The following is a 144179-nucleotide window of genomic DNA, read 5'->3' as shown; positions in this document are numbered from 1 at the left end:
TCTCAAAGGTGTTGGTTGTGACAGAATACCACAGAGGTATCTATTTAATTTACCTCTTATCACACATAGAATGATATCAGAATTATAACATAAACATTGCTACCAACTATATGATTTGCAAGATAATTCAATTTATTTCCCTACCTCTCCTTGTCCTTTTGTCCTGTTTATCTTGTTAGTCATGGTAAACCTTTAAAGCCTCATAGTAGTTTCTCTCTGTGTGGACATATCATAATTAACATACCCTGTGGGGTTCATTTGTGTCAATTCATTCAGGTTTCTTAAGTGGGTTGGTTGTGGATTAGTGACCAGAGCACATGCTCAGCATGAGAAAAGCCGTCTTGTGATCCCCAGAAACACACACACACACACACACAATTTCTTAAAATTAAAAATATACACAATTGATTTTTTTATTACATCAAATATTTTCATAATTTAAAAATCAAAATGAAGGTGTCTAGTGTCCTCATTCCTAATACTTCCTTTATTTATGGATATCAATTTTTTAAATATTATTTTTTTGTTAATATGAAATGTACACACAAAAAAAACACACTAAATTACATTTTTTAAAGAGATACAGTGCACCATACTATACATTCTTTTTGCCTTGCTTTTTTTTAGTAAAAACTTTCGCTAAAATCAGTTCCTACTAGGATATATACATATTCCTCATTCATTTATTACTGCCTTATAGTAACACATTGTGGCTGTGTGATATAATTTAACTAACTCCCTACTGATGTACATTTAAGTTGCTCTAACCAATAATTCCTGCAATGAAAAGCTTTACTTATGTTTTTAAAATTGTCATGTCAGTATATATGTGAGGTATATTTGTAAACCTGGGATTACTGGTCAAAAGATAAATGCTATGAAATTTTGCTGGACATTTTCAAATTTTCCATTGCAATGTCTCTATGCTAGTTTCTCTGTAGAGATACATTAAAGTGCCTCTTTTTTTCAGTTTCATTAATTGTTTTCTGATTTTGTGACAAGCTAATAAATGAAAAACTCTTGGTGAAGTTTTTTTTTTTTTCTCTTCTCGTGAACAAAGTTGAATACTTATTCACATGATTAAACCACTTGCATTTATTATTTCTACAAATTGATCTAATCTCTATAGGCCATTTTTATATAGGGCCATCAAATCTCTTCCATTTTTATCAACATTAAATAATAGTAGGGTTACCAATCTGTTACTATTTTAAATGATCAATATTTAAGTCATCAATCTATTTCGAACTTATCTAAATTCCTTATTACCTTCCTTATAGTATTTTAGGCCATTGGAGATTTTTTGTTTAAGCCTTATAGTTTTTCTGTACTACTTTGCTTTTTTCTTTTTGCCTCCAGAATTTGAATCCTAGGTGGCAAGGTATTTCCACTAAAGTTTACGGTACTTCAGCCAAGTTGTTCTAGCACTTGGTTCAGGGGGTTGTGTGTTTCACTCTGATCCATTTGACACTTGCCTTGTTGAATCCTGTGAGTAACGGGTCCAGCTTCACTGCCTATCTAGGTAGCTCTCCAGCCATTCAAGGGCCGCTGATTAAAAGGAAAAACAGAAACAATGGTACAAATTTGAGATTGTCTTTCATCATACATCATTTGTATGTGCATTTCAGAGTATTTATCATTTTCTATGGTTTTGTTTAAGCCATGCACAAACCCCACAGTGTTTCCAGTACAGCAGCTTTATGGATCAAATTAGCTTTATATTAACAGGGCTGTTCCCTCCTTCCTCTCCATCTTCAGAGTTCTCTTTGGTTTCACTGCTTACTGGTGGTGGACTGCAACCTGAGCATTCAGAGGATGCTTCACCTTCCATCTTGAGATTTCTTTCTTGTTCTTTTTAACATGCTTATTAATAACATTTATTTTATTATTTAAATAACATTGAACATACTTCTTTTCAAAGATAATAAGTCAGAATAAAGTCTTAAAATCCATCTAAAGTCTAACTCATGACATTCCAATATTAATATATAGTATTTTGGGTGCTAGCAAATCATTCTGTTTCCCCCTGTGGTAGCTGACTGGCAGACTCCAGTTCAACTTAGCAAGTTAAGAGTGGAATTATTCACCTGGAACTCTACATTTTTTAAAAAACTGTTCAAGGTGCTTCTCCAAGCATTCCTCTCCTACTTATACTTAGAACATCATGCTGAAGATACTATCCCTTTTCTGGTCGCAAAGAGATCATCCTTCACTCTTCACTCTACGTTGAACATCAACATTTTAGTTCTAATTCTTTTTTTTTTTTTTTGGTACTGGTATTAAACACAGCAGTGCTCTAACACTGAGCTACATTCCCAGCCTTTTTTATTTTAAGACAGGTCTCACTAAGTTGCTGAGGCTGGCCTTCAACTTGTAATCCTCATGTCTCGATTCCTGAGTTGCTGGAATTGCAGGCATGTACTTTAGCTCTATTTCTACCATGGTCTTTTTTTTTAAAATACAATTCCAAAGATAATTTATAAATCAAAACTTCTTAAAGTTTCTGATTTAATCCACCACCAAAAGTGTAGGACACAAACTTGCAAATGTCTTATTTCCTAGAAACTGCATCTGGAATAGAGAACTATGTCTTTATCTCATTATGTTAAGAAAACACAGCAACTTCTTCCCATTCCTAACACAGCTTCATAATGATTTGGTATGTTGTTGACTTAGAATTTATGCTGTAATTTAATATAAAACTAAACTATTGCATTAGTCCTGTTATAACTGTGACCTTAGAGGTAAATCTACAGACCACATGGAAGTAACTGCCATGCTAACAAACACTGGCAGAACTCATTCTAGAGACAGAAGCTGGACAATTGATTTTCCTCTTGACAAATAATATTTCTGGGAAATCAATGAAAATAAGGAAAGTATAAAAATTGTTTCAAATTAGAAACAATTTAGTTCTTTAAAAATGATTTTATTTTAGCCCTTCATTTTATATTAACATAGATCTGGCTTTGCTTTTTATAATTACAGAAAAATTAAACCCTAAAACTAAGACTGATTGGCTAACTTTTTAACAGTTAACAATAATATAAAAAGATAAACTTCTTTGTGATATAGGTTGAAGGATAAAACAATACTGCTGGTACCAAAACATCTCCCTTTACTACTTAAAAAGAGAATCAAACTTTCTAGAATACACAGTTACATAAAGGATCCTGAATGATTTAATTAAAACGTATTTTAATGGCAAAATAGAAAGATTTATTAGATTAATTAGTAACATCTTCTCTTGGAAATCAAACCAATATTATATAAATTAGATGATATAAAAAAGGGCTACAACATGGTGTATTTTACTAACTCTTGACATACGTCCCGTAGTGCTTTCCAGACATGAGGCAAGATGAGGTATTTAGAAACTTGGGAAACCAGATAGATCCTTAAATGAAACAACAAAATGTCCATCAGTACTATATCAAGGTCATGGAGTTAGTCTCTTTTGAACTCTGTGATGAAGAGATTGATATGATAGTTTTCTTATACTGTTTTATTATATAATAACATATGTGTGTATCTATCTATATACGCATCACATGGATGTATGTATACATAGTCATTGGTGTTCCTGTCTGATCTTCTATATGAACCCCTTATTGCTGGTTCTATCTGTCAAGGACTTTTGTCCTTATGCAAATAAGAAAGTGTTCAGAAATTTTGCAAGTGAATACAGAATAAATTTGGCCTGCTGTTTTGTGCCTAATTTGTGCCCACACAGAATAGCCTGTGTTTGGAGGTGTACTACAAACATATGCCACATTTCAGAGTTTAAGGAATTCCTGTATGACAGCATTTCTCTCCATAGAAGTAATTCAAAATGGAGAACAATATTATTGCTGTCTTGCCTTTTATATTCTTGAAATGGTAAATTGGCTTTTTCATGTCATGTTTTTCTATATAGGAAAAACAACTGTGGTTGGCCTTCAAAGTAGAAGCATAACATATTTTACCTCAATGAATTGAGAGTCCCTCAGTCAATCTGCTGAGGTCTTGATCAAGAGCAAATCTTTAATGACATGCCATGTATTCTACCCTGTACTGAACGAAGGGATGTGAAAAATATCTTTTTTTCTTCTTCTTCTTTTTTTTTTTCCTTGAGTGGCTTGGACCTAATTAGGGAGATGGATTAATCATAAAAAGAAAATAATATTGAAACCACCCAAATTTTTAAATAAATATTTAATTTTCACATTTTTACTATGAGATATAAAATTGAAGAACAACATTTTTGTTCAACTACACAGCAAATGTTACTCAATCATTTAAAATAGATAAAAATAGTTACATTTTTCAAATTCTCCCAGGCTATCTTGTATTCATTTTATTTAAACACACAGTGATTTTTTCAGGGTCAGGATTTGATTTGGGTTTGCATATTGCAGTAATTTCCTATTTAAGCAAGAAGATCAGAGATTAATATCTTACTTCTTTGTAGTTGTAATTTTTATTCTCTTCTTCTATTAAGAAAACCATGGGAGAGAATAACTGTAACAAAAAGAACAAATAATGATATTTATAGGTCTATGAAAATGCCTCGGTTTAACAAAAATATTCTGATTAAATGGATAACATTTTATTAAAATATTAGATATTGTTTACAAACAATACAATTTGATTTATGCTTAATCTAAGTATAGTAAAATTAAATGTCTATCTTTTAGACTTTTAGACCTGGTTTATTCAAACAAGTTTTGGTCCAGGAAGGGAGAGGGAGGAAGATGCAAACATATAAAGAAAGTATAGAGGAAAGCAGAACATGGCAGATGTCAGACAACATTAAAATGCAGGTGAGTCTGAAGCTCACAAAAAATTAAGGAAAAACTTGAGGCAATCATTTAGCTAAGTACTTACTGAAGCACTGCAAAATGAGTATGCCTAAAACATTCCGATAACAGGATTTGTTTTGGGGGAAAAATGTTTCATGTCTGTAACTAGTATTGTGTATACAGCTAGCCTCCAGAACATTAGATGGCTGTAACTTTCCTATTTTGGAAGGTGGAGGACAAGGTTAAAAAAAAAAAAAAAGATAGGCGCGGGCTACTCAAGATCAGCAAGTGTGCCAGCAAGTTCATCGCCAGATTCTTCAGCATGTTCAGAGATGCAAAAAGCCCAGACCACCTTAGAGCCTCCAAAGGCTGGTGAACGACTCGGGAAATTTTCTGGTTTGCAGTTCCACCTGGTGACCAGAGATGGCGCTGAGTGTACAGGGAACCTGGGGCTAACTGGAATCAGAAATTGGAAAGAAACAAGACTCAAGTCTGGGAGCACCAAATCCTCCATTAACCCCAGCAGCATCCCATTCAGGATAGGAAGGAAAGAAAAGCAGAAGAACAAATCAAAGAGACCTGCATTAGGCGAGCCACATTAGGAATAAAAATTCCCACATCAGGAATGCAGACCAAAGCACTCAGCCAGGACTGGCACAGCAGGAAAATAAATTTAACTTATTTTCCTAAGTTATATAATCTTTTGAGGAAGTTTGTATTTGAGAGAACAACCACAGGAGTTTTCATGTTAAAGTCTAAATGCATGTGATTATACTCTTTCTGGGTTTAACAAGGAGAAATCCAGAATGAATGTGGTACAGTCAAAGTATACTACCTATAGAGTCTAACTTTATGCATTTTAAATTTCCTTTAGGTAAGCAGTTGTTTTGTAAATAAGCATGACCATCTTAAGTGAGGAAGACAAACTGTTTCACTTGTAGCAGTGTGAAACGATTGTGTGTGTGTATGTGTCCTTTTCACTTACGTTTGTAAAAACAACATGAAAGAGGAAATATTACTTAAAGTTACTCCAATAAGCATGGAAATATTCTAAATATATTTTTTAAAAAGAATCTTTTGAAATAAATATTTTTCTAAAAAAATAAATAAATGTATGGCAATTGATTTTTTCTTTGCTTTTGTGTTACTTAAACCTCTGTTAAAAAAAACAAAACCCATAAAGACAAAAGTTACCAAATCATACAAAAGGATTCACATGGTAAATAAGTATATCCTTCTGTGCATTGCTTGGATACCTCCTTCTGCCTTCTCTATTTGCATTTATAACTAGGGCACACAGAATCTGGTTAAAGAGGTCCTAAGTATGCTATTCTTGCTACTCAAACTGTGGTTTGTGAACAAGCGGCATCAGCATCACCTGGGAACTTGTTAGAAGTGCAGAATCTCAGGCCTTAACACAGATTTCAATGAGTCAGGATCTGTATTTTAATAAGATTCCCAAGTAACATGTGTGCATAGAATAGTTTGAAAAATTCTTCTTTAGGTTCCAAAGAGAGCCACTAATTGAGATCAAAATAGCAAGAGACTATATGAATGGTCTAACTATAATCGATGGCCCTATTCCTAGTCTATCTATAGAAAATTCCAAGAGTCAAAATCAATCTTCATTAGAAATGTTGAAAAGAGGTGTTCACAGTGAGAAGTTTTCTTCTTCCCAAGGAGATGAGAGATGTTCCAAAGGAGTCAGAGATGGACTCTCCCAGAGAGCCCTTGCATCTAAATCCAAGGCTATGTGTCCATGGATTTGTAGGATCTGTGTGACCACATTGTTGTTTCCTTCAAGTGTACAGGAGCATGAGAGTTATTGGGAAGGGAATGTAGTACATCATGGAAGAAGATGGAGTAAGTAGTCTCCCAAACCATCTCATTCTCTATGACCTTGAAAGGGGTACAGAAGATGTATGAATCTCCTGTGGGCCCATAAGATGAGGAAGAAGAAACCCAACAAGGTCTTGTCTATCCCAGAACATTGTGGGCATGATCTACTGTCATGGCTGCTATGTCTGAATGGAGAAACATTGGTAGAAGAGGCTAGGGTGAATATAGGGGAGCTCTGCACTAAGAAAAACACCCACACGGTTACCTGGTAACCCCACCACATGGCTTTGATCAGCAGCAAGGAGAATGAGCAGAGTAGAGCATGACCAGGGTCTAGTGCCCATCATCACTCTCAGAGTAGAAGAATAATGATGAACACAGAGCTCTACTTTTTAAATAAATCATCCTTTCCTGCTTACTACCTGAGAAGCAAGATGAGGAAAATGCAGTTTCATTCCTCTCCACCTCTGCCATATGCACATGTCTTGATGAGGGAAATTATAGTACTATGGCTTTAATTTAGCTTTATAACTTTACTAAAAGGGATATAATATTTAATTATTTTTCAGACAAAAAAAAGGTGTAACCGACTCCATTCACATCTTTTTTTTGCAACCACACATCCTCCCAGGACAGTCCTCACCCAAAGGCTGACAAGAATTCGAGCATAAATACCTTTCCTTTCCTTTCTCTCTTCAGGAAAAGGTGAATCTGAGGCACAGTGCACACCATTTCCCAGAAATTTCCAGTGGGGAAACTGGAAATGATTTAAAAACAAATCTACTACGACAGAATCTGACCAACCAGTTGATTATTGCAGCACAATTGAGGACCAGGTAAAGGTCTAGAAATCATAAGGGTGAATTCGCATAATGGAAAAAGTGCCTTTTCTCTGATTTGCAAAATGAGATCAGTGCAAAATGTAAAATATTGTAGAGATGTCCATGATGATTATAGAATTGAGTTGTAAAATATAGTGTAATAGAAATGTGCATTCCAAGTACAAACAGTTTTTAGAATCCATTTAGAGAGTTTTGTGGAAATTGTTTTCTAGTTTATGTTTTCAGAGTTTTGTTTGTGTCCTCTTCCTTCCTGCAATTTGCTTTCTAAGACATGTCATTATATATATTTTTTTTCAAATTTGAAGGAATCAAGGAGATAAAGCAGGTAAAACTCAGTGAGCAGTAAGATTTGTTCTTTTTCAAACAAATTCATCTAAAAAGCAAAAGGAAAGGATTTTGAAACAACTATCTAAAATATTGCTTACTACCTATGGATCTCACATTTTTAAGGTAAATTCATTTTTTGATGGTGCAGTACAGATTGGCAGGAAGAAACTACCCGTGCACATGCAAGCGTTCATATTTTCTATTCTTTCTGGGTACAGAGCTCAGAATAGTGCAAAATGGGCTATTGGAGTAACACCTATTACTGCAGTTCTTAAAGACAAATAACAGGAAGCTTCCTAACATGGGTTTAGACTGAATTCACGGATGTTGTCCATGATTAGCAAACCAAAGCTAAAAGTGTTACTGAAAGGAACGTAACTATGCAGAAAAATACAGGCAGTGTATCATAGTGTACCTTTCCTTGGCCTGGGGATCCAAGGACTACCCAGTTGTGGGCAAAACTGCCAGTAGTTTGAGTAAAAGGTCAAGTTGTACACTGAGCAGTCTTTTAATTTTAAGCAACTTTTTAGTACTTGGGTAGACTTTCTATGCATAACCAGCTTGCTTTTACTTAAGGCAGTGTTCTTCAACCTCAGAACTTCTGACTTTGGACCAGACAGCTTTGTGTTGTGGGAGCCTAGTCTGTGCACGGGTGGATGCACAGGTGTGGTGACAACCCTACATACCTCCACATATTGCCAGGTAAACTGCTGGACAAGCAGCACACAGTGGGAAAGCACTGAATGGAGGTAATATTTACAAGTAGTCGACTCTCCTGATTTTTGTACACTCAGTATCATCAAAGCAGTGTCATGGTGCCCAGAAAAGGAAACTGAGTCAGTGGTCCACAGATGCTGACAGCTCCCTATATCTCTTAAATGCCATTTCTGCAAAACCCTACCCTCTGCTCTCAAAAATCATCAGGTTGGAAGTGCTTTACATTACAAAATTGCATGAGATTAAATATTTAAGTGCCTGTTGATGCCATTTATAAATCATACATTGCAATCTTCTTTCTTTTTTGCCTTCCCTTTGTATTTTTTTTTCCCACTTTTTTCTCACTTCCCACATTTTCATCTGTTGCACATGGTGGTTTCTGCAAGTGAAGAATGAGGCAGTCATGTCTGGACTATTTCTGTTGTAAATTTAAGTTTAATCATCAGGTCAACCAATCAATCACATTGTGAAGTGTGGCAATGTCCTTCCTTATTACACTGTGGAGTCTTTCCACCATTTATCTAAACACAGCATATGTTCAAATTCATGTCCATCCTGCCACAATTTCTGTTTATATCTTACCCATTCCACTTTTTCTACAGTTTGTTTTAGTAAATATGGGCAATTTTACAAAGAAAGAACATTGTGCTTGTCACCAGAAATATAAAAAGATGTGACAGTTGTGAAGAGCAATAATAATAATGCATTTGGTATTTTCCAGCAATAACTACAAGTAACAGGTTTAAGATATGAAAGTTTCAAACAAGAATAAGTGCAGCCAGATCTCTCCTGCAGGGTAAAGGCAGAGATGGAGCATCTGTTACTGAACTTGACATTTCCTTTGATGCACTACTCAATAACCACAGTACTTTACCAGTATAGTTATAAACTGTTTTTTTTTTAAAAAGTGCAAAGTCACTTCTTACCCACTTCTTTCAGTCCATTTTCTGTTGCTATAAGTGTATACCACAGACTGGATGACTCAGAAAGAATGGAGGTTTATTTAGCCTACAGTTCTGGTGCATGGGAATCCCTGTATCAAGGTGCCAGCCTCTGGTGAGGGCAGTTTTGCTTTCATGATATGGCAGAGAGTTTCACATGTTAAGACAGAGAAAGCCCACAAGCTTGGGTCTCTCTTTCTCTCTTATAAATCCATTAATGTCATTATGTGGCTCCACCCTCATGACCTCATCTAATCCCAGTTACTCTCTAAGGTCCCACTCCTGATACCACCAGCATGTGACCTCAGGGATTCTGTTTCCAACACATGGTTTAAAGGAGACACACTCAAATCATAGCACCACCAAGATGGCTCTCAGAAAGGCAGGAGGCAAGGAGGGTGGGCAAGGACCTGAAGGACTGGGAGCACTCACCTCTGCTGGTGGGGATTTAAAATATAACAACTACTTTGGAAAACAGCTAGATAATTTCTTAAAAAGTTAAACAGTTTACAAAAACATTCCTACACATCTAGCTAAGATAAATAAAAAAACAGGTGCCCTAAAGGTTTGTTCAGAATAGCACCATTGTACATAATTGGAAGAAGTGACAAAAATCCAAAAGTCCATCAGCTCCTGAATGAATGACAAAATATGATGTATCCACACAATGGAATACAACTCAGCAATAAAAAAGGATTAAGCCACTAATTTGTGCTACATGAATGAATCTCAAAAACTATGCCAACAAGTCCAGTGAAAATGACTACATATTATAAGATACCATTTATATGCAGTGTTCAGAAAAGTTAAATTTACAGAGTTAAGAAGCAGATTAGGGATTTCCTAGGGTTGGGTGTTAGAACAGGGATTAATTAAAAATCGGCACAGAGGATCTTTCTAGAACAACAGAAGTGATTTAAAATTGGATATGATAATAATTTCATGGCTCTGTGAAATATTTTTGTAAAATATTTACAAAACTGAATTAAATGTAAAATTTTGCAATCTGCAAAATATCCATATGTATTGGTAAAGTTATAATTGCCCATATTTACTCAATAAAAATATTGAGTTATACAATTTAAATGCCTGAATTTTATGATATATAGGTTATCCCTCAACAAAACTATCTAACAATAAATGGGAAAGCAGGTGGTAGAAATACCTGGTTTGGAACCTTTCTTAGGTTACTTTGGTCCATACATTTACTTGTGTGTACATCCTATTGATTTCACGTAGCTCTGCTCTAGCCTCACCAATGGTTTCTACTTTCCCTGAGGGTCTTACCAAAATCCTGAATGAGGTAAATCTATTCTTATTATACTTAGTCATTGTGAAGTAGTGAAGGATTGACCTGAACCAAAGAGAGGTCCAGCATTTGCCCTAGACTACCAGAACTGATCTCTAAATCTTGATTTCATGCCTGAGGGGGTCATCCTCTTTGCCTGGAAGCTTGGCCTCTGTGATTTGGGCTGGGGGCTTCCTGTGGAGGGGACTGGAGACTGACTTTGTGAGCCTGACTCTGGGAGAACCTGTGGACTGAAGGGTAAGCACATGGACCTCATGTAGTTGCGCCCCAGTAGACCTAGCCAGCCCAGGCTCAGGAGAGCTTCCTGATCAGCACTACTTCAGGTATTCTATCCCACACTGATGCTGGAAGAGTAATGTGTCCATTTCTCCATGCAAGAGGACAGCGGAAGCTCTGCGTTTCCCTTCCTGGACTCTGCCCTCTGCACCTCATCCTTTAGATGACCCTATTTCATATCCTTTCCCTGTAATAAACCCCGACTGTGAGTGTAACAACTTTTAGTGAGTTCTGTGAGTCATTCCAGAGAATTATGGAAACAGAAGGTGGTTTCAGCTAAACAACTGGTGTGAGAAATGAAGGTGATTTTGTGAGGAGACTATGCCCTCCAAAGGCCCAGTTGGGTAAACTATTCCCCAAACAACCATTTCTCATTCATGTTGTCAGCATTCTGGATTCCATTTTTCAATTGTTCAGGATAGTAACACCTTCAGGATAGAATCTTATTTGGTGTCTTTCTGGCAGCTGATAACTGATAAATGTTGATTAGAGTCATGACAAATATTTTTAGGAAAAGATTTTAATTCTTTTGTGGAAGTACCAAGGCAGTGTTTTGCGTCAGACCAGACCCCTAAGTGTAGTTTTATATGGACAGAAGATAACCATGGCAATATTCATTTGAACTGAATTAAATGAAGAAGCTTTAACTCAGATGGCAGGCTCATGTGAGGGAATCCTTAACAAGCACTTGTTCTATTTTTTTTTTTTTTTGTTGGTGGAGGTGCTGGGGATTGAATCCAGGGCCTTGTGCATGTGACGTAAGCACTCTACCAACTGAGCTATGTCCCCAGCCCAACAAGTACTTATTCTTGATGAATGGCCCTCCAGTATTCAGTCAATCATTATATAGACATAACTAAGTGATTTACATTTATGCACATTTATATCACATATACTTCACCTTAGATGTTACAAAGGGCTTGCATGTAAGTTATCTCATAGGATGATTACAAAAATCTCACGAGTAGGGCATAGAATGCTTAAGATATTTATTATCTTTCTTATATTTTCATAGTCACGGAGGGATCTCATTATATAATAAGTGAAGGTCCCTCATCTAAATTCCCTATCGTGAAAACCTTGTGACTTTCCCATTGTCAGACGTTTAGACCAAAAGTGGCATCGAACCAAAGCTGAGCCAGAAATCTGTGTGATAAATCGACATGAGATGAGAAGAAGCCAAATCATCTGTCCTGGGAATATGAGTTGTCAATCACAGTCTCTGACCTGGAAGCTGAAGTTGAAGGTTGAAAGGCTACAGGAGGTGAGGCAGGGTCTTGGGGTTCCTGTGAAGTCAAAATCCTAGGAAAGATGGAGTTATGAGTCAAGTAGAAAGTGGGAGGAAAAAAGACAGAATGCCCCAGAAGACTTTTGATAGAGAGGTAGAAGTAATCAGAAACACACAGGTAGTGGATCCAGTTCAATGGTGGGCAGGAAAGTGTGTATCTCTGTGTCTGAGAGACCTCAAGACTGCCCTGACTATCCACCAAATCCCTCTGGTCCTTCTGATGTGCGGATGTTAGGCTAAACTTAACTGTCTCTCATAGGTAGCCTTTATGTCACTGTCATTACCATTAATAGCAAGACTAGCTTTATTTTTTAAATTATAGATCTTTCATATTTAAACATAAACAGATGAATTATTAATAACTTTCCTCAGATATGGCTTACTGATTCACTTCTTCTCAGAAAAACATAATAAGCAAAAATGAGATATTTTCCACAAATATGCACCTAATATATTACTCAGCCTTGTTTTGAAATTCCTGCCACATAAATATTTTAACATAGCTATCAGATAAAGTACCTGTTATTTGGATGCATGTTACTTTGATTTTGAAAGTTTGCTTTACTTATGCTATCCCTGAACACAGCAGAATTGAAATCTTAAAAACTGATAAATGCAGACTCCCTGAACCTCCAAATTAGGCTGCTGGGAACCTATTGTGGAAAGCAGATGCAACACCATGAGTGTGCAGCATTGATGTATTCACAAACTTGGCGTCCTGGTTGGCTGGGTGGACGCTCGTCCTAACCTCACACTTTAGAGGACGTCTTAGTGAGATAGGCTCATCATTTGGATGCCTTGCAAAATGTGGCCAATTTTCATTTCTGAAGTGGTTTTCCTAAAGTTTATAGCTGTGCATCTTTTTTTTCCTTAATGCCAAGCAATATCCTCATGGTTTTTTTTTTTTACATTTAAATTTGAAGCTGCCTTAGTTATTTTCTTTTGATTTTTCTCTTTTTTGGGGGCGGGTAGGGGGCAGGTAGTGGGCATATTGGCAATTTAACTTTGTCTTGCAACATTGTTCTCATTATTAAATAGAGTCTGTACTTGTCTGACTACAAAGTGGGCTAATGATTTATTATTATTATTATTATTATTATTATTTATTGCTAGTTCTTGTTCTTATACCTGGCTATTAGGAATCTAAATTGGATAAGATTTCCTAACTGCAGTGACTGTGTTATTTGTTTGACATCAGACTGCTTCCCGGAAATAATTCCATTCCACTTTGCTTCAGGTCTGCTCAGTGTTTACACATCCATTATTTCAAAAATGCCCTCTTAGCTCGTGGGGCAGATACAATTTTACAGATAAATAAACCTAGACTGAGAGGAGTTAAATGGCATATGTAAGGTCGCAGAGCTAGTCACAGCTTGCTCTTAAAAAGACTAAGAATTTTCAAAATGTTTTGTTCACATATTGTCATATATTTAAAAAATCAGACCAGATTTAAACTCCAGATGGTATCTTTGTTCATGCTAATATATAAAACAACTACATTTCACATGTTTTACTTAAGTCACATATTTTCTCCAATTCCCCTTTGCTCGTCTCCTTTGTACATAATGTCACAGACTTGGGGCAAAAGTGAGAAGAGTCTTTTGTGGGTGTGGGTGTGAGTGTTGATGTATTTCCGTAGTAGTACACTGACTCTTTGGTAGTGGTCATCAGCAAAGGTCTGGTCTGGGGATGTCCTTCTTCTTATTTCTCCAGTGTCAGTGAAAATGACATTTTTTTTTTTTTTACAGAAAACTAGACAGACTACATAGACAGGTGGGCATTGTATTTGGTTGCAACCCAGTGGAGTCAGTTGGTTATTTAGTTTCCTGGTGGATGATACCATGGGACCTCTGCGGAAACATTCTGCATCCTGGGACCACATTTTGGTCCCATCATTTAAAAAGCAATCAAAACTAAATAGGAATGAAATACCCAAGAAACTCTGGGAATAGAACAAACTGGGTTCACATGATTCAGTCATTTTTTAAAATCAAATCCAGGTGCTGAAGCAAATAAAGGTCATTATTTAAGTGTAGACACATTTGAGCAGTTTGCACAATTGTTTTCTGCAACCTCCAGCCCTTGTGTCATTGATAGCAGAAGAGCTCTGCCTCCTCCCAAGCCCACTTCTTGCCAGTAAGATAGACCCTCAATTATGGAACAAGATTTGGTCACAATGCTGCAGAACTTGTACTATGGGGGTATTTTTTACTCAATAAGACTGTAATATCTTTCTTTCCTTATTTTTAAACAAACCTCCATCTCATTCTGTTCTGCATATCCTAAGTGACATATCTGAATGCATGGATAATAAATTGCCAAGACTGATTTTTCTTGGGGAAAATACAGACAGTTTTAACATATTATGTGTGTGTATATACACACATATACATATATATGTATACATACATTTTCTCACCACATACATATATGGACATGTATACACACATTATAATATCATATATGTACGTATACTCACCACACATATATTTCTAAATTCATTGTTTATTTGGAAAGAGACAAAGAAAGGTGGGGGCATGAGTAAAAAAGAGCAGAGGGTCTTTAACAAATCCAAACAAGTACCATTTCAGATGAAAATGAGCTTCCGGGTTTCCATATTTCCCACTGTGTGGTCAGGTCTTACAGGAGATAGCTGCTTCCTGTGTGAGCAAAAGCTCACAGGCTGAGTCCCCATTTCTGGATGTTTCTGTGAATGACTGTTGATAGAGCTCTCATTTTCACTTACCCGGGATTAAATTCCTTTTTGTTTGGTGGCTGTGTCCTGATTCTTTTCAGTGAAAGAACATCCTTCTTTTTTCTGATTTTAAATATTTTAAAATAATGTTTTGTTAGTGCATTCCAGTGCACATACCATCAGGGTTCGTTTTGACATAATTGCACATGCATGGAATACAGTTTGTTCCGTTTCTGTCTCCCATCCTTCCTCTTTCCCTCCCTTTCTTTCTCCCCCTGTTCCTCTTCCTGTACTCTACCAGTCTGTCTTTTATTCATTTATTTTTTTAATTTTTTTTGGGTTGACCTGATTCATTTTATTATTTTATTTTTATTATTGGTTGTTCAAAACATTACATAGTTCTTGATATATCATATTTCACACTTTGATTCAAGTGGGTTATGAGCTCCCATTTTTACCCCATATACAGATTGCAGAATCACATCAGTTACACATCCATTGATTTACATATTGCCATACTAGTGTCTGTTGTGTTCTGCTGCCTTTCCTATCCTCTACTATCCCCCCTCCCCTCCCCTCCCCTCCCCTCTTCTCTCTCTACCCCCTCTACTGTCATTCATTTCTCCCCCTTGTATTATTTTTCCCTTTCCCCTCACTTCCTCTTGTATGTAATTTTGTATAACCCTGAGGGTCTCCTTCCATTTCCATGCAATTTCCCTTCTCTCTCCCTTTCCCTCCCACCTCTCATCCCTGTTTAATGTTAATCTTCTTCTCATGCTCTTCGTCCCTACTCTGTTCTTAGTTACTCTCCTTATATCAAAGAAGACATTTGGCATTTGTTTTTTAGGGATTGGCTAGCTTCACTTAGCATAATCTGCTCTAATGCCATCCATTTCCCTGCAAATTCTATGATTTTGTCATTTTTTAATGCAGAGTAATACTCCATTGTGTATAAATGCCACATTTTTTTTTATCCATTCGTCTATTGAAGGGCATCTAGGTTGGTTCCACAGTCTTGCTATTGTGAATTGTGCTGTTATGAACATCGATGTAGCAGTGTCCCTGTAGCATGCTCTTTTTAGGTCTTTAGGGAATAGACCGAGAAGGGGAATAGCTGGGTCAAATGGTGGTTCCATTCCCAGCTTTCCAAGAAATCTCCATACTGCTTTCCAAATTGGCTGCACCAATTTGCAGTCCCACCAGCAATGTACAAGTGTACCCTTTTCCCCACATGCTCACCAGCACTTGTTGCTGTTTGACTTCATAATGGCTGCCAATCTTACTGGAATGAGATGGTATCTTAGGGTGGTTTTGATTTGCATTTCTCTGACAGCTAGAGATGGTTTCCCAGCGTGCGCCTGTAATTCTTATTCATTTATTTTTAACATGGGTCCTTTATAGATTTACATAAACTGGGAACAGCCTAATCCGCCCTGGTCCTTGAGCAAGGTCACCTACATTCAATGTCACTGCAACATGGGGTACGCTGGCAAGGAAATTGTCATACCTATTTGGCTAATGGCTCCCAGCATCTCCCCTCTTCTGATTAATTAAACAACAAGCAATGTGGCTTAAGGACCGTGCCTGGTAGGTTGTCCAATTCAACATATGGTTCTTACCCGTCATCGGAAAACTGACCTTTAGGCGTCAGCCTCCTGTCTTAGGTTGATACCACTGCAATTGAATCATACCCGTCACTGACTACTGGTCCAGCATAAGCCATTGGCCCCCAAATTTTAGACCATCACTAGCAGAAGGGAGGAGGATACAGAAATGCCAGGACACCAAGCCAATTGACGGCTCCTTGGGAAAAATTGCATCACTGGTGACACCATCAGCAAAGATATGTCAGCACTACCACAATTAACATGGGGTGTGCTGGCAAGGAAATAAAAATTGCATCACTAGTGACACCATCAGCAAAGATATGCCAGCATTACCACAATTCGCTGCACGAAACGATAGTTACATAGTCCAGGCAAGTTCTGCAAGCAGTTCAAAGCGGAGGAATCTATCAATATGTCCATTTCCTCCCAAAATCCGTTTCCTCCCAAAGTAAGTTGACTCCTTGATTGAGCATTACTTGTTGAGTTAAATTCATTGATGCATCAGTTTATACAGTTTACTGTGATAGCTATCATAGAAGCTGTAGTCTGGTTTTATCTTTGTCTTCACCGGCACTGGGATGGAGATAGGAATTCTGGCAATGATGCTAAAGAGACATTATCCTGAAAAGAATTATTAAATATAATGAAAAAGAAAGGTGAAAGTAAACAAACAGATCTGTTAACCTACTTTAAAAACAATCCTTAACAGCTGTTTACCTAATTTAAATTAAACCATTTAAATCACGTGAATAAAAAAAAATAATAATTCGGATCCATTTTTTCATGAGCGCTCCTCATATAAGAAATATGGACATACGCACATACAGACATACAACACAAAACACAAGAGTGTACACAAACGTACAACACATAAGAAAATAATAAAGGCCTTGTAGCTTTACCTGGGTGAAATCTCCATTGCAATGTTTAAAAACTCCACAGTCAAAAAATAAAACTGATCAGAAAAACATTAACCTAGGTTTGTATGAGCTCAAAAAATAAAAATAGAACCTTATGATGTAGAAAAATGCAATAATAAAATAGCTATTGAAAAAAGCATCCTGGTTAATCACTGTCGCAGATGTAAGAATGGCCAAGCTGGAGTTCTGGATATCAGCTGTTATGGATTTGAGTCAAATTATCTTCTTTTCGATCTGTAGAAATTGTTTTAGTTAATCTCTCTGGAATCCAAATTGGCTGCTGTTCTCCCTGTGGAAAAACACAAACAGACCCCCGACTCCAGACAATCACTGGGTCAGGACCTTTCCATTGTCCTGTTAGAATATCTTTCCAAAGTACCTTAGGCTTATGTACATATTTTGGATACATATGCCTTTCCGCAGCACTAAGTCCTGATGAATCTAAATTTTAAAAAGTTTAGTGTAAAAAGCGTTATTTTAAGTTTATCTTTGGGGGATATATACCCCCTTCCAATTCCCTCTTTTTGCTTTAATAAGTATATGTCTGTATCTAATAGTTGTCTTAGCTTTTTGCATTTTCTATCTGTAATACCTTACTTGATATTTTCAACCATTTTTTATCTTATTTCTATCTTCTAGTTTTTTTTTCCCCCCCTAAGGTTTGTATATTTACCCTTAGTTGCTTATTTTCCTCCTAGTTTTTTTTTTCCTGTTTTGTGGGTTTAAAATTCTTGTCTTCCTACATCTTTTCTATCTTTCTACATCTTTTTTATCTTTTTTCATTTTAACTTTCTATACTTCTGTCTTTAAAGTTTTTCACTTTAAATTTTTAATCTTCTTTATCTAAATATCTTTTATCCTATTATCTTCCCATTTTTTTTTAAGTAATGCCTTTAAGATTAACTAGGCTTCGAATGACGCAATAAAGCAATCTTTTTTCCGCCATGAAGGTATCTCGACCACCTTCAATTTAACCTTTTAAAGCCTTTTAATTATCATCTATACTGTACTTTTAAATGTACTTTTTCACCACCTACAGCTTCACTCTTTCAAACAAGGCTTAGATTTTTAGACGCTTCAATGTTAGTTTACATGGTTGCCCTTCAACCAAAGGCTTTTTTTTTTTAACTCCATTGAGAAGCTTTGTCTCAATCTGCCATGTACAAATACCTTTTTCTTCTTTCTTCCTTTCTCAAGCTTTTAAAGTAAGTCTAGTTTCCTCAAAATCTTTTTAAATGGCATTTTACAACTTTTTACTTTACCACACAGAGATTATCTCATCTAGAAACATTTCTTTTTCCTTTAACCTTTTATATTAAAATATATTTCCACATCTTGAATCTTTTTCTATCTCTTTTTTAACCATTAACCCTTTTTATAAATTCATATTTTGAAACAACTCTTATAAAATTTCTGATTTAGACAAATTACTCCACTTTAATAAGATGAAAGACTTTCATGTTTTTTATGATACTATAATTGAAACCCAACTGAAAATTTTTCTACTCTTTGTATATAAATTACACATGATAGAATCTTAACACTTAATAACCTTGTTTTAGCAAAGACACAGACACAAGCAATATTAAACCTTTTTTCCATTCACCAATTTATGAAAACACACATAATGTTTAAATATATTACCTTATGGAACTTAATAAGTAAAGAGTACTTGATTTCATATTTAGTGGTTGATATTTTAACACTTTAGCTTTGTAAGTTAATTAGATGTCTGTAAAAACCAAGATCTTAGACAATTGTTGTAAACAGAACTAGCCATCTCTTTCTTGTTGAAGAAAAATCTTTCTACAGGATACCATGATGGTCCCATTGATATACTTAATAACTCATCTTCAAAAAGCCATGGGCTACATTTTTGTATTGTATCAACATATGCCCTAATTGTTCTTGGTTTAACTGGGGTGCCTCCTTCCTCTAACAATTTCTCTTGCTGGGAGGCTAACAACTTCAAACCTTGAGTCAACCATTTTCCCCAGTTTGCCTGAGAAAGTTCTAGGAACAGGCAACTTGAAATAAAAACAAAATAAATCAAAACAATAACACATTGTTTTTTGAAATGTTCACCCATTTTTTTTTCTCTTCCTCAAGGGTGAGAAATTTCACTTACCTCTAAGCTTCAGAAGTTCCCCGCACGGGACGCCAAATGCCACTGTCTGGCTGGGCACAAAATCACGAGACACCACACAGCTTGTAGATTCAAACAGCAACTCTTTATTCCCAAACTCACACCAGCTGTCTACAATCACGTTCTGGGGAAATCCACGTTCTCTGCCCAAATCCACATCCACTGGGCTTCTGTCTCCCAAAAAATACTGTCTGAATCCCGTGAGAACTCAAGGGGAACTCAGGCAGCAGGATACGCCCTATTCCCAGCAGGAATAATCTTAAACCTGGAACCTAAACCGGGAACACCCTAAACCCGATTATCCTAAACCGGGAACGCCCTAAACCCGATTATCCTAAACCGGGAACACCCTAAACCTGGATCCGCCCTGATCCTTGAGCAAGGTCACCTACATGCAATGTCACTGCAAAATGTCCTATTTCCAGGAGTCCTTCCACTAAGCAACATGGGGTACGCTGGCAAGGAAATTGTCATACCTACTTGGCTAATGGCTCCCAGCAATCATGTATTTTGCATCTACATAGAAGCCAAAAATCTTTTTTTTTTTTTTCTGTATAGGTGCAGATAGTAACATTTTGTGCTTTCAGGACATAGGCTCTCTGTTGTAACTATCCTATGTCATAAATCCATCTATAGATAATATATCAAGATGATATGTATGGCTCTTTTATGCTGTAAATAAAACATTATTTACAAAAACAGGAATTTTAAACATAGTTTAAAATTGCTGGTATATAGTATTGGAACATAGGCATTTTTAATAAGACTTTTGACTTTAAAGTTATCATATAACTTTAAAGTTATATGACTTTATATAACTTTAAAGTTATCATATAACCATACCACTCAAGGGCTGGGGGCATGGTTGGGGTGAATAGAGTATGCTTAGTGTATCTACTTTAATTTTCTTAGTCTCATTTCTCTTTTTCATTACTTTAAGGTATCTTTCTTATAAGCTGTATATAGTGGCCTTTGTATTGTTCAACATTTATGCAAATTTTTTACTTTAACTTGATACATTTATTCCAACGTATTTAAAAAATTGCTAAAATGATTGAGTATACATTTACCATATTATATTTGCCTTCTACTTTTCCTACCTGTCCTCTGCTTCCTTTACTCTTTTGTCTAGCTTTTTTTTGGAATAATCAAATTAAATTTTATTATTGAGTCTTCTTTCTTATTAACTTGAGAATTGTACATTTTATTATTCTTTTTTTAAAGAGAGAGAGAGAGAGAATTTTTTAATATTTATTTTTTAGTTATCGGCAGACACAACAGCTTTGTTTGTATGTGGTGCTGAGGATCGAACCTGGGCCACATGCATACCAGGCGAGCGCGCTACCACTTGAGCCACATCCCCAGCCCCATTTTATTATTCTTTAGTTGTTTTACTAAAAATTACAATGTGAAATCTTGACTTAAAGCTCTTAATATAAACTAGTACTTCTCTTACTTCTCTGACAAAAATATGTTTGAAAAATATGTTCAGTATCCTACCCTATGCTCACATCTGCACTATATTTGAAGTGTATTTTATTTTTATATCACAATAGATTTCATTATTATTCTGCTGAGTCAAAACTTATTTACATTTGCCTATTTATTTACCATTAGTTCTCTTTATTTGTGAATTTGTATTTATTTCTGGGACGAGTTACTTTTCCTCAAAAACTCCCTTAAGCAATTCTTTTAATCTAAATCTGCTTATTATAAATAAGTAATTTTTATTTATCTTAAAACATTTTAATTCCACCTTCCTCTTTGGAGAATATTTTTGCCGGTTTTTTAAAATGGTGTCAACAGCTATTTTCTTTCATCATTTTAAATATATGATTCAAATTTTCCCCTGTATTTTGTTGTTTTTTATTCCATAATAATTCATTATATGAAACCTTCAGCTTATCAAGAGTGGTAAGATCTTCCAAACAAAAGCTGAACAAAGAAATTCTAGAATTCAATAACACAATCAATAACTTAGTCTTAACTGACATATATAGAATATTTTATCCTTCAGCCAGTGAATACATATTCTTCTCAGCAGCACATGGATTCTTTTCTAAAATAGACTATATGCCACAAAACAACTCTTAGCAAATACAAAAAAGTAGAGATACTACCCTGTATTCTACCAGATCATAATGGAATGAAGCTAGGAAACAATGATAAAATAAAGATAAAAGCTACTCCAATACCCAGAGACTAAATAATATTCTACTGAATGAATAGTGGGTTGCTAAAGACATCCAGAAGGAGATTAAAAAATTCTTAGAGGTAAATGAGAACACTGATACAACATATCTAAATCTCTGGTAAATTATGAAGGCAATTCTAAGAGGAAAGTTCATTGCATGGAGTTCATTCCTTAACAGAAGAAAAAGTCAACAAATAAATGACTTAATATTACATGTCAAAGTCCTAGAGAAAGAAGGCCAAACCAACACCAAAAGCAGTAGAAGACATGAAATAATTGAAATCAGAGCTGAAATCAATGAAATTGAAACAAAACAAACATTTGAAAAAATTGACCAAAAAAATAGTTTTTTGAAAAAATAAATAAAATTGACACACCCTTAGCCATGCTAATAAAGAAAAGGAGAGAAAACTCAAATTACTAACATACATGATGAAAAAGAAAATATCATAACAGACACTACAGAAACATAGAAGATAATTAGAAACTATTTTGAAAACTTGTACTCCAATAAAATAGAAAATATTGAATGCATTGACAAATTTCTAGATTCCTATGATTTTCCAAAATTAAATCTGGATGATATACACAATTTAAACAGATCAGTTTCAAGAAATAAAATAGAAGATGCCATCAGAAGCCCCCCAACCAAGAAAAGCCAAGAATAGATGGATACACAGGTGAGTTCTACAAGACCTTTAATGAAGAACTAATACCAATACTTATCAAATTATTTCATGAAATAGAAAAAGAGAGATCACTTCCAAACTCATTTTATGAAGCAAGTATCACCATGATTCCAAAACCAGGCAAGGACACATCAAAGAAAGAAAACTTCAGACCAATATCTCTAATAAACATAGATGCAAAAATTCTCAATAAAATTCTGGAAAATCTAATACAAAACATATCAAAAAGATAGGGTACCATGATCAAATAGGGTTTATCCAAGGGATGTGAGGTTCGTTCAACATATGGAAATCAATAAATGTAATTTGTCACATCAGTAGACTTAAAGATAAGAATCATAAGATATCTCAAAATATGCAGAAAAAGCATTTGACAAAATACAGCACCCCTTTATGTTCAAAACACTAGAAAAACTAGGGATAACAAGACCATATCTCAAAATCAAGAGTCAAAATCATAAAAGCTATCTATGCTAAGCCCCAGGCCAACATCATTCTAAATGGAGAAAAATTGAAAGCACTCCTTCTAAAAACTGGAACAAGACAGGGATGCCCTCTCTCACCATTTCTATTTAACATAGTTCTTGAAACACTGGCCAGAGCAATTAGACAGATAAAAAGAAATTAAAGGGAGAAGAAGAACTCAAATATGACTATTTGCTGATGATATGATTCTATACCTAGAAGACACACACAAAAAAAATCCACCAGAAAACTTCTAGAACTAATAAGTGAATTCAGCAAAGTAGCACTATAAAAAATCAACACCCGTAAATCAAAGGCATTTCTGTATATCAGTGACAAATCATCTGAAAGGGAGATGAGGAAAACTACCCCATTTACAATAGTCTCAAAAAAAAAAGTACTTTGGGTATCAACTTAATGAAAGAGGTGAAAGACTTCTACAATGAAATCTACAGACACTAAAGGAAGAAATTTAAAAAGACCTTAAAAGATGGAAAGATCTCCCTTGTTCTTGGATAGGCTGAATTAATACAGTCAAAATGACCATACTAACAAAAGCATTCTATAGATTTAGTGCAATTCCAATCAAAGTCCCAATGGTATTCCTCACAGAAATAGAAAAAACAGTCATGAAATTCATCTATAACAGACCTCAAACTATACTACAGACCAATAGTAACAAAATCAGCAAGGTATTGTCAGCAAAATAGACTGGTAGACCAATGGTACAGAATAGAGGACACAGACACCAACCCACACAACTACAGTAATCTTATATTAGACAAAGGCAAACAAAGGCACCAAAAACATACATTGGAGAAAAGATTGTCTCTTCAAAAAACGGCTCTGGGAATACGGGAAATCCATATGCAACAAAACGAAATGAAACCCCTATCTCTCACCATGCACAAACCTCAACTCAAAGTGGACCTAGGAATTAAACCAGAGACACTGTGTCTAATAGAAGAAAAAGTAGGCCCAAATCTCCATCATGTCATATTAGGCCCTAACTTTCTTAATAAGATTCCTATAGCACAAGACTTTAAATCAAGAGTCAATAAATGGGCTGCATTCAAACTAAAAATCTTCTTCTCGGCAAAAGAAACAATCAGTGAGGTTAATAGAGAGCCTACATTTTGGGAGCAAATTTTTACCACATGCACATCAGATAAAGCACTAATCTCTAGGATATACAAAGAACTCAAAAACCTTAAAACCAAAAAAAAAAAAGAAAGAAAAAACACACAAATAACCCAATCAATAAATGGGCCAAAGAAATGAAGAGTCACTTCTCAGAAGATGATATACAATCAATCAACAAATATATGAAAAAATGTTCAACATCTCTAGCAATTAGAGAAATGAAAATCAAAACTATTCTAAGATTTCGTCTCATTCCAGCCAGAATGGCAGCTATTAATACAAACAACAATAAGCATTGATGAGGGTGTGTGCGGGGTGGGGGGGGGAGGTACACTCATATATTGCTGGTGGAACTGCAAATTGATGCAGCCAATATGGAAAGCAGTATGCAGATTCCTTGGAAAACTGGGAATGGAACAACCGTTTGACCAAGCTATCCCACTCCTTGGTCTATACCCAAAGGACTTAAAAACAGCATACTACAGGGACATAGCCACAACAATGTTTATAGCACCACAATTCACAATAGCTAAACTGTGGAACCAACCTAGGTGCCCTTCAGTAGATGAATGGATAACAAAGATGTTATATATATATATACAATGGAATATTATTCAGCATTAAAGGGGAATAAAATCATGGCATTTGCATGTAAATGGATGGAGTTGGATAATATAATGCTAAGTGAAGCTAGCCAATCCCAGAAAACTAAATGCTGAATGTTTTCTCTGATATAAGGAGGCTGATTCATAATGGGGTTTGTGTGGGGAGCATGGGTGGGTTAGAGGAACTCTAGATAGAGCAATGGGGAGGAGAAGGGAGGGGATAAGGGGGTAGAAAAGATGGTGGAATGAGATGGACATCATTACCCTAAGTACATGTATGAAGACACAAATGGTGTGACTCTACTTTGTGTACAACCAGAGAGATAAAAAATTGTGCTCTATATGTGTAATATGAATCATAATGCATTCTGCTGTCATACATAACAAATTAGAATAAAAAAAGAACACATTATTTCAAAGAATAGAGCAAACCATGAAAGAAACAAAATATTTCATTTATTCCTCTTACAAATATTTATCGTGTTCTACAATGTTCTAGATGCCTGGGGTTCTTCCATGACTGAAACAGACAACATCTCTGGTTTTTTGGAAGTATGCACTGTACAAATAAAAAATAACACATATTTTGTTTGAAAATAAGCATGTGAAGAAAATAGATCTATGTGAAGAGCTAAGGACTGCAGGGGGAGCTGAAACTTGAAATGGGCTCCACTGGGAACTGTAGAAATGCAATGCTCTGGTTTGGACATATATGGTATAAGGATGTCCCTCAAGGGCTCCTGGGTCAGAAGCTTGGTTCTCAGTGTCACAGTGTTAATAGGTGGTGGGTCTCCTGAGAGATGGGATCCAAATATGAGGTCTGTAGGTCATTGGGGGCACTGTCTTGAGAGGTTTAAATTGTCCTCAGGACACTTCAGGTAGCCCCCATTTCTCTGTATGTCTGGCTTCCTGTCTCACCACATGAATCCTAACTCTCACACATTCTGCCATTTTGATATCATTTTCCAGATGTGATTAATTTGGGGGCAGACCCTTGCTAGAGATAGCACTATACTGTTTGGACTTTCAACCTCTAACTTATGAGATAAATGAACCCATTTTCTTTATAAGGCATCCAGTCTCAGGTATTTCATTATAGCCATTAAAAACTGACCTATGCACACATATAATATATTTCTCAATATAGTCAGTTTCATCTTGGGTTGCCTTGTGAAAGGGAGTTCTAGTGACTCTAAAAAAGAAAAAAAAAGGAATACTATAGGAAAAAGAAATTGGGGAGTATATGTGTGTATGTTATCAGTATGAAATTTTGATTTTTAAAGAAATAATACACTGCTGAAAGCCCAGACAAAATCAACTTCATAGCCTTTCTCCAAAGAAGAGTTTTCTAGTTAAAAGTTTGTGCAAATGTCCTTAGGCAAGAATATGCAAGAAATATTTTATTTAATTTAAAATGGCTGATATAGTCTTAGCAAAGTGTAGGTGTAGAAGTGGAGCTAGTCAGGTATACCATAGAGGAAGGACACAGGTCCTATGATAGCTCTTGGACTATCAGGGGTGGGGGGAAGCTGAGGAAAATTAGTAAAATTTTGAATGTATTTGAAGGTGGAACCAACAGGGTAACCTGATAGTTGGGAGGCAAAGTGTGAGAGAAAATCAAGAGTTAAGAATTCTGGACCATGTAAGTAAAATACTGGAGATGAGAAAGGGTCAGGTGTGGGAAAAGAGAAGTGCAGGCTGGGCTTCCAACGCCCAGTGCGTACCCAGGAATGACGTTTATTTGGTGGATACATGAGTGTGAATTGAGAGTAGAAGTTAAAATGGAGGAATAAGTTTGAAACCTTGAATATACAGAAACTGTTTAAAGCAGCCTAGTGTTTGAAATTAATTTAAAAGCTACAACCATGTGCAGAATTATGAAGATTATGAGGATAAACAAAGAGAAGTAAAGTGTTAGGAACTGAACCCAGGGATGCCCAAGGCTCAGGAGCTCACAGACAAGAAGAAAAGAAGCTGACGACGAAGCCCCAAGAATCTGAAATACAGTAAAAGGAAAATGAATTGAGGGAGACAAAATGAAAACACTTTGAATTCCCAATGTTTTTAGCAAATCAGAAAAACAGAATTGGAAACAAACTTTGAATCTGAATAAAATTCTCAGTGTTGGAGAAAAGCATCTGTTGGGTTTTCATGTGCCCTACATGTCCCGGAAAAGGAAGGTAAAAGGAGGAAGACGGAGCTGCCATACACAGAGGGGTGGCCGTGCAACCAACAGAGTGTGGAGAGTTGAGAAGGTAATCAGCCGGAGAAAGAACACGAGGAAGTTAATGCTTCAACAAATAGTGGATGTAGAGGGAAAAAAGAAACATTGGTCAAAACACAAGGAAACCCCAGTGAGAGGGTGGGAGACTGAAGATGCAGTGCCGGGTTAACAGTGAGGAGGTTAAACGCTGGAAGAAAGCAATGATTGAAATAGTCAAAACCCCCAAAATCAAATGAAAAACTATGGATTTTCTTTAGTTAAAAATAAACAAGTAACAAACAACAAAACAAAATTCATCATTTGTGCCGAAGGCAAAGAATAGTTTTCAGTGGACTCAGGGCCAAGCAAAATGTCAGTGTGCTGTCACTGAAAAGAACATTAAACAGAGACATGAGGTGGGAGGGAAAGGGAGAGAAAAGGGAAATTGCGTGGAAATGGAAGGAGACCCTCATTGTTATACAAAATTACATATAAGAGGTTGTGAGGGGAATGAAAAAAAAACAAGGAGAGAAATGAATTACAGTAGATGGGGTAGAGAGAGAAGATGGGAGGGGAGGGGAGGGGGGATAGTAGGGGATAGGAAAGGTAGCAGAATACAACAGACACTAGTATGGCATCATGTAAAAATGTGGATGTGTAACCGATGTGATTCTGCAATCTGTATTTGGGGTAAAAATGGGAGTTCATAACCCACTTGAATCTAATGTATGAAATATGATATGTCAAGAGCTTTGTAATGTTTTGAACAACCAATAAAAAGAAAAGAAAAGAAAAGAAGGTGGATCTCCTGAGAGAGAGAAAGCTCACAAGTGTGTGTGTGTGTGTGTGTGTGTGTGTGTGGGCGGAGGGGAAGAAAGAGGGAGGGAAAAAAGGTGAAGAAGAAAGAGACAGAGAAATTTCTCAATTTTAAGAATTAGATGAGAAATTAAAATATCAGAACCAATAAACTCATGAAATAAGGTCTTAGAGCAAGTAGGAGAAGACAGAATGCAAAGAAAAATGGACTTTGGAAGGAGACGGAGGAAAAAAAGTCACAATATGTTCAAATAATAATAAAATGAGAAGGAACCATTATATCATTCTGAAAAATGAAAAAAAAAGCAACATAAAAAGCTAAAGATTTAGAATAGACATGCAGGAAAACTTTAAAACAACAACAGCAACATTTGAACATGTCTAAGATTAATTGAGGAGTACTCAAGTGACAAACGACACTTCATCCCAGCACCGCTGCCAGAACACTATTTGAAATCTTCCAGCAGAATTTCAGAGCAGCCTATATGCAGATGCAAAGAAACTAGGTTTGTGTGTGACTCCCCGAAAATAAATTGGGTAGACAATTAAATATGGCCTACCACAAGAACTGCCACTAAACCCAGGTCCAAGCTGTAGGGGTGAAAAGTCCCTGTGGGCCATTGCTACAGGGCCATCCAATTTCCCCAAATTCCATTTCCATCTTCTTTCTCTGATCTGTGATCAACCAGAAAGCCATTTGCTTGAATTTTCTTTGAGCTTCCAATTTTATTTCACCTCATGTCATCTCCATTACAGTTTAATGTTAACCTAAACCCCACTGAAGCCTCCATTCTTAGTCCTCAGAAATAAAAAAACAAAAAAACACAATGTCCAGAGAGCACAGACACCAACAGCCAACCACCAAATGTTCTAATGAAACTAGGAGTCTGAGGGGTCACCACCAAAATCTTTCTGAATGTTCTGGGGCCTCCACAACATTTTCCATTTTCAGAATAAGAATAGAAAAGGACTCAAGAAGTTATGTGCTTCAGGGGGTGTGGAGACTGATATTCACTTGTTTAGAAATTACCATTTCTAAGTGGTAGCGCACTTGCCTAGCATGCATGAGGCACTGGGTTTGATTCTCAGCACCATGTAAAAATAAAGATATTGTGTCCACCTAAAACTAAAAATAAATATTAAAAAAAAGAAATTGTTATTTGTGCACTAGTTCAAAGGACTTGTCATTTCAAATCTCAAAATTTCTACTTATTTGGGCTTTGGAAGACCCTACCTACCTGCACTCAGGCATTCAATTCCTTTTTTTTTCAAAGAGTTATCAAAAGTATGGTAACACCTCACCAAACTTATGATGGTACAACGGAATGCTATTCACTAAGAAAATGTACAGCACAGTTTTCAAAACTATGGGTTGAGAGTGAAGAAGGCATCATCATTTCCACTAGGGTCCTCATAGATTTCTCCGTAGAATGCAAAAAACAGTGGGTTGGTAGATTCAAAGTGATAAAGGACAAAACGTGGAAGCCCAGGCAAAAGTGGCCTATCCAAAGGGGGAGTCATTCCAAATAATTGGGAGCCTTCATGCTGCTATAGCAAAAAACTTCACTCTGGGTAATTTATTAGCAGGACTTAACTTCTCCAGGCCTGTAGACTGAATGCAACACCCACCATAAAACCAGGGGAGCTCAGCATTTACTCACATTTTTTGGGGCCGGCATCTGTCAGCCAGTGTAGTCAGGGCAGGTGGCCACTGAGGCCTCTCTCTGAGCTTGCAGATGGACTCCCTGCCTGATCCTCATAGTGGTAATTCTGGGAGTCTGTGCCCGGATTTCCTCTGCCAGACAAAAGACATGGCTCACCTCTGATTAGGGCCATCCAGATGCCTCATTGAACTTAATAATCCCTGTGTAGACCCGGTCTCTCCATCTGGGCACACTTTGAGCTCCTGGGTTAGGACTTCAAAACAAGGACTGTGAGGGGCTAGGAGTTGGCCCATCACACAGATGAGGCGGATTCCTCCCCAAACGTCAGGCCATTGTGAGAAGATATGTGATCCCAGCCCTTATTTTCCAAGGCACTTGAGTCACTAAGGAAGTGACCAGGCATGCCATGGACCACTGGAGTCATCAAGAATGCTTCCCAATGGGGCAGTGACAGAGGACCCCGCCATGCCAGGTGGGCACACATGTGCCTGGGTGCACCGTCCCTTGCATCTCTTCTTCCCGGCACTGGCAATGCTTTAACACCGTCCTCCTTTGTCCCTGTGCTGAGTCCCTTCACCCCTGCCCAGGACCCCTCAGGCAGGCCCGCCCTGCCCGCTCTCCCATCTCCCTTCCCTGCACACACTATCATGAAGACGATGCCACAGAACACTGGGGTCGCCCAGGTCTTCTCAGAGGTGATTTGTTCAACAGTTGCCACCCACCCTGTGGACAATGCTCAGGTAGGGACTCCTCCTGGCCAAGGTCACCAAGTAAAAGTCATGTCTACACTGGCTCAAGGGGAGAGCCAGTGTAGAACAAATCTGTCTGAACCAGCTCAAAGCAACCCAATGCTCCATGATGGCTCAAGGCCAGTGAGTCTCTACCTGCACTGTAGAGGGAGGCACAGAGGTCAGGCCTGGGAGAGGATGGCGGGTTGGACCCTGTGGGCCCTGCCCTCAGCCTGAGGCCCCACCTTACTTCTAATCAGCCTACAATTTAATCTTTGGAACAAAAGGTTAGGATCCAATTTGAAACCAATTTATTAAGAAACATCTGAAAAGAATTGTGGGAGAGGAGAGAGGGGCAGGGCGAAGTGTCCCAGCAGGGCGAAGTGTCCCAGGCAGAACAGCCTCTGAGGTCTTCCGCAGGTGGGGGCAGAGGAGAGACGGCCGTCCACTGGCACTGTCTGTCTGTCTGGCTCTCCACTTCCTTGGAGGCAGGCCGTCTATGGGTGTGGCACGTCGCTTCTCTGTGACATTTGAGCCATTTTATTGCTGACACATGGCACACAGCAGCAGCACAGGGCTCGGACACAGGCAGCGATCCTGCTCCTCACCTGTTTCCAGCCATTGGTGTGGCCAGGGCCTTGCCTCGGGGCTGTGTCCAGGGAGGAGGAGCTGCTGTGTGCCCTGGACCACCAGACGAGGACCCTGGAGGGCTTGGGCCTGGGGAAGCCAGAGTCAGACTGGGAGCAGCTGCGGAGAGTGGGGGCCCCTGCAGGCGGGCAGCGCAGAGGAATGGCAGGCAGGCTGCCACCCCTGATGTCCCTGTGCCCTGGCTGTTGGGCGTCCTCGGGCAGCAGATACTCAGAGGGCAAGGGGAAGGTGCGCAGGGCAGGCTGGCTGGTGCTCCTCTCTGGGAGGACAGGGACATTGGAGAGATTCTCGGGGCGCTGGCAAGGCCTAAGCCACTGAGGCACAGGCTGCCCCTGGAAGGTGCTCCCTACCCCCTGGCCTTGCTGGTGCTTCAGGATGAGGTACGTCGCCATGACCACATTGAACTTCCTCTTGGCCAGAGACACCCAGGTTTGGTAGGGATCAAAACCCAGGTCGAACACCATGGTCAGGATGGCAGGGTCTGGGCGTGTGGGCAGGGCCTGGCTGGAAGGATGGGGTGCACACGGCTCACCCTGCCGCAGCCAGGGGTGCTGCAGGATCTGCTTCACTGTGGGTCGCTTCTTGGGGTTCAGGACCAGGATCTGGCGGATGAGCCTTCGTGCTTTGACCGGAACAGAGCTGGGCACCTGGAACCTGGCCAGAGTGATCCTCATCAGCAACTCCTGAGGGGTGTCCCCCCTGAATGGATAGCTCCCCGTCAACATACAGTGCAGGATGACGCCCAGGCTCCAGATGTCCGCTGGGGGGCCCTCATACTCTTGCTTCAGGACAATTTCTGGGGCGATGTAAGCCAGAGTACCCCATAAGTCATTAAGCTTCTGCCCGGCTGTGAACCTGGTGCTGAAGCCGAAGTCAATAAGTTTTGCATGTCCTCTGGCATCCAGCATGATGTTCTCTAGCTTCAAGTCCCTGTGCACGATGCCCTTGTCGTGGCAGTGGCCCAGGGCACACACGATCTGCCTGAAGATTCTGCAGGCCTCCTCCTGCTGCATGCCACCAGGGGGGATATGCTCAAGTAGCTGTCCCCCACCTGTGTACTCCATCACCATGTACAGGTTTTTCCTGGTCCTCATCACCTGAAAGAGTTGTACAATGTTGGGGTGCTCCAGGCTCCTCAACATTAGAGGTTCGGAGAGGTCCGAGATGTCCTGCGTCTCCGTCTTCAGGACTTTCACTGCGACATCTGCCCCTGTGAGGCGATGGCGGGCCAGGTAGACCTGACCAAACTCGCCATGCCCAATGGCCCTCAGGACCTCGTACTGGTCCAGGAAGTCTGGCTCCTGGCAGGAGCCCGGCCCCCACAACGCTACTGTAGACTGACTACTGTTGCTAACCATGGACACCCTGAGCAGGAACACCCACTCAGGATGCTAACTGGAAAATAAAATAACAAACCAAAACAATAAATCAAAATCAAAAACCAAAACCAGACAAAACAAAAAACCCAAATCAAAAAAGCAATATTCACAGTCCACAACCACCGACCGCCAACCACCAAGCGCACTAAGGATCTGGTGTCCGACAGGTCACCACCAAGAGCTTCCTGTACTTGTGGACAAAACCCAGCCTCAGCCACCCCCTTATATACCGGCTGTTTGAGATTCCTCACAATGGCTCCTTGTGAGGTCAGAGCTAGAAATGGCCCAGTCATGGCTGGCCATAGCCCCAGTGGTCCTCTCCCTCTGGGGCCTCCAGAACTTTTTCCATTTTCAGAATAAGAATAGAAAAGGACTCCAGATGTTTTTTTTTGCTCCAGTGGGGTGTGGAGACTGATGTTTGCTTGTTTAGAAATCAACATTTGTACACTAGCTCAATGGACTTGTCATTTCAAGTCTCCAAATTTCTACTGACTTTGGGCTTTGGAAGACCTTGTCCTACCTGCACTCAAGGCATTCAGTTCCTTTCTCTTCGTGGAATTACCGTCAAAAGTGCGGTAGCCCCTCATCCACCTTGTGATACCACAACTGAATGCTCTGTCCCCTGAGACACTCTAGCGCTCAGTCTTCACACCTATGGGGTTGGGAGGGAGGAAGGCGTCCTCATCATTTCCTCAGATGGTCCTCATAAGACCTCCTCTTAGAAGCCCTGGAATGCAAAAGACTTGATAGATTCAAAGTGATAAAAACGTGGAAGCCAAAAATCCTACAAAGGCTAAAGTGTCCTTCCCAAAGAGGGAAGAAATGGAGGCGTTCCTGAGGACTGGGATCCCTCATGCTGCTGGAGCAAAATACCTTAGACTGGGCAATTTATGAACAGGACTTAATTCTCCCGGTTCTGTAGACGGGCAAGTTCAAGAACAAAGCACTTTGTTGATGAATCCACACATGATGGGAGGGGCAGAGGATTTAACTGGATCCCTCAATCACTCTTCTTTATAAATTCTGGGCAATAATCTGGAGAAAAAATCCTGACAGATATAAATAAGTGATAAAGTGTCAAAACAAGGTGCCAAGCTAGGCACTGACTGTGTGCTGCTTGTCCTCAGGTAGGTGTGTGTCAGGATCTATGTCTCTATGTGCAATGAACAACCTGGAGAGAGAAGCAGATTGTGAAGCTGAGGGACAGTGCTGGGGGCACTTGCACAACATTTGCATCTTTAACCATGACTATGGCTACCAAAAACAAAAACAAAAAAAAACTGCTTTTAAAAATAATTGCTTCTGCTCTGGGAGCGTGACGTGGACTCCCACTTGCCAGGCCTCAGGAGCCAGAGAGTCCTTCCCTCCCTACCACCCTCCTTGCCCATCTGCCTGTGCCCCAGCTCTGCTCTGGGTGGGGCCCAAGCTGTGCAGGTGCTTTCCCTCCACAGAGTCCCTTTCTCTCTCAGCTGGTTCTCTGCTTTCTGGTAACAGAGATGGCCCTGGTGTGGGTGGCTCAGGCTGGATGGAAGGAGTCTGGTTTTTCCTTTCCTCCTGGCACCGCTGGCCCTGGGAAGGCTTTTCAAGGCCTCCTTCCCAGTGCGAGTATCTCAGGCCTGCCCTCCTTGAATGATTTCATCTCTGTCTCACTGACCTCGCCTGATCTATCTTCCATCTCACAGAGCCACAGCCTCCTCTGTGGCACCTTCCTGGCAGGTTCATTGTGTCCCTGTGATGTGTTTGAGGCAGCTGAAGTCCAGATTGCTGGTGGAAGTCATAAGTCCGGTGTTAGCTTCTCAAAACACTCCCTCTTCCTGCCTTTACCCCCAGGGACGTGCTGCTTGGACTCCAGGAGGGATGTCCCCCATCGGGCCACCCCTACCATACATCGATTGACATGACTGTGAAGACCACAGGACTCACTTGGCCATGTTCACTTTGGCAAAGTGGGAGCACTGAAGATTTTCTAATAGACAAACCAGGAGTAATACTGGACAATGTGGGACCTCCAGGTTTGTTTTCTCCACAGTGCAAAACCTTTGCTCTTCTGGGGAGCTAGGCCTGTACCTCGGTGGTACAGATTTTCCTGACATGTGTGAGGTCCTGGGTGAAATCACCAGGATGCCCCTCATAAAAAAAAATAAAAGAAAGGTGACTGAGGGATCCAGTTAAATCCTCTGCCCCTCCCATCATGTGTGGATTCATCAACAAAGTGCTTTGTTCTTGAATTTGCCCGTCTACAGAACCGGGAGAATTAAGTCCTGTTCATAAATTGCCCAGTCTAAGGTATTTTGCTCCAGCAGCATGAGGGATCCCAGTCCTCAGGAACGCCTCCATTTCTTCCCTCTTTGGGAAGGACACTTTAGCCTTTGTAGGATTTTTGGCTTCCACGTTTTTATCACTTTGAATCTATCAAGTCTTTTGCATTCCAGGGCTTCTAAGAGGAGGTCTTATGAGGACCATCTGAGGAAATGATGAGGACGCCTTCCTCCCTCCCAACCCCATAGGTGTGAAGACTGAGCGCTAGAGTGTCTCAGGGGACAGAGCATTCAGTTGTGGTATCACAAGGTGGATGAGGGGCTACCGCACTTTTGACGGTAATTCCACGAAGAGAAAGGAACTGAATGCCTTGAGTGCAGGTAGGACAAGGTCTTCCAAAGCCCAAAGTCAGTAGAAATTTGGAGACTTGAAATGACAAGTCCATTGAGCTAGTGTACAAATGTTGATTTCTAAACAAGCAAACATCAGTCTCCACACCCCACTGGAGCAAAAAAAAAAAACATCTGGAGTCCTTTTCTATTCTTATTCTGAAAATGGAAAAAGTTCTGGAGGCCCCAGAGGGAGAGGACCACTGGGGCTATGGCCAGCCATGACTGGGCCATTTCTAGCTCTGACCTTACAAGGAGCCATTGTGAGGAATCTCAAACAGCCGGTATATAAGGGGGTGGCTGAGGCTGGGTTTTGTCCACAAGTACAGGAAGCTCTTGGTGGTGACCTGTCGGACTCCCAGATAGTTAGTGTGTTTGGTGGTTGGCGGTTGGTGGTTGTGGTCTATGGATATTGCTTTTTTGATTTGGGTTTTTTGTTTTGTTTTTTTGTTTTGATAACACAGGTGTAAGTATAAAAAATGGACTTTTATAATATCTACTGATTCATTAATTTACTGTAGTTACTGTCCAATAGATGAACTTGGTTTGACCAGTTAGTCCTATAAATGTATCCAGATAAAATTAGGAGATAATAAAATAGTAATACTTCCTTACCAATGTAGCAATTATGTTTAAAATAAAACTTTTCCATCTTAATGTAACTCTTTAGCTAAAGGCCAATGACACTTAGAATCCCTTCATATATTTAGCACATAAAAGTGGACATGTCATCATTTGAACAGTGTGTATCCTCTTAAGTCAGTTGAATCTGCTGTCATGGCTCTGCATGAAAAATCATGAGGGCGTTTTGGTGTTGGTTTCTATGGAAACTGTCCTTTGAATCCTGACGGATTGCACAAGAATCATTTCCTGCCACACAGGTGTAATGTTTGAAGAAAGAAAGGTGGTGGAGCAGAAGAAGAATATTGAACAACTATAAGAGATACATCCTCAATACTAGTTATTTGAAGAACCAATAGATAAAAGAGATGCTGGGAGGGTTCAAGTCAATAGATCAATAGATGGTTCTAGTTTTAGTCAATAGATGGTTGCTGAGCACCTGCTAGATGCCCTGCACTGTGCCAGTGGCTGCAGCAATGAGCAAAACGGACAAAATTTAACAAAAAACTGTTGACACAATTTCAGTGCCAAAATTTAGTCTTTTTTCAATGTCTGAGTTTTAGTTACCTAAACGTCTAATGCACTTTGTTATTTTCTGATCTGTTATTTTCATGGACCATATTAACAAAAGCATTCTTAATATCATTTGTTGAAAAGTATGTGTCCTTTTCTTAAAGAAACATTTTTTAAAAAGTCATTAACCTTGACTTAAACAACCGGAGAACATGGACTTTGCTTCTGCTTTCATTCCTTGTTCTTTTTTGTTGGTTTTGAGACAACAATTTTAAGACAAAAACAAAATCTTTGGGACATTTTCAACAGCAGCATTCACAGTGTGACATTTTGAATAGTGCTTTTGCTAAGGGGTGACAGTTTGGAAAATGATATTTTTGTGGTTCACTTAACCTAATTACTAATCAGCTTAAACATCTGAATATACACAAGACAAAGACCAATGTGCTAGTCAGTTTTCCATAGCTGTGACAAAATACCTGGAAAAACAACTTAAAGGAGAAAAGATTTATTTGGCTCATGGTTTCAGAGGTTTTAGTCCATATTAACTTGGCCCCATTTCTGAGGGCATGTGGTGATGCAGAACATCACCACTAGAAAGATGTGGTAGAATGAATCTGCTCACCTCATGGTGGCCAGGAAGGAGGGGAGGGGGCAGAGGAAGTGGCCAGGGATAAGCTCCTCCCTTCCAAGGCACACCACAGTGACACGCTTTCTTCAGTTAGGCCCGCAACTACAGCCTCCCAGTAGGCTACCTCTTAATAGACTGTTTGGTTATGAACTTATCAGTGGATTAATCCACTTATGAGGTCAGAGTCCTGATGATTTAATCACCTCCCCAACGTCCCACTTGGAACATTGGTGTGCTAGGGACCGAGGCTTCAACACATGAGCTTTAGGAGAACATTCTAGGTCCAAACAATAACAATCAAAATCAACATAGGAACATACTGAGTAGCATAAAAAATGACTGAAACTGCTATGCCGGCACTCGTATAGATCCTATAAAGTATGTATTTATCATAAATTTAATTCAAATACTCTTATATTTTAAGCAATAATGACTTGTCCTCATGGTAATTTTTTTATGTTTTTACTGGTAGTTTTAAATTGAGTTAAAATATACATACATCTTCAGTGGATTCTTACACTTTTTTTTTTTGGTACCAGGGATTGAACCTAGGGTTCTCAACCACTGAGCCACATTCTTATCACTTTTTTATATTTTATGTTGAAACAGGGTCTCACTGAGTTGCTTAGGTCTTCCCTAAGTTAACTTGAACTTGGTAATCCTCCTGCCTCATTCTCCAGAGCCTCTGGGATTACAGGTGTGTACCACTAGCCTGGAAAATTCTTATACATTCTTTAGATCTCAGCTCAACTGTCATTTTATTGAAGAAGTATTTTATAACTTCAGTGACTAAGCTAAACATCCTTTTATCTGTACAATATAGTTATTGTTTGTAGTAATTTTACATTTACTTATAAGTTTTGTGGGTTTTTTTCTGCACCATATTGAATGAATGACCAGCTAGTTAGCTGACAGAATTAATCTCTTCCCTTTTCTAATCCTTACTTATTAAATTAAAGTGGACAGTTACATGTTTATTCTGCCTCACTTCTAGGTTCTACAGTAAATTGTAAAACATTATTCATGATCTTTAAAAGATTGAGGCAATGTCAGCAAAAGTCTTATGTCCATGTCAGAAAGAATTCTTAGCTAAAAGACAGAATCTTTTTAAATGATGTTTTTTAGTATATCGTTTTCCCTAGTAGTTCATGAACTTTTTGAGTATGAGGGCTGTGTTTCCAGAACTTTGCTTACTCTTTCCTCTGAGTAGGTTACATCGGTTGGATTGTTTCACTGCAGCCATAGAAAAATCAATAATTCAAATACTTGGAACATGAATGAGAATATGTTAGATAATATAATTGTGCATATCTGCATATAGGACAAACATCAGTCTCAGTTTGAAGATATATTTAGTTCCATTTCTCTGAAATCCAGATTGGCTTTCCTCATGTTCACAAAGTGTCTGCAAGGATCCCACACTTTTCATCTAAGTACCATGTGATTCTGGGAGAATATAAAAATTTTGACTAAAAGTTCCAAGTTCTACTTTAATGGGAAAAAAATGAAACCAGTCAGTCAGTAAGGAAGGGAGGAAGAAAAAAATGAAGGGGAGGATGGGAGGGAGGACAAATATTGTGCCTACCCTTTCTCAATCAATTGCTGTGGTCAGGTGGGTCAGCATTCTCTGGTTGCCTTAGGTTTCTGTTACATGGTCTGTCCTTATCCAAAAACAGTAAAAAAAAAAAAATAGGTGAATTGTAACTTTTTCCTGAAGCTTGAGTGTGACCCTACTCAATCTAAATGGCCAGTAGCCTCATAAGTGTGAAATGGTATGAAAAAGGCAATTAAAAATGCTCATCATTCCTGAGGAAGTGGGAGAGACCAGACATTCCACTATTCAGATGTCTGTGCTGATCTAAACAAAGCCAGTTTCAGAAAGGTGAAACCTGTACTGAAGGTTGAAATTTGGTAGTGTGCATTTTGACGATCCTCGTGTATTTGTGGTTATCAGTGGGTTGAATACAATTTTTTTGTACGTCTCAGTCATGTAGTAACAATGGTAAAATATACAGCGATCATTTCTGCAGAAATTTAGCTTCATTGACTATGATTCCAGAACTAAGTGGAAATGGATACTACTTTTAAAAAATTTTAGATTATTGTAGATTCAACTGTGTTGAAGCTAAGCAACCCAGAACAAATGTAGGCAACCAGTTAGAAAAATACATACAAATGAAATCACATTTATTCTTTCTTTCCATGATTAGATTTCATTTTGTATTTAAATAAAGTCCTAGGTTTTGGTTTCAGTTCTGATATTGATTGGTTATATGAACTAGGGAAAGTCACTGACCTTTTTGTGTATTTTTTCCTTATTTATAGAATAAAGGGTCCAGCTAGGAGATTATTAAAATCTTTCCCACCTATAACATCCTGTGTTCCTGTTGTATTTTTCTTATTTTTAATAACGAGAAAAAATAAGACACAAACATCAGGCACATGGAATAAGAGGAATGACTTAGATATCAAAGGCAAACACACCATTTTCTCTTTGATAGGTTCCCATTAAAAGCAAGCTGATAGATTGATTAAAATTTGTGAACATAAATTCTATTTCTCTTTTGACTTGATCTGTTTTTTCATGCCTTTGGGCAATCATGTTAGAGGTTATTTTCACAACTGACTGAATGTTAATAAAGTTACTAACAGTTCCTGGGGAAAATGACTTTCATTTCTCTGATTTTAAGATATGTATCTATGGGGAAATAGCAAATGCTGTGATGTCTGAAAAATCCATAAAATGGATGAATTCTTCTGGAATTCTTAATAAAACTTTCCAGGAAGCTCACAATGATAAGGACAGAGAGAGTCCCAGTAAAACCCCAGATAGATGTCTTAGAAAATCTTGTCCTTTTTGTATAATTTATCTTATCAAGTGCTCAGGGGTTACAGAATCGGTCCTCTTCACTGGTGGCACAAGATGTCTAAATGCATAGACCATGATGTTCCTGGAGGAGGAAAATACTAACAAGATAAAGTAAACAACAACCACCCAAAAACAAAACAGAAACAAAAACAAAGAACAGTAAAAAAGCTAAACAAACAAAAATCTAAAGCAGGGCTAATTTGGTGAACAAGCGCAGATCTTGGGACTAGAGTTGTGCACTTGGGTTGACTGGTGATATATGTCAGGACTTAGTATCTGGTGGTGTACCCTGAAATAAAGAGAACATATTGCTATTAGGAGGGGAAAACAGGAAGATTGTTGGTAGCTCTAGAGTACTAGGGAAATATCTTCATCTTTGGGCCTCGGTTTTTGGATCTGCCTCTAGGGTTTGTGTGTGTACAGCAGAAAATGACACAGAGCCTTTAGGGGAGGGTTCTGAAGACATTGTGTACCGAGCTTCTGGCAATCTAGTCCTGTCATCTCTTCCGAGATTAGAAATCTGCCTGGTCCCAGAAGTCATCCCACTCCTTTGACTCCCATAGTCCCTGCCTGTGAGTCAAGTCACATAAGAAACCAAGGAACCTAACCTTGTACCTTATCTAGCTCTCTAAAAATGCTCTTAACCTCTTGAAAATTCAAGTGGGTTGGGTGAAGAGTTTTGCTTTATGTAAACACTGATCATTCCCCAGTGGTCCTTTAGAGTCATTGCTTGCTTGACTTCTCCCCTCTTCCCACATCCCTCCTCTGGAGTCTTCAACTCCTATTACAGCTGAAAACCCGATCTTATAAGAATGATTCTAAGTAATGTGATTTATACAGCATGATAATTCCTACACATCTTTTATTGACTAATTCATGACATTTAAAAAACAAATTTACAAATGTTCTCCCTTCCTATTCATCTTCAGATTGTTTAATGGATGTCTCAGAATTGAAATGAAGTGCCTTCTAAACGCACCACCTGTCTTCTTCTCATAGGGATGGAGGAAAATGGGATCCCTTGCATTCTGATATCAGCATTCATGGTGCCATTAACCCAGTGCACAGGTGTCACAGGATGACGACATACATGTGGCTAGCTCTCCATGATAATGTGTGACTCTTTGATCCCACTGTCTTCTAATTGGATGAAGTCAGTTGTGTCTAAAATGGCCAACGTGGGGAACAAATCTTGAGTGTATTATAGAGCTTTAATAGGGCAGTGCTCCTTCCTGTGTCGCCCAGCAAATGTACCTGTCAGAGCTGATTCACTCTCAATCCGGAAATTATAAGTGATAAGACTACTTGATGGAAATATTTTGTCTTTTTAATTAAAGACATTAAGAATTTCTTTTAAAATTTTGACGTGCAGTTCAACCTTCAGTGCTGAGGTACGTGAGGCTGAGCCACCCTTCCTCCCAATCTTAAGGAAACACATTGCCAGAAGGGAAATGTTATTTTGCACTCCAGATATTTGGACTGGATGAATCAGAAACTAAACTTGCCTAAAATTTATTTAACCTCTTTTTGGAACAATTGCTTGTTTATACTTCTTATAATATTACTCAAGCCTAATCTCTCTAGAAAGAACTGACACCCAATTGATTTTCATTGTATGTTCAAGTTTTGTTTTAAAATTGTATTAGATTTACCAAAAAGTTGCAAAGATAGTACAGAAATTTTGCAAAGATTATTCAATCTTATTTCCCTTATTACTAGCATCTTATGTTAAGACAGTATATTTGTAACAACTAATGAACCAATACCAATATATTATTACTTAAAAATGCACTGTTTTATGTTTCCTCTGTTTTTACATTAGGTTTATTTCCATTCATCTCTTTTCTGTACCTGGATCCCACCCAGGTTGCCTCCTATTTACTCATTATGTATCCTTAGTGATTTCAAAGCTATGATAGTTACTCAAACTTGTTGAAATTTTTGGTGATGACTTTTAGATATAATGTAGAATTTGTAACAACTGGAATTTGTTTGATGTTTGCATGATTAGATTATGGTTATGGATTTTGTAATGGGTGAAAACAAAGGTTAGGTGGTGTTCTCAGCACATCATATCAAGGCTACGTAATCCTATCAAGGTGACCCATTATGGTTGACGTTGACACTTGCTCACCTGCCTGAGGTGATGGTGTTCAGTTTTCTCCACTGTGACAGTTTATTTTCCCCCCTCTCTTCTACACTATACTCCTTGGGAACAAGGGACTATGTGCAGCTCATATGTAACTTATAGGACTTTGCCCTCCTTCCTCCTTGAGTGTGGGGTCTCATGGACACTATTCAACACTTTAGATTATAATCCAGTAATACTTTGCTGATTTTATTGCTCATATTGATCTCTTTCATTTGGTAGCTGTGTCTATTTGACATACTTCAATAATTGTAGGGTTGTTTGGTCTTTTTTCTTTTCTTAAGGCATTTCCTTACTTTCTGGCATTACAAGAGGCATATTCCATGCCTATACTCCAATTCCATGACTAAATTCCACTTCTCCTGGTTTATTTTATTGGAGAGTAGTACCAGAAAATAACGACAAATTGGAACTGGTGTCATTGTTTCTGGAAAATTAAGGAAATACATGTGTAAAGTAGCCCATGGATACACATGTATCTATAAATATTTCTATATGCACCACGCACAGTATATTAAACTGAGTGTGAGCAATACTGGTGTGTCTGAATCTAATCCAGTGACACATGGATCTTTCTCACCACCTTCTCTTGCTTGTCTGCAACCTCCCACTCCAATGGCAAGAAATTAAAATTCCACAATCTGTTATCCAATTACTTAACAGTTCAATTCCTGCACTTGTGAATAGTAGTAGTTTTGGCTGTTCAACCCACCACCCTCCCCAAACATCTGGCAACCACTGATCTTTATTGTCTCTACACTTTTAACTTTCCCATATTGTCATTAAAATGCAGTGGTAGTATACATGATCTTTCTGACATGCACTAAGATTCATCTAGGTGTTTGCATAACTTTCTAGCTTATTTCTTTTTACAACCAAATAGAATCACGTCGTGTGGGTGTTCCACAGTTTTGTTTATCAATTCCTCTAATGCTAGACATTGTGTTTGCCACCAGCATTTCACTATTATGAATAATACTGTTATATCAATTTGAATATAGATTTTGCCAGACATGTGTTTATAAACTACTTGATGATAGTTAAGAATGCAACAAGGAGTAAGACTATGTTTGACTTTGTAACTAAATTTCATAGTATCTTTCAAAGTGGCTTTATAATTTTGCAATATAAAGAGCAAAGAATGAGGGTTCCTATTGCTCTGTATCTTGGCCAGCAACTGAAGGGATGAATTTTTGGATTGCAACCATTCTAATATGAGTAAAGTATACCTTTTTATCATCTTTATTATCATTTCCCAAGGACAAATGATGTTGAAATATTTTTATATGCTTTATTGTTTGTACATATTATTCTTTCTAAAATTTTTTTGGTATTTTTAGAAATACCAAGGGATTGAACCCAGGGGCACTCAACCACTGAGCCATCTCCCCAGTCCTTTTTATATTTTTTTTGAGATAGGGTCTAGCTAAGTTGCTTAGGGCCTCTCTACATTGCTGAGACTGGCTTTGAAATCGCAATCCTCCTGCCTCAGCCTCCTGAATTCCTGGGATTAAAGTCCTGTATCACCACATCTGGCTGTATATCTTTTTTCATGAGGTGTACCCGATGTACTCCATTGGAGTACCTGATTTACTCCAATCTGATATGGGTTGCCGCAGTCTGGCTGGGCACAATTCAGGAGCCACTTGACAAAAGAAACAAACTTTGTTTTTAGAACACACACACCACACCACACAGCTCCTCAGGAAAACCTTCAGAGCCCAACTGCCACCACCGGCTTCCCACAAGCCTCACCACCTCCCACAATCCTCCTGCTCTTGAGGCTGATTGGCTGGGTCCCGTGGGCAGAGCCAAAAAAAGTCCCCCAATGAGCAGCTCCATGGTCTGAAAGGGCAGGGAAACAGCCCAATGAGCATCACCGCAGAGGAGCAAATCAGTTGGCAGATAGAAGTTTGCTGGCAGCTGGAAGTTTTCTGGGGCCCCTTCGGCTGTGGCTCTCAACATCTCCCCCTCTCTGTTTAAACAACAAGCATGTGGCTTAGGGACCGTGCCTGCCTTAGGTTGTCCAATAGTACATATGGTTCTTACCCGTTATCGGATGAGCTGACCTCAAGGCGTCAGCCTCCTGTCTTAGGTTGGTACCATTGCAATTGGATCTTACCCGTCACTGACTACCGGTCCAGTATACAGCCACACCTGTGGATAGGTCTTTGTACCAGTGGGGGGGGGGGTGAGGTTCTTTGCCTCACCTCTGTTGGCCCCCAAATTTTAGCTGAAAGACCATGACAAGTAGAAGGGAGGAAGATACACCAAGCCAATTGATGGCTCCTTTTGGAAAAATTGTACCACCGATGACATCATCAGCAAAAACACCCCAACACCACCACAAGTCGCTGCACCAACAGATAGTTCACAATGCATACAGGTGAGTTCACAATGCATACAAGTGATTCATAGTCCAGGCAAGTTCTGCAAGCAGTTCAGTGATGGCTATTGCAGAAGCTGTAGATTGGTTTTATCTTTGTCTTCACCGGCACTGGGATGAAGATAGGAATTCTGGCAATAATGTCTAAAGAAAAAATTATATAATATTCCAGAAGGCACTATAAGGAAATAATTTTCTTTTTTTTCTCTCTCTCTTTTTTTTTTAGAAAACAATTTTCTTCACAATACAAGCATGTGGCTTAGGGACCGTGCCTGCCTTATCTTCAACAGAATTATTAAATATAATGAAAAGGAAAGGTGAAAGTAAACAAACAGATCTGTTAACCTCCTTTTTTGTTCATATATTAAAACAATCCTCAATAGCTATTTACCCAATTTAAATTAAACCATTTAAATCATGTGAAAAAAAAATATTTGGATCCATTTTTTCATGAGCGCTCATCATATATGATATATGGACATACGTACATTCAAACATATAACACAAAACACAAGTGTGCACACATAATATAATACATACAACACATAACATAATAGTAAAGGCCTTATAACTTTTTACAGGCGAAATCTCCATTGCAATGTTTAAAAACTCTATAGTCAAAATATAGAACTGATCAGCAAAATATTAACCTAGGTCTGTATGAGCTCAAAAACAAAATAGAACTTCATGATGTGGGAAAGGGAAATAATAAAATAGATATTGAAAAAAGCATCCTGGTTCTGTCGCAGATGTAAGGGTAGCCAAACTGGAGTTCTGGATATCAGCTGTTATGGATTTGAGCCAAATCTTATTTTTGGTCTGTAGAAATCGCTTTCGTTAATCTCTCTGGAATCCAAATTGGCTGCTGTTCTCCCTGTGGAAACACACAAACAGACCCCCGACTCCAGACAATTACTGGGTCAGGACCTTTCCATTGTCCTGTTAGAATATCCTTCCAAAGTACCTTGGGCTTATGCACATTTTTTGGACACATATGCCTTTCCGCAGCACTAAGTCCTGATGAATCCAAATTTAAAAAGTTTAGAGTAAAAAGGGTTATTTTAAGTTTACCTTTGGGGAATATATACCCCTTCCCAATTCCTTCTTTTTGCTTTAATAAGTACATTTTAATAGTTTGATGAGCTCTTTCAACTATGCCTTGTCCCTGTGGATTGTATGGGATTCCTGTTATATAAGTAATGCCAAATGATGAGCAAAACTGTTGAAGAGAGGTAGAAGTATAACCAGGGGCATTATCTGTTTTTAACTGTTTTGGAACGCCCACAGTGGCAAAATTTTGTAAGCAATGAGCTATAATATCTTTAGTTTTTTCTCTGGCATGAAGGGAGCCCATCAAAAATCCAGAAGAAGTTATCAACTGTAACATGCAAATATTTTAATTTTCCAAATTCTGGCAATTGTGTGACGTCCATCTGCCAAATATGGTTAGGTATCAGTCCTCTAGGATTGACTCCAAGATTAACTTGTGGTAAAAAGGTCACACAATTTTGACATTGTTTTATTATTTGTCTAGGTTGTTCCTTAGTTATTTTAAAATGCTTTTGTAAAGTATTAGCATTGACATGGAACTTTTTATGAAAATTTGTAGCTTCTTCTAGTGTAGAGAAAATATGTATGTCATGTGTAGTTTTATCTGCTAAATCATTGCCCAAACTAAGGGCTCCAGGCAATCCTGTATGTGCCCTGATATGTCCTATAAAGAACGGATCTTTTCTGTCCCAGATTAGACTTTGTATAGTGGAAAACAAAGAGAAAACAGTAGAAGAAGGGAAAATCCTACCAGCATCTTCAAGGGATACTATAGCATTAACTATATACTGACTATTGGAAAATAAATTAAATACAGAATCTTTAAACATCACAAAAGCTTGTAATACTGCATTAAGCTCTACCTTTTGAGCTGCTTGTTTGGGTACTAAAAATGTAAAAGTTTGATCAGGTGTAACTATTGCTGCTGTACCATTATTTGACCCATCAGTGAATATATTTGGAGCATTCATAATAGGTGTTTTTCTTGTCATTTTTTGGAAAAATTACAGGATGCAATGACCAAAAAGACAATAAAGGATTAGATGGTAAGTGGTTATCAAATGAAACATTAGATTTGCACATGATTATTGCCCAAGTATTTAACTCATTAGCTAACTCATCAATTTGATTCATAGTATATGGAGTAATAATTTTATTGGGAGAAATTCCAAACACTCCCTTTGCTGCTTTTATTCCTTTGAGTATTCATTGTCCTACAGCCTCAGGATACCTAGTAAGGATAGTGTTAGGAGAATAAGATAAATGTATCCATAATAATGGACCTTCTTGCCAAAATACTCCTGTAGGAATATTTTTTGTTGGTAGTACAATAAATAATAAAGGCAAACTTACATCAATTCTATCCAAATGCATATTTTCCATATATGTTTCAATGATTTTTAATGCCTTTTTTGCTTCAGGCGTTAACATGCGGGGTGAATTTGGATCTGATGGACCTTTTAGGATATCAAATAAAGGTCCCAACTCTCCTGTTGGTATACCTAGATAAGGCCTTATCCAATTTATGTCTCCTAATAACTTTTGAAAGTCGTTAAGTGATTTGAATTGATCTACTTGTATTTGAATTTTTGGTGGACGGACTATGGTTGAGGATAATAGAACTCCTAAATAATTAATTGGAAAATTTAATTGTACTTTATCTATTGCTATCTCTAGATTATAATTTTTTAATAAGTTTGTAAGTGTGGCATAACATTCTAGCAATGTGTTTTTATCTTTGTGTGCTAATAATACATCATCCATATAGTGAAATATTTGTAGTTCAGGATTTTGATTTCTAAGTGGCTGGATTACTTTGTTAACATAAATTTGACACATAGTTGGGCTGTTAGCCATCCCTTGAGAGAGTACTTTCCATTCATATCTCTGATCAGGACCTTCATGATTCAGTGCAGGGATAGTAAATGCAAAACTTAGACTATCCTCAGGATGAATTGGAATTGAAAAAAAACAATCTTTAATATCTATAGCTAAAACATGCCAGGTTTTTGGCAAAGCAGACAATTGAGGAATCCCTGATTGAGCAGGTCCCATAATAACCATCTCAGTATTAATGGCTCTTAAATGTTGCAATAATCTCCATTTACCAGATTTCTTTTTGATGACAAAAATGGGAGTATTATGGGGAGATATGGAAGGTTGTATATGTCCTTCTGCTAATTGTTGTTTGACCAGGTCATGGGCTGCTTGTATCTTTTCTTTAGTCAGGGGCCACTGAGGAACCCATACTGGTCTTTCTGATTTCCAAGTAATTTTTATTGTCTCAGTGGCCCTTTCTGAAAATCCAACCCATGTCTGTCCGTTCCTTGATCTATTTGTATTGGTGCTGCTATACCTTGTTCTTGTTTTCCTAATCTTTTTCCTTTCCTAAAACCTTGTCTAGCCCTATTAGTGGGTGCATTTTGTTTGATGTTATTTGTTAATGTCAAACCTAATTGATCTAGGACATCTTGTCCCCATAAATTTATGGGAAGATGATCCAATACATATGGCTGTATAGTTCCTTCACATCCTTCAGGATCCTTCCAATCTAATACCATTGCACTTCTATGGGATTAGTCGCCACTCCTAGGCCTCAAAGCGTTTGAGTGGCTTGTTGTAATGGCCAATGTTTTGGCCATTCTTGACGAGAGATGATGCTAAAGTCTGCACCTGTATCCAGTAGTCCATTACATTCATGTCCTTGAATATTTAGTTTTAGCATGGGGCAAGAATCTAAATTTAAAGAAAGCATAGTCCAATCTACACCTGTGGAGCCTAATCCCCTGGAACCTCTTTCTACACTACAATTGGAAAATTTATCATGTAGGCTGGGTATTATTAGTAACTGTGCTATTCTATCTCCTGCTGAAATTACTGATATACCCTTTGCAGAACTGCCTATAATTTTTATTTCACCTTCATAATCGGGATCAATTACCCCAGGACTTATCATAAGTCCTTTGAGAGTAGAAGAGCTGCGTCCCAATAATAAGCCTACTGTTCCTTTGGGAAGAGGCCCTTTTACCCCTGTGGGAATGATTTGAACTCCCATCTCTGGAGTTAGTACTGCTCTGCCAGAGGCGCATATGTCCAACCCTGCGCTCCCTCTAGTTTGTCTGATGAGGGATCTGATGGACAATGTGTCCTGGGCACTACTCTGATGGGGTTGCTGGGTTCCTCCAGTGCCCCGTATATTTGTGGTTTTGGGCCCTGGAGCATTGGGCCCCCCTGTCGATTTTTTGGCAATGGAACCCGATGCCTTTCTCCATGATATCGTGGATAAACACCTGGTCCTTGTTCGTTTTTTGATAATGGAGTACCCTCTATAGTGGTTGAGAATGGCATTCATTAGCCCAATGTCTCCCTCTACGGCATCATGGGCAAATACCCGGTATTCTACTCCTTTGATACCTAGTTTTGTTAAACCCTCCTCCTATGGGGCAATTCCTTTTAAAATGTCCTGTTTGTTCACAATTGTAGCATGTTCTTGCCCTTGTTCTAAAGCCTGTTTTACTGTAGCTGCCACGACTTGCTCTTGTTCATTAATGTCTCTACATAATTTAATATATGTATTTAAATCTTCATGTTTCCATGATCTAATGACTTCTCTGCACCAACGATTTGCTTGCTCATAAGCCAGTTGTTTTATTAATGGCATTGCTTGTTCTGTATTCCCCAAAACTCTAGTAGCTGTTTGAATAAGCCTATCTACAAATTCAGCATAAGGTTCATTAGCTCCTTGTATTACCTTAGATAATTGACCTTGTAAACCTCCATGTCCTTGTAAAGTCTTCCTTGCCTTAACTGCATCTGCAGCAATTTGTGCATATACACCAGGATCATATGCAATTTGTTGCTGCTGATCCTCATAAGGTCCCTTTCCTAACAACATATCTAGATTTCTCTGAGGATAACCAGCTGCTGCATTTCGCCTAGCCGTCTCCTTGCAAAATTCCTCATTGGCAACCTTCCATAACAGGTATTGTCCTCCATTTAGCACAGCTTTACACATATTAGCCCAATCTGCTGGCGTCATGTTCAAGTTGTTAATGGATTTGACCATGCTTACAGTGAAGGGTGCTTGAGGACCATAGGTTGTTACAGCCTCTTTTAGCTGCTTCACTGTTTTGAAATTTAAACCATGGTGAATTCGCTGCCCTCCTGCCTCAAATACAGGGCATGTTAATATTTGAGATCCTGTCTCAGGATCCCAACTATCAACTGCAGGGGTTGGGGGCCTCCCAGCATATAGAGGTGGTGCTGTTTGTTGGACACTTACGCCCTCTGGTGATAGAAAGGTGTTAGTAGCAATCTCCTGTAGAGGTGGCGCTGTTGGTTGGACACTTACGCCCTCTGGTGATAGAAAGGTGTTAGTAGCAGTCTCCTGTTGTAACTTTTCCCCTGATGGCTTTTTCTGCTCTAAGCTTTCTTCCTCTATCTGACTAGCTCGAAAGACCTTCTCTTTTGCTTGAATCTTTTTCTCTTTCTGACTAACTTGAGAGACCTTCTGTTTTACTTGAATCAATATGTCTTCTCCTTCCTCTATCTTTGTCTGAACTGAAGGCTTTGGACTAAGCAAACAAGATACCAACGCCCACAATGTCAATGTGCCAACTGGCAGAGTTCCTGGGCTTTTCTTTTCTATTCTTTTTAAATCTTCACCATGATGGTTTCATTGTGATATATTTAACAACTCCTCCTTTAAAAGCCACGGGCTACATTTTTGTATTGTATCAACGTATGCCCTGACTGCTCTTGATTTTACTGAGATGCCTCCTTCCTCTAACAATTTACTTAACACTCTTTCAGTTTGTTTTTTACTAATTTCTGATCCCATATTTCTACTATCATACAACCCAACAAGATAACGCCTAACAAAACTGAAACAGAGTGAATCAAAATTGGAACAACACAAAATCATTATAATAGCCTCCTGAAATGTCCATCCGTCCTTTCTCCCTATCTGTTCCTCAGATGTGAGCGGTTTTTATTCCATCTTACACATCTCTAGGGACAGGCAACTTAAAACAAAAGTGAAGCAAAACAAAAGAATAATCTTAAAATGGCTACCCATCCTCTCACCCTGCCCTCAGGGGCGAGCAGTTTACCTTATCACTTACCCTCAGTCGTCCAGTGCGGCCCACCAAATGCCGCAGTCTGGCTGGGCACAATTCAGGAGCCACTTGTCAAAAGAAACGAACTTTATTTATAGAACACACACACTAAACCACACAGCTCCTCAGGAAAACCTTCAGAGCCCAACTGCCACCACCGGCTTCCCACAAGCCTCTCTACCTCCCCCACTCCTCCTGCTCTTGAGGCTGATTGGCTGGGTCCCGTGGGCAGAGCCAAAAAAAGTCCCCCAATGAGCAGCTCCATGGTCTGAAAGGGCAGGGAAACAGCCCAATGAGCATCACCGCAGAGGAGCCAATCAGTTGGCAGCTAGAAGTTTGCTGGCAGCTGGAAGTTTGCTGGCAGCTGGAAGTTTTCTGGGGCCCCTTCGGCTGTGGCTCTCAACAATGGGTATTGGGTGATATTTTTTTTTAATCCAGGTATATTTCTAGGTTGTTTATTCTGTTTTATTCACCCATAAACTTATTCTTTCATAAACACTATAGTGTCTTGGTTACTGTGGCTCAGTAGTAAGTTTTGTAGTTGGGAGTGGGAGTCCTCCACTTCTCCTCTTTTTCCCTATTGTGGTGGTGATTTCATGTTCTTTGTCCTTCCGTATGCATTTTAAGAACAATTTGTCAGTAGGCACTAAATGACTATGGTAATATTTTTGAGATTGTGTTGAATTAATAGATCAAGTTGGGAAGAACTGACATATTGAGTCTTCTAATCCATGGATACCTCATGTACGTACTCCAATCTGTTGTGAGTATTAGATGATAACTGTCCTCATACATGGTTGAAACGTGTCCTATCTCCTATTCTTGAAATTTTTGGAAGAGATTGTAGAGAACTGGTTTGATTATTTCATTAAATGTTCAGGAGAATTTACCAGCAAAATCATCTGGTCTTTGTGTCTTATTTTGTGGAAGGTTTTTAATTATTGATCCAATTTCTATAGTAGATATTCAAGTTTCCATCATTCTTTGGGTGAATGTGGTAGCTTGTGTTTCCTAAGGAAATGGACTATTTCATCCAAGTTATTAAACTTGTGGGCACAGAGCTGCTTATCACATGTCACTATTATTATTTTAATGTCTATGGGATCAGTAGTGACATTCCTTTGATGCAACTTTTGATATTCTGTTATCTTAGTACTTAAATTCTCAAGTTAAAAAGTGCAGGACTCCACCTAAAAATGTGAATCATAAAATAAACCATCAATATAAAGTTTTGTTTATGACAATGTTCTGTGTTTTAACTATTTTTTGAGATGTTCTAAGTAATACAAGCATTTCTCTTTTATAATTGCAAAATTCTGTCCGCACTCTAGCTTCTCTATCCCTCTATTTGTCTGCAAGTCTTCATTTATGAGTTTCTTCCTATCACTCAGACCCAAACTTTCAGCCATTTCAGCTCTGCCAGTGTATTGAGAATTGATAAATCCAGACATCAGCATTTGATAATAGAAGCATTGTTTGCATCTCTACTAATAATGACATACAATTAAACTCTGTAAAATTTAATCTTTTATGCTTCAAGATCAGCATTACTATGTTATTTCCTCAAGAAGGACCTTAACCAGGCTAGGGTTATGGCTCAGTGGTAGAGCACTTGTCTGTCATGTGTGAGGCAGTGGGTTTGATTCTCAGCACCACATAAATAAATGTATTGTATATCCATCAGCAACTAAAAATATTAAAACAAAGAAGGACCTTAACCACTCATTTTCCCCCCACAATTGACAACAATTGCTGGTAACTACACTTTTCCCCCCTAAGTATGGCCAAAGAAGAGAGAATTTTGTTTTACTGCTCCTGACAGTTTAATTTGTTCACAGATCCATATTTCTGTCTGTGGATGTGAGTCTTGTAATACAGACAAGCATTTCCATCCTATTTATTTTCATTTTGAAGTTGAGAATTAGACAAGTGACTGATTCAAGGAGAGATCAGAACATAAAATTGTAGATATTTTACATAGCATAATAGTTCAAGTGTATAAGCATGGCCTAGTACAGTTTTGACAGATATGCCAAGGCAAACCCATCAGAGTTGAAATCTCTTTAAATATCAGCAGTATTCAATTTACTGGCATTTCTACTTCAGTACACAATAATGAACCCTCAGTAAATATCATTTCATTTATAGGAGAGCAAGGGTCACTTTCTTAGCCAAGATCACAGAGTGATTTACATTTCTTCCCCAAACTGCAAGACTTAGAAAAGAATATTATTGATGCTGACCCCCTTCAAACACAGGTCAACCCACTTGAGTATTCTCAGTCACTTTATTTAAAGCATTAATAACAGGAATATTTTTTTACTGTAGGTTTTATCACTTCTGGTACAATCCTAACTCAGAGAATTTCTTTTAGTCTGAACACATATTAACCTATATTTAAAGCTGTCATTATTTGTCCAAAAGGTTGTTAGTCTAATGTTTAGAAGTGATCTGGTCAGGTATGTCATCTTTCCTACAAACATAGATTCTGAAATGACTTCAAGTTTCTGAGATTCACTCTAAACAGTCCTTACTGGAGTAAGTTTTATAATGTTTCCAAGATTACATGGATAGTCAGATCAGCCTGGAAGAGACTTGTATTACGATTTTAGTAGTCAGAGTTAGAACTCTGGGGTGCCATGAGAATATCTGGATAAAACTTTTGTTTCTTTAATAGTTGAGGAAAACTCTTTGGATAGTACCAGCATTGCACTGCAGCTACGACTCTAGGAACCCAGCTTGGAAGATCAAGGGCATCAGCCAGCTTGTGGTAAATGCTTTTTTGCTTTGCATGTGTTGCTGGGGGCAGGATGATTCTAAAGGTTGTATTACTGTTTGGCTTTTCTATAAAGATATAGTGAGTGAAAGAAGGCGGCTGTGTTTAGCAAGGCTGTAGTCTTTGTTCTACCAACTTTATCTTCTATTATATTATTCTTCTATTAAACTATTATCTGGATTGTATCGTGAACAATAGGGCTCAGATTTTGTGGAAGGGAAAAGAAAGACAAATGAGAAATATTGGAAACAAATCCTTTAACTTAATTTTTTCAATTATGTTTTTTATCTTGCCTCTTATAGTAGTATTTTCTCAGTAGGATTAACTTGTAGTTCACTGAAAACCTTATAAGGCAGAAAGTAACATGATGTAAGAACTTTTCAGTTTAGGTCTGCATTTAATCCAAATGAATTCTCAGTATTCTTATATACAGTTTGGGAAATCATTAGATTTGTCTAATTCTTCCTGAAGCTCTCAGATAGAAATGATAATAGGTGTGGATTATTGACATTTCCTGGAAATTTGACAAAATTTGTGGCATTTGAACCATAAGATGAACTGGGAAGTAATGTTTTGTGTAGTAGTAAGGTCTTTCTCTATTTTACTTATTGTAGTCTATGAAACTAGAAATAACTTTTGTGAAGTATCTTCACAGACAGTGCTGCTGTCACAAAGACTTGTACCATCTGCCCCCACATCTCCTGGAGAAGGTTTTACACTTGGAATTGTAAATGTCCCCTGGAAGTCCATAAGCTAAAGGCTTGGGGCAACTGGGAGTAGGTGAAACCTTTGAGAGATGGGGCTTCTGGGAGGTTCTTAGGTTATTGGGACATACCCTTGAAAGAGATAGTGAGACCTTGACCTCTGCCTCTTCCTGGTTTGTTTCCTTGTCATGAGGTGAGTGGTTTTGCTGTCCCATACCCCCAACCATGATGTGCTGCTACTGCTTCCCTAAAGGCTCAAAGCAAAGGGTCCAATCTGTAACCTCCCAAACTGTGAGTCAGAACAAACCTTTTTTTCTTTATAAGTGATCTGTCTAAGGTGTTTGGTTGTAGTGATGGAGAGCTGCCTAATACAAGCACATTGGCTTTTGACTTCCAACAATGGTGCCAAAGATTTGATGTCATATCTCCAGTAGGAGTCTGAAAATGGGTAAAAAAAGCAAAATTCTTAGCAGAACCAAATGTTTGTTCTATTTGTAAATTCTGGTGGATTCCAGATGACCTGACATTAATAAAGAAGTGAGAGGGTGAGAGGCCACCAGTGGTGCACAGGCTCTTCCCTATTGAGTGGTCCCCCTGAGTATCTGAACAGCTTCTGTTTGCAGTTTCATTTAGTTACATGCTCTGTAATCTTGTGTTCATGGTTTTACATGCATCAATATTCATTTTACTGAGTATTTGTTTTTTTCCTTCGTGTTCATATGTTGCCAGCATTCAACATTCAAAACAGTCTGCTAACATTTGATTACTTCAGAGAATGTCAAACAGAATTTCAGTTGACAGTTGTCTGTAGCAGATCTCAAAATGGAAGTGAAAGTGACTGGAACGTTCTTTCGCCTCTTTATCTACCATCATCCTTGGTACCTTCTCTTTTTTCAGATGTACTGGTTTAAGAGGGAGAAGAAATCTGAGAAGGAAAAAATGATGACAACTTTCAACCATATTTGAAGTGGAATTTATTAGAATGCTTCTGTAAAGTCTTATCTTTTAAAAAGGGGTTAGGATTAAAACTAACTTGCAACCAAAGATATTTGAGTCTGTTTTCATGAACCAGGTATAACTCAGCAGAATTCATTTTAGAAAACCAATCATTTAAGAGTTTTTCAGTTATCATTTTTCTTTATTAAAAGTGAAGAAGCACCTATATTATTAAAAATCTGATGGCTAATATATTTTGTTTAAAAAATTAAACATTTTTCTTTAGTATGTGAGAACATCATCTGTTCAAGTACAAGCCATTATCCTGAAAGTTATTTAATTACATACAGGAGAGGAACACTTCAGCCACACATGCAATTCAACATGATTTGAAATTCTGGAAGTTCAATTTCATAGCAAAAAGCACAGGAAGGCATTTACTTAAGGTGCAGGCAGTTGCTGGCAGCAGAAGTTCATGCTTTGACTGATAATTTTCTGCTTCTAGAATACAAGCATTCTCCAGGTGCCTGTGAGCAGGCAGGTCTGAAGTTTGGCATCAGTGCCAGTTTATCCTGCTACTTCAGGTAGAGGGAGTACTGCTGCCTAATCAGGCCTTACCTATCATTCCCCAGTCTAGACTAACTTTGATCTCTGATACCTAGATTCTTTGTTACATGTCTATCATCAGTATATGTAGAAACGAAAGGTGCTTTTAGGCTGCTAAATGTTGTTGAAAAACTTTGTTGTTGAAAATGTATTTACTTCTCCAAGATATTGATGACACTTAAAGGTCAAGTTTGCTTCTGTATACCTGCACCTCAACCCAGGAAAGAAGGGTTTCCCAAGCTATGCAAATAAATAAATAAATAAATAAATAAATAAATAAATAAATAAATAATCTGACATCTGTTAAGTTCCTCTTGAGTTACAAAGATTTCTCATGCACCTGATCACGTTTGGCACCTATCAGAAGTCTTCAAAATCCATATGATTATTCCTCCTTTAACATTGGCCCTGCACTGGAACAGTGGCCTATTGTAGTTTCCTATTGCTGTTCTAACACATTGCTACAAATTCAGTGGTTTAAGACAACACAGGCTGAGTTCCTCCTGGAGGTTCTAGTCAAGAGCCCGTTTCTGTGCCTTTTCCAGCTTGTGGAAGGTCTCTGGATTTATTGGTTTATGGCTCCTTGCTCCACGTGGGAAGCCCGCGGCACAGCTTCCAGCCACTCTGTTCCTGCATCCATTGTCACATTGCTTTATTCTTCCTCTGACTATTCTCTTTTCCTTTTACAAGGATCATTGTGAATACATTGGATCCACTCAGATAATACAAGATCATTAATCCAGTCCAATATCCTTAACTTAATCACCTCTGCAAAATACCCCTTTCAAGGAAATAGATTTACAATGATTGAATAACCATAGGAGATAGTGAGATATTGAAATTTCTCATAGGAGTCAATGACATTTTAGTCACATGGCAGATTGACCATCACACTCAGGTTTCCCTGCAAAACCCATGATTTTTCCTTGTATAGTAATTTCCCAATGTGATATTATCCAGATGATAATATCACATGCTTCAAGCAAAAGAGGTTCTCAGGGTAAAAAAAGAGGTAAAAGCTTCATTCTATAGCCTTTTTAATGGTTTATATTGTGTGTGATGATTTTGCAAGCTCCAGAGTACTACAACAACAACATCCCTTTATTACCTTTTTCTTGACCTGACATTCCCTAAAATTATCTGTATAAGAACAATTGGTACATTGCCTTGGGGGAAAGGGGTAGGCATTATATCTAAAAACTCTTCCCAAGCAGAAGCAGTTTAGTTTTTTTTTTTTTTGAGAGAGAGAGAGAGAGAATTGTTTTTAATATTTATTTTTTAGTTTTCAGTGGACACAACATCTCAACATCTTTATTTTTTTTTTTTATGTGGTGCTGAGGATCAAACCCAGCACCCCGCGCATGCCAGGCAAGCTCGTTACCACTTGAGCCACATCCCCAGCCCTAGGAGTTTAGTTTTGATAAACAGTGAGAAGATTCTGCATCTTTCATACAATATTTGTACAGATTTAAAAGTAACTTTATTTAACTAAATTCACTCAGTTGCTAATTTAAGTCCAGAACCAGGTTTTTTAACTTTAAGTTGAATATTCTTTCCATTATGTTACTATTGTTTAGACCTAAAAACATGAAAACACACACACACACACACACACACACACACAGAGTTGAAAGATTTATTCTATTAAAATCAAGTCACAAGTATTTTTAATTCATCTCAGAAGCAATAGCAGTTTGTTGATGGAAGTCATGCAAGAAAGGATTGATATGATTGAGATAGATGAAAAAAATAAATGATTTGTGCTAATTGGAAACAATACTCGAACTCTTTGAGTCTTCTGTTATATCTGTAAAAGGGAGGCATTACTAAGTACACACAATTAAGATGCTAGCTAAGTGGGTATTAATGGTTATTGAACACTTACCCTCTTTTCCTCTTTTGTCTTTGAGCTCAGAACTTGGGATTTTGAACTTAAAAATGATAAAGCCAATTTCTGCAACTTATTTTTTCATTTGAAATAATTTTTGAGTAAATAACTTCAAAATACTAGAGTTCCTTCCATGCTTACCCAGTGGAAAGTCATTAATTTAATTTACTAGGAAAATCCTCACACAAAGCTAGGGCAGCTCTTTCCTTGTATCCCCATCTAAACACCTGGTAAAGCTCTAAAGGTTTCATGTTTCTCTTTCAGTTTATTGACTTCATAGATGTATTTTTTTCATCTTCAAATAAGCAAGCCACAGAGCACTGGTTGTTTCTGATTCATGAACTTGCTATACAAAATCATCACTTTATTCATGATCAGTTGGCTCTAAGTGAACCATTGATCAAAATAGTTGGCATTGCTGAAGTGGCATGCCACCTTGCTGAGCTGGAAATGTAAGGAGAATGATTGTCTTGCTTATTTTCATTGTTTGATTTAGTTAAGATTTATTTAAATCTTAACTAAATAAACAATTAGTAAAGCTCTTTTCTCAAATTGCTTATTGACCATGATGCTCAGAAGTGTACTTGATTTCTGTGGTTCCAGTTTTTAAAATGTAAGGACACTGCCTCTAGAAAACTTAGTGTATTAATTCCAGTTTTTGTTACCTTAGTTCCATTCTTGCATTTTAAAAAACTTATTTATTTATTATAATTTGTTATATATGACAGCAGAATGCATTTCATTTCATAGTACATATATGGAGCACAATTTTTCATGTCCCTGGTTGTACATAAAGTAGAGTCACGGCATTCATGTCTTCATACATGTACTTAGGGTAATGATGTCCATCTCATTACACCATCTTTCCTACCCCCATTCTCCCTCTCTTCCCACCCTTTGCCCTATCTAAAATTCCTCCACTCCTCCTATGCGCCCCCCACATCCCCATTATGGATCAGCATCCATGTATCAGAAAAAAAATTGTCTTTGGTTTTTGGGACTAGCTTATTTCACTTAGCATAATATTCTCTAACTCCATCCATTTACCTGCAAATGCCATGATTTTATTTTCTTTTAATGCTGATTATTAGTCCACTGTGTATATATACCACAGTTTCTTTATCCATTCATCTATTTAAGGGCATCTAGGTTGGTTCCACAACTTAGCTATTGTGAATCATGTGGCTATAAACATTGATGTGGCTGTGTCCTGTAGTATGTTGTTTTTAAGTTCTTTGGGTATAACTGAGGAGTGGAATAGCTGGGTCAAATGGTGGTTCCATGCCAAGTTTTCCAAGGAATCTCCATACTGCTTTCCATATTGGCTGCACCAATTTGCAGTCCCACCAGCAATGTGTGAGCATGCCTTTTCCCCCACATCCTCACCAACACTTATTGTTGTTTGTCTTCATAATAGCTGACATTCTGACTGGAGTGAGATGAAATCTTATAGTAGTTTTGATTTGCATTTCTCTAATTGCTAGAGATGTTGAACATTTTTTCATATATATGTTGATTGATTGTATATCATCTTCTGAGGAGTGTTTGTTTAGTTCCTTGGCCCATTTCCTGTTTGGGTTATTTATTTTTTGGTGTTATGTTTTTTAAGTTCTTTATATATTCTAGAGATTAGTGCTCTATCTGATATGCATGTGGTAAGAATTTGTTGCAGATTAGTAGGCTATTCACCTTGCTGATTGTTTCTTTTGCTGAGAAGATTTTCAGTTTGAATGTATCCCCTGTATTGATTCTTGATTTTATTTCTTATGCTAAAGGAGTCTTATTAAGGAAGTCAGGGCCTAATCTGACATGATAAAGACTTGGGCCTACTTTTTCTTCAATTAGGCACAGGTCTCTGGTTTAATTCCTAGGCCCAAAGACAACTCTGAGTTTTGTGCATGGTGCAAAATACTTGGAAATCAACTTAATAAAAGAGGTGAAAGACCTCTTTCCACAGAACTACAGAATGCTAAAGAAAGAAATTAAAGAAGACCTTAGAAGATGGAAAGATCTCCCTTGTTCTTGGCTAGGCAGAATTAATATTGTCAAAATGCCCATACTACCAAAAGCACTCTACAGATTTAATGCAATCCCAATCAAAATCCCAATGACATTCCTCATAGAAATAGAAAAAGCTATCATGAAATTTATCTTAAAAAATAAGAGACCCAGAATAGCCAAAGCAATCCTTAGCAGAAGAGTGAAGCAGGTGACATCACTATTCCATTCTTGCATTTTAAAATTTCAATTGCCTTATTGATTCGTAATCATTCTCAGTGACCTCAAGGATTCAATTAAAAAATAGCCAAAGTACACAAACTTTCATATATTTTATCAAGTACATAAATTGAAATAAATGAAATATTAAAATCATATTATTTTTCTTCTGAAATATTTAGGTATTATTTAGAATTTGAGTATCATATAACACTGACTTTTCCTATTTGACTTTTTGAAAATGTAGGTATGATTAAATAATTTATGAAATAAAAATATTTGTAATCCTAGTAATCCCTGTCCATCTATTTGCCAATGTAAAATAAAATAACTATTAGTATCTTTCATTTACATCTGGCCCTATATACATACGAAAATAAGAACATGATTGCTCAATACAGAAATATATTTCTTAGCTGACATGTTTAAATGTTTCAGAATTGTTCTGATTATTTAATACCTTTACAATTACAAAGTAGCATAGAAATTGAAACAAGAAACTGTATACTATGTACTAAATGGAAACAATACTTTGTAATGTAAAAATCTTCTTCAGTCCTTCCAGGAGGAATATTTCACAAGTAAGGAAGTTTGCCTTGCTTGTTATCCAAGTACTTCCCCTGATCAAATTGTTACTAAAGTTGGTTGCAATTCCCCTAAAACTTTTCTGATGTTTGAAGAGTTAACAGTTATTTTAAGAACACGTGGGAACAGCTATGCAGAAGCATTTTGGGGGCAGTTTGATCTCAGTATGAATTTTTTCTCATTAAAGATCACAATGATGTTTCTTTCTTCCCTTGAGTTTTCAGCAAACATTTCTTTTTTTCTTTCCAATGTATATTCACTAAAGATATAATCATTGCCCACAGTGTAGGAAATTTAGAGGCTGGAAAGATAGGGTCCCTATTATCGGAAAGTTCACACTTCAATGAGGTTAAAAAAAAAAGAACAGGAATGATTAAGAAAGTGGCAAGAAATTCTGCAGAGGTGCTGAACCTTGGAGATAAGTGGCAGTGAGAGGAGAAGAGATCTAGTTTTCATCACCAGGATAATTAGACTGAAATATAACCTCAAGGAAGACATTCTTAAATTGCAACACTAGATCTCTCAACCTCTGCCTTTATTCTGTTCCTTTGCACTTTTCTTGTAGCTATTTTATTTCCTTGAACAATAAAAAAAATTCTGGGAAAAATTTCTAGTATGTTTCATGTTCTCAATAGAGAGTTTCTATTTGGAAGAATTAAGTTCAACTCTGAGCCTCATAATATTTGTTCACTGTTCTCATTTTCATTTTCAAATGCATTTATTTAATCCAAAGAACAGGCTTAAATATAGTTCTCTCACTTAGCAAAGTCAATTTAGAAAACTCCAACAGGATATGGCACAATGACCACACGTGAGAAGATTGTAGGTACCTATTTTTTAATTAAAAGTGTTGTGTTACTTACTATTTCATGGTTAGTTACTGATTTATTATTATTATTATTATTATTATTATTATTATTATTATTATTATTATTATTATTTTAGTATATGCTACTTTCAAGTGCAAATTGCTCTGGGCATATTAAACAGGCAGGGAAGACTATCAGAATAGGAGGAAAGACAAGCACAAAAAGTCGAAGGGAGGGAGAAATACATGGGTGACATTAGGGCTGCAATTTGTCACTGATCAGTCATGTGTGCTTGATAGTAGTTGCTTATCAAAGTGAGGCTCCTGCTTCCTGCCGAGACTGGCAGAGAGGGTGCTATCTCCTTCTGTAATTTTTTTAAAGGGCTGACTTCCAGTTCTTGAGAAGGGGCATTCTTGAGTTGTAAAGTTTTAAAGAGTCTGGATAAAGATTTATTGAATCTCCAAGAGTCATGGAAAGAATTTACCATAGGAAGTTTCCTATGGAAATTGCTCTCAGAAAAGAGAAGTCAGGAGCTCTGCATGAAGAAGAAATGCATCTAAAATTTGGTTAGGCTGCAGGAATGGTAAGACTGCATTGGTGTCTAGACATTAACTTTGCATATTTTATCTTTAATTTTCAGAAACATGCATATCAAAAAGATTTTTATATTAATCTTGGTTTTAAAATTAAGAAACTGAATCACCCTGGGATCAAAAATTGCTTGAGAGCATAAAGTTTTTAAGTGGCACTGATTCTCATAGCACCCAGCCTGTCCCACTAGGGTCCTTGGCTTCATTCTATGGAATTTGTACCCCTGCATAGCACAACTCCACAACAGTCCATTAAAGTTGACAAAGTACATTTTTCATATTGAATCTCTACAATGACCATGTATTATTGTCACTTTTTCCTAAAGTAAACTTTGAACTTACAGAGTGTTGGCAGCAGGTCCACCCTGGCCCCTGGAGCCCTACCTCCACTAGTTTGTTCTGTATGCCAGTGTGGCCAGCTCACAAGGCCATGGCAAACTTGCGGTTTTTCTGTTCCTGCTTGTCCGTCTGAGACATATGTATCCCACGGGAATGCCTTGACCTTTTTTGGTCTGATGGACTTATTGTTAAGGGAGGTTTCAGTACCTGACAATAATAGATGTTGAAACTAAATTTCTCCCCCCTCCCTCCTGCTTTTGGGTAGTTTTCCACTTCTTCTGCTTGGGGTATAAAAAAAGGTGTGTTAGCAATAAAGATTATTATTGACTCCTGGATGAAGAACCTTGGTGTCCTGTGTGTCTTTTAACCTCGCCATCCCTCGCCGGACTCGGCTCCCTTGGCCGGACGCGGCAATTGGAGGTTCCACCGAGATCCGGAAAGCAGGGGTAAGCGGACGGGGCTCACCTTCTAAGAAAGAAGGGGGAGGATTGGTTTAAAGATAATTTAAAGAGACAGGGTACGTACCATGGGTAACTCAACAGCGAAGGTTCGTCTGGCCAATGAACTGAAAGAGCTGTTAAATACACAAGGAACAGGAATAAAAACTAAGACTGCAACCAAATTCGTTGAAATTATTGCCCAGGCTTGTCCTTGGTTTCTGACAGGAGGATTTCTTAATAATAGTGACTGGGACCTGGTGAGGCATGACCTTCAGAAATTATTGAGGGACCGGGGCTCGGACAGTGTCCCAGTTGCCACTTTTTCCTTATGGAGGTTGGTAAAGGATGCTTTATTAACAGATAAAGTAAAGATCAAGGATCAACTTGCTGAATGTGAACAGGCCCTTAATCAGGTGCAGGAGGAGCAAATGGCAGAATCCTTAAAGGATGAGGGTCCTCTTGAGGACTCGGGCTCGGGGGGTAAGAAACGCCTCCAGATTTCTAAGCCCGAAAAGGATCCTGAGGACCTCAGTTCTCTCTCTGAGGAAGAGGAGGGATTAGAAAGGGAGATAGAGGAATTAGAACATCGCCTTAAAAGGGCAAATGTGAGGGTGCCTAGGGCCCCCTCAATTGCCGCACCTCCTCCCTATAATCCTGATTGAAATGAGGACGCCCCTACTAGACGGGTGGGGGTCCACTGGAGTTCTAGAGCGACTCAAGTTTTTCCAATGATTGAAAATGCCGATGCTGATGGCCAGCCGGCCAGAGCCCATGTCCCCCTAGCCTTCAAGGACATAAAACAGCTTAAGGAGGCGGTCATTAATTATGGACCTCATGCCCCTTTCACATTGACCCTCTTCGAGTCCTTCTCAGCCAGTCAACTGATACCCAATGATTGGCAGCAACTTTGCAGGGCTGTGTTATCTGGAGGGGATTTCTTATTGTGGAAAAGTGAATATCATGAAAGGTGCCGCGAGCTGGCTCAGATTAACCTGAATGCGGGCCATCAACGGCGAAATGCTGAAATGTTAACAGGAACTGGGCAGTATGCCACCATAGGCCAACAAATTAATTACGACCCAGGTGTTTATGCTCAAATAGCCTCAGCTGCAGTCCATGCCTGGAAAGCCCTGCCAATTTCTAAGACTAAAGCAAAAATTTCCAAGATCTCTCAAGGACCCTCTGAACCTTATTCGGACTTTATAGCCCACCTAATGCAGGCGGCTGGAAAAATATTCCCTAATCTGGAACAGGCTATGCCACTTATTAGACAACTGGCATATGAAAATGCTAACACTTACTGCCAAAATGGTATTAAGTCCTCCCGGGCCAAAAGTATAGATGACATGATTCGAGCATGCAAAGATATAGATGGGCCTCATATTACTGGTCAGGTTTTGGCTGCTGCCCTTAAGACTGGAATGCAAAAAGCTGATAACAGGGGAACCCGCTCTAAGGGGTGTTTTAAGTGTGGGAAAGAGGGACATATAAAGAGAAACTGCCCGGAAAGGAGTGAGGGTGCTGGCAGAGGGATGCCTGGAATTTGTCCTAGATGTCATAAAGGAAATCATTGGAGCAGTGAGTGCAGGTCAAAATTTGACATCCAGGGTAACCCAATACCGTCGGGAAACGGGAGCAGGGGCCCGCCCCGGGCCCCGGAAGCCAAAGTGTACGGGGCAGTGCAGGGACAAAACAGTGCCCCAGGGAGTGGGCGTCTCCAACGCCTCCCACTGACCAACCCCTTTCTATCTGGGAACTCCCCAAGGGAACACCAGGAAGCGCAGGACTGGACCTCAGTTCCACCTCCCGAGTGGTATTAACTCCCCAAATGGGACCTCAGACGCTGCCTACTGGGGTTTTTGGGCCCCTGCCAGAGGGGACGGTGGGACTAGTGTTGGGACGAGGTAGCGCAACTCAGTGGGGCTTGAAGATTCTTACAGGGGTTGTTGATGCTGATTATCAGGGAGAGATAAAAATAGTAGTAGAAGCTACCCAAGGAATTGTTATTCTTCCCCCCGGGGAGCGTATGGCTCAATTGCTGCTGCTACCCTTAGCTTCCATTCCTGGGCACGCCCTCCGTGGGTCCCGGGGCAACGGCAGCTTTGGCTTCACTGGAACTCCCCAGGCCTTTTGGGTAACTCATTTGGATTCGCGTCCCAACCTGACCATTGAGATACAGGACAAAGCTTTAATCATAGCTCTCAAAGTCTATAGTTCTATTCCTCTTAATGTATATACTGACAGCCTGTATGTAGCCAATCTGGCTCTATTCATAAAAACAGCATCATATATTGGAAAGCAATCCACCATCACAGAACAACTACAGGTAGTTCAGCTTCTCATTTGAGCTAGACGAGATCCTCTATACATTGGCCACATCCGAAGCCATTCAAGGCTCCCTGGACCTTTGTCAGAGGAAAACGCAAAAACAGACGCTGCTACTCATGCTGTCGGCCTTTCCTGTGTGACGACCAAATATGATAAGGCCTTACAATTCCATAACAAATTTCATTTAAATTCACAGTCTTTACGCTTCCACACAGGATGTTCACGAGACCAAGCTTTACAGATTGTCTCATTATGTCCAACCTGTACACCATTTATTCATTCTCCTTCCCTTGGGGTTAATCCAAGAGGACTACAACCTAATGATGTCTGGCAAACTGATGTTACACACTTCCCTAGCTTTGGTAAGCTCTCCTTTATACATGTTTCCACTGACACATATTCTGGCTTCATTTTTGCCACCTTACATACTGGAGAGAAGGCTAAGGACATAATCAATCATCTTCTAAAAGCCTTTTCCTCCATGGGCACCCCACGATGCCTCAAAACCAATAATGGTCCCGCATATGTAAGCCAGGCGGTTCAACGGTTTTGCACCCAATGGAAAATTAATCATAAGACTGGAATCCCTTATAATCCACAGGGACAGGCTATCGTAGAACGAGCCCATCAACATTTAAAAACTTATTTACAAAAAACAAAAGAGGGGGAGATATACCGGAATTTTCAGGGACCACAAGCACTTCTAAACATAACCTTATTTATTTTAAATTTTTTACTCACTGACACTGGAGGGCGCACGGCTGCACAACGCCACTTTTCCCCTCCCACTGTACAAGATGCTCAAATAAGGTGGAAAGATTTATCCACCGGAAAGTGGCAACCCCCGGCTCCACTCTTAGCTAGAGTGAGGGGAGCTGTATGTGTTTTTCCCCCAGGAACTGAGAAGCCCATTTGGATCCCGGAGCGCTGCACTAGACCGGTGAATGAAAATTCAAGACAAAATGAAGTTCCCAAGATGGCTGATCCTGCCACTGTTGTTCTCACCCCTTCAAGTGAGTGCCAAGACACACCTCATGAGCTGGACCCCGCTTGTGACATTCCTTCTGGACAGGTTTGTTGAAGGAGGGCTTGACCCCCCACCTGGGAATATTCATGAATATCTTTTTGGAGCCCCTTGTGAGTGTAAGGGAGGGCCCCGGCACTCGGCCCCCTCTGGTTATATCCAGAGCATTGATTGTGGGACTAAAGTAGCCTATATGGCGGCTGAAATCAATCAAAACATCGGAGGATTTGAGCAACCAAAATGGGTATGTGTTAATAAGCCCGGACTTGTTGTCCCTAATCCGACCGAGACTCTTGGAAGCTGTCCCGCCACTTGTCATTACACCCCGGCAATGCACATCTCCTGTTATACATCGGCCTCAATTTGTGTTAATAATCAAGAAAAACAGTATTTTGAGGCCATCCTAACTAACACCCGTGGAGAATGGGGGACCACTTATAATTATATTCCTTTTCTTGGTGACCGGGGAGGGGAAGGCATCACGACTCGGTTAATGGAGGCGGGATGTGAGGGCGTCGTGGGTAAACCTTCCTGTTGGCCCATGCAGGCCCCCATCGGAATCTATGATGGAGGGGGACCCACTGATGCTATCAAACACCTTCAGGTGATTAAGCTTTTAAAGCCAGAGATCCCTAAGCCTACATACCATCCCTTGATATTGCCCAAATCCCAGCTTCCTGATTTAGATGCCAATACATTAGATATCCTAGAAACTACCTTTTCTTTACTTAGTAGTTCCAACCCTACCCTTGCTGGTGATTGCTGGCTCTGCATGACGGCAGGTGCAGTCATGCCATTGGCGGTTCCCATCAATTATACCATTGATGATGACAACACATGTCAATCTGGGCTACCCTTTAAGGTGCAGCCTCTAGGTGGTTTTATGTCATGCCTTCTGGGCATGATACAAAATAATACCTATGATGTTGATGTTGGAGTCTCTTCCTTTGAAAACTGCTCATTAGTAAAGAATTACTCCTCACCTACTCCGCCCATTTGTCCCCCTAATGGTACAGTCTTTATGTGTGGTGGAAATTTAGCTTTTCCCAGGCTCCCAGCAAATTGGACTGGCGGTTGCGTTCTCACATTACTGCTTCCTGATATCACGATTATCTCAGGAGATGAACCCCTACCTATTCCTAGCCTAGACATCTTAGTTAGAAGACACAAGAGAGCTGTGCAGGCCTTACCACTCCTTGTTGGCCTTGGAATAACCGCTGCTGTGGGCACAGGCACGGCGGGATTGGATACGGCTATACATTCTTACCGCCGCCTATCTCAACAGCTTATAGATGATGTGCAAACCCTATCGGGAACCATTAAAGACTTACAAGACCAGATAGACTCTCTAACAAAAGTAGTTCTTCAGAACAGGCGGGGTTTAGACTTACTTACTGCCAATCAAGGGGGAATTTGTTTAGCCCTTGGGGAGAGGTGCTGTTTTTATGCTAACAAATCTGACATAGTTCGCACAAAAATTAAACAACTCCAAGAAGACCTAGAAAAAAGGAGGAGGGAATTATTTGAGAACCCTCTCTGGACTGGACTTAATGGATTTTTGCCTTATCTTCTTCCCTTATTGGGACCATTGTTAGGCCTCCTTCTAGTAGTGACAATAGGACCCTACATTGTAAATAAGATAGTACAATTCATTAAAGATCAAATTAATATCTTAGCCTCTAAGCCGATACAGGTTCACTATCAACGCTTAAAGATGGATGATCGCCTCTCTGAGATATACTTCAGACCGATCCGAAGATGAGTGTCCTCCTTAAAAGAAGAACTCCTGCCATATCTTTTCTCTATGCATACCTCTCCCTTTTGCCTTCCTGTACTAGGATCTTTGCTGTCTAATCTCTCAGTCCAATCACATCTGCCATTCGGCGGTGATGGTCGTGGGTCCCGTAGGTGGAGACGGTTAAGAGTTCACCGGTTAAGTGTTCACCACAATAATGTCTTGATAGGTCATAACACCTTGAGCTGATCTTGTAGTACCCAGTGACGGGCAACTTTCACGCTTGCTGTGCGACCTAAGCCAGGGAATCGGGGCCTTCCCAGAGACGGGTAAGCATCGCAAGGGCTGTGAACGACCTAAGACAGGGGCTACTTGATTCCCACTGACATGCAAAAAACAAAAGAGGGGGACTTGTTGGCAGCAGGTCCACCCTGGCCCCTGGAGCCCTACCTCCACTAGTTTGTTCTGCATGCCAGTGTGGCCAGCTCACAAGGCCATGGTGAACTTGCGGTTTTTCTGTTCCTGCTTGTCCGTCTGAGACATATGTATCCCACGGGAATGCCTTGACCTTTTCTGGTCTGATGGACTTATTGTTAAGGGAGGTTTCGGTACCTGACAATAATAGATGTTGAAACTAAATTTCTCCCCCCTCCCTCCTGCTTTTGGGTAGTTTTCCACTTCTTCTGCTTGGGGTATAAAAAAAGGTGTGTTAGCAATAAAGATTATTATTGACTCCTGGATGAAGAACCTTGGTGTCCTGTGTGTCTTTTAACCTCGCCATCCCTCGCCGGACTCGGCTCCCTTGGCCGGACGCGGCAACAGAGGATGATGACAAAATGAAACCATTGGTAAGTAGGAAATTCATATTTTACTATCCCAAAGCTGCTTTTTTATTAAAATATTTTTATTGAAGTATTAATCGCAGTAAACTCATTGGCTTCTCAAGACTTAGGCAAAATCTGCAAACAATGGCCAGAATTAATGCCCTGCCAAAAATAGGATGTGGTTTTTCTTAATGACGAAAAAGACTAGAAGTCATACAGTTTTTCTTTACCTTGGAGGAAATATTATAAGCTTATATAAATTTATGGAAAAAATGAAACTAAACACCCATTCATTTACCATCTGGGTTTGCTATATTTTGTTACTTTTTAGCATATTTGTTTTTTTCTTTTCTTGTTTTGTAAAATATGAACTTGAGACTCACAATTCCTGAATATGAGGGCTTTATTTTAATCTGTTCAAGAGAAATATCATAATCATTTAGCAGTTTGAAAGTACCAATTAGTTCAGAGAATTTCACAATCCTATTGTCCATTTCTTTTGAGGGCCACAGCCGAGTAGGGATGACGCATGGCATTTTTGCCAGAAGTAGTGGTTGAGAGGTGACGTGAGACATTAAGATGATGACTTTTGAGTTCTGGGGAGTTCCTGTTGAGTTCTGCTTGAGCTCTCGTGGGGATTCCCAGAGAGTTCCCATTGATTGGGGAAGTGCCAGAGGAGGGATATTTCTGGTTGCTGGTTCCAGGAGCCACGTGGCATTCAGGGGAGTTCCCGGGAGTGTGTGTGGAGTGTGCTGGTGGAGTTCAGAAATAAAGTTTGTTCCTGCTTCAGTGGCTTGTGATTTGTGCCCAGCCAGACTGCGGCACATTTCACTCAAGAGGATTCCTTCCTTGCATAGGGATTAAAACACAATCCTCATCCCTACTAAGATCAATGAGGGGCTCCATTCCTTGAATCCACTGTGAGCTGCTCAACTTGCTGCTGAGGTTTCATTTCTATCTCTAATTTTTGCCCCTGGCTCTATTTCTATTTTTATTGCAATTATGATATGGAAAAAAAAGATTTCTTTTGTAATATTTCCCCAGAAATTTAAGCTTTTTGCCTATTAGCAGGAGCATTTTCAGATATATGAGATCTTCATATTCTCATGTGTTTTCTAGAAAACATGTTGAAGTAGGTAGAGCCATGTGTCACATAACGTTATTTCAACTAACAATGGGCTGCACATATGTTGTAGTCAACTTTGTGCCATTATGACCAATATATCCAACAAGTATAACTTGGAGAAGGAAAAGTGTATTTTGGCTCATTGTTTCAGTGGTTCAGACCATGGTCCACCAACCCTATAGCCTTGGGCCTGAGGTGAGGCAGAACATCATGAGAGATGGGCATGGTGGAGAAAAACTGCTCAGTTCATGACATCCAGGAAGCAGGGGTCGGGGAGGGGACACAGAGCTCTGCTCACCAGAGACAAAATATGAACTCCAAAGGCATGCCCCAGTCACCTACTTCCTCTAGCCACGTCCTACCTGTATACAGTTACCACTCATTAATACATTTACATTATTAATCCATCAAATGGATTAACCCACTGACTAGGTTACATGTCCCATAATCTAATCTCTTCACCTCTGCACATCCCTGCATTGTCTCACACATGAGCTTTTGGGAGACACCTCATATTCAATCAGTAACAACATATGACAGTGGTCCTATACAAGGTTTCAATACATAGCCATCTGGGTTTGTGGAAGTATACTTTCTGACACGCACAGCATGACGAAATCACTCAATGACACATTTGTCAGGAAATATCCCTGCACTTAGTGCTGGGTGACTGTACTTTCAGTGAATACCTCTTATGGCCATAAATATGTGCCTTTAAACAAACATTAATGCACTCTGAGTAGATACAAATATTTGAGCCTCCTTGAAAGCTTCAGGTTACAAATAGATGTATGTGTTTTTTAAATGTATTTTTATCTACAGACTTTTTAATGCACTTGAGTTACGCTGCAAAAATAAAATTAGATTCTACTATATAATGAAATTTGAAAGTTGCAGTGTGTGTGTTAGCCAGAACTCTTCCTTATCTAAGTCTTGCATTTCACAGAGCCATATCGCAATGGAGACCAAACCATTCACAGTATGTAGAAGGGTGGATGGATGGTATAGAGACAATACACATTACATAATCAAGGGGATCCTATGTTCTTTGTTCAAGTCCTTTAGGGAACTGATAGGTATCCATCTAAGTCATCCATCAGGTCTCATCAAAAGGGCCCCTCTCACAAGATGTGTTTTCAGAGAATATTCTGTTAAGTCACCACTCATCAAATTATGGTTAGAAAAACAAAAAAAGCTTTACCTTTACTTTGGGTGTCAGCTAGGTTCTTCCCTTCTCTGTAGTCACCTCTCACGCCACAGGCTGCATGTCATCCACAAGGGGAGGAACCACCGTCCCCAAACGGCACTTATACTCCTATCAAACCTTGGTTCATTTCTTTTTTTTATCCTTGACATCTTTGTGACTTTGGCAAGGCATTTAAAGTAAAAGTGTTGGTGTTTATTCAATTGAAAGGTAGCTTGTAGCAAGAATTATATTTAATTTGCTTTATGACCTGAAGTAATGGTTTTTTCAAATTTTAAGGAAATCTTTCTATGAAATAAATCTGCTTCTTCTATCTTATCTTGAATTATTGTATAGAAATACACTGTGCTGATAATCTTTTTAATTCAGCCCTAGCTGATTAAATTTATGTGATTTCCAATTTTTTTGCTGATAACTCTAATTTTGAGTATATTTTTCATCATTTGTGACTATTCATAATTATAATCACTAAGGTAAACTGACAAATTACCATATAGAAACTTCTGAACATTTTACCCTCAGACCATCTCTATGCGAGGAGTATTTTCTTTAGCTTTACCCACGGTTATCATGGTCAATCTTCTCGGTCTTTATCAATGTAATACAAATACTCAAAGAATACATTATTATTTGTAAAATTTTTGCATTTCTTCTTTGATTACTAATAGTCACCATTTTTAAAATTTGTTTTTCTGTCACTGATATTTTTCTCTCATTGAATTCTTAATTCATTTTTTTTTGCCAAATTTTCTATTGGACAAGTTATCTTTCTCCTGTGATACATAAGAAATACTTATGCTTTGAAATAGAAAATATTATTATTACTTCCCACTCATGGATTCATATCTTAACATATTTTATTTACTTTGACTTTATAGGAATTTATTTGTTTTCTGGGAAGTCCTATCAAGCATTGTCTTTTTGTGTTCTGGCTCTCATTATTATGTTAACTAGTCATTTACTGAGGGCATGTAATGAACCTAGACACATACAAGAGGCAGCTGGATTATATTAAATGAGATACGCAGTAATTTCCTCCCCATTCCAAGATATCAATACAATTTAATTACATTTTATCTAATATTTTATATATTATAAAAATATTTTTGTTAATTTGTATTTTTTCTTTAATCCATCTCTAACATGTAAAAGATTAGAGGCATGAAGTAAAACAAGATTTTTCTGTTTTAAAACTTTTAATTCGTTATTTTTAGTTATACTTGACAGCAGAATGTATTTTGACATATCATACATCAAGTATAATTTCCCATTTTTGTGGTTGTACATGATGTGGAGTTACACTAGTCATGTATTCATATATGAACAAAGTTATGTCTGATTCACTCTACGACCTTTCCCATTTCCATCTCCCCTTACCCCATCATCCCTGTCCAATCTGGTGAACCTCCATTCCTCCCTCCATGCACCTATTATGAGTCAGCATCTGCATATCAGAAAAAACATCTGGTCTTTGGTTTTTTGAAATTGGTTTATTTCACCTAGCACGATAGTCTCCAGTTCCATCCATTTACTGGCAAACGTTGTAATTTCTTTTTTCTTTCAGGCTGTGTAATATTCCATTGTGATATGTACCACATTTTTTTAATCCATTTATCTATTGGAAGGCACCTAGATTAGTTCCTATCTATCATGAATTGAGCTGCTATGAACATTGATGTGGCCACATCACTACAGTAGGCTGATTTTAGATCCCTTGGATATATGCTAAGGAGTGAAATAACTAGGTCAAACTTGGAATGTTTCCATTCCAAGTTTTCTGAGGACTCTCCATACTGCTTTCCTGAGTAGTTGCACCAATTTGCTGCCCCACCAGCAATGTATGAGTGTACCTCTTTCCTCACATTTTAAAAACTGCTTTCTTGGTTTCATGCCACAGAGCAGCCACAAAAGTGACTTTCTCTATTCTTGCAACCCCTAGATTTATTTTTCTTCATGATTATATATCATTGCCCTAATGATGTTTATTTTGATTATTTTTTTTCTGTCTATTCAAATGCCATTATTAGAGTACATACTTGGATTTCTTACTGGGTTGCTTATTTAAAAAAATAGATTGATTAGTTTGTTCCTTCACTAGCATCAAATTAATTTCATCATATAGCTGCATAATAGATTTTGTATCTTGTAGTGCAAATAACCCCTGTACTCCATTGCTCATTCATTTTAGAAATATCCAAGTTGCACATAACATGGTAATTATTCAAGATTAATTTTAGGATCATTTTTTTTTCCAAGTTAAAAAATCCATTAGCCTTACTTGGTGTACCATTTAGAGACAAGTTTGTGGTTAATTTGAAAAAAAAAAAAATTAAATTTAGTTTTTTTTGTGCAAGGTCATCTCCACCTGCCTCTGCAGTTCCAATCTCTCCTTCTCCACCTTGCTACACACCCTGGGAGGCTGATTCTTACAGATCTCAGCAATTGACTGGGCCCACTTTAAATCAGTATAAGCAATCAGGGGGCCAGGAGACAGCAAAGTCTGGTTTTCTGACTCCTTTCCCTTTTACCTAAATCATCTTCCTCTTCTATCATATGTAAGTACTTCTGTCCCTAAGGCCTTATCAGGAGCCCCCTCTTGCTATTCAACCCAAAGTCAGGCGACTACCTATTGCCTCTTCCCGATGGACAGGTCTGTGAGAGGGGATGGCACCAGTCCTCGCTACCCCAGCCTCCTTCTCTTCTATCTGTTCCACCTAAGGCTGCCCTGGGTCTTTTCCATCACCTCTTTACACCTGGCCTCTGGTTCCCACCAGCACACCGTGTGGCACACCATTCACAGCCAGAGGCTTCCATTTTCATTTCATTGCTCTTCTGTGTTTTCAGTAGTTCAGTAATTTAAAGTTCCTGCACATATTTTTGCCAAGTATTTTCCCTTAAACTTATTTTAAATAAGTATAAATAAATAAACAAGCTACAGGAGTGCTGCTGGATCCTATATCTTCTCTATGAGCCCCTTGATTTTGCTCCGTATTTCAGAGGATTTTTAAGTACATACATGCTCAGAAGTATTTACATGTGTAGAAAGAAGGAAGAGTTAACCATTTGGGTTATTAGACTCAGATACTTTCTTTTTCCTTTCTTCACCTAAGCAAAAGACTAAGTGAACACTTTGCTTTTCCTGAATATTAGAATAATCATACGACAAAAATTCGGAATTAAAGATAGGCACAAACCATGAAGCTATTGAGAATGAACCCGTGTCCAGCATTGTCCGCATCAATCCAGAGTTGAATTGATGATGATGAAACACATATGAAGCCCTCTAAATTACATTATTAATTGCATTAGAAAGGCTGTCAGGCACAACAGTTATGTCTCTGCTCAAATAAGTTTCCATTTTCAAGCATGAGAGTCCTTTGGCCCATCCTCAAAGGCCCTCAGAACCTGGCCAGGCACACAGCTCTGGATGCTCCTCTGATGGGTGTCCTCATCTGCTCAGGATCTGCACATTGGCATGTTCCAGAGTCAGGCCTTGGGCCTCCTCTTTCTTGGAGGCCTCTTGCTTCGTCTCAGCTACTTCTGATCCCATCCAGGAAAATGGCCAAGAGTCCTGTGTGGGGGTGTCTAGTCACTCTTCAGGCTGCAGATCTGCCTTCTCTTTACTTTCTGCTCTGAGGCTTCTCCTAACCTTCATTGGAAGAGGCTTAGCAAACATTCACACTCAGCATGAAAATTCTAGTGAGTTCAGTGCCCTGGCTGGGTCCTCCACACCCAAGGAAGCAAAGCTGATGGATAAACATTTCTCCAGTATGTCTTCAGGGGGGTCAGACTGTGAAGCACTTAAATAATTTTTAGGAGCCCATATGGGCTTCAACCAGCAAGACCACAGGGGCAACGCTGCCCCAGCTCTTTGATCCCAGATCCTGCCCACACATGTCTCTGATGTCAGAAATGGAGAGACAGGATGCAATGTTTGACCTCCTGGGTTTTGGTTTTGTTTGGATCCCTTCCTTCCTATGTTACCTTTCTTTCATTTTGGAATGGGAATTCTTACCCTGTATCTGTCCCCATCTTATATTGAATGTATACAAATCATTTTTTAAATTTTTATAAGGGCTCACAGCTAAGAGTTTGCCTTGAGTCTCAGAGGAGATGGTGGATTTGGACCATTTAAGTGAAGTTGGAAGTGTAAACTCTGGGGGCTCTTGGAGATGGACCGAATGAATTTTGCATTGTGTGATGGACATGAGCCTTTGGTGGCCAGTGACAGAAGGTTATGGTTTGAATATGAGTGTCACCCAAAGACTTATGTGTTGAAGGCTTGGTCCCCAGTGAAACAATGTTCAGAAGTGGGGCTTTTAGGAGATGATTAGAACATGATGGCTATAACCTCATCAGTGGATTGATCCATTTGAATATTAATAATTTGAAAGGATTATTATAAGTTGAAGAAAATTGCAGGAGATGGAGTCCAGTTGGAGGAAGTAGGTCACTGGTGACATGCCTTAGAAGGATATTTCTTGTCCCTGGCCCCTCTCTCCTCCCCACTTCTTGAACTACTATGAACTGAGCAGCCTTCTTTCACCATGTCCCTCTGCCATGATGCTCCGCCATGCCTCAGGCTCAGACAAATGGAGCCAACTTACCATGGACCGAAACTCTGAAACTCTGAACCAAAATGAGTCTTACCTCCTTTGAGTTGTTCATGTCAGGAATTTTGGTCACATGATGACTAACACACTGAGTATGGTTCTACTTTACCTTTCTTTTATTGGGAGGAGGATGAGTATCCTTTCACACACTGTTTGTTGTTTTTCCATCTGTAGATTCTTCTGTTGAATGTCTGCTGACAATTTGCCCATGGTGAGGTAAGTAAACTCACAGAAAGTGTCGGGCCTGCTCTTCAGGAGCTTACACTGCGTCTTCATGTCTATTACAGCTCTGCCTTTTTATGTGTATCTCATGTCCTAGAGCAACTGGGTTCCAGTGTGATCTCTTCAGATGCACCTACCTGGACCAAGGACAGCCAACGTGCATCCTTGGTAGTACTTCCTGCATTCTGTGCCCAATTCAGTGTCACTGTCACTGTCCTTCAGGGTACCATGATCACAACCAACGAGCCATAATACTTCAAGTTTCCTCAGGTGCCGCAGTCTGGCTGGGCACAAAATAACCGAGCCGCCACACAGCCTTGTAGGTTCAAAACAGGAACTCCTTTATTCTCCGGACACACCACACACCAACCGGAAATCCCACCTCTGGCACTTCCCCAACCAATGGGAACTTTCCGGGAATCCCCGCGAGAACTCCAAAGTAGCGAGAACTCCAAAGTAGCAAGAACTCCAAAGTAGCAGGCCGAGGAGGACAGCAGGGGTCTAATATACACAGCTTAACATAACCATTATCATCTCAATGGCTTGCGGATGTCACCTCTCAACCACTCCGTTCTGGCAAAAATGCCATGCGTCATTCGGACTTGGCTATGGCTCTCAGCACTCACGCAGGACACTTATTGGCAGGCATGGTTAATTGATCTTCACCTTATTCCAGCACCTATTTTCCATTTTATATTTGCAACTGGAGTCAAGAATTCTGATTGTATGACTTTTCTCCATAGGATACATGCCCCTTGAAGAGAATGAGGATATGAAGAACCCCTCACAAGAGGTGAATTTTAAAAAAATTTTCCTTTTTCTCTATGTCAAATTTTTGTTATTTATTATTGAAAAGTAAATAAGCTGTAGTTGACCTTGAGTAAACAGGAATGGGCAGTGTTCTCATTTGTGCTTGATCAATGCCTTTCTTTATCTCCGTTAATACAGAATCAAGGCCTCCTTGTTTATTGCCTATGTGGGATAGTGCCTGTACGGTATGTATATAATTTACCTGTACATTGTATCTCCTTCCTGCTTGAACATTAAATGCTTAGGAGAAGAGACCTTTGTCTTGCTCACCTCTGTAGCCATCATCACCGAAATCTCCTGCCTTGCCCCAAACATGGTGCACAGAAGATTCCTAATGAATATCTGTCCATGTCAACAATAAGAGCTCGCCTTGACTTTACAGTTATTAATTTGTTAGTATAAAATAAAGAGTTAATAATGCCGGCTCTTATACTATGAAGTGCCATAGTTGTTTCATAGCTCAGCAGCTAATTAAGGAATGTGAAAAGGGAAGTGTTGCATTACCCAAAACAAATTGTGGCTAATTAATGACAAAACTTCAGGACTTTGTAGACTATACTGAAGAGCTAATAAAAGGTCATGAAATAACCAGTGCTGTTCTCTCTCATGAAAAAATTGTACTTCGAGGATTCTGAGAGAACTGTTAACTCAGGAGGAGAACATCAATATATCTGTAATATCAAAGAACAAAGATATAATCTCCATCTTTCTGTCTGTTTGCATGTGAATGTAAAACTGTTTTTCATAACACTGTTAAGATTTCCTTATTCTTTGTCTAATTTAGAAATTCAGGCACTTTCAAAATAATTTAAAATGAAGGCTGGTTTTCATTTTGTGTCATAAATGTGTGTATTCTGCTATTCTGGGCATTAACTGTGTATGCTTTCACACGCACACACACACATACTTGCACACACATACACACAATCACACCAACAAATAAGATTTCATCATTTCAGGTTAGGAGAAACAATGGGAGAACCGCTGCTTTAGACTTGATTTTTACAAATAATGATGAGATACACAGTTAGTAAATAAAAGTAATTGAAAAATGTGAAGGAAAGTCATTAGACCATGATAGATTTTGTGAAATAAAAACATAGGACCTCACAAAATTTGGCAAGCTTCTTACTTTTAAAAAGAATCTTTCAGACCATTTAAAAAAAAGAGAGATGTAGTAAAAATCTTTACAAGAAAGTGAGGGAATTTTATGGAGACATCTGATCACACAAATGATTCCTAAAAGAAGGAAACTAGATGAATTAAAAATATGAATGTTCAAAAAGCATTTATATAAAAAGAAGATGTTTTAAAGTGACCAAAAAATGGTCTTCACAAACCAGGAGAAAGTAAGTAAAACTTGTGGAAATTTCTAGAAAAATAAAATAACTCTAAAACACAGATGTGGAACAAGAGTAAAATTGTTTAGGGTGAATGAAAGTAATAACAATTATGCAATTCTGTTTTTCTTTAATAAAAAGTTATCTACAAACTAAAAGATAGTGATTAAAAGAGAAAAGAGGTAGTCCAAGTTCCATAAGAGATTCCATGCTTGTATTAAATCCACCAAGGAATCTGATGAATTTGCTGGTGGAAATCTTTAAGAAATGAGCTATCCTGGCTGATGGGTGCTATGGCTCAGATGTTGGCTGACACTTGTCACAGTTTCTGGAGCCCTGAGACAACAGAGAAGAGCCTGGGGCTCCCAGGGTGCCACAGGCTCAGAGGGTGGGCATTGTTGTCTTTTTGTCCTGGCAGGAAACTCTCCTTGTTAAACCCCTTTTCTACTGAAATGTCACAGGATTGGGTCAGTCTTCCATGAAAACACTTAAGAAGCGATTACTGAAATTTCAAACAAATATTTTCATAAAATTCAATGTTTAAAAACACAAAGAAAAGTTATCTTCTGGCTTCCCTTCAACCTCCTATAAATAACAACACTTGCTTTGAGAATCAGTTTCATCCTAATGAGTTAGAGAAAATATTCTGTATTGTTTTGTATTGGGAAAACTAGAGTATGATTACCAAAGGAAAAGGTTAATTAGAAAAGGTTAACATAGAAGAATGATAGTTCTTTTTAAAAAAAATACAAAACGTTTTTAAAAACAAAATTCTTACTTAAAACTTTGGGATATCAGGCTTAAAAAAAGAAAAAAGACTTTAAGAAATAAAACTGACCACCAGAGAAGGAAGTAAATCTCACTTTCCAATGAGGGCAAGCTTTCCTCAAAAAGTTTCACTTTTATTCCTTCAGTGATGAAGAATTAGGTTTCTTCTTTCTTCCTCCTCCTCCACCCCTTTTTCCTACTGTTCTTCTTTCTCCCTTCCTCCTCTTTGTTTTATTTTTAAATAATACGTTTGGGCAGCATTGTTTAACTAGCAAGAGACCTAGTTTGGGAATGTCACTTTTCATCAAATACTGGAAATAAAAGAGATCAGCCTGGTTTTTCCACCCTTAATTTTGAAGTGGCATTTTAGTAGTTCCTGATGGTTTTTCTATCAGGGACATCTGAAATGTCACAAAAGCAATTTGAATTTTTCTGGGCTGTGTTCCTGAGCACCTCTACTCCACATGCTCAACTTCTATCATGTGGGTTAGAAAACATTTTTCTGCATTGTCTCTGGATCTTCTTAGTATTATTATTACTATGTAATTAATCTTCTGGGAAAGAGCAACATCTTTGTGAGTGGATACAATAGCCTGTGACATCATAGACAGATCTTCTGTCAGCTACCTTATTCATTATGGCAGGAGATCTATCATTATGGCAGGAGATCTATGCTTGACCTTTATTCCAGCTTGTCCAGAGAAGACGGCCTGTAATGCAGATCAATATGACTCCTCAGCCCTGAGAACCCAGCAACTGCCTTCATGTGTTTTTTGAGTCCTCTGAAAAGTCCTCTGTGCAGTTGCCTGTTCTGTTCCCACACGTAAGGTGATGTATTCTTGTTATTTTTCATCATCATCATCATCGTTGCCATCATCTTAGAATGCTATTTCCCCTTCCTCATTACAGGAAAATTTCCTCTTGAGTAAATTTATCTCCCCAGGTAAGGGCTAGTTCTCTTCTGGGCAGGGAATTCTGATTCCACTTGGAAAATCAGGTCAAATGCAAGCCTCTTGCATCTCAGCAGCAGAGCCATGATGGAACACTTGTGACCCTTGACTCTCAGGTTATGGGGCTTCCCTAGAACTGTCCGCTCTCTGAGCTTCCTACCGGTTTGTCTAATTCCTCATTTCCTTTAACACTTTCCCTTTCACTTGATCTAGAACCATATGCCGCTGTCCTAAGCTAAGTAATGTTTTTGGATACAACTCTACAGTTGGGAGTTTGTGATACATTATAACAACTTATATGAACCGCTTGCCATCTATGCCAGTGTTTTATAAAGTGAGTATAAATATATGAATTTTACTTATTCAAAGTTCATTCTTCTGATAACTTGGTTTTCTGTTTATAACTCCACTGAGTATATAGGACAATGATAGAAACTAATATCTGTGTTGAAGTTGGGCGGGAGGAAAATCAGGTTCATATTTCTAGAGGTTTGAAGCAGAACAGAAAGGATTGAATAATTGGATAATGAATAAATATTTTGTACTTAATTTACATCTTTGACTTCTACACATCATATACAGTTAAATCAACTCTACTGCTAACTTATGAGATTTGTGACAAATAACTAACAGAGAAATTACTTCTTCATGTTGGAGACAAAAGGTGTTGACTCCCCAGAGATATGTTAGGTATGTAGCATTTATTTTCCTTCCTTAATAATGAGTTTATTGATCAATAACAGCATTTGATATGTTCGTGGAAATATCCTGAGGTTACTGTTGCGTGAGATAAAATTAGAATGAGATTTCCATGCTTCCTCTCTTTAGAAGGCTAATCAGTCCTGCAGTATCTTCAAGGAGATCTACATGTTTCAATGGATGGATGGAACTATTGCAGATACCATTCCTTCTTGACTACTAATCCAAGAACATTGGCTTCAAAGAAAAATATATGCTCCTCAATTCTCAATATGTTTCTAAATTTTGAGTAATATAAAATACATTTGTACAAGATTTTCTTTGGTGCCGAGATTTTGGACATTTGTGAAGGAAAATCAATAGAGTCTGAAATTAAAAAAGACTTCTCATGTGCATAGATGTAGAATGTACTATTTCTATCCTTAGTTAAATTTGACTTAATGATTGTTATGGCTAGGCAGGTGATTTTGATTGTGAAAGTGCTCCAATAACTGGTTCTAAATCTTGAATTGTTTGTATTTATTCTGAGTCATCTGTTTGGTTCAGTTCATTTTAAATCATACTAAGTAAATATTACATATCTGATGATGTGTTGGTCACTCTTAATGTATGTTAATGTTTTTAATGTTGAAGGTATTTAAAAATTTTGTGATTCCCTAAAGTTTTATTTAAAGGCCCTCAATAATACACCATTTTTAAAGGACTACTATGCAAAGATAATGCTTGTCAGTGCTATAGTTCAACATGGGCATTTTCAACAATGAAACTTGATGGCTATAACCCTTTCTGTCTGCCTGTAGCATTTACTAGACTTTGGGCCAAACTCTTTCTGAGTGCACGTAATTTTATAAGTGCTTAGAAAGAAAATAGTCTGAAATATATTCTTAAAGTGCAGAAGTTATGTGTTTTTGTACATATACATTTAAATTTATTTTTAACTAAAAGTAAAAACAATGTTCATATTCATGGATTCCATGTGACATTTCAGTACATGTATGTATTGTGTAATGTTTGAATCAGGGTAAACATAGCCATCTTCTCAAACATTCATCATTTCTATATGGAGAAAAAATTCAAATTCCTCGCTTCTTTGTTTTAAATTTTTTTATTGTTGGTTGTTCAAAACATTACATAGTTCTTGATATATCATATTTCACACTTTGATTCAAGTGGGTTATGAACTCCCATTTTTACCCTGTATACAGATTGCAGAATCACTTCAGTTACACATCCATTGATTTACATATTGCCATACTAGTGTCTGTTGTATTCTGCTGCCTTTCCTATCCTCTACTATCCCCCATCCCCTCCCCTTCCCTGCCCTCTTCCCTCTCTACCCTCTCTACTGTCATTCATTTCTCCCCCTTGTATTATTTTCCCCTTTCCCCTCACTTCCTCTTGTATGTACTTTTGTATAACCCTGAGGGTCTCCTTCCATTTCCATGCAATTTCCCTTCTCTCTCCCTTTCCCTCCCACCTCTCATCCCAGTTTAATGTTAATCTTCTTCTCATGCTCTTCATCCCTACTCTGTTCTTAGTTACTCTCCTTATATCAAAGAAGACATTTGGCATTTGTTTTTTAGGGATTGGCTAGCTTCACTTAGCATAATCTGCTCTAATGCCATCCATTTCCCTGCAAATTCTATGATTTTGTCATTTTTTAATGCAGAGTAATACTCCATTGTGTATAAATGCCACATTTTTTTTTATCCATCCGTCTATTGAAGGGCATCTAGGTTGGTTCCACAGTCTTGCTATTGTGAATTGTGCTGCTATGAACATCGATGTAGCAGTGTCCCTGTAGCATGCTCTTTTTAGGTCTTTAGGGAATAGACCGAGAAGGGGAATAGCTGGGTCAAATGGTGGTTCCATCCCCAACTTTCCAAGAAATCTCCATACTGCTTTCCAAATTGGCTGCACCAATTTGCAGTCCCACTAGCAATGTACAAGTGTACCCTTTTCCCCACATCCTCGCCAGCATTTGTTGTTGTTTGACTTCATAATGGCTGCCAATCTTACTGGAGTGAGATGGTATCTTAGAGTGGTTTTGATTTGCATTTCTCTGACTGCTAGAGATGGTGAGCATTTTTTCATGTACTTGTTGATTGATTATATGTCCTCCTCTGAGAAGTGTCTGTCCTCGCTTCTTTTTAAGACAATAATGCCATCAAATATCTGAGAGCTACTTAATTCTTAAAGAAAATTTCAGGTGTGCACTCAGAGAAAGCTAACTTAAACACTAAATTAAATAGAGCAACAGCATTTGATGGAGGACACTTGTTTCTGAAAATTCATAAATAGAATTCCACCAGTGAAATCGTAGGGAGGGTGGATCTACAAGGGAATCCTAGTACTTAAAGGAAACTGGAAGTGACAACTCTTGGGAGGGCCTGATCTAGCCCTCGTGTGAACAGACAATTCTTCTCTCTCCAGTCTCAGCTAATATTTGTGAAATTTGTATTGCACTTATAGGAATAGACCCATAAAAATGGTTCTAATAAATAAACATTTTAGCTTTATTAATATCAACAGGCACATCTGAATGATGTGGAACTATTCCATTAGGAACGATGTCATCATCTGGCTTTTTATTCTGCTGAATGTCTCTGGATGCAGGGATTATGGGAATATGTTGAAATCCTGGAGAAAGCTTCAAAATGATCTCAGTCTACATCTCTGCCCTTTCCCCTCTCAGTCAGTCTAGTACTTCCACAGTTAGGATTTGACCATGACTGAGATTTGATTCTGGTTACCTGGCATCTAGAAAAGAAGGCAGGCATAATTTCCGAAAATGGCTGGCCATCTTCTTAGAGGTACCTACGTGCTTCATTTGAGGTCAGAAAGAGGGGGTTACTTCTGCCAGTTCCTAAGACTCAGGAGAATCTGCTGTTCAAGAGTCTCAGTTGCATCTATTCCAATAATCTGAGTTTACATCCAGTTTATTCATTCCTCTCTTGTTAGGGCTCCTGATGTTAGTACAGGAGACTTTTCTTGGCTGAAGATTCAGCCTTCTCCAATGTTATACTTCTCTTACAAGTAAGTTCTGCATGCTTAGCCCTCTAACTATGAGTCTGTAAACACTGGGAAGAAAGCCTATGACTCTTTTTGCTGAAATGGGTGATGAGTCAACCTGGGCCATCATTTTTCTCTCCTCGGTGCATCCGTGGTGCCCAGGAATGGCCACTCAGTTCTGCAGTCCTTAACGCTTGTCCATCTTTCCTCCTTGAAAATGGCTGAGACTCCACTACTGTGTCCCATCCAGCCATGCAGCATCCTGGGTCTCCACAGGCCGCGTCTCAGTGTCCCCACTGCCACAGTGTGCGAGGGAAACACACCTTCCTGCGGTGATGAGCTTGTGACCCAAATCCAGGATCTCCGTCCCTCAGTGTTAACTCTGAAGTACCACAGCAGGTCTCTTAGATGGAGCCGCTGAGGCAGGGGTCCTTGGGAAAGTGATTTATTGAGGAAATACTCCCAGAAAAACTCTGAAAGGAATGAATGGAACAGGGCGGAGAGGAGATAATATTCGTGCTACTTGGTTTCTTTAACCTCATCTTATGGGGAACTTGGGGGTAAAGTCACACCACAGAGGGTTTCATGTTGAGACAAAGAGGACTGTCAGGCAGTCATTGGCCATGAGCTACTTCCAGACAGAGGATCCTCACCTAATCCTTGCCTGGACTCCAAGGTATGCTGGGCAATGTGGCTTCCACAGGCAAAATGGCTCCCACGGGCTAAGGACATTCCCCAGTGAGCAAGAACAGTACAGGCGAGAGCCATGGGCAGCCAACACCTACAGCATGTGATGGTGTTGTAAGGGAGAAGGGTTTCTTTCCTTGACCATTGCAAGGTTTATGGCTGACATCCCTTTAACAAAGGCAGATTAACAAGAGAAAATCATTCATACTTATTTAGTGTAAATTTTATGTGATATGTAGTTTCATAAATAAATCCTAAACACACAGGAAAGCTTCCTTTCAGCGGGAGCCCTGACATCCAGGCATAGAAGCCAGATGACCTCCTGCCCCATTCAGACTCCGACCCACAGAATCCATGAGCATGAAAAAGGGCCAGGTCACTGAGATACAGGGTGAATACGTGACATTCTGCATGTGTCACTTATTGTCCTCCACTATGATGTAACGTCTGTGGAGACAGGAGTTTTTATACATTTACTTCTCAGATATGTGTCCAAGACCTCCTCACCTGCCTAGACCACAGGAGGTATTCAGTAAGTATTTATTAAACAAAAGAATGAATTGGAGAAATGAGTTTTGTATCCATGTGCAAGTTTGCTTGAGCATTGAATTCCAGCTTTAAAGTGATTTGATCTTAGAATTTTGGAGATCATGTTTGTTGTTGTTTATTTATTTTTGTCTTCTACTTCCCATTTTGGCTAATGAGTTTTTGATGACTTTTAATACTCATTCTTCCACAGGAATTCGTTTTCCTCTGGAAGGCTGAAATATCTTTCCTTATTGCTGAAATTCTGGAATTCTGAAATTTCACTGTGATGGGATTTTTGTGTCCATTTTAGTTTTATCTCTTTGATATTCAGAAGGTTCAGCCTAAAGACTTCTCCCAGCTATAGGAAATAGTTGCCTACGTTTTCTCTGATGACATCTTCTCTCTGGTAATGGTCTCCTTGTCAGAATCTGTTGTGTCAAAATACCTTCCTTACTTCCTCCCATGCTTGCTTTTGTCTTAGATAGTTTTGAATATGTGGAGAATGTGTAAGCAGTTGTTCTGTGATCCCCACATTCTCTCTATGAGAACTTTTAAAAGTACTTTTCTTAAGATATTAACCTTGGAGAAAATGTTTCTGCTGTCAACTGGCGACTTGGCTGGACCAGCTCTTCCAAATCAATACTTCAATTAATAACCTTTTATTATTCCAAGGCTTACTCAGGTCTTTGCTCTAATTTTACTCTGAGTTCGGATGAGTTCGGATGATTTATGGAGTTACTTATAACTCTATAAGAGGCATAGTCTGTGTTTTCCTTTACTTGTGTCCCTCTATCAGTTCAAACATTTATTTTCCATCTTTTGGGATTCCTCAAAATTTCAGGCTTTCTAGTGGTATTTTTTCTTATTTTAATATTGTAACATATTTGTCCTCTTAAAAAATATCTTTTTTGTGTGTGTTGAGATTTCTGCTACATGTTTGCAAGAGGACCTCTGTTGGTGTGCTTGATCTGTTGCTTTGATCTAATCTTAATTTAATCATAATCCTCTTATAAAAGAGGTATCAGCCTCATTCCACAGAGAGCTAATGAGAACAGTCCTAGAACTATACAAGTTGCATATTTTTCTTTAATTAGCCACTTCTCTAGGCAGACATTATGTTATGAAGTTTTAGTTTTATACAATAGAATGATCTAGCTAAATTAGAAAAAGGAAGTTGGTAGAAGAATAATTCCAAGTTAAAGGAAAAGGAAGAAAACTCAGTTTCAAAAAGGAGAGGGGGAAAGTCTAGGGATCTAAGATACTGGAAAGTCTTATTTTGGCATTTTAACTGGAAAGAAGAGACATTTGTTCTTTTTAGTATGCATATTGCTTTGCTGAAGATGTAAATGAGAGAGAGGGAGGGAAGGAGGGAGGAAGAGAGAGAGAGAGAGAGAGAGCGCAAGAGGGCACTTCTGAGTGACTTAGTTTGGTTTAAGTTGCCATCTCTTCATTTGCTGGGGAAGGGTTGAACATTTCTGCATATGGACTCAAATTGGGAGCAAAGATGGCCAAAGATAAATCAGGATGCTATTCCCTGGGAAAGAGGGAATTGATGTTGGGCAGGCTGAAAAAACAGCTCACTAGACACATGCACTTCTTGGAGTCATGGGATTAATTAATATGCATTCTTGAAACCAGTGCTTGGCTTGGCACAATCTGTGGAGTCTGCCCTTGTTTGTAGGACGCACTATCATTCCTGACTCTGCCTGTCTGTTCCTACTGTCCTTCTACTCCTTTATGTAACAGATCAAAGATTGGTTTGTTGGATTATTAAGCACTATTCAGTTAAGACAATAACTATGCTTTCCCACTTATCATTAGGGTAGTGACAGAATAAATGACATGGAAAAGCAGCACATAAAGCAAAATTTCAGTAATTAAGACTATTTGTGGAAAGGTCAATCCAAATTAGAGATGGATGTCTTATAGACTATTTTAATTCTAAATATCTTTTGAAATTAGAAGGACTGCTGGTAAGAAACTTTTGCCAAACAGAGTCTTTTGAGGTCAGTTTTAATTGGGGGTGCATTTGTAACGAGAGTGTTCTAAATAGATATTAAAGTCCCTGAAGTCATTTAGCCTCTTTATTCTTTAAAGGAAGTCACATACTTTATAATAATATCATTTTTAATTTGCCTTCTAAGTTCTTCCCTCAGGCCTTATGCATAAGTTTCAGCCTCTCCAGTTATATTATCACATTTTTTTTTTGTTTTATGTGATGAGTGCCTGTGGTTCTGCCAGGAATTGTTCACACATAAATGAAGGAATGTGACAAGACAATATTTAACAGACAAATAATGAAGACCTACTGTGTGCTGGATATCCTTCCAGGTGCTTGGGATGCAGTGGTTAACATGATGACAGATTCTGAGGAGCTTGGAATCCAGTGGGAAACTGCTTCTCTATACAAGACATTCTCTTTTTGCACTCAGTTTGCACAACTTGTTTGGATCAACTTTTGTGCCACTGTGATCTAAAGCCCTGACTAGAACAATGTAGAGGAGGAAAAGTTTATCTTGGCTCACAGTTTCAGAGGTCTCAGTCCATAGACGGCCAACTCCGTTGCTCTGGGCCTCAGGTGAGGCAGAACATCATGGGGGAGGAAAGCAGCTCAGGACATGACAACTAGAAAGCAGAGAGTTTTCTTGGACAAAATATAAACCCCAGTGGTACACCACACAGGCCCTATCTCCTCTAGCCACTCTCCACTTGATTATACTTACCACCCATTAATCCCTAACAGTGGATTAATCCCTGGGTAAGGTTACACCTCTCATACTCTAATCCTTTTGCCTCTGAATTTTCTTGCTTTGTCTCACACATGAGCTTTTCGGGGACACCTCACATCTAAACCATAACAATGCTAAAAAATTCTTCCATGTTTTAACACTCACCCATTATAGGTGAGTGTGCATAGTGGAAACATATAAGTAATTGTCACATATTGGTAACAAAACCAAACAAGGATCTAATTTAAACATTTTGATGCCAATATTTTCCAATAGAACTTTCTATTCTGTGGAAATCTTTTCTGCCCATGCTGTCCAATAATAAAGCCACATGTGATTACTTAATTTTTAATAATACTGGATTTTAATTAACTTAAATTTAAAAAACCATATGAGGCTAATGACTACCACTTGAGCAAGACGACTTCGTATATCTTCATGGCTATACTTATCTTTCACATATTTACTTCAAACCTGACTTTTGACAATAGACTCACAAAATCCATAGGGTTTGCTGGTCTCAACTTTGCCACACATGCTCATAAATATAAGAATACTCTATGCAGTTTTAATTTTCAGAAAGTCCTAAATTGTTGAGGGATATCAGGTAAGTGCTTTCGTGAAGAACTCTTTCCTTGAAATTGCTTCCTGGGAGTACGCCAGTGTTGTGATTTTGAAAAGCTTGTATCTTCTCATCTTAATCCATCTCTCTTTCCCTGTGAATAAAGTGGTTCATACTCTAGCTTTATACCATGGAGAACTGGAGTTTGATGGGCACATATAGGCATCATATGGGTTTTAGTCAGCTTTTTTGATGCTGTGACTGAAAGAACCAACCAGAACAATTGTAGGGGAGGAAGAGCTTGTTTAGGGGCTCACGGTTTCATAGGTCTTAGTCCATAGAAGCCCGGCTCCATTCCTCAGGGATGGAGGTGAAGCAGGACATCATGGAGGAAGTGTGTGGCAGAGGGAAGCAGCCCACACAGAGATCAGAGGCAGAGAGAGAGACTCCACTGGCCTGATACAAATGTATACCCTCAAGCCACACCCCAATTTCCACCTCCTCCAACCACCCCACCACTTCAGGTTCCACTGAGTTAAACCCTATCAGGGAATTAATTCACTGATTGGGTTAAGACTCTTTCCACCCGATCATTTGTCCTCTGAACCTTCTCACATTATCTTATATGTGAGCTTCTGGGGGACACCACATTTAGACCATAATAATATATAAGGCACATATGAGTTTTAACATTAATTAATTATTTTTAATAGACATGAAATTATGTGTATTTACATAACATAAGGCTTTGCTCTAGGAATATTTTGTGGAATGACTAAATTGAGCTAAGTAACATACCCATTGACTCACATTGTGGGTTTTTTTTTGTGTGTGTGTATGTGTGTGTGTGTGTGTGGTGAGAACATTTAAAATCTACTCTTTTAGTAATTTTAATGACCATAATTCTACTCTGCTTCTGTGAGTTCAACTATTTAGATTCCACATGTAAGTGAGAACAGGCAGTGTCTGTCTTTTCAGGCCTGGCTTATTTCCCTTAGCATAATGTTCTCCAGGTTCATCCATGTAGTTATAAATGACTGGACTTCCTTCTTTTTAAGACCAGATAATATTCCATTTTGTAATGATGCTACATTTTCTTCATCTGATGATGGACATTGGGTATAAAATTCTGGGTATACATACATGCAAAGGAATAAAATCACTATGCCAAAGAACTGTCTGCACATCTAGATTCCTTGCAGCATTATTCCCAATAGCCAAGATGTGGACTCCACCTCTGTGTGTGTGTGTGTTTGTGTGTGTGTGCCGCATGAGTGTGCATGCTAGTTTTTAGACAACTTCTTTATATAGACAGTATATTGAGAAGTGTCTAATTAAACTGGGGTGACATATCTAAAATCTTGTTCTTCTCACAGTATAACTTATAGATATCTCTTATGATGAGTTATTTGCTTACTGTTTTCTTTTAATTGAAATGCTATCTGTAAAGTCCACTTTGAGATGTTTTGGTATACATGTACATAGTGAACTAATTACTGCACTAAAGCTAATTAACATGTTTATCTCTTCACATAGTGACTTTGTGTGTATTTGATGTGATTTACAATGTACTTTCTTAAGAAATATTAAGTTGACAGTACAATATTAACTTCAGTGTCCATTGAGACCTTGTACCCTTTGCATTACTGTTTGTGGTACTTCCAATCCCTCGTAACCACCACTGTACTTTATGAATCTGACTTAATTTTTATTTTTATTCATTTTTTTCTTTTTTTCCAGTTTTATTGAGGTACTATTTAATTGATTGACAAATAAAAACCGAATGTACTTACCTGTACAATGTATTGCTTTGACATATGTACACATGGTGGAATGTTGGCCACACATCAGCCAATTAACCTGTCACCTCACAGAGCTATCAGTTTTAGTACTGAAAACAGCTAAGAGTCTCTTAGAGTTCAAGTATAAAACATAGTCTTATTAACTTCAGATCCATGTTGTCCATGAGATCCCCAGAAATTGTTCATCGTGCATAACTGAAAGTTTGAACCTTTTTACCAACACCTCCCTTTACCACCCTTGGAGTGCTGCCCTTGGCAACTACTATTCTAATTCTACTCTCTGTTTATAAGAGTCGGGCTTCTTCAAATTCCACCTATAAATGAGACCTTATGGTATTTGTTTTTCTCTATCTGACTTATTTCTTTTGGTATAATAATCTCAAGATTCATTCATGTTATTCACATAGCAGAATTTCTTTCTTTTTTGGCTGAATAATATTCCATCATGTGTGTGAGTACATACATACCAAAATGTATCTTTTCATACATTCCACAGAAATTTGGCTTATTTCCATGGTGTGGCTCTGGTGAACAATGCTGCAACAAACCTGGGAGGGCAGACATCTCTTCAAGGTATAATTTCACTTTCTTCAGACATGTGCACTTAAGCATGATTGCTAAGTCGCAGTTTTGTGTTTATTGTTGCCAAACATTGGAACTCAATGCCATGTGTCTTAGGGATGCTAAATTGAGTTTTGGAAAATGATATTTTATATTTGTATTTTCTTCATCACTTATATAATAAGTGTGGAAATTGTAAGAAGTTTTACTAAACAAATAATTATGGTCTTTTTTTGCTCTCTAGTTATTTATGTGGACCCAAAGGTCATTTTAAGACAGTTTTTGGATATATTCATTATTCTATCATTCTGAATCTCTCCCTTACATTCTGGATAACTGTATCTTCTATTTGATTAGTTCAAATTATTCCTCAAGAAGCAACTCACATCTGATTTCTGTTGGAGGCATTTCAGATTTTTCTTTTGGAGTTATTTAAGAGATTTTGGACTAATAACATATTTATATACTGTCATAAACTTGCATATTTAAAAAATTTATTTAACTTAAATTAATATGTTCTTATCACCATAAGTATTTAAAGTTTGGGATTCAAACACACACAGAGATACATGGAAATGCAAGCACACACACATATGCACACACACATACACACATACACTGATGTGATATTTTAACTATGAAATATAAGCCATATTTGCCTATGGGTATAGAAATGTTGAGTGATGGTTAATAATCCCACTATTGGTGTTTGAAATACTAAGCCTAATTCTGTTACTGAAAATTTGGCAGTGCTTCATGAGTTGTTTTCCTAAAATCAAATATCAACATTCACAGGTTAGACGCAGATCTGCTCTGCCAACCAGCAGACCCACGCCAGAGCCCAGAACCTGGCCATCACGATAGCTCTCCCCACACATAGCCTCCATCTTGCCACAACAGATAGGGCCTAGAAGCTGGTGCATCTCAGAGCAGGCATCCCAAAGCCAGTGTAAGGGCCTCCCTTCCAGCCCCATCTCTGAAAGACCTTGCATCCATCTTGGGGCACCTCCACTCCTATCTGGAGTTACCTCCACTATTGCTGCCACCACCTTTAGTTGCAGTATTATCCGTTGTGAGACACTGGCAGGGTCTGGAAGCCCAACACCAAGGTGAGGTACAGCTAATCTGCAGACACTACAAGATTATAGGGTAGAAATTGTAATCCCTCAGATCCACACTGCAAGAAAGGAAGATACATAGACAACATGATAAAACAAGGAGAGAAAGTGGCCCAAAGAAACCAGAATACTACAATAACAGGATCCATGGACAGCTCAGTTGATGAAATGTCAGAGAAGGAGTTCAGAATATACATAATTACATTGACCTGTGAATTAAAGAATGACCTAAATGAGCAAATACAGGCAAACACTGATCACACCAACAAGGAGATAAGAGAGCAAATTTAGGTAGCAAAAGATTATTTCAAGAAAGAGATAGAGATTCTAAAACAAAACAAAACAAAAGTCAGAAATCCTTAAAATGAAGGAAACAATAAGCCAAATAGAAAACATCATCAACAGACTAGATCACTTGGAAGACAGAATATCAGATAATGAAGACGAAGTATACAATCTGGAAAATAAAGTTGACCCCACAGTGAATATGGTAAGAAACCATGAACAGAACATCCAAGAATTATGGGATAGCATTAAAGGACCAAGTCTAAGAGTTATTGGGATAGAGGAAGGCACAGAGTTTCAAACCAAAGGAACGCACAATAATATTAGATATGAGATAATATTAGAAAATTTCCCAAACATGAAGAACGAATTGGAAAATCAAACACAAGAGGCTAAAAGGACACCAAATGTACAAAATTATAACAGATCTACACCAAGGCACATTATAAGGAAAATGCCTAGCATACAGAATAAAGATAGAATCTTAAAGGCTGCAAGAGAGAGGAATCACATCACTTTATGGAGGAGACCAATTCATATCTCAGCAGATTTTTCAACCCAGATATTCAAACCAGGAAATCCTGGAACAACAAATACCAAGCTCTGAAAGAAAATGGATGCCAACCAAGAATCTGTATCCAGCAAGATTAAGCTTCAGATGTGATGATGAAATAAAAACCTTTTATGTAAACAAAAGTTAAAATAATTTGCAACTAGAAAGCCTGCACTGCAGAAAATCCTCAGCAAAATATCCCAGGAGGAGGGAAATGAAAAACAACAATGAAAATCAGCAAAGGGAGGCTACACTAAAGTAAAGTTCAATGAAAGGAGAAACCAAGTCAAGTTAAAAGTCAAAGATAAACCAAAATGTCCAGGAATACTAATAATATTTCAATAATAACCCTGAATGCAAATGGCACAAACTCATCAATTAAAAGACATAGACTGACTGACAGATTGGATTAAAAAGAAGACCCAACAATATGTTGCCTTCAAGAGACTCATCTCACAGGAAAAGACATCCACAGACTAAAGGGGAAAGGGTGGGAAAAAATGCATCACTCACATAGACCACATAAAGAAGCAGGGGTTTCCATCCTCATATCATATAAAGTGGACTTCAAACCACAATTAGTAAAAAGGGATAAAGAAGGGCATTTCCTGCTGCTTAAGGGATTCATACATCAACAAGACATAACAATCATAAGTATCTATGCCCCAAACAATGGGGGCATCTATGTATATCAAATAAACCCTTCTCAAAGACCAGAACCAAATAGACCACAACAAAATAATACTGGATGACTTTACTACACCCCTCTCACCATTGGATAGATCTTCCAAACAAAAACTAGACAAACAAAGAAACGAACAAAAAACTATATAACTCAATAATACAACCAATCATTTGAACTTAACAGACATATATAGAATATTCCATTTATCAGTGAATGTACTTTCTTCTCAGCAGCACAGGATCCTTCTCCAAAATAGAGCATATGTTATGCCACAAAGCAAGTCTTAGCAAGTTCAAGGAAATACAGATACTACACTGCATTCTATCTGACCATAATGGAATGAAATTAGAAATCAATGATAAAATTAAAAAGAGAAGTTACACCAACCTCTGGAGACAACAAAATACACTATTGAGTGACACATGGATAACAAAAGACATCAGGAAGGAGATAAAAAATTCTTAGAGGTAAATTAGAACTCTGATACAGCTTATCAAAATCTCTGGGATGCTATGTACACACCACTAAGAGGAAAAGTTCCTTACATGGAATTCATTTATTAAAAAAAGAAAAAGTCAACAAATAAATGACCTGACATTATAGCTCAAAGCCCAAGGAAAAGAAGAACAATCCAACACCAAAAGTAGCAGAAGACAGGAAATAATAAAAATCAGGGTGGAAATCAATGAAATTGAAACTGAAGAAATAATTGTAAAAATTGATAAAACAAAAAAGTGGTTCTTTGAAAAAATTAAAAACTGACAAACCCTTAGCCACTCTAACAAAAAGCAAGAGGGAGAAAACTCAAATTTCTAAAATTTGTGATGAGAAAGGAAATATCATAACAGATACTATTGAAATACAGAAGACAATTAGAAACTATTTTGAAAATGTAAACTCTGGTGAAATAGAAAACCTCAAAGACACCACAAATTTCTAGAGGCATATGATGAACCCAAACTGAGCCAAGAGGACACACACACACTACTTAAACAGATCAATTTCAAGCAAGAAATGTAAGACACCATCAAAAGCCTACCAAGAAAAGCCTGGGACCAGATGGATTCACAGCTGAGTTCTACAAGACCTACAAAGAAAAATGAATACCAGTACTCCTCAAATTATTCCATGAAATAGAAAAGGAAGGAACCCTTTCAAACTCATTCCATGCAGCTAGAATAATCCTGATACCAAAACCAGGAGAGACACATCAAGAAAAGAAAATTTTAGACCAATATCCCTCACAAACATTGATGCCAAAATTCTCAAAAAAATTCTGGCAAATCACATACAAAAACATATTAGTGCACATGATCACATATAGACTTAAAGATAAGAATCACATGATTATATCAATTGATGCAGAGAAAGAATTTGACAAAATACAGCACCCTTTCGTTTTCAAAACACTAGAAAAACTAGAAATAGTAGAAACATACCTCAACATTGTAAAAGCTATCTATGCTAAACTCAAGGCCAACATTGTTCTTAAAGGAGAAAAATTGAAAGCATTACCTCTAAAAACTGGAACAAGACAGGGATGCCCTCTTTCACCACTTTTTATCCAACATAGTACTTAAAACTCCAGTCAAAGCAATTAGACAGATGAAAGAAGTTAAAGGGATACAAACAGGAAAAGAAAAACTCAAACTGTCATTATTTGCTGATGACATGATTCTATACTTACAGGATCCAAACAACTCCACCAGAAAACTTGTAAAATTAATTAATGAATTCAGCAAAGTAACAGGATATAATATAATACCCATAAATCAAATGCATTTCTATACATCAGTGATGAATCCACTGAAAGAGAAATTTAAAAAAAAACTACTCCATTCATAATAGCTTTAAAAATAAAAATAAAATACTTGGGAATCAACTTTAACAAAAGAGCTGAAAGATCCCTATAAAGAAAACTGCAGAACACTAAAGAAAGAAATTGAAGAATACATTAGAAGATGGAAAGATCTCTCAGGTGCTTGGATAGGCAGAATTAATATTGTCAAAATGGTCATATTACCCAAAGTGCTATATAGATTCAATATGATTACAATTAAAATCTCAATGTTATTCCTTATAGAAATAGGAAAGGCAATCATGAAATTCATTTGGAAAAGTAAGAAACCCAGAATAGCCAAAGCAATCCTTAGCAAGAAAAGTGAAGCAGGAGGCATCACAATACCAGACCTTAAACTATACTACAAAGCTAAAGTAACAAAAATGGCGTGGCATCAGCACCAAAATAGACATGTAGATCAATGGTACATAATAAAAGACACAGTGACAAACCCACATAAATACAGTTATCTCATACTAGACAAAGGCACCAAAAACATACATTGGAGAAAAGATAGCTTCTTCAACAAATGGTGCTGGGAAAACTGGAAATCCATATGCAGCAACATGAAAATAAACCCCATCTTTTACCATGCATAAAACTTGGCTCAAAGTGGATCAAGGACCTAGGAATTAGACCAGGGACCCTGTGCATAATGGAGGAAAAAGTAGGCCCAAATCTTCAACGTATTGGATTAGGCCCTGACTTCCTTGTTAAGACATCTAAAGCACAAGAAATAATAAAATCAAGAATTAATAAAATGGGATGCATTCAAACTAAAAAGCTTCTTCTCAGCAAAAGAAATGATCAATAAGGTGAAGAGACAGCCTACATTTGGGGAACAAATTTTTGCCATACACACATCAGATAGAGCACTAATCCCTAGGATATAGAAAGAATTCAAAAATCTTAATGCCAAAAAACCAAATAACTTAACCACTAAATGGGCTGAGGAGCTGAACAGCACTTCTCAGAAGATGATATACAACCAATCAACAAATATATGAAAAAATGTTCAACATCTCTAGCAAAACTACTCTAAGATTTCATCTCGCTTCAGTCAGAATGGCAGCTATTAAGAATACAAACAATAACAAGTGTTGACAAGGATGTGGGGAAAAAGGCACACTCATACATTGGTGGTGGGACTGAAAGTTGGTGCAACCTGTATGGAAACCGGTATGGAGATTCCTTGGAAAACTTGGCATGGAACCACCATTTGACCCAGCTATTTCACTCCTCGTTTTATACCCAAAGGACTTAAAATCAGCATACTGCAGTAATGCAGTCACATCAATGTTTATAGAAGCACAAGTCACAATAGCTAAACTGTGGAAGCAACCTAGATGCCCATCAATAGATGAATAGATAAAGAAACTGTGGTATATATACACAATGGACTATTACTCAGCATTAAAAGAGAATAAAATCATGGCATTTGCATGTAAATGGATGGAGCTGGAGAATATCATGCTAAGTGAAGTTAGCCAATCCCCCAAAACCAAAGGTGGAATGTTCTCTCTGATAAGTGGATACTGACCCATAAGTGGGAGGAGGGATGGGAAAAATGTAGACACTTTGATTGGGCAAAGGGGAGGGAGGGGTGCATAGGGGTAGGAAAGATGGTGGAATGAGATGGATATCATTACCCTAGGTACATGTATAACTGCAAATATTGTGTGGCATTACATCATGTACAACCAGGGAAATGAAAAGTTGTGCTGTAATTGTGTACAATGAACCAAAATGCATTCTGCTGTCATATAGACCTATTTAAAATAAATTAATTTTAAAAAATACCAACATCCATTATCTGAGCTCTATATTACTTTCCACTTATGATTTCTTCTTTTCTTGGTAAATATCTAGGATAGACTGACCATATGTAAATTACAAGATTGAAAATTGTTTTCTGAAACTTTTTGTATTTGCACTATTCTCTCTCCTCACTAATTTGCATGCATACAGTTGTATAAGGCTTCATAGTTGTAGATTTTGGCATAGCAAACATGAACTCATGCCCTCTAAACAAAAAGATTTAGGATCAAATATAATGAGTGTTATTAAAAGAAAATGAAATGATATAATAACCCATAATTTGAAATATTTATAATTGTTATTAGATAAAACTTAAATAACATATAGAGAAAAATGATTTTGATACTCTTATTTTCAATTTTTATAGCGAGAATATTCTAGATAAATATAATTTATTCATATAAACTCTAACAAATGTTTTCAACATGACAGTGCATTTGATAAAACTTGGAAAGGTGAAAACTTGGTGGAATTATAAGGTATAAGAGTAGACAAAATTCTAAGCACCATCTTATTATGAATGAAAAAATCAAAATATAGGGAGATTAAATAACTTGCATGGAATCTTATATCAAATACAAGACTGATTTCTGGGTTCATATGGTAAAGATCTCCTATCATATCTCATTACTAAAGGTACAAATTAATACCCTATTCTTCACTCCTTCACACTACTTTGACTAACATTTATAGTGTTTTTATAATTTTGAGGGGCTTATAAATTAAATATACATTTTAAAATGTAGTAGTTGAAGAAACATAGATGTTACTTTTTAGCATATGAAGACCAAAATGTTTATTCTTAACTTTCCTCCCTCCCTTGCCCCATACTAAATCTAAACCCACCCATTTATTAGCAAGCAATGATTAGGGCAGAAAAAAAAGCAATTTAATTTTTAAAACTCTCCTGGTTTTGAGGCCTAAGGGATTTAGTTGAGACTTTTAGGGAATTAAAATAAAATACAATATCCTGCCTATGACTTGAAATTCCCTGGAGACACACATTTTCAGTTGAAGTTATGCACAGGTAAACCAATCAATGAGCCAGGCTGAGAAAATAGATGCAAGAGAGTTTGAAAAATATAATTCCCCTTTGTCATCAAGTATCACAGTCCTAGGAAATGTAAATTATTCATTTGTGAATAGGTCAGAAAAAAAATAAGATTTAAAATACTCTTAGATAATTTTGCATTTTGTCTTTGAAAGATAATTGTGTTGGTTATTTACAGGACAGTGATTATCACATTATCTCCACCTAGAAAACTCACCATCAGATGAACTGATTCTGGGTTAGTTTCAAGGTCAGCGGCCTCACCTGGCAAATTTATCACAGCAATAATAATATGATTGAAGGTTGAGACATTTGACACTGACACTAACAAAGATCTCCTGCCTTACATAGAATCAAGAGAAATGAAGTCTTGGAGTCTTTAGAAGGGTGTGCAAAGACTCTGCCTCTTTGGCTAGTCGGGGAATATCTGGGGAAGAAAATAATGTTTTGGGATGGCAGAGGATAAATGCTAGCATTTTTGAAATTCACCAAGAATGTGGAAAATGTGCTTTATTTCCCATTTGGATTTGGTAGCAGGTTATCTGTGTTCAAACTTCAGGCTCTGGCACTTATTTTTAGCAACCGATATGGCGCTGCATGCAGTTTTAGCCTCATGGAAAAGAGGCTAAAGCCAGGTACTTTTCTTTTCTGTCTGTTTGACATTAGCAATTTATCTAAGATGTAGATCACTAGGCTGTCAGGTAAGATTATTGTGAAAAATATATGTGAAAATGTGTGCAAATCATCCAGCATGATAGTGACTCTCCAGAGTAGAGGAAACTGAGTGGGATCAAAGGGGCGCTATTTCAGTCACTTTTCTTCTTTGCTCTCCCATAACTTTCTGAATTCTTAAGTGGAAGTTAAAAACAGATGTTCATGTCTATCAGTTGTAGATTGTACTATATGTCTATATTTCAATGAAATATTAAGCATATTGAAAACATATCATACGTGCCATTCTCAATTATTTCATTGCTTCTTTCCCTTTGTAAAGCCTTGAATTAAAAGAATTCCTATAAATATTTTTACAGATAGTTATTTGGAACAATTCAAACCAAATGAACATTTCAATAATAAATTTATTGCCTAGACTATAGCAGTCAGTTGAACAGTGCATCCAGCACAAAAACTGTTGGTTAACGTTGGTTTTGACATTGCAAGAGGTTAGCAAGGGGTGACATTTGCTTTGCTATTCTAGATTGCCGGACACAGGGACAAACAACTGCTCCCTATTCAAAGTAGCATCTTGATGATCGTAGTATGCAGTTTAGTAGTCATAGAATCAAATAGACTTATTCTGCTAATTTCTTATTTCCAGCTTTGACATACTCAACCATGAAATCCTTGTTCTGAGAATCAAGTAAATTCATCAGTATAAACTTCCTAAAACAATACCTGACCCATAGTAAGCACAACAAATGGTCCCATTTTTTACATCTCTTTTGAGATAAAAATGACATGATAAAATTTACCCATTAGAAGTATATATTTCATTGAATTTTAGTGTATTGAATCAAACAGATACCATCACAATGAGTCTTAGATTGTTGATAAAAAATAATTTTTTCTTATGATTGGACAGCTCTATACTCATTGTAGTGGCCAAGTCCAACACAGTTCATGTCATTTACATCATGTAAGCTGATCTCCAAGACTTGTAACATTTGAAACATTTGTAACTCAAAGTGTGAAATATGATATGTCAAGAACTATGTGATGTTTTGAACAACCAACAATAAAAATTAAAAAAAGAAACATTTGTAACTAACATTTGTAACACTTGTAACATTTAAAAAGGCAAAAAATTTATTTTTTTGATTTTTTATTGCCCCCTAAAGAAATTCTCATATTCATAGCAATCACATCCCCACTTTTCCTCTTAGTGAAGACTTTTATCTTTTCCCCAATTTCTAAACAAATACAAATCCATCTTTCAACCCTATAAAGCTACCTACTCTGGACATTTCATAGAAATGGAACCATGCCACATATGTATGTTTATGATGCTGCATTTCACTCAGCAAGACATTTTCATTGCTCACCTGTATTGTTCTCAGTAAGCAATACTCCATTTCTTTTTTATTTCTAAATAGTATTCTATTGTATGCGATATCACATTGTGTTCATTCATTCAGTAGTTTGGGAACATTTGTTTTTTTTCCACCGCTTATGGCTGTTATGAATAATACTGTTATGAACACTGACACATACATCTTTATGTGGACACATGTTTTCATTTCTCTTCTGTACCTTAGAGTAGAATTGTCCCATCCTAGGATAACTCTATTTTTAACATTTTGAGGATCTGCCAAACTGCTCTATAAAGTGTTGGTACCATTAGCACCCACTTTTGATACGTTGAGAATCAATTAATTCTCAGGTGAGAATGATATTGGTCTTACCCTGGAGTTGAGGTGCTTTGACCGCTGGATTTAGGGATGTGTCCTCAGATGTCACCTAAGATTTCTTTTCCTAACACCTGCCAGAAGGCTTTGTTGAACTGAACTGCTACTAAGCAACTTTTTACTTTTGTCTCAACTTCTAGAGAATAAGAACATCCAGTCCTTAATGAGCCAATTTTAGAGTTAGCAGAATATTATTGGCTTTGTAGGAAATTGGGTTTTTTGGATTTTTTAAAAAAATTATTATTAACTTGTGACACCAGGGGAGTACAGAAAGCTGCAACATATAATTGCCTTTTATTTAAAAAGTACCAATAAGGCGAAAAAATTATGTGTCAGAAAAGATTATTTACATGCTAGACTATGGTCTCAAATGAAAGAAAAACAAATTATAAAGGTTTTCAGCTAAACCAGCACAATATTAGCAGTCCACAGATGTTTGCCCAGAACTATCAGAGGAACATGTAATCATCTGCTTTAAAATAATAAAATAATTTTTTCTTATGATTGGACAGCTCTATACTCATTGTAGTGGCCAAGTCCAACACAGTTCATGTCATTTACATCCCAATTCACTCAGGAGGCTGGAACTCAGATAAGGGTATGCTTTGTCAAATCAGTCATTTCCCCAGCAGTGATAAGATTGTTTAATTAAGTGGAAGTTATTTCTATTTAAAGACCTGCAGTTAAAGACTTTGTTACAGTTTACAATCAATGTTTTTAAAGTGTTTCCATTTATAGTCAGAGAAATTGGTCAACTTTATTTTTCACAGTCTGATGTTATTTTATTTAAGCTCAGAAAACACATATTTTAAATGTGTTCACTGTCTGTTATCAAATCTTATGAAACAACTCATTGCATTGAATTGTGTGAAAATATGAGGCAGTTAAAATCTGAAACCTGTCCTAGAAATTGGCAGAAAAACGTCGACCCTTCCTCTCCCCAGTCTATCAGCCTATCTGTAGTGCGTTAAGTTCTCACAATGACTTAAGGCCACTAGATACCTTCACTACAGTTTTTCTTCATAAAGAAAAACGTATTTGCAAATAATTTTCATGCAATCCAGAAAGAACTGTCAGAAGAGCTGAAAGGGAAGAAAGCACACCATCTGTATTTATTTCATAAAAATAATCAGAGCACTGTACAGTGAAAATAACCAGAGAATAAATGAACATACACACTCATTTAAGCTTCAGTGAATCCGATAGTTCTTTTGATGTGTCATCAGTCAAAGTTGGGTAATTTCCATTGAAGTGGGTGTTTGTATTAAATAAGGAGAGCAGTTTACAGACCAAGCAATCCATTAATGTCATGGAACAAAAGGAAATTATATGCTCTGCACAAAGTGTTTTGAGAAGGCAAACTAGGCCACAATCAATTTTTATAATGCATTAATGCACACTTCATTTTTGCCATCTGACATGCTGTGGCCACGGCCAAAGATACACATCAGTTGCTGGTGTGGGAGAAACTTCATTGAGGGCAATGATGGAGCCCTAGACTTTTTAATATTCTAATTCTTGCCTCAAGAGCTTGATAAGACAGGAATCTATGAATGTACCTGCTTATGAGGCCAATGCTACAGCTAAAATCCAATTAAATGCAGGAATATCTGGAATATAATTATTGGTATGTAAATAATGCCATAGCTTCTAGGATTTAATGATAACACCATTAACTTAAGAATGAAAAACAAATATCATTTTGATTGATGGGTCAAAGAGAAAACAAAAGTAATAAAAATATTTAGACAAAATTATTCTTATTTTGGAGGCTGAGATTATATGCAAAAAAACATTTTTGCATATTTCTTGCATATATTTTTGCATATGTTTCCCTCTAATTTGCTGAAGCATGGAACAGAACTCTGTGATATCAAAACACTACTATCAGCATTCATAGGACCTGTATGAGTCCTATATTGTCAAGTGCTGTTTCAATTTAGCCTGCAAATGGGTGCAGTTTGTGAGTCTACATCATATAGACTTTTATACAACCACAAGATATCTTCATCACAGTGGTTACAAAATCACAGGAAGCTTGCTGTGTCCTATGCATGGTGAATTTGCTGAGTGTCCCTTGATATAATAAAACTGGCCACTCCAAAGAGCCCCACAGGAGATACTTCCAGTGGTCCTGTGCTTGCATGCCTATTGGGGGAGTGAGTAACTTGGAACTGGTTGACTTGGAGATGATACCCATTCCTCTTTTACTCTGGATGTCCTGCGATGTAAACCTGCTTTCAATTCTAGTGTCCAAAACCCACTTATTAAATATGTTCACTTTTGTAAAGCACTTAGATATGTGAGAGATACAGCATGTGCTATGTATTTTTTTTAAAAAAAATGTTTTCAGCTTCTGAACTCCTATACATAGGTACTATCTATATATAGTTCCTATCTCTACATCCTATCTCTACATCCTTGCTCTAAATCTTGTGTTTAAAGGTGATATGAATGGCCCATTGTTTATCAGATTCTCAGGTAAATATTGAGATATTTACTTGATTCAACATGACTTGCTACTATCTGGAATGCAAGTTGACATGTTAACAGAACACTTGGAAGGTCCAGTTGGCCAGTTTTCTTTAGAAATTTGCTTCAGGGCATCCTCAGTACCCATGCTAATCTTTAAAGAGGAACATTTAATTTGGATGACTGGTCGGATCCTGGTTACATTTACAGATCTTTTACCTTTACCTGATATAAACACAGAGCCTTTGCTAAAAGCTCCAGTTTCTGAAATTTCATGTTTCATAAGTAATAAATGCCAGGCTAAATCTCTTGTTGGTGGTCATTTAAAGGGAAAGAATCAGCCTTATGAGGTACCTTGAGCTGAAATCTCTTTAAATCAAGAAGTTTCTCCTCTAAATGTTCTTATACAAAAAAGCCGAATTAATGGCCAACTTCCTAAACCACTACACTAAGTGGCCACTACACTAAACCACCTAGGAAAAATGGTCAAGAATTCACTGACCTTCATTTATAAACACCGTGATCAACAAATGTGGACTAAAATGTGACTATAAGACATATAAGATCAAACAGACATAGTTTTGTAAATCCTTTTTTTTTCATTTACAGAACTTTTTACATCCTCTTTTCTAATAGAGTTTCTCTTTTAGAGCAGTTTTATGCTCACAGCAATATTTAAAGTCACAGTCCTTAACCCTGCATGTTCCTAGCCTCCCTACTCTCTACATCCTCCCCCAGGGTGGCACTGTGGCTACCTGCCTCAACCTTGACACCTCATTGTCAACCACAGTTCATGCTAGGGTTCACTCTTGGTATTGCAGACTCTATGGTTTTGGACAAATGTATAATGACCTGCATCCACTATGTTAGTATCACACAAAAGAGATCTATTGCCCTAAATCCTCTGTGTACTTTTTACTCAGGCTTCTCTTCCCACAACTCCTGGCAACCATAGATATTATGGTATAGTCTGCCTCGTTCTGCCTTTCTAAGGATTTCACAAAGTTGAATTTGTGTATTATCAGGCCTTTTCAGATTGGGTTCTTTCATTTAATAATGTGGATTTAAGTTATTTTTTAAGTCTTTTGTTTATGTTTTTCATGGCTTGAGAATTAATTTCTTTTTTTAGTGCTAAATTATATTTAATTTTCTGGATGTAACATTGTTTATTTATCTGTTGCCTACTGAAGGACATTTTGGTTGCTTCTGAGTTTTGGCAGTTAGGAATAAAGCTGTTATGAGCACCTATGTATAGATTTTTTTGTGTGTGGACATAAGTTTTGGATTTCTTGGATAAATAGCAAAGGACAGGTTTGTATTATATGTGGATTAAATGATAAGATATAGTTTGTCTTTGCAAGAAATGGCAAACTGTCTTCCAAAGTCGCTGTTCCATTTTATATTCCCATGAAAAATGAAACATAGTTCCTATCTCTACATCCTTGATCGTATCTGGGAGTTTTCAATACATCCTCTTTTAAAATAGGAGCGTTGGTGATCACATTCATTGTATTGATTTCAGAAGTTATCATGACAGTTTTGCTCTTTGGGTCATTATCTCATTCTCTCTGACAGCTTCATCTGCAGCTTTTCAGAAGCTGTGAATTTTGTCAACAAATATAGTACTCTCTGACAAAAAGACTATTATCCTGCTTTCTACTATAAATCTAATCTTTATGATAGTTATTGGGGGTATATTTACACTGAGATGTTTACTTGATAGTGATGCCATTTTACAGTGAGCAGCATTCATTATAGTAAGTCATCAGTGCAATATTAATTCAAATTAACATTGAATGGACTCTACAAGTTCTCTGCTAGATACGAGGCATAGGGGTGAACAAAAATGTCATGGTTTCCTCATTAAACTTGAAATTTAATAAAAAAGACAGACTTTAGCCAAATAATCACACTAATAAACCTACAATTAAAAATGTGATGAATTCTGTGAAGAAAAAAGCAGGAAGTTAAGAGAGTAGGTAACAAGGAGATTTTGACCTAGTTTGGCAGAGTGTGGTGTACAGCAGGGGAGGAGGACAGGTCAAGGGCAGGGAGAGCTTCCTAAACAGAGAAATGAGCTGAAATCTGAAGGGTCAGATGTAGTTAAGTGGTGGGTTTTTTTTAATAACAATATCATTTGGCCAATATCAAGTAGTGGTCTTTGTGATATTCCACCCAGACTCTTCAGAGCCCATGCAGCCATCCCCCAGTTGCTGAGACAGTGGCTATTGATGGATTGAAGCTGGCTCCTTCTGTGACAATTGCCCTCAGCCTCATGGAACTATATTTCTCAAAGTTATGTATCTTCCGTCTTGCCAGGGGCATTATTTAGCTAATGGCAGATGTGGGCATAGTGAGGCACTGCCTCTTGACTTCTATTTGAGACAACTCTGATGGACATTTCCTTAAGGCTATCTGAGCTCCAGTTGTGACTCCTTTGTAGAGCAATTTTTTCCTCAGCTCAATACCATTTTTTTAACCTTCTTTCTAAATATTCTCCCCGAGATTATATCCCGATAGCTTACTATACACAATTCTCTGCCTCAATCTGTTTTCAGGTTGTTCAACTAAAGACAGTTGGTATCAGCTTCATAGTGGATTTTTTTGAAGTGGTGGATGGATTTCCCACAGCGTGTTCTAGTGATGCCTTTGTGAAAATTCCATCTGTGGTGGACGGAGATGGAATATTGGTGAAAGAAGATGCACCATCTTCCACATTTGTGGAAGAATACCACAGATATAATATTCTGGGTCAGTTAAGAGAGAGAAGATGAGTATGGAATTCAGTTACGAAATGTCATTGATTCATTGAAAAGTGATCCTTATAAGGGTCTTTCAATTACCTATTTTTGACAACATTTAAAACTGGAGAACTTAATTTCCTACAGCCAGAGGAAGTTCAAGTTTCAGGACTTTGAGCTGACCACTTCCCTGTATATTGCTAGACCTGCAGAGCTGGCCAACTCCTTTTTGTTAGAAGATGAGTCCCCCTAGCCCATCTTCCCACTCTGCATTTGCTTGAAGATCATGCAGGGATCTCAAGTGAGGCACACATTTTAAAAGATATGCTTGTCCCTGATCAGAATCTACTTCTACCTCCCTTCCTGACAATCAGACCAAGCAGAGGTCAAATCCTAACATAAATTAGTGAGATGTGCAGGGCTGCTAAGGAAAGAGAGAGACTGATGGAGCCGCAGGATCTGTTGATGAATACCAACAAGAGCTGCAAGAGTATGCTTGGGAGTGTCCCCAGGGATGTGGGATCAAGGGCAATCTGCTGATATGGGACACTCTTCTATGTTACTGGGTTTAGCACTCTGGAAAGCATTCTGAGAGATGCCTTTTTGAGGTTTGAAAAGGTGATGTCTCACACTAAAAGAATTGTGAGGGGTGATCAAGGAACAGGGAAGCAAGAGTCTGAGAAAAGTGGATATCCTGGAATAGACAAAGCATGTATTATTGGAAAACCCACTTGCCTACTAAGTTCTAAAGGATAAAACTCCATTCACCAAAGAGATAGAATATGTATTATTGAGAGGGGCAATACCATCTTTGAGAAGCCTTGTGGTACCTCTCCTCAGAAGCCAGGGTTGGAGGGCACAGGTATTGCAATGAGTGCAAAGACCACAGAGGTAGCCAGAGGGTACAATCCACAGAGAACTCTGGAGGTGATTAATAGAACACTAAAATTTTAGGGGCAAGATAAATAGGCATCTAACAAAAATATTGCTTCGTTCATATTATCAGAGGAAATTAAGGATGCATGTTCCATAATCTGAATGTAGTTCTTGCCATGTTTTTGACCTGAGATAGTTCTCAGATATGGAATCTGTTTAGTAAAGGAGAGATTAGGTCTATAACAGGAAGGAACCTGCAGTGTGACAAGAATATTACTTGGCAGTTCCCCCACTGTTCCCCAAAGGAATCTTAAGCCATTTACTTAGATAGTCATGTATTGACAAAAGGGAAACACTCATATATCTCCAGTATTATGGGACACTGAGTCTGCATTGACATTGATGCACCAGTACACAAATATTTAGCCCATCTGTGTGAGCGATGGCAAATGGAAGCCAGATAATAAATGATTCCTGGCTCAATACTAGCCCACAATGAGTTCACTAGATTTAAAGAGTCTCTTAGTTGTTTTTTTTTGTTTGTTTGTTTTTTATGATCCTTAAATTTACATTTGGGATGGATACAGTGAGAAGTTGGCAGATCCAGGAATTTGATGAGGGTAGAGTGATATCACCATCACCCCCAGTTTTTTCTAAGGCATTTGTGGTTTCTGTATGCATAGTTAAGGGCTTTGTAGTTTCTGGATCTTTAACTGATTTTACTGCCACCAGGGAACAGAGTAGTTACTGCCACCAGGGAACAGAGTAGTGTACATTTTAAGCTAGTTCTTTCATGGTACGTTTAAGAACTACGTACATAGTGCATTTGATGTACTACTAAACTAGTACATTTAGGCTAGTTCTTCATAGTTGCTTTGGTCTTCTCATGACAGGGAACCACCACCACCACCACCAACAACAACAAAAAAGTTACCATTTCAAGGGAGAATTTTGCTTAGATCAACAAGAGGAGGACGGGCTATTGCTTTCAAAGGTGAACAGGGCAGAATGTATTTTACTAAAGCATCTCTTGAAGCTCTTTGTTCGGTATTAAGGTTAAATGGATAGTACAGTAGCCATTATCCAAGAAGGACACAGTAACCACTAGGTTTCATCCCATCCCATGAGAGATGAAGGCCTAAGGCACCCCCACCAGGCAAGCCACCACTTGGACCAACAGAGAGGATGACCAAGAGTGAAGGCAACCTGAAACAAGTCTTGGAGGAGAGGGTTCTGAGGATCAGTAATGGCCCTGAGCTCAATTGCAACAGCATAGGTTGTTGCATTTCACTGACTTGTAAGCTCCCCAGGAAATAAGACCAACACCTCCCTTGGGAAAACTCATTTCAGATAGGAGCAAACTTCTGTAAGAAGCAAGCACATCTGAGGAGGCAAAGATACTGTGGTATTTCCGTCTCACACTGTAGGGGCCAGTACGAGCCTCCCCCAGCTTCTGTGACTATCGATGGCTGGACAGTTAGAGCTGTATCCCTCTCTGGGAATTGTACTTGGAGACATGAAACTGCAATCATTAAGTATGTGCTCTTGTCCAGGTGGCAGCTTATGACTCACAACTGTTACGAGTACATGAAGAGCCAGCCCTTCCTACCACGAGGAACTCATCTCAAGGACTACTCTAGCTCCAATCTCTGCTTCAGTTGGTGGACACCTCAGTGGCAACCGCATTGCAATTCACATACTCCTTTGCCCAGTGCTTCCTTCTCTGTTTTCTTAAAAGATATAAACCAGAGAATTCTCCTCAATTGGGACAATTCTCCTCAGGTTGGGACCCTGCTCGGCTGGGATTAGTGAATTTAAGTGAAGAGAATCCGGGACACACATACACGCACTTTCTTTCTTTCTGAATGCAAGCACTGAGGAGAGTCCATATGAAATCGTAGAGAAAAGGAAGTCATCTACAACCCAGGAAGAGGTCCCTCGCCAGGAACCAAATTGGCCGGCACCTTGATAATTAACTTTGCCCTTCAGAACTGGGAGAAATAAATCCCTATCATCGAAGGCATCTAATCTGTGGCAATTTTTCTGTGGCAGCCTGAGAAGGCTAATCTACCATCTAAAATGTGCCAAAGGAACTTGATTATATGAGTCCAGTGTTCAAAAGGGGATATGGGGCTACAGAGTTTTGGCAAGAATTCTGGAGTGATAAATTCTGGAAATAATTTTAAAGAAGCAGTTTTTTCATTGTGTGTGTGTGTGTGTGTGTGTGTGTGTGTGTGTGTATTTGAGGCTCCGTATTGAATGGGAATAAAAGACCCATAAATCATTGTAAGAATAAGTACTTTTGTCAGCAACATTTTTCTTTTAAAATGACCACATTAAGTCTTCTATGAGTCATTTTTCAACTGCTATGACAAATCAGATTGAAAGGAGGAAAAGTTTATTTTGGCTCCATGTTACAGGTTTTAGTCCATGGTCACTTGGCTCCATCTGCTTGGGCCTGTGGTGGCACAGGATATCACGGTGGGAACACTTGGTGGAAGAGGCTTGTTCACCTCGTGTCAGCAGGGATGCAGACAGAGAGCAAAGGGGCTGGGGTCCCAATATCTTCCAGGACATACCCCCAGTGGCCTAACTTCCTCCTGCTGGGCTCCACCTCTTACATGTGACATCAACCCCCAGTAGTGCCACAGGCTAATGATTAAACTTTTATCACATGGGCCTTTAGAGGACATTTAAGATACAAACCATACCATTATGTCCTTGGACCCCAATAATCATCTCCATCTCACAAGTCAAAATTCATTCTGTCCTTTTTCAAGATTTCCCACAGTTTTAACTCTTCTATCAATGTTCAAAAGTCCGAGTCCAAAATCTCCTCTGAGACTCAAGGCAAACTCCGTGGTGAACCTTTATTAAAACAGAGGAACAAACCAAAGTTCCATACTCCTAAGATGCAACAGCACAGGGTGGATATTCCTGTTCCAATAAGGATTAAGGTTAGAGAAAGGAAGGATCAAACAAAAAGACCCAAGCCTCACGGGGTGAACATTGAGTCCTCTAGCTCCCCGTCTGACATTAGAGCACACAGGAGTGTGCGGTGAGCTCAAAGGGCTTGGGCAGCCCCACCCTGCAGCCTTACTGACTGCAGTCCACATGACTCTTGGGGGCTGGCACTTTGCTGACTGCAGCTTCTCTCGGCTGGCCGTCCACATTCCTGGCATCTCTCACTTCCCGGATCTCTGTGGAAGCTTGGGCTTTTACTCTCACAGTTTTACAGATTGCCCTACTGGGGGCTGATTGCAGAGACTCTAATTTTGCCAGATACTGCCTGGCCTCCCAGGGTTTCTTTTGAAATCTGAATGGAAGCATCCATGACCCCATAGTTCTTGAATTCTGCATGACCCAGTGGCCCCAATTTCTCTTATAAAATAAAGTTCTGTGTGAGCAGAGGGCCCAGAAACTCTCTTCTCAAACAGAAGACTTTGAAATCAGTTTATACTTTTGCACCATTGAGCCTAGCTGGGGTTGAGACATTTATGGAGTCTTGATGATTCATGAGATGTCCTCCAGGCATCTTTCCTATTGTCCTATTGTCCAAAATTCTTGGCTCCTTTTTACTGGTGCTACTCTCTACACCCACTATGGCTACAACATTAGCACTTCATTTCTGACCAAATTGCAGTTTTTTGAAATCTTTCTTCTTTTTGCTTCCAATTCTCACTTTGATCTGGATTAAAGCATTCAGTAATAACAATGCCACTGTCAGAACGCTTCACTGTCTTGAAATTCCCTCTGCCAGTTTAATTAATCCTTCACCTTTAAAATTAGCCTTCCACAAAATTTCAGGGCATGGACAAAATGATGACAGGTTCTTTTGTCAGAAAGACAAAAGACATATGTGGCCTATAATGCAATTCCCAATGACTCCATTTCTTGGTATCAGTTTCTGTGTTAATCTGCTTTCTGCTGCTGTGACAAAATACTTGAGATAAGCAATTTATAAGAAGGAAAGGCTTATTTTACTCATGGTTTCTGAGTTTCAGTCTATGGTTGCTTTGGGATTGTGGTACTGCAATATATCATGGAGGAAGTTATTCACCTAATGCTGGCCAAGAAACAGAGAGGGGAGAAAGAACTAGTATCCCAGAATTCTCTTCAAGGGCCACACCGGCAACCTTACTTCTTCCCACTGAACCTCATCTTTTAAAGGTTTCACCACCTCCCAAGAGATGGGTGACCAAGTCTTTAACATATGGGCCTTGGAGGACATTTAGGATCAAATCATGACAGTTTTCAACAAATGAGTTTAGCAGCATATAACATGTCAATTACTATTGACATTTTAAGTGGACCAAGATACTAGAAACAGGTAAGTATCTACTTTTTGTTTGTGTATATGGTAGTGAGGATGGAACCAAGGGTCTCTACCACTGAGCCACATTTCCAGTCATTTTTATCTTTTATTTGACACAAGGTCTCACTAAATTGTCCAGGCTGGCCTCAAATTAATGAGCCTCTTGCCTCAGCCTCCAGAATCTCTACGAGTACAGGTATAAGCCATCATGCCCAGCTGAATGTGTACTTTGATCACTGAATCTATCTTTAGAAAATTGCTTAACAAGTGTTTAGTTCAATATAATGAATAAAACAAATGTAGGACCTTCAGTATAATGAATAAAACAAATATAAAACAATCATGCCCCCTTTATCACAACCCCCTATGAACTCTCCCATCTCCAGAACCAACCATCAATTGAATCTTAAACACAGAGGAATAAGAGTGAGGGGGACTAAAATTAAGAAGAAATATTTAGTAGAATAATTAAAACTAAAACTAAAAACAAAATCAAACAAAACCAAACATCAAACAATTACAACAAAGAGAGATAAAGAGAAAGCGGGGTGGGAAGGAAAAGGGTATTTGCAGAAAACAGAAGATAATATTTCCAAAGGGTAAAGATGATGATGAATGAAGTATCTATTATAGAACATCTTTTCACAAATGAAGGAAGAATTCTAAGGCTACACATTCACTGAAGAGCCCTGGCAATAGTACACACATAAAGAGCTATAACTCTATTCATCTCCTTCCCTTTCCATTTCGGTCACTTTTACCCACTGGATATGTTAACACCTTCCATAGTTTAAAGGAAAATCACTTTATTTTTCTATTGCTGAATGTGGAAGTAAACACAACCTGGGTTTTCATGTACGAGCCAAGGGGTATGCCCACAGCAAGCCTCTGAGGAAACAGACACCTCAATACATTGGTCAGGGTGTCTTTCTGTAGTAGAAAGGAACTTGAAATCCACCCCTCTTTCCGACCTTATATTATTCATTGCAGAATTTAATCAGAGAGGATCATTTCAATGTCAATAAAGATTTTTATTTTTAACTGAGTAAAAATACTCCTTTATATTTTATTCACGGCAGATTCGAATTTAATTGAGAGGGAAGGTCTGTAAAGAGGGGGCTGAGGTTTCAGCATACTCCCTTGTGTGCTGAACCTTTCCTCTTCATCCATAACGTTTGCCATTCACAGACAAGTTATTTTAACCACCTTGCAGCTACTGCTGGGTAATGGATACTGGGTTTAATAGTTTTCCACATGCTTTGGGATTTAAGAGTTATTATTTTCTCTCTCTCTCTCTCTCTCTCTCTCTCTCTCTAGGAGTCCTATTTTTTCACTTCCTGGTGCAAAATATATTACATCAAAATCTACTTTTTAAAGAAACACTGTTTTAATGGAAACCTATAGTTTCAGTTACACCTAACTCATGTTTAGGGAGAGGCAGTTATCTTAAGAACCTCTAATTTTCTCAGTTGTTAGGATGAACCTTCAACCTGGAGCACTATGCTTAAGTTATTAGATCCTTTGGAGTGAGGTCTGGGTTTTGTTCATCTCTCTTGGAGCAGAACACATTGATAGGCACAGAATCACTGCTTTTGAATGAGAATTGATTGTGTTCATTTCTCTTTTTTTCTCTAAAATAATGTATTTTCAAACAATATTCAACATCTGTAGCAATTAGAGAAATGCAAGTCAAGACTACTCTAACATTTCATCACTCCAGTCAGAATGGCAATTGTCAAGAACACAACCAACAATAAATGTCGGCAAGGATGTGGGGAAAAGTTTCACTCATACATTGCTGGGGGGACTGAAAATTGGTGCAACTACTCTGGAAAGCAGTGTGTAGATTCCTCAAAAAACTTGGAATGGAACTAGCATTTGACCCAGCTATCCCAGTCCTCCATTTATACCCAAAGGACTTAAAATCAGCATACTACAGGGATTCAGCCACATCAATGTTTATAGCAGCTCAATTCACAGTAACTAAACTATGGAACCAATCTAGGTGCCCTTCAACAGATGAATGGATACACAAAAAGTGATATATAGACATAATGGAATATTATTCAGCCTTAAAGAAGAACAAAGTTAGGGCATGTGCCAGTAAATGGATGGAGCTGGAGAATATAATGCTAAGCAAAATAAGTCAATCCCAAAGAACCAAAGGTGGAATGTTTTCTCTTATATGTGGAAGCTAATTCACAATAAGGGGCAGGACTAGGGAAGAGTAGAGGAACTTTGGATTAGACAGAGGGGAGTGAAGGGAGGGGAGGGGTTACAGGAGTAGGAAGGATGGTGGAATGAATAGGATATTATTACTCATGTGCATATATGATTACATGACCTTTGTAACTCTACATCATGTACAACCAGAAGAATATGAAGTTATACTCCATTTATATATTATGTGTCAAAATGCATTCTACTGTCATGTATAACTAATTAGAATAAAAAAATTAATGTATTTTCAAATTAATGTTTTAACACATGGATCAAAGGTGCCCTGCTTTTGCTGAACTTCAGTGTCTTCTAAATGTTGAGGTGCATTTCTTCCCTGGGAGTTCTGGAATCATTCTGCAATTAAACTTTAAGTGATCCCAAGATGTTCCAACTTTTAAAATTGTTTTATGGTTATTTTTTCTTATATTTGCAAAATTAGTTTGACCCTGCTCTAGTACATAACAGTGAGTCCAGTGTCAAATACTTATTGAGCAGTTTCTAAGTGGATTAGCAGCAGCCAGATGACACATTTACAATGGAACCTGCTGTATTGGAACATTATTGCACAGCCAGAGATGTTTCAGCACTATGTAAAAAATGTGTTTCTTTCCCCTACAGCTGTTTTCTCATCCTGGATATGGATATGCATTAGTTTCCTAGGCTAGCATTACTTCAAATCAATTTCTTCCCTACTAAGTAGTCACATCTTGAGGCACTTTTAATAGAAAATGAGTAAATGCATCGAGCTTGTCCTGAAAACTCATCACCTTGCTTGAGAAAAAAAACTCATATGCATTCAAAATTGTCTTCTCTAGGATTACAGATAAAACACATCTAAAAACATTTCATGAATTGAAAATAAAAATGTTTTATTTCTGTGAAGAGTCCTCTACTGTAGTGTGCCTGAGGTTGTTGATAATTTCCTGTGACATAGTACGTTTCCAAACCACCTGCCAGTCCATAAACTGAAAACCCTCCCAGGTGATTTAGGTCATCTCCTTTAGAGCCTCACTCGGGCAAGCTAATACATTCTTATTTTTCCTTTGCATATAATGCATTTTCAAAAACAAAATAGAGAGTAAATATAGACATACACAGGTAGAGAGGACTTGTGTTTCTCCTGGTGATCTAGCTTAGGTGAGACTTTAGCTACCTCATAGCACAGAGATTTTTGTTTATACACCTGCTGCCCAAATGCCTTAAACACCATATTTTGGACATTCATGAAAATTAAAACACATTACATAATGATCTTGAGTCCAAAGGTCATTTTTATAAACATTTTATGTGAAATAATAAAGTGAACCACTTAACTGACAGTTCCCCAGTATGGAAAAAATCACTAATATTTCCCACAGGACCAAACAATAAGAAGACTAGAAAAGGTGAATTTCAACACTAAAATTAAAGCATACTATGGATAATTGGTCCTGTGTTTGTATGGTTTCTCACTGTATTGATCGTACTGGGCAGTCCCGAAAGTCAGGAACATTGCCCTGAGTTATAAGGCAAATATTAAAGTGGTGCTGAAACATGGCAGGGATTCTTTAATTTGTTTCTCTATAGTAACCCATTTTCCTGTCTATATGTATCCCATAGCATCATCTAGTAGATCTTAAATATACATGGATATACGTGGAAAAATTTATTTTTTAAAAAAATAGTAACCTAAACTATTAAAATAAGTTCTTTATTCAATAATAATAATAAAGAAAAAGGCAATTAAGAAAAAAGAAGAAAGACATCTAAGGTCTCTTACTGGCATTACTTGGTCCTCTAAGAATATGGTTTGCTTCACCTTTTCTTTCTCCAGATGCACTGTTTTCTTTTGTAAAGTGCAATAAAATATTCAGCAGAATTACCAGCCAGCGCTTACTTAACATCTTGCTTTAAAACAGCATCTAATCTAATCCATTAGGCTCATATTTAAAGTGGATCAAAACAGTTTCTTTATGACTGACAACTTCATTCCTGCAGACTTGATAAGTAAAACTGCTTTCTGAATACCCTGAATTTTTTTTTAATGTTAAAATTTGTTCCTCCAAAACTTTTAACAATTTTCTATCCTGGTATTAGAAGAGAATCTTTGTCAGTATGCAGATAAAATCTCCTGGGCTGACACTGTGTTGATTAAACTGGAGGCTCAAAATCCTCAAAGGATCTAATTTATATTTTCAGACATCTTGCTTAAAAGAGAATGAGATGAGACATAGTGCAGTGTTTAGCCAAAATTTAAAAAAGAAAACAATCTTATTTGTTTTATAGCCAGGTTTGCCCCATCATTTTGCTCTGTGTGTCCCTATATTATTAGATCACATGCACTTGGCAAGACGGAACCAGCAGCCACATCTTCGTCTTAATGGATTCCGTTGTATTCCTTGTCATAACTGATCTGGAAATGCTATACAAATTCAACATATTTGGGCACCATCTGTGACCAACTGTTTTCCAGTATTATTATGTTTAATTTTTCAAAACAACCCTATGAAGTAGTCACGATTAGGCAGCAGCCCTAAGAAGGAGGCTGAAACTAAGCCTTACAGAGCATAGGCAACTTATTCCCAGTGACAGAACCACTAGGTGGCTGAACCAACATTTGAATCCAGTCATCCCAAGAGATTCTGTGGTGTCTCCATTTTTATTTGTTGTTATTTTTTTTTTTTGCTCAAATAATTGACAGCTCCACAGTTCCTTATTTTACTATTCTTACCTTGATTTCCATTGATCTCAACATGTGTCACTTCTTACCTGCTGCTGCAGCCTCACATGCCCAATGGCCTCATTGCCCAATGGGTACATACTGAGAAACCAGATGTCAGGCCTCAGCAGAAGCAAATTCCTGTCCAGTGTGCACTTTCACATTCCTGCCTCTCATGCAGCTGCTGTGCTGCTGATTCTTATTTCCATGGTAGCAACTTGACTTCTGAACAGCCATTTCAACAGCATTCAGAATCCTCTGCTACAAAGACAACTCGTCACCGAGTAGGGTTTTGTAAGTGATTTCCCCAAGAGTAACAGAACATTGCCATAAAAGGGAAAGATGTTGAGCACAAGCCATAGTTCTGTTCATTCTAGAGAAACCAACGTTTCAGAATAGTGGACAATGACCTTGTGTCAGAGGGTATTCTAACATTCTTCACAGTGTCTGCCAGGCCCTTTGACTCTCTTTGAGCCTAATCCTCCCTGTTGTGCAGAGACATGGAGGGATACAACAGGTACTGCGTCAGAATATGGACTGATGAGCTACACAGGTCCCAAGAGATCCAGTCAGGGCCTCGTTTGCTGATGTTGCAGGGAATTTAAGGTTGGGGGGCTGTAGACCCAAGGAAATTCGAGAAAAGGGAGATTTCTATGGTAAAAGGTGATTGAGAATAAAAACCATGGGGCACCACTGGCCACAAGGGCAGGAAGGAGACTGTGGAGACAGGGGTTTTGGCCTGGTAATAATTAGCACATAAGTATTCAGAACTAAACGGCCTTCATTGTATTTCTGAAAACACTACAGTTAGCAAGAAAGTCAGTGAGTCTGATTGTGCCCTGCAGTCTTGACCAGATCTGTGTCTGCTCAGCACTTATGGAGGCTGAAGTCGGGGATCTAACTTAACCCTTTTCTAATCCCACTCTCTTCACTTCCTCTGGGTTGTCTCATTGTATTCCCACAGTTATGACTACCCCTTGTTCTTTGAGGACTCTCAAATCTGTCCCTAACCAAGGTGTCTTAAGTGCCAGAACTGCACCAGTAGTGCTCTTCTGGACAATAATATCCAGGTATGCCACAAGTACCTGAATTCATGGTGATCCTTACTCTGAAACTACTCTTTTCACTGTCTGCTCTGAATTCCCTAAAAATTCATTTCTCTGGGTATGTGCAGCATCCTGGGTAATGGTAGCATTCTTCCTCTAGAAGTTGTATCCCCAAACCCTCCTTGTGCCTGTTTCTTTTAACTCTTGCTTTGTTCTCAAATATATATCCTTCTCTCAATTCTGTCCATTACTTCCTATTATGTGGCCTTTTATCTTGTATCCTCTGTTGTGAGAGCTTTTTATAAACTATTCTCCCTACTCTAAGTCTTATCTATTCAATTTATTATACCTCTCATGTTACTCTTCTGTCTAAATTTCTTTTGTGGCTTCCCATTCCTTACAGGGTAGAATCCAGGTGCCTTAGAGTGGTAAATAGTGGCCTCTACAATCTGGCTGCTGCTCACCACTAGCTTTGTCTCTAGCCTCAGTCAAGGCTAACTCCTTTGTCATAACTGTAACTAACTGTCTTATTTTTTATGCATAATGTTTTTCTATGGTTATTGCATTTTCTCAAATTGACTCTATTTTAAGAACTGTCTTATATTTTTTCCCAAGAAAGTTCTCTTGTTGAATTCCAAAAGAATCAGCCTAGTACCATACATTGTCTGAAGCATTCATCAACACCTCAGTGATAACCAAATATTAACTTCTCTACTCTCTCCCAGTGTACTGTATGCAGACTTCCAGGATTGCTCCATACCACCTCCCCCCTGTAGCCATATGCAGACCTGTTTCTAATATTTATTCTTTCAAAAGCAAGAACTGTGTTATAGGAATTTAATGTAAAGGATTTTATTTATAAATAAGAAACAACCTAAGTAAATTCAGCCTGGGTAAGGGTGGATGTGAATATGTTTAGTGGGTAGAAAATGTATATTAGTGCATATAGTTCAGAAATCCAAGAGATTGAAATGTAGCCTCTTGAATAGAGAATCCAGACTTTCAGACAATTTGTAAGCTCCCTCTTGTGTTTTCTCTTTTTCCAGATTTTATTTCTGTCTTTATCTCTCTATATTTCTTTTACATTTGTTGCTTCTTGGGTTCATCCTGAGCTGAAACTCTCTTTAGGAAGGGTGAGATATGTGCTGGTGGCTGCAGGGTCACATTCTCTTTACAACTTTAATAACAGAGGGAAAAAAGGAGGTCTTTCCCTTCTAAATGTCTTCAGAGCAAATCCCTTGGATAGATCTGAGGGATGGGAAAGGGAGAAAATATGCTGGGGAGTGATCATATACAGCCCGTGAATATATACTTGTTACTATTATTTTAGAATTAAGTGGTTTTCAGTGTATCACAAACAGAATACACCCAAGCATCTATACTTTCTTTTAGCCAGTTTTCTATTTAGTTCACTAAGACATCATAGTTATATAAATTTGATTATAATATAGATGTTTGATATTCCTCAAAATGTTGTAGACAAGTAGAAATATTCTTTAAAAACAATAAAGTGAAATTCTTACCTTTCTATTAGTTCATAAATTATTTTTTTGGTTACAAGCTTCTTTTTGGAATTAGAACTTGGAACTTACACAAAAATGACAAAACGAATACACATAGTTTGGATTTGACTAAATACCATCATATGAAGAGAAGGACTGAGTCTCCCAGTAACCCTATTCTAATGTCCATGTCTTTTGTTTTATCTGTAGTGAAGAAGCAGTGACAACATTTCAGAATGTCACCAAGGGCCTCCAGCCTGCTGCCAGAGCCCAGAAAAACCTAGTGTGTATGTTTGTCCTGAGATGTGGAGATGCTTTTAAATAGGGCTGCACATATTTCTTAGCTAAGAAAAGAGAAAGAGTAACAACTACCACTGGACAATTATTTTATGAAAAAGTTTTAATGACTCCACAATAATAAAATTGGCATATCCATGTAATTGTTACCACATCCCAGGCACTATTCTAAGTATTTATGTTTATTATCTAATCCTCATAAAATGCTGTGAGTTCAGTATTATTATGATCAACCTTATTTTGCAGAAGAGGGAGCTGAAATCTGGAAGTTAAGATTCACAGCTACAACAGCAGAGCCAGATTCAAACCCGAGACGTTTGGTTCCAGAATCTGTGTGCTTATCATACATAATGTTGCTTTTCAGAGACTAGAAAAGGTATAGGCATTTTCAGGCCCTGTGCCAAGTTGTCTTATATGTTATCTCATTTATTTCCTGAATTGTAAGACAATATAATTGAACAATATAGGCAATACTAATATATCCGTTTTGCATATGGAGAAATGAATGAACAGAGAGATAAAGTTATATTGATTTGGATCATCAATAGAGATTCCTACATCCAGCAACATTAAGTCAGGGTTTCTGGTGGTGACTCTCAGGAAGGAGTTGACATTTTGTTAAGCAGTTTTTTCAGATACTAAAGTTTGAAAAACACTGCCTCAGGGCCAAAATACTTCTAATTTAGAATTAGTGCTCATCTTTGTGTCTTCCATTAGAATGTGTGGAGAGCACTTTTAATCAATTAGCTAATTAATTCAACCAACTTCAAGTGAGCATCTGACATCTCTCAAGAACTAAAACACCTGAATTAGAAATTGAATGAGAAATGATCTGTGCTCTCAAGGTTATAAGAAAATAGGAGAAAAGGACAGAAACATATATAATTGCAATACTACATGGCAAATATTATAAAATTTGATTAAAATGTAGGTGATGAAATAGACAGTCCAGGAAAATTCACAGAGAGGATCATATTTCACGTGGGTCTTGAAAAATTTGTAAGAAATCAGCACGAAATGGAGGAGCTTTACAGAAAATGATCATCATATGTAATGTATGAGTCTATGAAAGAGTGTGATGTGTTTAAGTTGCTTTGGGATATTCTTTTTTTTTTCAAAGACAGAGTGAGAGAGAGAGAGAATTTTTTAATATTTATTTTTTAGTTTTCGGCGGACACAACATCTTTGTTTGTATGTGGTGCTGAGGATCGAACCTGGGCGGCACGCATGCCAGGCGAGCGAGCTACCGCTTGAGCCACATCCCCAGCCCCAACTTTGGGATATTCTACCAAGATCAATAATGAAGGCACTTTTGAGAAACCATATGTGCATTTAGGAAACTTTGTGCTGAAAATAATGGAAAATATAACTGAAATTAATATAACATAAAGATATGTATTATTTTATAAATGTGGAAATTTTATGTATGTGCTGGTTAATGCCAGAGCTCAGCAAGGTTATCAAGTTCCTAGTGTCTACCTTCTCTTTCTCCCATGCAGCATTTACTGCATTGTGAAGTGATTTTTTTCCTCATGCTCATATTCAATCAAAATCACTGTTACAACCTTATATATAATGTTAATGTGACTACTTTTATTGTGATAGGACAGGTAAGCATCCTAATAGTCATACTTACTAGGTTAGTTATTTGACATTGTATTGGTTATTTACTACTGAGTTAAATAAAACCCTCAAAACCTTGCAGCTTTAAACAGCAGATATTTATTATCTCACATAGGTTCTATGTGTCAGGAGTTTGTGAGTGGCTCAGATCAGAGATTGAAGTCACCATCTCAAATGGAGCTGCAGACATCTGAAGGCCCACTGGAGCTTGAGGATCCATTTTCAAAGTGGCTCACTCACTTGGATATCAGATTGATGTGGGATGCTATAGGAAACCTCAGCTTTCCGTAAAGCTGCTTGAGTGTCCTTACAATATGGCAGCTGTCTTCCCTCAGCATGAGTGTTACAAGAGACAGCAGGATGGAAGCCATAATACCTTTTATTATTCAGCCTCTGAAGCCACATTGTATGACTTCTGCTATGTCTGACTGGCTACATGCAACTGCCCTATTCAGCGAGGCAGTGGATTACCCAGAAGCATGGGAACTAGAGAGTAAGAATCAATGAGGACTTCCTTGAAGACTTTATTTTTCTTTCAAACTCTTCTTAAGTATTTAAGATATGAAAGAATATGAATCATGGATTTCTGTACAGATGTTATTCTGGTAGCTTCTGATATTATGAGTCAACTAGGAAGAAGTCACCCTTTCCTTACTTGATTATCAGGGTTTTTTTTTTTTTTTTTCCAAACGATTTGAAGACTATTACTACTTGAAAATAAGAAGCAAGGATGAATTATGAAAACCATGTTCTGAAAGACTTAATCTCAAGTATTAAAAAATCCTTCAAAAGTTTCAATGCAAGAAAAGCACTGTTCTGGTACTTGCTAGGAATTACAGATTTAAATTTATTATATAGATTTGTCCTGTTAGAAAGAGAGAGAGAGATGGCATAGGTAGCAGTAGATTACAGATCAGTTCACACAACTGCACTGACACACTTTCATTATGGACATGTGACAGTTTTCTTCCAAAAATCAAAAATAAGCCCGCTAGGTTTTGCTCCTAACTATGCTCTGTTTAAGGAACAATGGCTTCTCTGCAATGACACCAGCAGTGTTTGATGCTCTTTTCAATCTGGGCTTGTCTATTTGTACTATGTTCATGCTTGTTAGCTTTTAGATTGGAAGTCTTAAAAGACCAGAAACCTTTAAAATTTATAAGAAAAATACAGAATATTTAGCAAAACTCAAAAAGAAAAAAGAAAAAAAAAACTGTTGCTTGTATTTTGTTTTATAACCTGATAGTCTGTTTTACCAATGTATGCCAACGTATGTGTGAATATATAAGGACCTTGTAATCTGCTTGTGCTCAACTTGTAAATGCCTTCTTAGAACATATTTTGTGAAATACTTTGTGTCTTAGGACAAATTTTGTGAAATCATTTTAATAACACCATTATGTTATATCATGCATATATTCCACAATTAATTTTAGTAATTCTCTATTAGCAGGAGGATTAGTCTGCTTTATGGTACTCTGTTATGGTTTCATATGAGATATCCCCCAAAAGCTCATGTGTGAGACAAAGCAAGAAATGTTCAGAGGCGAAATGATTGGGTTATGAGAGCTCTGACCTAATCAGTGGATTAATCCATTGACATGGATTAATTGGGTAGTAGTTGAAGGCAGGTAGTGTGTGGCTGGAGGAAGTAGGTCACTGGGATGTGTCTTTATGTTTTATATTTTTTCCCAGGCAAGTGATGCTGTCTCTCTGCTTCCTAGTTTCCATGTCCAGAGCTGCTTCTCTCTGCCATGCCCTTCCCCTGCTAAGAGCCAAGTATATGATGCATGGCATTTTTAGTCTAAAGGTGACGCCAGCTAGCCATTGAGATGATATGATTATGTTAAGATTTGCATTCATATGGATATTGGACTCCTGCTGTTCACCTAGGCCGGCTACGGGACTCCTGGAGAGTTCCCATTGGTTGGGGAAGTACAGTAGGAGGGAGTTCCCGGGGAGGAGCTCTCTCTGCGGGTCCGGGAGGAGGCCGCGTGGGTGGAAAAAATCTTCCCGGGCGGTACCGGACATTGGCGGCAGTTTCAAAAAATAAACTTTGTTCCTGCTTGAGTGGCTCGTGATTTTGTGCCCAGCCAGACTGCGGCAACTGGCGGCCCGCACGGGGAACGCCTGAAGCTTGGAGGTGAGTAAAATTGCTCGCCCCTGAGGGAAGGCAACAAAATGGGTGACCATTTCAAAAAACAATGTGTTCTCGTTTTGATTTATCTTGTTTTTGTTTCAAGCTGCCTATCCCTAGAATTTTCTCAGGCAAACTGGGAAAATTGGTTGGCTCAAGGTTTGAAGTTATTCGGCCCTGAGAAAGAGAAAATTGATACAACTATTCTTTGTTCGGTTTTTGTTTCATTCTGTTTCGGTTTTGTTTTATGCTATCTTATTGGGTTGCGTTACCTTTATAGTAGATTAGAAACTAGTAAAAAACAAACCGAAAGACTGTTAAGTAAATTGTTAGAGGTCCAGACTATGGTAGAAAACATGTTAGGTCAAGCGAAAGAGAAGGTCTCTCAAGCTAGTCAGACAGAGGAAGATTTGAAGAAAGAAAGCTTAGAGGAAAAACAACCATCAGGCGGGGAATTACAACAGGAGGCTGCTACTAACCCCGTTCTATCACCAGAGGGCGTAATTCAACCAACAGCTCCATCTACAGCTGAGCGGCCCTCAACTCCCGTAGTTGATGGACGGAATCCTGAGGCAGGACCCCAAAGATTAGCATGCCCTGTACTTGAGCAGGCAGGAGGGCAACGAATTCACCGTGCTTTAGATTTCAAAACAGTGAAGCAATTAAAGGAGGCTGTAACAACCTACGGGCCGCAAGCACCCTTCACTGTGAGCATGGTCGAATCCATTACCAACTTAGACATGACGCCAGCAGATTGGGCTAACATGTGTCGATCTGTGCTAAATGGAGGACAATATTTGTTATGGAAGGTTGCCAATGAGGAATTTTGCATGGAGACAGCTAGGCGAAATGCAACAGCCGGTTACCCTCAAAGAAATCTAGAGATGTTATTAGGAAAAGGACCTTATGAGGGTCAACGGCAACAAATTGAATATGATCCTGGCGTATACGCACAAATTGCTGCAGACGCAGTTAGGGCATGGAAAACTTTACAGGGGCATGGAGATTTACAAGGACAATTATCTAAGGTAATACAAGGAGCTAATGAACCTTACGCTGAATTTGTAGATAGGCTTATTCAGACAGCATCTAGAGTATTTGGAGATACAGAACAGGCAATGCCATTTATAAAACAACTGGCTTATGACCAAGCAAATCGTTGCTGCAGAGAGGTCATCAGACCATGGAAACATGAAGATTTAAACACATATATTAAATTATGTAGAGACATTAATGAACAAGGGCAAGTCTTAGCAGCAGTACAACAGGCTTTAGATGCCAGGCCAAAAACATGCTATAATTGTGATCAAACAGGACATTTTAAAAGGAGTTGCCCCATAGGAGGAGGGTTTAACAAGGCTAGGTATCAAAGGAATAGAATACCGGGTATTTGCCCACGATGCCGTAGAGGGAAACATTGGGCTAATGAATGCCGTTCTCAAACCACCATAGAAGGTATTCCGTTATCAAAAAACAGACAAGGACCAAGTGTTTACCCACGATATCGTGGAGAAAGACATCAGGCTCCATTGCCAAAAAACGGACTGGAGGGCCCAATGCTCCGGGGCCCAAAACCACAAATATACGGGGCAGTGGAGGAACCCAGCAACACCATCAAGGTAGTGCCCAGGACGCATTATCCATTAAATCCCTCATCAGACAAACTAGAGGGAGCGCAGGGTTGGACATCTGCGCCTCTGCCAGAGCAGTACTAACTCCAGAGATGGGAGTTCAAATCATTCCCACAGGAGTAAAAGGACCTCTTCCCCAAGGAACAGTAGGCTTATTATTGGGACGCAGTTCTTCAACACTAAAAGGACTTATGATAAGTCCTGGGGTAATTGATCCCGATTATGAAGGTGAAATAAAAATTATAGCTAGTTCTCCAAGAGGTATATCAGTAATTTCACCAGGAGATAGAATAGCACAGTTATTAATAATACCCAGCCTACATGATAAATTTTCCAGTCATACTGTAGAAAGAGGTTCCAGGGGATTAGGCTCCACAGGTGTAGATTGGGTTATGCTGTCTTTAAATCTAGATTCTTGCCCAATGCTAAAACTAAATATTCAAGGACATGACTTTAATGGGCTACTTGATACAGGTGCAGACCTTAGCATAATATCTCGTCAAGAATGGCCAAAACACTGGCCATTACAACAAGCCACTCAAACGCTTCGAGGCCTAGGAGTGGCAACTAATCCCCATAGAAGTGCAATGGTATTAGATTGGAAGGATCCTGAAGGATGTGAAGGAACTATACAGCCCTATGTATTGGATCATCTTCCTATAAATTTATGGGGACGAGATGTCCTAGATCAATTAGGTTTGACATTAACAAATAACATCAATCCTAATGCGCCCACTACTAGAGCTAGACAAGGCTTTAGGAAAGAAGAAAGATTAAGAGAACAAGAACAAGGTATGACAGCACCAATTCAAATAGATCAAAAAACAAATAGACATGGATTGGGTTTTCAGAAAGGGCCACTGAGACAATCAAAATTACTTGGAAATCAAAAAGACCAGTGTGGGTTCCTCAGTGGCCCCTGACTAAAGAAAAGATACAAATAGCCCATGACCTGGTCAAACAACAATTAGCGGAGGGACATATACAACCTTCCGTATCTCCCCATAATACTCCCATTTTTGTCATTAAAAAGAAATCTGGTAAATGGAGATTGTTACAAGATTTAAGAGCCATTAATAATGAGATGGTTATTATGGGACCTGCTCAATCAGGGATTCCCCAATTGTCTGCTTTACCAAAAACCTGGTATGTTTTAGCTATAGATATTAAAGATTGTTTTTTTTCAATTCCAATTCATCCCGAGGATAGTCCACATTTTGCATTTACTATCCCTGCACTAAATCATGAAGGTCCTGATCAGAGATATGAATGGAAAGTACTCCCTCAAGGGATGGCTAATAGTCCAACTATGTGTCAAATTTATGTTAACAAAGCAATCCAGCCACTTAGAAATCAAAATCCTGAACTACAAATATTTCACTATATGGATGATGTGTTATTGGCACATAAAGATAAAAACACATTGCTAGAATATTATGCCACACTTACAAATTTATTAAAAAATTATAATCTAGAGATAGCAATAGATAAAGTACAATTAAATCTTCCAATTAATTATTTAGGGGTTTTATTATCCTCAACCATGGTCCGTCCACCCAAAATTCAAATACGAGTAGATCAACTCAAATCACTTAACGACTTTCAAAAGTTATTAGGAGACATAAATTGGATAAGGCCTTATCTAGGCATACCAACAGGAGAGTTGGGACCTTTATTTGATATTCTAAAAGGTCCATCAGATCCAAATTCACCCCGCATGTTGACGCCTGAAGCAAGAAAGGCATTAAAAATCATTGAAACATATATGGAAAATATGCATTTGGATAGAATTGATATAAGTTTGCCTTTATTATTTATTGTACTGCCAACAAAAAATATTCCTACAGGAGTATTCTGGCAAGAAGGTCCATTATTGTGGATACATTTATCTTATTCTCCTAACACTATTCTTACTAGGTATCCTGAGGCTGTAGGACAATTAATACTCAAAGGAATAAAAGCAGCCAAGGGAGTGTTTGGGATTTCTCCCAATAAAATTATTACTCCATATACTATAGATCAAATTGATGAGTTAGCTAATGAGTTAAATACTTGGGCAATAATCATGTGTAAATCTAATGTTTCATTTGATAATCACTTACCGTCTAATCCTTTGTTGTCTTTTTGGTCTAAACATCCTGTAGTTTTTCCAAAGATGACAAAAAAAAACCCCTATCATGAATGCTCCAAATATATTCACTGATGGGTCAAATAATGGTACAGCAGCAGTAGTTACCCCTGATCAAACTTTTACATTTTTAGTACCCAAACAATCAGCTCAAAAGGTAGAGCTTAATGCAGTATTACAAGCTTTTATGATGTTTAAAGATTCTGTATTTAATTTATTTTCTGATAGTCAGTATGTAGTTAATGCTATAGTATCCCTTGAAGATGCTGGTAGGATTTCCCCTTCTTCTACTGTTTTCTCTTTGTTTTCCACTATACAAAGTCTAATCTGGGACAGAAAAGATCCATTCTTTATAGGACATATCAGGGCACATACAGGATTGCCTGGAGCCCTTAGTTTGGGCAATGAGTTAGCAGATAAATCTACACACGACATACATATTTTCTCCACAATAGAAGAAGCTATAAATTTTCATAAAAGGTTCCATGTCAATGCTAATACTTTACAAAAGTGTTTTAAAATAACTAAAGAACAAGCCCGACATATAATAAAACAATGTCAAAATTGTGTGACATTTTTACCACAAATTAATCTTGGAGTCAATCCTAGAGGACTGATACCTAACCATATTTGGCAGATGGACGTCACACACTTGCCAGAATTTGGAAAATTAAAATATTTACATGTTACAGTTGATACTTCTTCCGGATTTCTGATGGGCTCCCTTCATGCCGGAGAAAAAACTAAAGATGTTATAGCTCATTGCTTACAAAATTTTGCCACTGTGGGCGTTCCAAAACAGTTAAAAACCGATAATGGTCCTGGTTATACGTCCACCTCTTTTAAACAATTTTGCTCATCATTTGGCATTACTCACATAACAGGAATTCCATACAATCCACAAGGACAAGGCATAGTTGAAAGAGCTCATCAAACTATTAAAATGTACTTATTAAAACAAAAGGAGGGAATTGGAAAGGGGTATATATCCCCCAAAGATAAACTTAAAATAACCCTTTTTACTCTAAACTTTTTAAATTTGGATTCATCAGGGCTTAGTGCTGCGGAAAGACATTTGTATCCAAAAAATGTACATAAGCCTAAGGTACTTTGGAAAGATATTCTAACAGGACAATGGAAAGGTCCTGACCCAGTGATAGTCTGGAGTCGGGGCTCTGTTTGTGTTTTTCCACAGGGAGAACAGCAGCCGATTTGGATTCCAGAGAGATTAACTAAAACAATTTCTACAGAACAAAAGGAAAATGATTCGACTCAAATCCATAACAGCTGATATCCAGATCTCCAGCTTGGCTATTCTTACATCTGCGACAGTGATTAACCAGGATGCTTTTTTCAATATCTATTTTATTATTGCTTTTTCCCACATCATAAAGTTCTATTTTATTTTTGAGCTCATACAGACCTAGGTTAATGTTTTTTCTGATCAGTTTTATTTTTTGACTGTGGAGTTTTTGAACATTGCAATGGAGATTTCACCTAGGTAAAGCTACAAGGCCTTTACTATTGTCTTATGTGTTATATGTTACGTGTGCACACTTCTGTTTTGTGTTGTATGTCTGTATGTGCGTATGTCCATGTATCACATATGAGGGGCGCTCATGCACATGGATCCAAAAAAATTTTTTTTTATTATTATTCACGTGATTTTAATAGTTTAATTTAATTTGGGTAAACAGCTGTTGAGGATTGTTTTAATATATGAACAAATAGAAGGTTAACAGATCTGTTTGTTTACTTTCACCTTTCCTTTTCATTATATTTAATAATTCTGTTCAGGATAATGTAAATTGTTCTAAATATTGTTCTCTTAGTACCTGTTGAAATGTTACATATTTTTTTTAGCATCATTGTCAAAATTCCTATTTTCATCCCAGTGCCGGTGAAGACAAAGATAAAACCAAACTACAACTTCTTCGAGAGTTATCACAACAAACCGTGTAAACTGATACATCAATGATTTATAACTCAACAAGTAATGCTCAATCAATGAGTCGATTTATTTTGGAAGGATATGGACATATTGATAGATTCCTCTGCTTTGAACTGCTTACAGAACTTGCCTGGACTATGTATCACTTGTATGCTTTATTTTGGGAGGATATGGACATATTGATAGATTCCTCTGCTTTGAACTGCTTACAGAATTTGCCTGGACTATGTATCACTTGTATGCTTTGTGATCTATTTGTTGATGCAGCGAATTATGGTAGTGCTAGCGTATCTTTGCTGATGTGTCACCAGTGATGTAATTTTTCCTAGGAGCCGTTAATTGACTTGGTGTCATGACATTTCTGTATCCTCCTCCCTTCTACTAGTGATGGTCTAATTTTGGGGGCCAACAGAGGTGAGGTAAAGAACCTCACCCCCCCACCGGCACCAAGGGCCAAATTTGGGGGCCAACAGAGGTGAGGCAAAGAACCTCACCCCCCCACTGGTACATAGGCCTATCCACAAGTATGGCTATATGCTGGACCAGTAGTCAGTGACGGGTATGATCCAATTGCAGTGGTATCAACCTAAGACAGGAGGCTGACGCCTAAAAGTCAGTTTTCCGATGACGGGTAAGAACCATATGTTGAATTGGACAAACCTAACAGGCACGGTCCCTAGCCAGATTGCTTGTTACTTAAACAGAAGGGGGGAGATGCTAAGAGCCAAGTATATGATGCATGGCATTTTTAGTCTAAAGGTGACGCCAGCTAGCCATTGAGATGATATGATTATGTTAAGATTTGCATTCATATGGATATTGGACTCCTGCTGTTCACCTAGGCCGGCTACGGGACTCCTGGAGAGTTCCCATTGGTTGGGGAAGTACAGTAGGAGGGAGTTCCGGGGGAGGAGCTCTCTCTGCGGGTCCGGGAGGAGGCCGCGTGGGTGGAAAAAATCTTCCCGGGCGGTACCGGACATTGGCGGCAGTTTCAAAAAATAAACTTTGTTCCTGCTTGAGTGGCTCGTGATTTTGTGCCCAGCCAGACTGCGGCATTCCCCCATAATGCTGTGGGTCATCTCAGGCTCAGAGCTAGGCAGTTGGTCAACCAGTGGACTGAACTACTGAAACTTTGAGCCAAAGTAAACTCTTTGTCCACTAAGTTCCTCTCATCAGGTATTTTGGTCACAGTGAGGCAAAGTTGACGAAAATAAATTCTTAATAAAATATCTGAGGCAACTGAGTTTTTTATATAGAAAAATTTTATTTTGGCTCAGAATTTTGGAGGTTCCAGTCTGAGACTGAGTAACCTCATGTCTTTGGTGCCTCTAGGAGAGGTGGCACATTATGATGGGAACATGTGGTTCCAAAACCCACTCACCTCATGAGCCAGCAAGAAGAACAGGTCAGAAGACAGGCTGGAGTCCTGTGATCTGCTGCGGGTGACTCTCTCAGTGACTGAAGACCTCACATCTCCTAAAGAGTCACAGCATTTTCCAGTAATGACACACTGGGCACTAAGACTTTAGCATGGAGATCTTTGTGGATATTCATCAAAACCATAGCATTAGGTTTATATTCTCTGTCTCTAGATTTTTACAATCACATATTGAAGCATTATTGTGGATAAATCTATACATGTTAATTTTTTTCTTACATGCTAAGATTTTTCTTGAAAGGTATTTGAGATATATGTTTAATTATCCAAAGTATGTTAATCAATTTCAGTTGTATACACAGCCATAGTTATTATCATTTATAAGTAACACCAGTCGTGCAAAGAGAATTTTGTTCACTTTAATTCTTTAAATTATTGACGGAGATGTTTTTCATGTAGTTATTGGTGTTTGTCTTCTTCTGCTTTGTTGCCTATTAAGATTCAGACCCGTGGCTCTTCATCTATTGGAGGGTTATGTTCTTAGCTCTTATTTACTTGGAAGAGTGATTTTTATTAAAATGCTAGATAATTTGCTCTTCACTCTGCAAGCATTTATAAACAATTTTCATGTGCCTTTTATTTGTATCTGTGAAGTTTTTATTAAATCCATATTTAATTCTGATTTGTCATATTTGTATTTTTCTAAAAAATATTTTTGCATTGGTCACATACATATTGAGTTTTCAAATGGATCAGCCACATTTGTCTACTTGCTTTACATTTAACACAATAATGTACGTGGCATTTATTTTGATGAATTTTTTTCAAAACAGACCAACCTGCAGTATGTAGAGAGTTGTTTGTGTCATCTTTTATTAGAAACATTTTGAGCTTGACTGTTGCTGCTTTGGCCTTATTTTTTTTCCACCACTGTAATTCCATCTCTATAACTTTATTTCAGGGAAATAACAGAATCAACCAAGATGTAAATATCAGGATATTCTACACAATGTAGCTTACTATTATCAAAGATTAGAAGCAATACAAATGTACAATAATGAAATTAAATGATAAATGAAAATATAGTAGGAAAATATTTAACTGTTGAAATCAATTTGGAAAAATATTCAAGATATAATTTTAAGCAAAAAAAGCAGTCTCTATAAGTATGTGTGCAGTGTGATCTCTCTTGCCTAGATTATGTTCAAATTATATTTTATTTGAATTAATCCTATTATTTTTATAGCTTGGCTGTGAATAGCACCATTAAGTTTAAAACACAATAAAGATTTTTGAACGAAAAATGAGTGATTACAAAATCCAAGAGAAATGACGTTTTTCCCCTTGGACAATATTTTGTAGTAATTAATTATGAACTTGTTTCTGATTTTAGACAACCTCAAGTGTACATATCTAGGCTCAGTCACTACAATTAATGAGCAAGCATGAGTATTCCCTAATTATAATGACAGAAGCATTTATTGGCTCATTAATATTTAAGATGGAACATAGTGGTAATTTAAGAAATGGCTTCCTGATGCTCCTTCATGCAACAAAACAACACAGATTTTTTACACAGGAAGGTTCTCTAAAATAACCAGGAAAATCTACTAGGAATAGAAAGTAGGAGGATTAGTCTTATGTTAAACATATTCTGTAATTCAATTAACACAGTTTCTTTTCTTTCCAGTCTGATTTGCTTTTCATGAAAAATTACTTTTTCCTGACGTTATTTCTGAATATTATTTCAATTGCTTGTCTTCTCATATACTCAACACCATAGGTATTATGAAAAATCACTTATATATTTTCAATTCAATTAAACTTTCAGTCATATCTGTACGGCAAAGACTTACATTCTTAGGTACAAAGGAAATACTACAAAGTTACATTTTAATATAGATGACTATATTCAAAGCCAGTGTCAGGGATCAACAGTCACACAGGGCTCCACATTTTGAAGAACCCTCTGTTTAATACTAGTGCTGTTTCTGTCCTTGGAATTTTTAATAGTCTTTGCAAAAGGGATCCTGCCATCTAATTTAGCATTGGGTCTTACAAATTATGCAGCAGATCTTGATAGTATTGGTTAGAGATGTTTTAGTACAAGCAATAATAACATCAAATTACAGCTGAGACTGGTCTAAGTCCAAAAAACAACTCCATCAGCATTCATATTTTGGATCTAAAATGGCTGCTAGTGGCTTCTGGGACTGCAAGTTCCACTGATTTTTTCCTGGGAAGGAAGACTCTGTCTTCTCCAAATCTGTAAATCAAGCTCTGTTCTTCATTCTGGTTGGTTTAACTGAAACAACCTCTTAAAAATATCTCTAAGACAAAGAAAGGAAATGTGAAGATGTTGATTAGCTTAGGTCTGAACTGCAAGAATACCTCCAATGACAACACAGAATTGGCGTTCCCTGAAGTCCCATCACGCAGAAATAACGGACATCAGGGCATTCCTACAAAGAAAAAGGGAATGCATATGAGCTTTGAAAATTTTAATTGAATGACTTCAGAAATTAGAAGTTCATGATAAAAATACAAAACAATGATGATAATTTTATTAAGGAAAACCAGAGGGAGAAGGCATGTAAGTTATTTCTGTTCAAGTGTGCCTTATATAGTCTGCTATGTAACCAAGGCACAAATGTCTAATGAATGATTGGCCAATATGGGTTTAATAAGCTAGAATGGGATGGTATTCTGTACAAAAATACACAATAACATCCACAGTGAGGAAAAGATGCTCTACAGAAAGAGGTTAGGATAAATATGAGTCATCTGCAAGCATCAGGAAAAGCATTTGGGGCCTTGGTGCATCTGTAACTGGCCGTAATTGGAAGCATGTGAGATACTCTATTATTTTGTTCAAAGCACTGAGGAGCCACAATGCAGAAGCCTTTTCCTCTTGCAAACTAAAATTAGAGGCAGTTTTTCTTTTTTCAGTAAGAACTAAAAGCTATATAATTTGTAAGTCAGGCTAGCGACATTATTCTTATTCTACCAACTCTTATTAATCTTGCTTCCCAGAGAAATTATTTTAGTTAATGACTAGGACAAAGCAGGTTAAATGCCAAATACAGGAGTGGTTTCATAAAGTCAAGGTCATTTCTAAAACACAATCTGATCATTCTTAATGTAGATTATTATTGCTGTGAGCTGGCCAGTCGATATGAACCTGCTATTTGTCAGAAAGTGTACCAATTTCAAACTTGCAAGTCAATAATACTCCAAAGCAGAAAATGGTTACATAATTTAGAAAAATGTAACTTTGATTCTTTTTAAACGAGTGAAATCTCTTTTATCTCATGTCAAGACAGTCGCCTTACAATAACTCTTAAGAAGACGAATATAACTGGATGAATACTAATGTGTAGTAAAGTGTTCTTTTTCCAGCTAAATGATCAAAGTGAGGAAAATGAAATTGATGGGAAAATGAAGAGAGTGGTTAGAGTCTCATGTTTGAGGGTACCTAAAAAATCTGGCTACAGATTTCTCTGCCTTAAAAAGGTGAAGTGATATTGCCTCAAAGGGGAAAAATCATTCCTCCTTACATACACCTTTTGAGGAGATGAATTCAAAAGCTGAATTTTCTCTTTTCAGGACCACACAATGCACGATTATATCCTGATCGTCCCTACACTTTGTGCTTTCTTCAAACTGCACTCAGTTGAAGCAACTACTTTCTCTCTAGAGAAGATGGAAATTCTAAACTTTAATCCAATTTTTAATCATTTTGAAATTGAAGCTTTGAGTTGTGCAGCACATGTTTTGGAGTTTGAAGTCCATGGTATAAGAACCAAAGAATTTTAGACTCCTAGGCAAGGCCTATATGAAACGATGAGGGGAAAGAAAGATAGTTCATTCATGCCTGGGTAATTCACTCAAAAAGCACTTACAGGACACGTGCCACGTGAAGATGTAAGTGTGTGAAGTGTGTAAGTGTGCAAAGATGGAAGTCAGAGTTTCCACTCCTAGGAACGTTCAGTCTTATTGTAAGAGGGAGACAGACAAGCACATAAGTGAAATATGTATTCATATCTATGTATATGTGATTGTATATATATACATGAAATCAATTTAGATTGAAGAGGAACTGACTGTTTGTATTTAGAGATTTTTAAAAAAGTTTTCAGAGGAGGTCAGCATGAATTTATTTTGGGAGGGAGTTGTGTCACATGATTAAGAGATTGAAGGTCTTTATGTTTGCCCCCCACCTCCCCCTAGCCCCCACCTTCCCTAACCCCTACCTGCCCCAAGGTCTTCTGCCACTCCCATAGATATGTTAGCATCTGCAATGAAGAGGAAAGGCCTTAGCAAAAGGTGTTTGGATACCTACAAAAGCTTTACTTTCACTGCCTCACATAACACATGACACAGAGGTGATGTGACACTTATCAAACGTTGGATGAATGAAGAATAAAGAAGAATAGAAAGCCTTTGCTTTCATGGAGCTTGATGTCTTAAAAAGTAGTATGAATCAGGTCTCATGAGCTCTTGGGAAAGTGGAACTAACTCTAGCACCACAGAAGAACATGGGTTTAGAGAGGGAGTAGGGTTTGTTGGGTGAAGGAGAGGGCATGCTGTGCAGTCAGGCAGGCCATGGAGGACTGGTGTGTTAGAGGGTTGAGGTGGCAATGTTCAAGTTCCTATGGAGAAGGAAAGGAGTTCACTGATGTGGTTGCTGAGACATAGGAGAGGTTTGTTTGGATGCAATACCAAGGATGAAGCAAACACCACAGAGTCTTTAGAAGGAGGAGTGTTCATTGGAGTCTTTGTTGCTCTCATTTCTCAGGCCCCACCTCTGTGCCCCTGAAACTCTGCTTCCTCATTTACCTGCCTGATCTCATTCATTTCCTCCAAAAGCTGATGCAATAATTCTACTATCTTCATTTTTCTCAGAGATAAACCAAAAAGTGGATAATTAAAAACTTCTCTAAGGTCACAACCCTCCTAAGAGTCAGTGACATGAATCAGCAAAAAGTGGTACTTGCCTGCACAAGGGTTCACACATTCCTGTGGCCCCAGAGCAGGCCAGTGGAAGCAGGTGTGATAGTGATGGAGCCTCCATTCTGCTGGTCTGGACGCTGCGTTCACTTAATGCCATCACTGTTTCTGATGGGCTTTTCTTCTCTGGCAATGGGTAGTATATGTATCTGATCTGAGGAAACACCTAGTACTTTCTGTGTGATCTCTCTTTACTCATACTACTTGAAGAGCCAGGACCACTCCATCTACACACGAGAAGACAAGAGCAGTGATGGTTCACTAATTTTTAAATGAATACAGTATTCTTCTTGGAAGTATTGGAGGAAAAACAAATCTGGAGAATTATTATTTGCAGACATTGTGTGTGCGTGAGCATGCATGTGTGTTGGGGGGATGTGTGTGTAGGGGATTATTTAGAAGCCTTTTATCATTATAAATGTGTAATCAGCATTTTTTTAAGCCTCCAACCATTTTCCTTTTAGGAGAACAACTTGGTTTCTTGGAATAAATCTTTTCCTACACCTTTCACAGTTGTCAGTACAAAGCATTCTGTAAAGATATGTCCATGTGAGAGAGTTAATAAATTGTCAGACTTGAGCAGCTGCCAGATGTCTCTCCCTCCTAGAACTGATCTATCTGTTAAATAGAGTCAGGCCCAAAGCAGGGCCTCTGAGGACGAAAGACTCTTGGGTCTTCACTGAAATATTGTTTTCTTCTAAAACTTTGTTTTCATCAGTTTCAAAAACATGGCACTTCCAATACCTGTACTTTGTTGCAAGGGCAAAATGTCACTTATTCCAACTCCATTAATCTGTCAAACCAGACAGCTTCCGGGCTGTAGTTAACCTTTGAAATCCATGATGATGAGCGAATGATAGCATAGGCGTATTTTCAAGGTGATTATTCCATCTTCTCTGGAAGATGATGTTTTTATGCACTTCAGAAACCTCCGTTTAAAAAAAGGTATGCTGATTGGAGTTCACTGTAATTTCTTAATGTCACATTTTCCAAGACAATGTATGATAAGATGGGCAAGAAGTTGGAAATCCAAGCCATGTCATATTATAGTTATGTGGTTTTGAAAAACTCAATAAATATCTTGATTATATATTTATTGTTTTTTTCCTCTTGGTGTCCAGGATTGAATCCAGGACCCTGCACATGCTACACTTTCCCTCTACCTCTGAGCTATACCCTCAGCCCTTCTCCATTACTTTTAAAGGATATAATTAATTTTTACCTCCTCCAATTGTGGTAAGAATTAAATGACATGTTATCTGTGAAAAACTTTGACATGTAGATAATCCCAATCAAAAGTAGGATAAAAGTGTATGACTCTGAGACTCTTCTAACACCACAAAGAGAGAAGTACTCAGGTATTTTGGAATTCAAAACTATTTTAATGTTAGTAAATATCACTCTCTGTCATATTAACTGTTATCTTTGTGTATTTTTCTGCTACTCTAATCTCACCAAGTCACTGAGGGCAAGGTCACTGTCTCACTCATCATAGTCCAGGAAAGCCATACACTCGATGGGCACTGTGATAGCAAAGGAGCTATAATAATGGAAGCAGGCCAATGGTAAAATAGGTCAACATTGTCTTTGCTATTTTTTTCCACTTGCCTTCAGTTATTGTGTCTGTCTCTGGCTCCTCCTTTATCTTTCTCCACCTATCTATGTTAGAACACTCTCTCTTATAGGTACTTTTTTATTGGTACATAATATAAGCCATGTTTGCATGGATACAAACCTTTGGAAGAAGAAAATTCTGAAATTCCCAAAGCAAACATACAACAGTGTAAGTTCAGTCAGCAATTTGGTTAATGAGATTCAAGAGGCTTGTTTTAGAAATAAGAGCCCTGAGAATCACACCAAAACATGCAAACTTCTTTTTAAGGGTTTTTCTGTCTTTTTTAAAATTTTCTTTTCTTTTCTGATATCTCAACCATATATTCATTGCATCAAATCTGTATTCAAATAGATTTTGGTAATGTTTATCATGCTAATAATTATAATGGGTCCCAAGTGAAGAATTACAAAAAAAAAAAAAAACAAAAACAAAATATATAATGCAAATTTGGGGACTATTGGATGGAAAACTTGAGGAATATATCTACTTCTTAAGAAATATGTGTGGATAAAGAGAGGCGGAGACCACATTTTCAAAGCATGATCTTTGTAAACTATTTTATAATGAACTAAATTAAGTTTATGGACCACACTTTGCAATATTCCAACACCATACATGAGATGGTGATGCACACTTCATATTTTTGTTTTATTTAATAGATATAATTATCACTGGTTGACTCCTAAAATTTTAAATACCTTGTTATTAAAAGAGACAGACACTTCACTTTTTAAAAAAATATTATTGACTTTTTTTTTAAATTTATTTATTCTAATTTGTTATACATGACAGCAGAATACATATCAATTCATAGTATATACATAGAGCACAATTTTTCATGTCTCTGGTTGTACACAAAGTAGAGTCACAGCATTCGTATCTTCATACATGTACTTAAGGTAATGATGTCCATCTCCTTCCACCATCTTTCTTACCCCCATGCCCCCTCCCTTTCCTTCTCTCTGCTCTATCTAAAGTTCCTCCATTCTTTTCATGCCCCCCCATTCCCATTATGGATCAGCATCCACATATCAGAGAAAACATTCTGCATTTGGTTTTTTGGAATTGGCTAGTTTAGCATAATATTCTCCATCCATTTAACTGCAAATACCTTGATTTTATTTTCTCATATTAGGCAAAGGCGCCAAAAACATATATTGGAGAAAGGATAGCCTCTTCAACAAATAGTGCTGGGAAGCTGGAAATTGATACGCAGCAAAATGAAATTAAGCCCCTGTCTCTCACCATGCTAATAACTCAACTCAAAGTGGATCAAGGACTTAGGAACTAAACCAGTCTAATAGAATAAAAAGGAGGCCCAAATCTTCATCATGTTGGATTAGGCCCCAACTTCCTTGATAAGACTCTTATAGCACAAGGAATAAAATCAGGAATCAATAAATGGGATGAATTCAAACTAAAAAGCTTCTTATCAGCAAAAGAAACAATCAGTGAGGTGAATAGAGAGCCTACATTTTGGGAGCAATTTTTTACCACATGTACATCAGATAGAGCACTAATCTATAGAATAGTTAAAGAACTAAAAAATCTCAACACCACAAAAACAAATAACCCAACAAATAAATGGGCCAAGGAACTGAACAGACACCTCTCAGCAGATGATATGCAATCAATCAACAAATATACGAAAAAATGTTCAACATCTCTAGCAATTAAAGAAATGCAAGTCAGAATGGCAGCTATTAAGAATACAAAAAATAATAAGTGTTGCTAAGGATGTGGGGGAAAAGGCACACTCAGACATTGCTGGTGGGACTGCAAATTGGTGCAACCAATATGGAAAGCAGGATGGAGACTCCTTGGAAAACTTGGAATGGAACCACCATTTGACCCAGTTGTCCCACTCCTTGGTCTATATCCAAAGGACTTAAAAACAGCATTTTACAGTGACACAGCCCCATCAATGTTTATAGTAGCACAATTCAAAAACCCTAAATCATGGAACCAACCTAGATTCCCCTTGTCCTTCCAGTTGATGAATGGTTACAGACATTTCACTTAAAGATGCTTCTTTTTATATATGATTTTCTTGTAAGCTGAAGGATGTAAAATTCAGAAAGATCAGAGAGCAAATTTTAGTCCATGTAGAATTGTTAGACCACATATGTAAATTCTTCAGAAAAGTGTTCTGTAGAAGAGGAAGGAGATTGGGGTAGGGCAAGGGGGGATAATGGGGGTGGATATGGTCAACATATATTATAGTCATATGTGAATATGCCACAATAAAATCCATTATTTTGTATAAGTAAAAAGCACTAATAAATATACTCTGTATTTTGACAAATAAGAGGTAGCTTAAACAAGTACTAAATATAAAAATAAAAAATCTCTTACAGAGAAGTCAATTTAGTGACTTCAAGGCATAGTATGTAATCTGAAAAAAAAGTACCTACAAAAGTTTTATGGTGCTTTTCTTTCTGTCTTTTTTAAAAAATCTATCTACTTAATAACTTAAATTCACTTTTCATCTTAGTGAACTCTGTCATTTCACATTAGAAATGGGTCCCAAGGGACAGGCTGGGTCCTTTTGCAATTTAGCACATCATCTGTGGCTTCACACAATGTCAGTCTTTGTGGTGATGAGCAGCTCCCACATGTCTTTTATCCTAGGTGCCTTAATCTGAAAAAACAGAAGAAAGAATAGAATCAAAATAGTAAAACTAGGACAAGGCTACATTTTAAAAAATGGATATAAAGTTGTTAAAAAAGATTTTAGGTTTAAAACTCTCTTGACTTTACAACATTTGACATTAAGAAGAATTTAAAAATAAAACATTTGAAACTCAATCTTATTTATTTATTTATTTTACAAAGTTAATTGAAGTTTTGAAAAGTGAAAGAACTTGTCCATCATCCCATAGCTATTTTAAAGCAGAATCAGGGTAACCCTCAGGTGTTCATTTTACCATTCTCAAATCATTCATGCTATGAAAATTCATAAAATACATGAAAAATACATCAGGAAAAAATGTAAATGTAACATACCAAAAATACTTTTAAATTATAATGGAAATAGTAAAATTTAAAAAAATCTTAGTGAAAGTGTGTATTTTACTCTTAGGATTTTATCTTTTTTTAAAATTTTTATTGTTGGTTGTTCAAAACATTACATAGTTCTTGACATATCATATTTCACACTTTGATTCAAGTGGGTTATGAACTCCCATTTCAAGCAGAAAAACCATGAGCAATTCCAAGGTGGTTTTCAGGAAGAACCAACAGATTTGCCACTTTTGTTTCAGGAACAAGAGCAAAGCTAAAATATAAATTTTTTAGCTTTATAACCACAATAATTGTGGACTTACAGAGATTTATTATGTTGAGGGCAAGAGACCACCAAAATCACCACAATAAAATGGAAAAACTCAAGACTTCTACTTCTAAAGTCTTCTATGTGACTATATTTTCCCAGAAACTGCTAAAGTACTAGACAAGATACATAAAGTGGCATAGTTCAAGCTACTAGACACTAGGCAACAAAGGAGAATAATCCCTGAGAATGGTATACAATTGAGGTGTAGATCATTGCCCCAGATTATTATCTGAACAAAATAATCTCAGCTGCTAATTTAGGTTTGGTAATTCCATGCAGAACCTGGTCATCTTTCTGATTTGAAGATAAAGAAATAGAAATCTTGGGAAAGGGAATGTGGCCAGAGTTCTTAGAACAGAAAGAAGGAGCTATATAAAGAAAGGACTCTGGAAATTTACAGAGCATCCCTTGAGTGGCCACCTTATTACTGACCAGTGCATGCATATCTAAAAACTCCCCAAGGCTGGAAGCTTTCACCTACAAGGATTAGAGAAAATAGTCAAGGTGAAAAAGTTCATACCTTTACAACAGTGGTCAGGCTACTTAGCAAGGCTTTGTCTATTGGTTGGGTAAAATTAGCCTAAATGTGAATATTGATCTGGTCCTGAGTAGCAGAGGTTAAAAGAAAGAAAAAAAAATGAATCAAGGTGTTTCCAAGTAACTTAGCTGAATTCCAGAACAAGGCTCTGAATTTTTTTTAGGAATTCAAAAATATTCCATGAGGTAAAATTCCTTATGTTTGGCATCCACACATTCAAAGAAGCATTAATGTACAATGCATCTTCATAAAGAGATAAATCATTCATTTAGGTCTACTCAGAAATAATATGAATAACAAACGTAGTAAAGAAGCAGACTGAGATATCATAATTGCATTCCATTTGTTGAAAAAAAAACAGATGAACATGTTCAGTAGAAACATTAAGATATTAAAAAGACCAAAATCTAGCTTCTAGAGATGAATATTGTTATGCCTGAAATAAAACACATTGAACAAGATTAGTGAAAGATTAGATATTTCAGGAGAACATTTACCAGTGGCAACTTAACAAAAATTAAACATGCAGAAAGAAAAAAAAACATAAAGGAAAAATAAACAAGAAAAATAAATAAGTTAGGGGCAAGTGATAAGTATCACATCATCACGCCTATATGTGGAATCTAACAGAACTCATGGAAGCAGGGTGAATACTGTGTGTTGGAGGTGAAGGTTGAAGAGATGCTGTGCAAAGATACAAAATTTTAGTTAGGAAAAATAAACTAAGAAATACATTATACAAAGTACACTAGTTAATATCAATGTATTGTGTCCTGAAAAATTGATAAAATTTGATATTAAGTATTATCAGCATGCAAATAAAGAAAAGTATGTGAGTTAATGCAAATGTTAATTAGTTCATTTTAGCCATTTCATAATGTATACATATTTTAAAATATATAATAGTAACACCATAAATGTATGAAATTTTTGTTATTTTAGATGAATAAATAAAGAATATAAGTGAACTGTGGAGTTAATTCAAGTTGTTAAATATACCTATGATTGGAGGAGTGCCTAAAAAGAGTAGGAAGTAATTTTTAAATAAAATTAAAAATGTACATTAAAAAGCCTCAGCTAATATTAGTTTTAGTGTTAGAAGGCTGAATGTTTCCCCATAAGATCAGGAGCAAGACAAAAATATTTGCTCTAATAATTTCTATTCAACAATTTTCATGGAGGTTATAGTATGTGCAACAAGGCAATAAAACACATCTAAATTGGGAAAGAAGATGAAACTGTTTTATTTCCAGATGACATATTATCTCCTTAGAAAATTGTATGACATCTACAAAAAGTTGCTTGAAAGAATAAATGAGTTTAGTATGGTTGCAGGATTTCTTCAATTATCAAAAATTATCATACTTAAATATGTTAGCAGAAAACATTCAGGAATTAAAAATTTTAAATGCAATTTAAAATACATAAAAATGTGAAAAACTAAACTATGAAAAATGTGTAACTTTGCCTTTGCACAATTTAGTGGAATAGGGCAGTGTTTTTAACAATTGGTCCTGGAACAACTAGATGTCCATTTGTTTAAAACGTTTCCCCAACAAAAACAAATAAAAAAATTTTTCAATTCTTTTGTTCCATTTTCAAAAATTAACTCAAATTTGAAGGAGGAAATTTACAATACTTTACAAAATATGATGCTAGAGATTGTAATATTGCAATTAATGTATTATCAGACACTTTTTTCATTAAAAAATCCATCTTTGAATTCAGTTTATTATTTAAAACTGATGACAGGGTATAGTTACCCACAGTCAGGAATTAGTCACAACATAATTGCCATTTTTTTACATGTGCAAATTTTATTATTCTTATGATGAGCCGTGTATAGTCCAGGCAACAGATGTATCAGCAATAAAAATATAACTTATTTTGACCATATCTACTGTAGGAAAAGCACTTTCAGTTTTGCATTTTATTTTTACAAACAGTTCCAAATTATGCTGAGTTAATTTGGTGAGTAAGAGTGGATCCATTTGGGAATGCTTTATATTAAAATGTGATTTACCTATAAAGAGAGAGCATTTCTTATGCAGTATACAAACTAGCTTTTATAGTAATTCCAAAAGAACATTCCTAGTACGTTTTACAGTATTACACTAATTTGATTCTGCATTCAGAGGTTCATGAAAAGATTACTTTGAAAGAAAGCATTTCTTTGCATATTAACATGCCAATAATATTTACAAAAAAGGCTTACTTTACAATCTTCCCTTATAATATATACTGAATGGCTGCTCCAAAGCATCAAGCTATTAACCATAAGAAGGAGACAACAATAATTATTAATTATATCAATCTTAGATGTAAACCATACTTTATATTTAAATAACATGCTATAGTTTTTGAAAACTATACATTGCTTAGTCAACCACCTGTGAAATATATTATCATGATAACTTTGCCAATAAGTCAATGAAGAACTAGGCTAATAGATTTGCCCATCACACTCAACGAGGTTGTGGAGGAGCCCTGCACCAGACTTTATATGACTTGTGAAATGCCTTCTGAGGTTGTGCACTTATGTTCTTAGGCAACTTTCATTTAATAGGAGACCAAGTGAAAACATACTATGGAAAAGGTAAAACTGAAAGGCCAGGGTTCTCAGAAGGGGAGTATACCTAGAAGTAGGTAAAAGAGGAAATGTCAAGGGTTAATTTTTTACTTGGGTCTTGAAATATTTCGATAGGTAGATCTAGAAGGAGGAAAAATTGTATTAGGAAGGAATTATAGGAGATGAGGGCTAGAGGTGACATAAAGCAGTGCAGCCTTGCAGAAGTTACATGTAACTCATTGACTTTTTTTAAACATAGGTCTATAAAATGGAACAGAAAAAATAAACTTTAAAAGGCAGGAAATGACTCCATTTTGGAAGATATTAAACATGAAGGAGGGGATTCTTTGTCTATTTTATTAGGTTTGGGTGAAGGAAAGTTGTGGGCTCTGTTGTTTAGTGTAATGAGGGATATGTTGGCTGAGTTTCAGTTGAGAAGCTTAGTATGGGAGTGAGTGTACACTGCATTAAAGTGGGGGAGCAATAAATCAAGAAATTACAAGGTTGAGATATAATTACGGTTTTGAGAATACAGCTGAAGGGATAGTAAATCTAGAGTAGTGTTTGCATCAACAGAGACAATGAGAGAGAACGAGAAAGAAACTGACTATAGATGAACTCCACTCTTTCAGAGATTATAAAGTAAATTTCTGATGAGGAACAACCCACTTTGCTCTTGTAAATAGAAAATTTAAAAAAAATGAAAACAAAGTTAGTCCTCCGTCTATTTATTCTCTATCAATCGATGATAGCCTGTCCTTCATCCCTCTAGCTGTCACTATCTATCATCTGCCTTTTGCTTATTGGTTTAGAGCTGAACTTGGTGCTAAGCAGATTTTGTTTCCCTGAAATTTCTAACTTTACGGACAAAATGTGAGCAAAATTCATTCTATGTAAAATAGGGACAGTAAGTTCTCTCCAGATGAAGTTATTATAATTAATGGGATGATGCATTATAATACTCAGCTCAATCTTCTGTCATAGTTAGCAGTTAAAATATTTGAATCTATACATTGGCACATGTTTACAAATGTATAAATACTCTGAAAATGGGGTACTTTTCCTGTTGACTCCATTGATTTGTAAGCTAATGATAGTGATAGATTATTGTGACAATGATAGATTATTGAAAATATGATGTGGAAGGAATTAAAGTTTCATACCCTGTCAATCCTCTTTCATTGTCTTTGACAATTATTTCCAGCTTAAAGCTCTCTGAGATTCCTAGGTCTAGTTTAGGATTCCCATTCTGGAACTGGCTCAGTGGTTAAGTGCCCCCAGGTAGGTTCAATCCTTAGTATCAAAACAAAACAAAACAGAAAAGAGAACATGGGGAACTGGAGTGGGGCCTGAGAGTAGGTATTTCTAACAAGACTCCAGGTGCCACAATGGTCTTGAAGTGACCAATCATTGAGAACCTCTTATTTAAGCTAACAGGATACTATTAAGAGTTTAAAGCATCACAAATTAGTTACTAAATTAAGTACTTGTTGTTAAGAAAAACCTTCAATTCTTTATGAAAATAGGTGGCAGTAACTTGACAGTCAAGTGACTTGAAAATTTTCATCAATGGAAATTCTACCTTGTATTAGAAAGCCTGGAAGATGTTTTCCCCATAGTCAGTTTCTAGTTTCTTCATTCCATAAACATTTATCTGTGAGCATAGTACATTAGCTTCTCAGAACTGGCATGCATCAAAAGCCTAGTGACTATTTCCCAATACATTTTACTTAGATTTATGTTTCCTTCCTTAAGTCTGAGAGATATGGAAACAATCTCTGTCTTTTTGGGCCTCTTCAGTGATCAATGTGCTGACACTAGCATGGAATGAATATGCCACTTCTGCTGGAGTCCAAGTCACTGCAGAAGAAAGCTGCTGACCTCTACCCCAGCCTAGGGGTGAGCTGTTTTCAGAGTTCTGGATGAATCCAGATGAAATGAGGGGGAAATTCATGTACCGTGTCCCAGGGTTGCCTTAGTTTTCTGAATGGTTCCGATGATTATGTTTTTTTCTGCATTTTATACATAATAACTTTAATTTTTTACTTTATTTTGCATACATATGCTTGGCCAGAATCCAACAGCTAAGTTCTCTTGCATAATTATCAGGAGTGTCTTGGAACAATTGGCAATTGCATGGAAATTCGTGTTTTGAAAAGTGAGTAATTATATGCACAGGTATCAAAAATTATGTGTACTGAAGTGCTCATTTGAACAGATTATGGATAATTGCCCCCAAATCACACTGAGCTTTTCTAGCCTGAATGTTCCACATGTTGGATTGCAGTCCAAGACAAGCTCAGCTTTAAAGCCTCCTTTTGATTGCTGAAAACCCGCTGAACATGGTTCTTCTGCAGATATTTGTCACACTAGCACAAACTTCCTGCAGGTTGGACTTCCTCTGCTCTCCATGTCAAACCCATATACCTTACCTTTTATCCTTCTGCAACATTTCCTTGGCTCTGTGAAATCTCTTTTGAGTGTTTGATGTTATGATTTGCCGTCCTAATGCACATATATTCTGCCAGAGTTTGTCATTCTAAAACAAGCTATTCTCCCTGTAGCTTTAAATTGTCTTAATGTTTGAATTTAATTTCCTGTCAAGTGTCTCTCTCATGTGAAGCTTAGATATTTTAAATTAAGTAAGTTTTATTTGGTCACAATAAGGAGATAACCAGAGTATGATTCCGTGAATCACATGGTTCATCATGAGAAAGAAAGAA

General features: G+C 37.9%; 2 protein-coding genes and 1 long non-coding RNA gene across 3 annotated transcripts in view; 2 read left to right on the top strand and 1 right to left on the bottom strand.

Annotated features, from left to right (window-relative positions):
* Positions 1–8801, top strand: part of LOC124100978 (uncharacterized) — a 21527-nt gene extending 12726 nt beyond the window's left edge. The window contains exons 1-2 of the long non-coding RNA XR_006854496.2: positions 1–7456; positions 8366–8801. The exon at positions 1–7456 is cut by the window's left edge and continues 12726 nt beyond it. This is a non-coding gene — a long non-coding RNA (uncharacterized LOC124100978). The remainder of the gene's footprint in view (positions 7457–8365) is intronic.
* Positions 8802–30692: 21891 nt separating this feature from the next.
* On the bottom strand, positions 30693–32201 carry LOC124100977 (sperm motility kinase 2B-like). The gene has a single exon (XM_046456647.1). The coding sequence runs from the start codon at positions 32199–32201 to the stop codon at positions 30693–30695; it is 1509 nt and encodes a 502-aa protein (XP_046312603.1).
* A 2275-nt stretch (positions 32202–34476) lies between these two features.
* Positions 34477–83991, top strand: LOC131424643 (syncytin-1-like). Its single transcript, XM_058583206.1, has 5 exons — positions 34477–37332; positions 65321–75166; positions 75916–75965; positions 76121–76167; positions 79254–83991. The coding sequence occupies exon 2, from the start codon at positions 65369–65371 to the stop codon at positions 67208–67210; it is 1842 nt and encodes a 613-aa protein (XP_058439189.1). The 5' UTR covers positions 34477–37332; positions 65321–65368; the 3' UTR covers positions 67211–75166; positions 75916–75965; positions 76121–76167; positions 79254–83991.
* The last annotated feature ends 60188 nt before the right edge of the window (positions 83992–144179 follow it).

This window comes from Marmota monax, unplaced genomic scaffold (genome assembly GCF_021218885.2).
Source record: "Marmota monax isolate L192 unplaced genomic scaffold, Marmota_monax_Labrador192_F-V1.1 WCK01_AAM20220418_F8-fsc00542, whole genome shotgun sequence".
In the NCBI taxonomy this organism is placed as follows: Eukaryota; Metazoa; Chordata; class Mammalia; order Rodentia; family Sciuridae; genus Marmota; species Marmota monax.
The sequence above is the reverse complement of the archived record's forward strand: the minus strand, read 5'-3'. Positions and strand labels throughout refer to the sequence as shown.

Excerpts from the sequence above, each read along its gene's own strand:
- LOC124100977 (XM_046456647.1), bottom strand. The coding sequence starts at position 32,201 with ATGGTTAGCAACAGTAGTCAGTCTACAGTAGCGTTGTGGGGGCCGGGC.
- LOC131424643 (XM_058583206.1), top strand. The coding sequence starts at position 65,369 with ATGAAAATTCAAGACAAAATGAAGTTCCCAAGATGGCTGATCCTGCCA.